This window comes from Leiobunum rupestre, chromosome 1 (genome assembly GCF_980474605.1).
Source record: "Leiobunum rupestre chromosome 1, qqLeiRupe1.1.hap1, whole genome shotgun sequence".
Classification (NCBI taxonomy): domain Eukaryota; kingdom Metazoa; phylum Arthropoda; class Arachnida; order Opiliones; family Sclerosomatidae; genus Leiobunum; species Leiobunum rupestre.
Window position 1 is genome coordinate 83,686,826 of NC_143384.1, and position 143,767 is coordinate 83,830,592.

The 143,767-nt window shown below is 37.8% G+C and overlaps 51 non-coding genes across 51 annotated transcripts; all 51 read left to right on the forward strand.

Annotated features, from left to right (window-relative positions):
• Window positions 1-17,029: 17,029 nt before the first annotated feature.
• Window positions 17,030-17,101, forward strand: TRNAG-UCC (transfer RNA glycine (anticodon UCC)). Its single transcript has one exon. It is a non-coding gene; the product is annotated as a tRNA-Gly (tRNA).
• A 214-nt stretch (window positions 17,102-17,315) lies between these two features.
• Window positions 17,316-17,387, forward strand: TRNAG-UCC (transfer RNA glycine (anticodon UCC)). The gene has a single exon. It is a non-coding gene; the product is annotated as a tRNA-Gly (tRNA).
• Window positions 17,388-19,969: 2,582 nt separating this feature from the next.
• Window positions 19,970-20,041, forward strand: TRNAG-UCC (transfer RNA glycine (anticodon UCC)). The gene has a single exon. It is a non-coding gene; the product is annotated as a tRNA-Gly (tRNA).
• A 71-nt stretch (window positions 20,042-20,112) lies between these two features.
• On the forward strand, window positions 20,113-20,184 carry TRNAG-UCC (transfer RNA glycine (anticodon UCC)). Its single transcript has one exon. It is a non-coding gene; the product is annotated as a tRNA-Gly (tRNA).
• Window positions 20,185-23,212: 3,028 nt separating this feature from the next.
• TRNAG-UCC (transfer RNA glycine (anticodon UCC)) lies at window positions 23,213-23,284 on the forward strand. Its single transcript has one exon. It is a non-coding gene; the product is annotated as a tRNA-Gly (tRNA).
• A 214-nt stretch (window positions 23,285-23,498) lies between these two features.
• TRNAG-UCC (transfer RNA glycine (anticodon UCC)) lies at window positions 23,499-23,570 on the forward strand. Its single transcript has one exon. It is a non-coding gene; the product is annotated as a tRNA-Gly (tRNA).
• Window positions 23,571-24,920: 1,350 nt separating this feature from the next.
• Window positions 24,921-24,992, forward strand: TRNAG-UCC (transfer RNA glycine (anticodon UCC)). Its single transcript has one exon. It is a non-coding gene; the product is annotated as a tRNA-Gly (tRNA).
• A 1,207-nt stretch (window positions 24,993-26,199) lies between these two features.
• Window positions 26,200-26,271, forward strand: TRNAG-UCC (transfer RNA glycine (anticodon UCC)). Its single transcript has one exon. It is a non-coding gene; the product is annotated as a tRNA-Gly (tRNA).
• Window positions 26,272-27,200: 929 nt separating this feature from the next.
• Window positions 27,201-27,272, forward strand: TRNAG-UCC (transfer RNA glycine (anticodon UCC)). The gene has a single exon. It is a non-coding gene; the product is annotated as a tRNA-Gly (tRNA).
• Window positions 27,273-27,772: 500 nt separating this feature from the next.
• TRNAG-UCC (transfer RNA glycine (anticodon UCC)) lies at window positions 27,773-27,844 on the forward strand. Its single transcript has one exon. It is a non-coding gene; the product is annotated as a tRNA-Gly (tRNA).
• Window positions 27,845-27,915: 71 nt separating this feature from the next.
• TRNAG-GCC (transfer RNA glycine (anticodon GCC)) lies at window positions 27,916-27,989 on the forward strand. Its single transcript has one exon. It is a non-coding gene; the product is annotated as a tRNA-Gly (tRNA).
• A 356-nt stretch (window positions 27,990-28,345) lies between these two features.
• Window positions 28,346-28,417, forward strand: TRNAR-UCU (transfer RNA arginine (anticodon UCU)). The gene has a single exon. It is a non-coding gene; the product is annotated as a tRNA-Arg (tRNA).
• A 214-nt stretch (window positions 28,418-28,631) lies between these two features.
• On the forward strand, window positions 28,632-28,703 carry TRNAG-UCC (transfer RNA glycine (anticodon UCC)). Its single transcript has one exon. It is a non-coding gene; the product is annotated as a tRNA-Gly (tRNA).
• Window positions 28,704-29,918: 1,215 nt separating this feature from the next.
• TRNAG-UCC (transfer RNA glycine (anticodon UCC)) lies at window positions 29,919-29,990 on the forward strand. The gene has a single exon. It is a non-coding gene; the product is annotated as a tRNA-Gly (tRNA).
• Window positions 29,991-30,633: 643 nt separating this feature from the next.
• TRNAG-UCC (transfer RNA glycine (anticodon UCC)) lies at window positions 30,634-30,705 on the forward strand. Its single transcript has one exon. It is a non-coding gene; the product is annotated as a tRNA-Gly (tRNA).
• Window positions 30,706-30,919: 214 nt separating this feature from the next.
• Window positions 30,920-30,991, forward strand: TRNAG-UCC (transfer RNA glycine (anticodon UCC)). Its single transcript has one exon. It is a non-coding gene; the product is annotated as a tRNA-Gly (tRNA).
• A 500-nt stretch (window positions 30,992-31,491) lies between these two features.
• Window positions 31,492-31,563, forward strand: TRNAG-UCC (transfer RNA glycine (anticodon UCC)). The gene has a single exon. It is a non-coding gene; the product is annotated as a tRNA-Gly (tRNA).
• A 214-nt stretch (window positions 31,564-31,777) lies between these two features.
• TRNAG-UCC (transfer RNA glycine (anticodon UCC)) lies at window positions 31,778-31,849 on the forward strand. Its single transcript has one exon. It is a non-coding gene; the product is annotated as a tRNA-Gly (tRNA).
• Window positions 31,850-31,920: 71 nt separating this feature from the next.
• On the forward strand, window positions 31,921-31,992 carry TRNAG-UCC (transfer RNA glycine (anticodon UCC)). Its single transcript has one exon. It is a non-coding gene; the product is annotated as a tRNA-Gly (tRNA).
• A 643-nt stretch (window positions 31,993-32,635) lies between these two features.
• On the forward strand, window positions 32,636-32,707 carry TRNAG-UCC (transfer RNA glycine (anticodon UCC)). The gene has a single exon. It is a non-coding gene; the product is annotated as a tRNA-Gly (tRNA).
• Window positions 32,708-33,485: 778 nt separating this feature from the next.
• Window positions 33,486-33,557, forward strand: TRNAG-UCC (transfer RNA glycine (anticodon UCC)). The gene has a single exon. It is a non-coding gene; the product is annotated as a tRNA-Gly (tRNA).
• Window positions 33,558-33,771: 214 nt separating this feature from the next.
• On the forward strand, window positions 33,772-33,843 carry TRNAG-UCC (transfer RNA glycine (anticodon UCC)). Its single transcript has one exon. It is a non-coding gene; the product is annotated as a tRNA-Gly (tRNA).
• Window positions 33,844-35,058: 1,215 nt separating this feature from the next.
• On the forward strand, window positions 35,059-35,130 carry TRNAG-GCC (transfer RNA glycine (anticodon GCC)). The gene has a single exon. It is a non-coding gene; the product is annotated as a tRNA-Gly (tRNA).
• Window positions 35,131-35,630: 500 nt separating this feature from the next.
• TRNAG-UCC (transfer RNA glycine (anticodon UCC)) lies at window positions 35,631-35,702 on the forward strand. Its single transcript has one exon. It is a non-coding gene; the product is annotated as a tRNA-Gly (tRNA).
• A 214-nt stretch (window positions 35,703-35,916) lies between these two features.
• On the forward strand, window positions 35,917-35,988 carry TRNAG-UCC (transfer RNA glycine (anticodon UCC)). The gene has a single exon. It is a non-coding gene; the product is annotated as a tRNA-Gly (tRNA).
• A 71-nt stretch (window positions 35,989-36,059) lies between these two features.
• Window positions 36,060-36,131, forward strand: TRNAG-UCC (transfer RNA glycine (anticodon UCC)). Its single transcript has one exon. It is a non-coding gene; the product is annotated as a tRNA-Gly (tRNA).
• Window positions 36,132-36,774: 643 nt separating this feature from the next.
• TRNAG-UCC (transfer RNA glycine (anticodon UCC)) lies at window positions 36,775-36,846 on the forward strand. Its single transcript has one exon. It is a non-coding gene; the product is annotated as a tRNA-Gly (tRNA).
• Window positions 36,847-54,253: 17,407 nt separating this feature from the next.
• TRNAG-UCC (transfer RNA glycine (anticodon UCC)) lies at window positions 54,254-54,325 on the forward strand. The gene has a single exon. It is a non-coding gene; the product is annotated as a tRNA-Gly (tRNA).
• A 214-nt stretch (window positions 54,326-54,539) lies between these two features.
• Window positions 54,540-54,611, forward strand: TRNAG-UCC (transfer RNA glycine (anticodon UCC)). Its single transcript has one exon. It is a non-coding gene; the product is annotated as a tRNA-Gly (tRNA).
• A 1,072-nt stretch (window positions 54,612-55,683) lies between these two features.
• Window positions 55,684-55,755, forward strand: TRNAG-UCC (transfer RNA glycine (anticodon UCC)). The gene has a single exon. It is a non-coding gene; the product is annotated as a tRNA-Gly (tRNA).
• Window positions 55,756-55,969: 214 nt separating this feature from the next.
• On the forward strand, window positions 55,970-56,041 carry TRNAG-UCC (transfer RNA glycine (anticodon UCC)). Its single transcript has one exon. It is a non-coding gene; the product is annotated as a tRNA-Gly (tRNA).
• Window positions 56,042-56,112: 71 nt separating this feature from the next.
• TRNAG-UCC (transfer RNA glycine (anticodon UCC)) lies at window positions 56,113-56,184 on the forward strand. The gene has a single exon. It is a non-coding gene; the product is annotated as a tRNA-Gly (tRNA).
• Window positions 56,185-57,962: 1,778 nt separating this feature from the next.
• On the forward strand, window positions 57,963-58,034 carry TRNAG-UCC (transfer RNA glycine (anticodon UCC)). The gene has a single exon. It is a non-coding gene; the product is annotated as a tRNA-Gly (tRNA).
• A 1,207-nt stretch (window positions 58,035-59,241) lies between these two features.
• On the forward strand, window positions 59,242-59,313 carry TRNAG-UCC (transfer RNA glycine (anticodon UCC)). Its single transcript has one exon. It is a non-coding gene; the product is annotated as a tRNA-Gly (tRNA).
• A 1,199-nt stretch (window positions 59,314-60,512) lies between these two features.
• TRNAG-UCC (transfer RNA glycine (anticodon UCC)) lies at window positions 60,513-60,584 on the forward strand. Its single transcript has one exon. It is a non-coding gene; the product is annotated as a tRNA-Gly (tRNA).
• Window positions 60,585-61,505: 921 nt separating this feature from the next.
• On the forward strand, window positions 61,506-61,577 carry TRNAG-UCC (transfer RNA glycine (anticodon UCC)). The gene has a single exon. It is a non-coding gene; the product is annotated as a tRNA-Gly (tRNA).
• Window positions 61,578-62,776: 1,199 nt separating this feature from the next.
• TRNAG-UCC (transfer RNA glycine (anticodon UCC)) lies at window positions 62,777-62,848 on the forward strand. The gene has a single exon. It is a non-coding gene; the product is annotated as a tRNA-Gly (tRNA).
• Window positions 62,849-63,777: 929 nt separating this feature from the next.
• TRNAG-UCC (transfer RNA glycine (anticodon UCC)) lies at window positions 63,778-63,849 on the forward strand. The gene has a single exon. It is a non-coding gene; the product is annotated as a tRNA-Gly (tRNA).
• A 500-nt stretch (window positions 63,850-64,349) lies between these two features.
• Window positions 64,350-64,421, forward strand: TRNAG-UCC (transfer RNA glycine (anticodon UCC)). Its single transcript has one exon. It is a non-coding gene; the product is annotated as a tRNA-Gly (tRNA).
• Window positions 64,422-64,492: 71 nt separating this feature from the next.
• TRNAG-GCC (transfer RNA glycine (anticodon GCC)) lies at window positions 64,493-64,566 on the forward strand. Its single transcript has one exon. It is a non-coding gene; the product is annotated as a tRNA-Gly (tRNA).
• A 367-nt stretch (window positions 64,567-64,933) lies between these two features.
• TRNAR-UCU (transfer RNA arginine (anticodon UCU)) lies at window positions 64,934-65,005 on the forward strand. Its single transcript has one exon. It is a non-coding gene; the product is annotated as a tRNA-Arg (tRNA).
• A 214-nt stretch (window positions 65,006-65,219) lies between these two features.
• Window positions 65,220-65,291, forward strand: TRNAG-UCC (transfer RNA glycine (anticodon UCC)). The gene has a single exon. It is a non-coding gene; the product is annotated as a tRNA-Gly (tRNA).
• Window positions 65,292-66,220: 929 nt separating this feature from the next.
• On the forward strand, window positions 66,221-66,292 carry TRNAG-UCC (transfer RNA glycine (anticodon UCC)). Its single transcript has one exon. It is a non-coding gene; the product is annotated as a tRNA-Gly (tRNA).
• Window positions 66,293-66,793: 501 nt separating this feature from the next.
• TRNAG-UCC (transfer RNA glycine (anticodon UCC)) lies at window positions 66,794-66,865 on the forward strand. Its single transcript has one exon. It is a non-coding gene; the product is annotated as a tRNA-Gly (tRNA).
• Window positions 66,866-67,365: 500 nt separating this feature from the next.
• On the forward strand, window positions 67,366-67,437 carry TRNAG-UCC (transfer RNA glycine (anticodon UCC)). Its single transcript has one exon. It is a non-coding gene; the product is annotated as a tRNA-Gly (tRNA).
• A 71-nt stretch (window positions 67,438-67,508) lies between these two features.
• On the forward strand, window positions 67,509-67,582 carry TRNAG-GCC (transfer RNA glycine (anticodon GCC)). The gene has a single exon. It is a non-coding gene; the product is annotated as a tRNA-Gly (tRNA).
• Window positions 67,583-67,949: 367 nt separating this feature from the next.
• Window positions 67,950-68,021, forward strand: TRNAR-UCU (transfer RNA arginine (anticodon UCU)). The gene has a single exon. It is a non-coding gene; the product is annotated as a tRNA-Arg (tRNA).
• Window positions 68,022-68,235: 214 nt separating this feature from the next.
• On the forward strand, window positions 68,236-68,307 carry TRNAG-UCC (transfer RNA glycine (anticodon UCC)). Its single transcript has one exon. It is a non-coding gene; the product is annotated as a tRNA-Gly (tRNA).
• A 786-nt stretch (window positions 68,308-69,093) lies between these two features.
• Window positions 69,094-69,165, forward strand: TRNAG-UCC (transfer RNA glycine (anticodon UCC)). The gene has a single exon. It is a non-coding gene; the product is annotated as a tRNA-Gly (tRNA).
• Window positions 69,166-69,522: 357 nt separating this feature from the next.
• Window positions 69,523-69,594, forward strand: TRNAG-UCC (transfer RNA glycine (anticodon UCC)). The gene has a single exon. It is a non-coding gene; the product is annotated as a tRNA-Gly (tRNA).
• Window positions 69,595-70,094: 500 nt separating this feature from the next.
• TRNAG-UCC (transfer RNA glycine (anticodon UCC)) lies at window positions 70,095-70,166 on the forward strand. Its single transcript has one exon. It is a non-coding gene; the product is annotated as a tRNA-Gly (tRNA).
• The last annotated feature ends 73,601 nt before the right edge of the window (window positions 70,167-143,767 follow it).

Sequence of the window (143,767 nt, forward strand, 5' to 3'; positions counted from 1 at the left end):
CTTTCAGGCCAATGAATCATTTTATCGCGAACGAAGGGGTTTCGTTCGATTCCATCGTTCTCAACGCAGAGGGAATACACAGAAGCTTTCAGGCCAATGAATCATTTTATCGCGAACGAAGGGGTTTCGTTCGATTCCATCGTTCTCAACGCAGAGGGAATACGCAGAAGCTTTCAGGCCAATGAATCATTTTATCGGAACTAAGGGGTTTCGTTCGATTCCATCGTTCTCAACGCAGAGGGAATACGCAGAAGCTTTCAGGCCAATGAATCATTTTATCGGAACGAAGGGGTTTAGTTTGATTCCATCGTTCTCAACGCAGAGGGAATACGCAGAAGCTTTCAGGCCAATGAATCATTTTATCGCGAACGAAGGGGTTTCGTTCGATTCCATCGTTCTCAACGCAGAGGGAATACGCAGAAGCTTTCAGGCCAATGAATCATTTTATCGGAACGAAGGGGTTTCGTTCGATTCCATCGTTCTCAACGCAGAGGGAATACGCAGAAGCTTTCAGGCCAATGAATCATTTTATCGCGAACGAAGTGGTTTCGTTCGATTCCATCGTTCTCAACGCAGAGGGAATACGCAGAAGCTTTCAGGCCAATGAATCATTTTATCGGAACGAAGGGGTTTCGTTTGATTCCATCGTTCTCAACGCAGAGGGAATACGCAGAAGCTTTCAGGCCAATGAATCATTTTATCGGAACGAAGGGGTTTCGTTCGATTCCATCGTTCTCAACGCAGAGGGAATACGCAGAAGCTTTCAGGCCAATGAATCATTTTATCGGAACGAAGGGGTTTCGTTTTATTCCATCGTTCTCAACGCAGAGGGAATACGCAGAAGCTTTCAGGCCAATGAATCATTTTATCGGAACGAAGGGGTTTCGTTTGATTCCATCGTTCTCAACGCAGAGGGAATACGCAGAAGCTTTCAGGCCAATGAATCATTTTATTGGAACGAAGGGGTTTCGTTCGATTCCATCGTTCTCAACGCAGAGGGAATACGCAGAAGCTTTCAGGCCAATGAATCATTTTATCGCGAACGAAGGGGTTTCGTTCGATTACATCGTTCTCAACGCAGAGGGAATACGCAGAAGCTTTCAGGCCAATGAATCATTTTATCGGAACGAAGGGGTTTCGTTTGATTCCATCGTTCTCAACGCCGAGGGAATACGCAGAAGCTTTCTGGTCAATGAATCATTTTATCGCGAACGAAGGGGTTTCGTTCGATTCCATCGTTCTCAACGCCGAGAGAATACGCAGAAGCTTTCAGGCCAATGAATCATTTTATCGCGAACGAAGGGGTTTCGTTCGATTCCATCGTTCTCAACGCAGAGGGAATACGCAGAAGCTTTCAGGCCAATGAATCTTTTTATCGCGAACGAAGGGGTTTCGTTCGATTCCATCGTTCTCAACGCAGAGGGAATACGCAGAAGCTTTCAGGCCAATGAATCATTTTATCGGAACGAAGGGGTTTCGTTCGATTCCATCGTTCTCAACGCAGAGGGAATACGCAGAAGCTTTCAGGCCAATGAATCATTTTATCGGAACGAAGGGGTTTAGTTTGATTCCATCGTTCTCAACGCAGGGGGAATACGCAGAAGCTTTCAGGCCAATGAATCATTTTATCGCGAACGAAGGGGTTTCGTTCGATTCCATCGTTCTCAACGCAGAGGGAATACGCAGAAGCTTTCAGGCCAATGAATCATTTTATCGCGAACGAAGGGGTTTCGTTCGATTCCATCGTTCTCAACGCTGAGGGAATACGCAGAAGCTTTCAGGCCAATGAATCATTTTATCGGAACGAAGGGGTTTCGTTTGATTCCATCGTTCTCAACGCCGAGGGAATACGCAGAAGCTTTCAGGCCAATGAATCATTTTATCGGAACGAAGGGGTTTCGTTCGATTCCATCATTCTCAACGCAGAGGGAATACGCAGAAGCTTTCAGGCCAATGAATCATTTTATCGCGAACGAAGGGGTTTCGTTCGATTCCATCGTTCTCAACGCAGAGGGAATACGCAGAAGCTTTCAGGCCAATGAATCATTTTATCGGAACGAAGGGGTTTCGTTCGATTCCATCGTTCTCAACGGAGAGGGAATACGCAGAAGCTTTCAGGCCAATGAATCATTTTATCGCGAACGAAGGGGTTTCGTTCGATTCCTTCGTTCTCAACGCCGAGGGAATACGCAGAAGCTTTCAGGCCAATGAATCATTTTATCGGAACGAAGGGGTTTCGTTCGATTCCATCGTTCTCAACGCAGAGGGAATACGCAGAAGCTTTCAGGCCAATGAATCATTTTATCGCGAACGAAGGGGTTTCGTTCGATTCCATCGTTCTCAACGCAGAGGGAATACGCAGAAGCTTTCAGGCCAATGAATCATTTTATCGCGAACGAAGGGGTTTCGTTCGATTCCATCGTTCTCAACGCAGAGGGAATACGCAGAAGCTTTCAGGCCAATGAATCATTTTATCGCGAACGAAGGGGTTTCGTTCGATTCCATCGTTCTCAACGCAGAGGGAATACACAGAAGCTTTCAGGCCAATGAATCATTTTATCGCGAACGAAGGGGTTTCGTTCGATTCCATCGTTCTCAACGCAGAGGGAATACGCAGAAGCTTTCAGGCCAATGAATCATTTTATCGGAACTAAGGGGTTTCGTTCGATTCCATCGTTCTCAACGCAGAGGGAATACGCAGAAGCTTTCAGGCCAATGAATCATTTTATCGGAACGAAGGGGTTTAGTTTGATTCCATCGTTCTCAACGCAGAGGGAATACGCAGAAGCTTTCAGGCCAATGAATCATTTTATCGCGAACGAAGGGGTTTCGTTCGATTCCATCGTTCTCAACGCAGAGGGAATACGCAGAAGCTTTCAGGCCAATGAATCATTTTATCGGAACGAAGGGGTTTCGTTCGATTCCATCGTTCTCAACGCAGAGGGAATACGCAGAAGCTTTCAGGCCAATGAATCATTTTATCGCGAACGAAGTGGTTTCGTTCGATTCCATCGTTCTCAACGCAGAGGGAATACGCAGAAGCTTTCAGGCCAATGAATCATTTTATCGGAACGAAGGGGTTTCGTTTGATTCCATCGTTCTCAACGCAGAGGGAATACGCAGAAGCTTTCAGGCCAATGAATCATTTTATCGGAACGAAGGGGTTTCGTTCGATTCCATCGTTCTCAACGCAGAGGGAATACGCAGAAGCTTTCAGGCCAATGAATCATTTTATCGGAACGAAGGGGTTTCGTTTTATTCCATCGTTCTCAACGCAGAGGGAATACGCAGAAGCTTTCAGGCCAATGAATCATTTTATCGGAACGAAGGGGTTTCGTTTGATTCCATCGTTCTCAACGCAGAGGGAATACGCAGAAGCTTTCAGGCCAATGAATCATTTTATTGGAACGAAGGGGTTTCGTTCGATTCCATCGTTCTCAACGCAGAGGGAATACGCAGAAGCTTTCAGGCCAATGAATCATTTTATCGGAACGAAGGGGTTTCGTTTGATTCCATCGTTCTCAACGCAGAGGGAATACGCAGAAGCTTTCAGGCCAATGAATCATTTTATCGGAACGAAGGGGTTTCGTTCGATTCCATCGTTCTCAACGCCGAGGGAATACGCAGAAGCTTTCAGGCCAATGAATCATTTTATCGCGAACGAAGGGGTTTCGTTCGATTCCATCGTTCTCTACGCCGAGAGAATACGCAGAAGCTTTCAGGCCAATGAATCATTTTATCGGAACGAAGGGGTTTCGTTCGATTCCATCATTCTCAACGCAGAGGGAATACGCAGAAGCTTTCAGGCCAATGAATCATTTTATCGCGAACGAAGGGGTTTCGTTCGATTCCATCGTTCTCAACGCAGAGGGAATACGCAGAAGCTTTCAGGCCAATGAATCATTTTATCGCAACGAAGGGGTTTCGTTCGATTCCATCGTTCTCAACGCAGAGGGAATACGCAGAAGCTTTCAGGCCAATGAATCATTTTATCGCGAACGAAGGGGTTTCGTTCGATTCCATCGTTCTCAACGCCGAGGGAATACGCAGAAGCTCTCAGGCCAATGAATCATTTTATCGGAACGAAGGGGTTTCGTTCGATTCCATCGTTCTCAACGCAGAGGGAATACGCAGAAGCTTTCAGGCCAATGAATCATTTTATCGCGAACGAAGGGGTTTCGTTCGATTCCATCGTTCTCAACGCAGAGGGAATACGCAGAAGCTTTCAGGCCAATGAATCATTTTATCGCGAACGAAGGGGTTTCGTTCGATTCCATCGTTCTCGACGCAGAGGGAATACGCAGAAGCTTTCAGGCCAATGAATCATTTTATCGCGAACGAAGGGGTTTCGTTCGATTCCATCGTTCTCAACGCAGAGGGAATACACAGAAGCTTTCAGGCCAATGAATCATTTTATCGCGAACGAAGGGGTTTCGTTCGATTCCATCGTTCTCAACGCAGAGGGAATACGCAGAAGCTTTCAGGCCAATGAATCATTTTATCGGAACTAAGGGGTTTCGTTCGATTCCATCGTTCTCAACGCAGAGGGAATACGCAGAAGCTTTCAGGCCAATGAATCATTTTATCGGAACGAAGGGGTTTAGTTTGATTCCATCGTTCTCAACGCAGAGGGAATACGCAGAAGCTTTCAGGCCAATGAATCATTTTATCGCGAACGAAGGGGTTTCGTTCGATTCCATCGTTCTCAACGCAGAGGGAATACGCAGAAGCTTTCAGGCCAATGAATCATTTTATCGGAACGAAGGGGTTTCGTTCGATTCCATCGTTCTCAACGCAGAGGGAATACGCAGAAGCTTTCAGGCCAATGAATCATTTTATCGCGAACGAAGGGGTTTCGGTCGATTCCATCGTTCTCAACGCAGAGGGAATACGCAGAAGCTTTCAGGCCAATGAATCATTTTATCGGAACGAAGGGGTTTCGTTTGATTCCATCGTTCTCAACGCAGAGGGAATACGCAGAAGCTTTCAGGCCAATGAATCATTTTATCGGAACGAAGGGGTTTCGTTCGATTCCATCGTTCTCAACGCAGAGGGAATACGCAGAAGCTTTCAGGCCAATGAATCATTTTATCGGAACGAAGGGGTTTCGTTTTATTCCATCGTTCTCAACGCAGAGGGAATACGCAGAAGCTTTCAGGCCAATGAATCATTTTATCGGAACGAAGGGGTTTCGTTTGATTCCATCGTTCTCAACGCAGAGGGAATACGCAGAAGCTTTCAGGCCAATGAATCATTTTATTGGAACGAAGGGGTTTCGTTCGATTCCATCGTTCTCAACGCAGAGGGAATACGCAGAAGCTTTCAGGCCAATGAATCATTTTATCGCGAACGAAGGGGTTTCGTTCGATTACATCGTTCTCAACGCAGAGGGAATACGCAGAAGCTTTCAGGCCAATGAATCATTTTATCGGAACGAAGGGGTTTCGTTTGATTCCATCGTTCTCAACGCCGAGGGAATACGCAGAAGCTTTCTGGTCAATGAATCATTTTATCGCGAACGAAGGGGTTTCGTTCGATTCCATCGTTCTCAACGCCGAGAGAATACGCAGAAGCTTTCAGGCCAATGAATCATTTTATCGCGAACGAAGGGGTTTCGTTCGATTCCATCGTTCTCAACGCCGAGGGAATACGCAGATGCTTTCAGGCCAATGAATCATTTTATCGCGAACGAAGGGGTTTCGTTCGATTCCATCGTTCTCTACGCCGAGAGAATACGCAGAAGCTTTCAGGCCAATGAATCATTTTATCGCGAACGAAGAGGTTTCGTTCGATTCTATCGTTCTCAACGCCGAGGGAATACGCAGAAGCTTTTTGGTCAATGAATCATTTTATCGCGAACGAGGGGGTTTCGTTCGATTCCATCGTTCTCAACGCCGAGGGAATACGCAGAAGCTTTCAGGCCAATGAATCATTTTATCGCGAACGAAGGGGTTTCGTTCGATTCCATCGTTCTCTACGCCGAGAGAATACGTAGAAGCTTTCAGACCAATGATTCATTTTATCGCGAACGAAGAGGTTTCGTTCGATTCTATCGTTCTCAACGCCGAGAGAATACGCAGAAGCTTTCAGGCCAATGAATCATTTTATCGCGAACGAAGAGGTTTCGTTCGATTCTATCGTTCTCAACGCCGAGAGAATACGCAGAAGCTTTCAGGCCAATGAATCATTTTATCGCGAACGAAGGGGTTTCGTTCGATTCCATTGTTCTCAACGCCGAGGGAATACGCATAAGCTTTCAGGCCAATGAATCATTTTATCGCGAACGAAGGGGTTTCGTTCGATTCCATTGTTCTCAACGCCGAGAGAATACGCAGAAGCTTTCAGGCCAATGAATCATTTTATCGCGAACGAAGGGGTTTCGTTCGATTCCATCGTTCTCAACGCAGAGGGAATACGCAGAAGCTTTCAGGCCAATGAATCATTTTATCGCGAACGAAGGGGTTTCGTTCGATTCCATCGTTCTCAACGCCGAGGGAATACGCAGAAGCTTTCAGGCCAATGAATCATTTTATCGGAACGAAGGGGTTTCGTTTGATTCCATCGTTCTCAACGCCGAGGGAATACGCAGAAGCTTTCTGGTCAATGAATCATTTTATCGTTAACGAAGGGGTTTCGTTCGATTCCATCGTTCTCAACGCCGAGGGAATACGCAGAAGCTTTCAGGCCAATGAATCATTTTATCGGAACGAAGGGGTTTCGTTCGATTCCATCGTTCTCAACGCAGAGGGAATACGCAGAAGCTTTCAGGCCAATGAATCATTTTATCGCGAACGAAGGGGTTTCGTTCGATTCCATCGTTCATAACGCAGAGGGAATACGCAGAAGCTTTCAGGCCAATGAATCATTTTATCGCGAACGAAGGGGTTTCGTTCGATTCCATCGTTCTCAACGCAGAGGGAATACGCAGAAGCTTTCAGGCCAATGAATCATTTTATCGGAACGAAGGGGTTTCGTTTGATTCCATCGTTCTCAACGCCGAGGGAATACGCAGAAGCTTTCAGGCCAATGAATCATTTTATCGCGAACGAAGGGGTTTCGTTCGATTCCATCGTTCTCAACGCAGAGGGAATACGCAGAAGCTTTCAGGCCAATGAATCATTTTATCGCGAACGAAGGGGTTTCGTTCGATTCCATCGTTCTCAACGCAGAGGGAATACGCAGAAGCTTTCAGGCCAATGAATCATTTTATCGCGAACGAAGGGGTTTCATTCGATACCATCGTTTTTAACGCAGAGGGAATACGCAGAAGCTTTCAGGCCAATGAATCATTTTATCGCGAACGAAGGGGTTTCATTCGATTCCATCGTTCTCAACGCAGAGGGAATACGCAGAAGCTTTCAGGCCAATGAATCATTTTATCGCGAACGAAGGGGTTTCGTTCGATTCCATCGTTCATAACGCAGAGGGAATACGCAGAAGCTTTCAGGCCAATGAATCATTTTATCGCGAACGAAGGGGTTTCGTTCGATTCCATCGTTCTCAACGCAGAGGGAATACGCAGAAGCTTTCAGGCCAATGAATCATTTTATCGGAACGAAGGGGTTTCGTTTGATTCCATCGTTCTCAACGCCGAGGGAATACGCAGAAGCTTTCAGGCCAATGAATCATTTTATCGCGAACGAAGGGGTTTCGTTCGATTCCATCGTTCTCAACGCAGAGGGAATACGCAGAAGCTTTCAGGCCAATGAATCATTTTATCGCGAACGAAGGGGTTTCGTTCGATTCCATCGTTCTCAACGCAGAGGGAATACGCAGAAGCTTTCAGGCCAATGAATCATTTTATCGCGAACGAAGGGGTTTCATTCGATACCATCGTTCTCAACGCAGAGGGAATACGCAGAAGCTTTCAGGCCAATGAATCATTTTATCGGAACGAAGGGGTTTCGTTCGATTCCATCGTTCTCAACGCAGAGGGAATACGCAGAAGCTTTCAGGCCAATGAATCATTTTATCGGAACGAAGGGGTTTCGTTCGATTCCATCGTTCTCAACGCCGAGGGAATACGCAGAAGCTTTCAGGCCAATGAATCATTTTATCGGAACGAAGGGGTTTCGTTCGATTCCATCGTTCTCAACGCAGAGGGAATACGCAGAAGCTTTCAGGCCAATGAATCATTTTATCGCGAACGAAGGGGTTTCGTTCGATTCCATCGTTCTCAACGCAGAGGGAATACGCAGAAGCTTTCAGGCCAATGAATCATTTTATCGCGAACGAAGGGGTTTCGTTCGATTCCATCGTTCTCAACGCAGAGGAAATACGCAGAAGCTTTCAGGCCAATGAATCATTTTATCGGAACGAAGGGGTTTCGTTCGATTCCATCGTTCTCAACGCAGAGGGAATACGCAGAAGCTTTCAGGCCAATGAATCATTTTATCGGAACGAAGGGGTTTAGTTTGATTCCATCGTTCTCAACGCAGAGGGAATACGCAGAAGCTTTCAGGCCAATGAATCATTTTATCGCGAACGAAGGGGTTTCGTTCGATTCCATCGTTCTCAACGCAGAGGGAATACGCAGAAGCTTTCAGGCCAATGAATCATTTTATCGCGAACGAAGGGGTTTCGTTCGATTCCATCGTTCTCAACGCAGAGGGAATACGCAGAAGCTTTCAGGCCAATGAATCATTTTATCGGAACGAAGGGGTTTCGTTTGATTCCATCGTTCTCAACGCAGAGGGAATACGCAGAAGCTTTCAGGCCAATGAATCATTTTATCGGAACGAAGGGGTTTCGTTCGATTCCATCGTTCTCAACGCAGAGGGAATACGCAGAAGCTTTCAGGCCAATGAATCATTTTATTGGAACGAAGGGGTTTCGTTTGATTCCATCGTTCTCAACGCAGAGGGAATACGCAGAAGCTTTCAGGCCAATGAATCATTTTATCGCGAACGAAGGGGTTTCGTTCGATTACATCGTTCTCAACGCAGAGGGAATACGCAGAAGCTTTCAGGCCAATGAATCATTTTATCGGAACGAAGGGGTTTCGTTTGATTCCATCGTTCTCAACGCCGAGGGAATACGCAGAAGCTTTCTGGTCAATGAATCATTTTATCGCGAACGAAGGGGTTTCGTTCGATTCCATCGTTCTCAACGCCGAGAGAATACGCAGAAGCTTTCAGGCCAATGAATCATTTTATCGCGAACGAAGGGGTTTCGTTTGATTCCATCGTTCTCAACGCCGAGGGAATACGCAGAAGCTTTCAGGCCAATGAATCATTTTATCGCGAACGAAGGGGTTTCGTTCGATTCCATCGTTCTCTACGCCGAGAGAATACGCAGAAGCTTTCAGGCCAATGAATCATTTTATCGCGAACGAAGAGGTTTCGTTCGATTCTATCGTTCTCAACGCCGAGGGAATACGCAGAAGCTTTTTGGTCAATGAATCATTTTATCGCGAACGAAGGGGTTTCGTTCGATTCCATCGTTCTCAACGCCGAGGGAATACGCAGAAGCTTTCAGGCCAATGAATCATTTTATCGCGAACGAAGGGGTTTCGTTCGATTCCATCGTTCTCTACGCCGAGAGAATACGCAGAAGCTTTCAGGCCAATGAATCATTTTATCGCGAACGAAGAGGTTTCGTTCGATTCTATCGTTCTCAACGCCGAGGGAATACGCAGAAGCTTTTTGGTCAATGAATCATTTTATCGCGAACGAAGGGGTTTCGTTCGATTCCATCGTTCTCAACGCCGAGAGAATACGCAGAAGCTTTCAGGCCAATGAATCATTTTATCGCGAACGAAGGGGTTTCGTTCGATTCCATCGTTCTCAACGCTGAGGGAATACGCAGAAGCTTTCAGGCCAATGAATCATTTTATCGCGAACGAAGAGGTTTCGTTCGATTCTATCGTTCTCAACGCCGAGAGAATACGCAGAAGCTTTCAGGCCAATGAATCATTTTATCGCGAACGAAGGGGTTTCGTTCGATTCCATTGTTCTCAACGCCGAGGGAATACGCAGAAGCTTTCAGGCCAATGAATCATTTTATCGCGAACGAAGGGGTTTCGTTCGATTCCATCGTTCATAACGCAGAGGGAATACGCAGAAGCTTTCAGGCCAATGAATCATTTTATCGCGAACGAAGGGGTTTCGTTCGATTCCATCGTTCTCAACGCAGAGGGAATACGCAGAAGCTTTCAGGCCAATGAATCATTTTATCGGAACGAAGGGGTTTCGTTTGATTCCATCGTTCTCAACGCCGAGGGAATACGCAGAAGCTTTCAGGCCAATGAATCATTTTATCGCGAACGAAGGGGTTTCGTTCGATTCCATCGTTCTCAACGCAGAGGGAATACGCAGAAGCTTTCAGGCCAATGAATCATTTTATCGCGAACGAAGGGGTTTCGTTCGATTCCATCGTTCTCAACGCAGAGGGAATACGCAGAAGCTTTCAGGCCAATGAATCATTTTATCGCGAACGAAGGGGTTTCGTTCGATTCCATCGTTCTCAACGCAGAGGGAATACGCAGAAGCTTTCAGGCCAATGAATCATTTTATCGGAACGAAGGGGTTTCGTTCGATTCCATCGTTCTCAACGCAGAGGGAATACGCAGAAGCTTTCAGGCCAATGAATCATTTTATCGGAACGAAGGGGTTTCGTTCGATTCCATCGTTCTCAACGCCGAGGGAATACGCAGAAGCTTTCAGGCCAATGAATCATTTTATCGGAACGAAGGGGTTTCGTTCGATTTCATCGTTCTCAACGCAGAGGGAATACGCAGAAGCTTTCAGGCCAATGAATCATTTTATCGCGAACGAAGGGGTTTCGTTCGATTCCATCGTTCTCAACGCAGAGGGAATACGCAGAAGCTTTCAGGCCAATGAATCATTTTATCGCGAACGAAGGGGTTTCGTTCGATTCCATCGTTCTCAACGCAGAGGAAATACGCAGAAGCTTTCAGGCCAATGAATCATTTTATCGGAACGAAGGGGTTTCGTTCGATTCCATCGTTCTCAACGCAGAGGGAATACGCAGAAGCTTTCAGGCCAATGAATCATTTTATCGGAACGAAGGGGTTTAGTTTGATTCCATCGTTCTCAACGCAGAGGGAATACGCAGAAGCTTTCAGGCCAATGAATCATTTTATCGCGAACGAAGGGGTTTCGTTCGATTCCATCGTTCTCAACGCAGAGGGAATACGCAGAAGCTTTCAGGCCAATGAATCATTTTATCGCGAACGAAGGGGTTTCGTTCGATTCCATCGTTCTCAACGCAGAGGGAATACGCAGAAGCTTTCAGGCCAATGACTCATTTTATCGGAACGAAGGGGTTTCGTTTGATTCCATCGTTCTCAACGCAGAGGGAATACGCAGAAGCTTTCAGGCCAATGAATCATTTTATCGGAACGAAGGGGTTTCGTTCGATTCCATCGTTCTCAACGCAGAGGGAATACGCAGAAGCTTTCAGGCCAATGAATCATTTTATTGGAACGAAGGGGTTTCGTTTGATTCCATCGTTCTCAACGCAGAGGGAATACGCAGAAGCTTTCAGGCCAATGAATCATTTTATCGCGAACGAAGGGGTTTCGTTCGATTACATCGTTCTCAACGCAGAGGGAATACGCAGAAGCTTTCAGGCCAATGAATCATTTTATCGGAACGAAGGGGTTTCGTTTGATTCCATCGGTCTCAACGCCGAGGGAATACGCAGAAGCTTTCTGGTCAATGAATCATTTTATCGCGAACGAAGGGGTTTCGTTCGATTCCATCGTTCTCAACGCCGAGAGAATACGCAGAAGCTTTCAGGCCAATGAATCATTTTATCGCGAACGAAGGGGTTTCGTTTGATTCCATCGTTCTCAACGCCGAGGGAATACGCAGAAGCTTTCAGGCCAATGAATCATTTTATCGCGAACGAAGGGGTTTCGTTCGATTCCATCGTTCTCTACGCCGAGAGAATACGCAGAAGCTTTCAGGCCAATGAATCATTTTATCGCGAACGAAGAGGTTTCGTTCGATTCTATCGTTCTCAACGCCGAGGGAATACGCAGAAGCTTTTTGGTCAATGAATCATTTTATCGCGAACGAAGGGGTTTCGTTCGATTCCATCGTTCTCAACGCCGAGGGAATACGCAGAAGCTTTCAGGCCAATGAATCATTTTATCGCGAACGAAGGGGTTTCGTTCGATTCCATCGTTCTCTACGCCGAGAGAATACGCAGAAGCTTTCAGGCCAATGAATCATTTTATCGCGAACGAAGAGGTTTCGTTCGATTCTATCGTTCTCAACGCCGAGGGAATACGCAGAAGCTTTTTGGTCAATGAATCATTTTATCGCGAACGAAGGGGTTTCGTTCGATTCCATTGTTCTCAACGCCGAGAGAATACGCAGAAGCTTTCAGGCCAATGAATCATTTTATCGCGAACGAAGGGGTTTCGTTCGATTCCATTGTTCTCAACGCCGAGGGAATACGCAGAAGCTTTCAGGCCAATGAATCATTTTATCGCGAACGAAGGGGTTTCGTTCGATTCCATTGTTCTCAACGCCGAGAGAATACGCAGAAGCTTTCAGGCCAATGAATCATTTTATCGCGAACGAAGGGGTTTCGTTCGATTCCATTGTTCTCAACGCCGAGAGAATACGCAGAAGCTTTCAGGCCAATGAATCATTTTATCGCGAACGAAGGGGTTTCGTTCGATTCCATTGTTCTCAACGCCGAGAGAATACGCAGAAGCTTTCAGGCCAATGAATCATTTTATCGCGAACGAAGGGGTTTCGTTCGATTCCATTGTTCTCAACGCCGAGAGAATACGCAGAAGCTTTCAGGCCAATGAATCATTTTATCGCGAACGAAGGGGTTTCGTTCGATTCCATTGTTCTCAACGCCGAGGGAATACGCAGAAGCTTTCAGGCCAATGAATCATTTTATCGCGAACGAAGGGGGTTTCGTTCGATTACATCGTTCTCAACGCAGAGGGAATACGCAGAAGCTTTCAGGCCAGTAGAGATGGACTAAATATGAACCATTTTTTCCAAGATGGCCGCCATCTTGGCGGCCAAAACAACCCCCCCCACCCCCCAAAATATTTTCGCAAAACAAAATTTTTGTCCTTGGAAAAATCGAAAAACATATTTTTGTTTTCAATCTCAAATTTCACCTTGAAGATGACCTCGACGCCTGACACCTGTCCACAACCACTAAGCCTCGGTCTATACTCCCAACAAGTTTGGTCACGATCGGACAAGGTCGAACCGAGATATCGGCGGTAATATGTGACCCCACCAAATACTTCCACTTATTTACTTTTGGTGTTACTTTTTTATTTTTTTCGCCGTTTAAAATGCTAATTAGTTATTTGCGAGATGGGGAAACGTATTCGCGACCTTCGCTTTATACCCTTGGCAACTTTTGGCCCCACCCAAAATACTTTAATCAACTAAACTAATATAAATGAATTTTTCATTTTTTTTCGCAAATATTTTATTATTTTAAAATCAATGCTAGTTTAAGTAATCAAAAAAACACAATTAGTTATTATAATATTTAATAACTATGATATTTCAAACAATATATTTTTTTAAACACTTAACAACATATGAATCACTACAAATAAAACTAAAATCTAACAAATTAAATTAATAAATAATAAAGAATTAAAGAAGGTTGTATAAATAATTTGAAGGCTGAAAAATATAAAAACACAATGTTAAAAATATTTTAAGTGTATAATTAAAAATAATTATAATTACATCAATTCGTAGAAGGTATTTTTCCTCTTCGGTACAAAACGACATGTCGGGTTGGAAATTCAGGCTAGAATTTATAAATATAAATAAATTAATCTATTAAAAATGAATATATCTAAAAAAATATTTACCACAAGAATTATTTTTGTTGCTCTAACATCGCACGAATAAAAACACTGGTTTTGGTCTTAATCGCTTCGGAAGTATATAGTTCGAGACTGTCTGAATTAAAACAGATCGAACGGTATGTTGTACAGTGCCAACATGTTGAATTTGATCTAACACATGAAGTTCAGACTTTAAATTCTTGTGATTCCATCGCGAAATTTGACGAGTATTACAAAAGAATAAACATTCTTACTACTCGAAAAGAGAGAATTTTTAAAGATCGCGGCAAAGAAAGTACAGGCTTTAGATGTAATTCACCAGACATCTTGATTCTAGATTTCTCCTGGTAAAATCCTTTACATTGAGATTTTATTGTTTAAGCCCGACCTTTATTTTAAAAATTTAAAAATATTGTCTTTGGGAATAATTATTAATTTTTTAATACAACTAATATCCTTCTTAAACAAGTTTTTATAAATTAATAAAAACAATTTATTCAATTTTTAAACAACCTAGTACAAAATGTACTTATACATTTTTCAGTTAATATAATTATCAATTACCAAAAAAAACATAAAACATTAAAGTTTAACCGATGTTAGTAAAGAAAAAGTATATAGAAAAAATGAAAATAACAAAAAGATTAATAAATAATCAATGGGTCGTTTGATATAGGCGATAGATTGTAGCCCAGATAAACTTTGTCTAAATCAGTTTTAAACAATAAATTTTCAAGAATTTTTTAAATAATAATAATAATAATAATAATAATAATAAAATAAAATATAAAAAAAAACTAATATTAATGAAAACAAAAAGATATTTATATAACCGAATTAATTTAACCAAAAAAATTTGATACCTAACAAAAAAGATAAGAATAAAATTTCTTGAAAATTCACTGGATAAAAAAGATGAAAACAAAGAATGTTTGCTATATAAAAGAAATGTTAATAATCTCAGGTAGACTTTTAAGGTTTCGGTTAGGCTCAAGGGTATATAGCGCAAGAGATGAAAAAGCAAAGAGATTAATAATAATAATAATAATAATAGAAAAACATCAAATCTAGTACAAAGCGTACTAATAAAATTTCAGTTAATATAATCTAATACTATAAATTAAATTAATAAAGCTAGTTAAAAAAGAAAAAATAGAGTTATGAACCATTAAAAAGAACCTCCACCTCGTAAATTAAATTAATAAAGCTAGTTATTTTTGAAAACATATTTGAAAAACATTTAAAATAAAAAATATAAAACATTTCAAAAATTATCACTTTCACCAAATAAAAACAATTAAAATAAAAAACACAAATATAGTCTTTAAATAAAATAGTAGAATATTAAAATTTTATAAGATTTGAGTCCTATTTAAAAAATAAATAGTTTTAGTTTTTAAAATAAATAAATAAAATATTGTAAATACCTTGAGTCGCAGTTGGAAAAGTTGCCGACGATCGTTTAGATTTTGATCTGTTCGAGATAATTTGCAACTAAAAATAAAAATATTTATTTTAATTATTGTAATTATTTTTTTAAAATTAGTATTCCTTACTCTAAAGTTGTAACTATTTTAACTTCTTGTCGATCCAAATCATTAATAAAAAATAAAACTCTCATTCCTATCTCCAAACGGATGTTATATCGTGATAGGCGAAAGTCATTTGTTATACTTAATTGTTTTTTTCGAAAAAAAGAAACTTGTTGTAATTGAAACAGTAACAAAAGGTCACGTTGAAGGCTCCTACGATTTTTGTGTTGATGAAACCATGGGATCTTATTTAAATTTTGATATATGCGCATATGTTTTCCAATTAAGCGTAAAATTTCGCAAGAAAACCAGCCTTCAAGAGAGGATTGAGTGTGGAACAATAAGCCGTCAAACTCAAAAGCCTCGTGGGGACAGACAAAATTAATAGAATGAACGTCAAATAGACAAGAATTGTTATTGATTCTTCTAGAAAAAACCGAAGCGAAAACAGCTGGCGATAATTTGAAAGAATTTTTTTATAAAGGGACAGGCAAAAACAATTTTTTTAAAGGGTTCTATTAATGCTTTACACTCAAGAAAGACAGTTCTCATACAGTAATTTTCAACTCTATTTGAAATATCGTTAATTTCAAAAAGGTTATAATTCCTAACTTTACGTAAAGCTAAATATTTTAGTGAAAAGGGATTAACAGCAAGAGGATGAGAAATCTTACCAGAAACAGTCAAAACTTCGCGAGAGCCCATGGTTTTATAAACAAATACGGTGAAAGACAGTCTTTTTATAAGAAAAATTTCATAATATTTAATTTTTACATCCTAATTTTAACCTGTTTTAAAATCAAGTCAAAAGACAATTTTTTATCAAATACACCCTGCAGAAATATAATTTTATACCTTCGTTTAAATTTTATACCTCGCAGAAATATATTTATTCCCATAGAATTTTAAAACATCTAACCCTGTAATTAACAAAATTCTTACATCTATAATCGATTTTTAAAGCAAAAATATTAAAACTCTTAGGGCGTTGTCTTTTTTGTCACGGAATTAAAAAAATAATTAATAATTTTATATTTTTTATACATGTCTATATTTAAATTAACATTCACAAACAATTTTAAATACCATTTACATACCGATAAATTATAACTAGGTTCTATCCTTGTATTAAGCACTTTAATATTCAAGGTTTTATATTTTTGAAAAAATTAATGAAAAAAATAAATACTTTATTGGTATAAAAGGGCAAAATTTTACTATTAAAACATAACAGGCTAAAATGGCTTCCACAAGTAATAGTCAAAGCTCCGCGAGTCAAGCAGTTTCAGTTTTTGATAGGCCTGAAGAGGAGATGTTATTAGAGTCGGACGAATCGGATGGGGACTATATTCAAGAGGTCCGTCGGATGTCAAACATCGAAGAAGTTGGAATCGAACAATCAGTGAAAGTTAAAAAAGGTGGAGTGTCTTACGAAACTAAAACTCCGAGAAAAAAAGCGAGCGACAAGGGAATATATCTTCTTCTTTATATGTTATTCCAATGTATCGCTATGAATAATAATATTTATCAAGATACTTCACATCGAGATGGTAGTATAGTGGTGAGCGTAGCTGCCTTCCAAAAATTTGACCCGGGTTCGATTCCCGGCCATAGCACGCGCTTCTTCTTTATATGTTATTCCAGTGTATCGCTATGAATAATAATATTTATCAAGAGACTTCACGTCGCGATGGTGGTATAGTGGTGAGCATAGCTGCCTTCCAAGCAGTTGACCCGGGTTCGATTCCCGGCCATCGCACGCGCATCTTCTTTATATGTTATTCCATTGTATCGCTATGAATAATAATATTTATCAAGATACTTCACATCGCGATGGTGGTATAGTGGTGAGCATAGCTGCCTTCCAAGCAGTTGACCCGGGTTCGATTAGCGGCCATCGCACGCGCTTCTTCTTTATATGTTATTCCAGTGTATCGCTATGAATAATAATATTTATTAAGATACTTCACATCGCGATGGTGGTATAGTGGAGAGCATAGCTGCCTTCCAAGCAGTTGACCCGGGTTCGATTCCCGGCCATCGCACGCGCTTCTTCTTTATATGTTATTCCAGTGTACCGCTTTGAATAATAATATTGATCAAGATACTTCACATCGTGATGGTGGTATAGTGGTGAGCATAGCTGCCTGCCAAGCAGTTGACCCGGGTTCGATGCCCGGCCATCGCACGCGCTTCTTCTTTATATGTTATTCCAGTGTATCGCTATGAATAATAATATTTATCAAGATACTTCACATCGCGATGGTAGTATAGTGGTGAGCATAACTGCCTTCCAAGCAGTTGACGCGAGGTCGATTCCCGGCCGTCGCACGCGCTTCTTCTTTATATGTTATTCCAGTGTATCGCTATGAATAATAATATTGATCAAGATACTTCACATCGCGATGGTGGTATAGTGGTGAGCATAGCTGCCTTCCGAGCAGTTGACCCAGGGTCGATTCCCGGCCATCGTAAGCGCTTTTTCTTTATATGTTATTCCAGTGTATCGCTATGAATAATAATATTTATCAAGATACTTCACATCGCGATGGTGGTATAGTGGAGAGCATAGCTGCCGGCCAAGCAGTTGACCCGGGTTCGATTCCCGGCCAGCGCACGCGCTTCTTCTTTATATGTTATTCCAGTGTATCGCTATGAATAATAATATTGATCAAGATACTTTACATCGCGATGGTGGTATAGTGGTGAGCATAGCTGCCTTCCGAGCAGTTGACCCAGGGTCGATTCCCGGCCATCGTAAGCGCTTTTTTACCTCTCCGAGGGGACAAAGTCCCCTAGGAGGGGTTATACAACGACCGTGTCTGTCTGTGGGTGGGTCTGTGGGTGTGTCTGTCTGTCAGGTGCAAAGTGTAATCACTGCGTACGCAGTTTCTCAAAGGGTTGGCAAAACCATCGTGTGACGGTGAGCGTTAACGGATGCATATGCGGTTTGGTTTGGATGGTGTTTTTTCGCTCACCGTCGTGACGGTTTGGTGTATTACGGTTTTTGTAATGTTTAGGCGTAGGTTGTGAGTGTTGAATTTGTTGTGTTTGTGTTCTGATGGATGTGCATGTTGAGTCTGTTGTGTTTATATGGGCGTTTTCTCTCCAACGTCTTCTTAATGACTTTGGGACGGACCGAGTGCTGAGTGTAATGCTACCTCTCAACGTCCAATGGCAGGGTTTCCACCAGTTGTACACGGTATTCGTCTTAGTATCAATTTGCGATCGCATCGGGCGGGATTTGAACCCGAGACCTCCTGATTGACAGGCGGACGTTCTACCACAGAACCACCGACACTTGTTACGCCTTATTGAAAATTAGACCTTCAGCTTTATCGGAAGCGTATTTAATAGAGTACGAAATTTTGGTTTAATTGAAATTGAAATTATTGCATCGAAGAAATTCTAATTTAGCGTTTCTCTATTGATTAAAAACAAATGCGCCACCCAGGTTTCGAACCCAGACCATTCGGCTTGGCAGTCGAGCGCTCTACCACAGAACCACCGATAGCTGCTTAGATTCACTGAAATTAAGACAGGCATCGTAAGCATAATAGGTAATAAAGTCTTTTTTTATTAATGAATTTATGAAGGCCTAATCTGGTATTTTTTAAAGGTTAAATCTTGTTTTAGCGCAGTCAGCCGAGATTAGAGGGTTAAAGGGTAGACCCTGTGGGTGGTCCACTTTCTTAACGACCTATATATAGTTCTGTTAATTCAAAGGAGATAATTTAACGTTAATTGCTTTAAAAGCTGGCGGTTAGTCAAGTGGCTCTCTGTGCTTTGTTGATGGTAAGGTTTTTGCTTCTTGTAAATACATTTGGTGTGGATATTTGGATATCTACGATTTCTAACGCAGTCAATGATTTCTTGGGTGTGCGAGTCATTATATGATATTGGAAATTGGACGGCATTGGTCTTTTTCATGTGGTATGCGTCACAACGTCAACAGGAAGTAAACGAGTCGTCCACTACCAGATATCTACTATATCTTCATCAAGGGCGAGTGTTGAAATAAAATGAGCGTTAAAGATGCGGCAAGTATTTCGTAAGCGAGTAATTCCAAAAAGCCTCTGTAGATATTTCATTAAAATTTGCTTCGTATTATATTTAACTGATAAACTTGTTCTGTAAAAGGGTTTAATTCAATTGTGCATTGTTATAGTACGTCTAACTTACTGTTGTAACTACTTAACTTATGATATTCTGAATAAATTAAAATTGGTCGTTTCGTCTCAATTATTTTAATTATAATTAAAATTTTATACCGGGCGGGATAGAAATGAGTTAATATTTTTAACAAATAACTCTAAATTGCGGAGATATATCTTTAAGGGTTATCTCGAGAAATTAATACCACTAGGGACAATTCTTCCGAGGAGAGGCATATTTTGGCTTGCCAACTTGTCTTTATATGTTATTCCAGTGGATCGCTATGAATAATAATATTTATCAACATACTTCACATCGTGATGGTGGTATACCACTTTATATAGTGGTGAGCGTAGCTGCCTTCCAAGCATTTGACCCGGTTTCGATTCCCGGCCATCGCACGCGCTTCTTCTTTATATGTTATTCCAGTGTATCGCTATGAATAATAATATTTATCAACACATTTCACATCGCGATGGTGGTATAGTGGTGTGCATAGCTGCCTTCCAAGCAGTTGACCCGGGTTCGATTCCCGGCCATCGCACGCGCTTCTTCTTTATATGTTATTCCAGTGTATCGCTATGAATAATAATATTTATCAACACATTTCACATCGCGATGGTGGTATAGTGGAGAGCATAGCTGCCTTCCAAGCAGTTGACCCGGGTTCGATTCCCGGCCATCGCACGCGCTTCTTCTTTATATGTTATTCCAGTGTACCGCTTTGAATAATAATATTGATCAAGATACTTCACATCGTGATGGTGGTATAGTGGTGAGCATAGCTGCCTGCCAAGCAGTTGACCCGGGTTCGATGCCCGGCCATCGCACGCGCTTCTTCTTTATATGTTATTCCAGTGTATCGCTATGAATAATAATATTTATCAAAATACTTCACATCGCGATGGTAGTATAGTGGTGAGCATAACTGCCTTCCAAGCAGTTGACGCGAGGTCGATTCCCGGCCGTCGCACGCGCTTCTTCTTTATATGTTATTCCAGTGTATCGCTATGAATAATAATATTGATCAAGATACTTCACATCGCGATGGTGGTATAGTGGTGAGCATAGCTGCCTTCCGAGCAGTTGACCCAGGGTCGATTCCCGGCCATCGTAAGCGCTTTTTCTTTATATGTTATTCCAGTGTATCGCTATGAATAATAATATTTATCAAGATGCTTCACATCGCGATGGTGGTATAGTGGAGAGCATAGCTGCCTGCCAAGCAGTTGACCCGGGTTCGATTCCCGGCCAGCGCACGCGCTTCTTCTTTATATGTTATTCCAGTGTATCGCTATGAATAATAATATTGATCAAGATACTTTACATCGCGATGGTGGTATAGTGGTGAGCATAGCTGCCTTCCGAGCAGTTGACCCAGGGTCGATTCCCGGCCATCGTAAGCGCTTTTTTACCTCTCCGAGGGGACAAAGTCCCCTAGGAGGGGTTATACAACGACCGTGTCTGTCTGTGGGTGGGTCTGTGGGTGTGTCTGTCTGTCAGGACTGCGAACGCGTTCGCATTTTCGGTGCAAAGTGTAATCACTGCGTACGCAGTTTCTCAAAGGGTTGGCAAAACCATCGTGTGACGGTGAGCGTTAACGGATGCATATGCGGTTTGGTTTGGATGGTGTTTTTTCGCTCACCGTCGTGACGGTTTGGTGTATTACGGTTTTTGTAATGTTTAGGCGTAGGTTGTGAGTGTTGAATTTGTTGTGTTTGTGTTCTGATGGATGTGCATGTTGAGTCTGTTGTGTTTATATGGGCGTTTTCTCTCCAACTTCTTCTTAATGACTTTGGGACGGACCAAGTGCTGAGTGTAATGCTACCTCTCAACGTCCAATGGCAGGGTTTCCACCAGTTGTACACGGTATTCGTCTTAGTATCAATTTGCGATCGCATCGGGCGGGATTTGAACCCGAGACCTCCTGATTGACAGGCGGACGTTCTACCACAGAACCACCGACACTTGTTACGCCTTATTGAAAATTAGACCTTCAGCTTTATCGGAAGCGTATTTAATAGAGTACGAAATTTTGGTTTAATTGAAATTGAAATTATTGCATCGAAGAAATTCTAATTTAGCGTTTCTCTATTGATTAAAAACAAATGCGCCACCCAGGTTTCGAACCCAGACCATTCGGCTTGGCAGTCGAGCGCTCTACCACAGAACCACCGATAGCTGCTTAGATTCACTGAAATTAAGACAGGCATCGTAAGCATAATAGGTAATAAAGTCTTTTTTTATTAATGAATTTATGAAGGCCTAATCTGGTATTTTTTAAAGGTTAAATCTTGTTTTAGCGCAGTCAGCCGAGATTAGAGGGTTAAAGGGTAGACCCTGTGGGTGGTCCACTTTCTTAACGACCTATATATAGTTCTGTTAATTCAAAGGAGATAATTTAACGTTAATTGCTTTAAAAGCTGGCGGTTAGTCAAGTGGCTCTCTGTGCTTTGTTGATGGTAAGGTTTTTGCTTCTTGTAAATACATTTGGTGTGGATATTTGGATATCTACGATTTCTAACGCAGTCAATGATTTCTTGGGTGTGCGAGTCATTATATGATATTGGAAATTGGACGGCATTGGTCTTTTTCATGTGGTATGCGTCACAACGTCAACAGGAAGTAAACGAGTCGTCCACTACCAGATATCTACGGTATCTTCATCAAGGGCGAGTGTTGAAATAAAATGAGCGTTAAAGATGCGGCAAGTATTTCGTAAGCGAGTAATTCCAAAAAGCCTCTGTAGATATTTCATTAAAATTTGCTTCGTATTATATTTAACTGATAAACTTGTTCTGTAAAAGGGTTTAATTCAATTGTGCATTGTTATAGTACGTCTAACTTACTGTTGTAACTACTTAACTTATGATATTCTGAATAAATTAAAATTGGTCGTTTCGTCTCAATTATTTTAATTATAATTAAAATTTTATACCGGGCGGGATAGAAATGGGTTAATATTTTTAACAAATAACTCTAAATTGCGGAGATATATCTTTAAGGGTTATCTCGAGAAATTAATACCACTAGGGACAATTCTTCCGAGGAGAGGCATATTTTGGCTTGCCAACTTGTCTTTATATGTTATTCCAGTGGATCGCTATGAATAATAATATTTATCAACATACTTCACATCGTGATGGTGGTATACCACTTTATATAGTGGTGAGCGTAGCTGCCTTCCAAGCATTTGACCCGGTTTCGATTCCCGGCCATCGCACGCGCTTCTTCTTTATATGTTATTCCAGTGTATCGCTATGAATAATAATATTGATCAAAATACTTCACATCGCGATGGTGGTATAGTGGTGAGCATAGCTGCCTTCCGAGCAGTTGACCCAGGGTCGATTCCCGGCCATCGTAAGCGCTTTTTCTTTATATGTTATTCCAGTGTATCGCTATGAATAATAATATTTGTAACGTTATTTCACCTCGTGATAGTGGTACAGTGGTGCGCATAGCTGCCTTCCAAGCAGTTGACCCGGGTTCGATTCCCGGCCATCGCACGCGCTTCTTCTTTATATGTTATTCCAGTGTATCGCTATGAATAATAATATTTGTAACGTTATATCACCTCGGTATAGTGGTGAGCGTAGCTGCCTTCCACGCAGTTGACCTGCGTTCGATTTCCTGCCATCGCACGCGCTTCTTCTTTATATGTTATTCCAGTGTATCGCTATAAATAATAATATTTATCAAGATATATCACATCGCGATGGTGGTATAGTGGTGAGCATAGCTGCCTTCCAAGCAGTTGACCCGGGTTCGATTCCCGGCCATCGCACGCGCTTCTTCTTTATATGTTATTCCAGTGTATCGCTATGAATAATAATATTTGTAACGTTATTTCACCTCGTGATAGTGGTATAGTGGTGCGCATAGCTGCCTTCCAAGCAGTTGACCCGGGTACGATTCCCGGCAATCGCACGCGCTTCTTCTTTATATGTTATTCCAATGTATCGCTATGAATAATAATATTTATCAACATAAATCACATCGCGATGGTGGTATAGTGGTGAGTATAGTTGCCTTCCAAGCAGTTGACCCGGGTTCGATTCCCGGCCATCGCACGCGCTTCTTCTTTATATGTTATTCCAGTGTATCGCTATGAATAATAATATTTATCAAGATACTTCACATCGCGATGGTAGTATAGTGGTGAGCGTAGCTGCCTTCCAAAAATTTGACCCGAGTTCGATTCCCGGCCATAGCACGCGCTTCTTCTTTATATGTTATTCCAGTGTATCGCTATAAATAATAATATTTATCAAGATATTTCACATCGCGATGGTGGTATAGTGGTGAGCATAACTGCCTTCCAAGCAGTTGACGCGAGGTCGATTCCCGGCCGTCGCACGCGCTTCTTCTTTATATGTTATTCCAGTGTATCGCTATGAATAATAATATTGATCAAAATACTTCACATCGCGATGGTGGTATAGTGGTGAGCATAGCTGCCTTCCGAGCAGTTGACCCAGGGTCGATTCCCGGCCATTGTAAGCGCTTTTTCTTTATATGTTATTCCAGTGTATCGCTATGAATAATAATATTTGTAACGTTATTTCACCTCGTGATAGTGGTATAGTGGTGCGCATAGCTGCCTTCCAAGCAGTTGACCCGGGTTCGATTCCCGGCCATCGCACGCGCTTCTTCTTTATATGTTATTCCAGTGTATCGCTATGAATAATAATATTTATCAAGATACTTCACATCGCGATGGTAGTATAGTGGTGAGCGTAGCTGCCTTCCAAAAATTTGACCCGAGTTCGATTCCCGGCCATAGCACGCGCTTCTTCTTTATATGTTATTCCAGTGTATCGCTATAAATAATAATATTTATCAAGATATTTCACATCGCGATGGTGGTATAGTGGTGAGCATAACTGCCTTCCAAGCAGTTGACGCGAGGTCGATTCCCGGCCGTCGCACGCGCTTCTTCTTTATATGTTATTCCAGTGTATCGCTATGAATAATAATATTGATCAAAATACTTCACATCGCGATGGTGGTATAGTGGTGAGCATAGCTGCCTTCCGAGCAGTTGACCCAGGGTCGATTCCCGGCCATCGTAAGCGCTTTTTCTTTATATGTTATTCCAGTGTATCGCTATGAATAATAATATTTGTAACTTTATTTCACCTCGTGATAGTGGTACAGTGGTGCGCATAGCTGCCTTCCAAGCAGTTGACCCGGGTTCGATTCCCGGCCATCGCACGCGCTTCTTCTTTATATGTTATTCCAGTGTATCGCTATGAATAATAATATTTGTAACGTTATATCACCTCGGTATAGTGGTGAGCGTAGCTGCCTTCCACGCAGTTGACCTGCGTTCGATTTCCTGAAATCGCACGCGCTTCTTCTTTATATGTTATTCCAGTGTATCGCTATAAATAATAATATTTATCAAGATATATCACATCGCGATGGTGGTATAGTGGTGAGCATAGCTGCCTTCCAAGCAGTTGACCCGGGTTCGATTCCCGGCCATCGCACGCGCTTCTTCTTTATATGTTATTCCAGTGTATCGCTATGAATAATAATATTTGTAACGTTATTTCACCTCGTGATAGTGGTATAGTGGTGCGCATAGCTGCCTTCCAAGCAGTTGACCCGGGTTCGATTCCCGGCCATCGCACGCGCTTCTTCTTTATATGTTATTCCAGTGTATCGCTATGAATAATAATATTTATCAACATAAATCACATCGCGATGGTGGTATAGTGGTGAGCAAAGTTGCCTTCCAAGCAGTTGACGCGGGTTCGATTCGCGGCCATCGCACGCGCTTCTTCTTTATATGTTATTCCAGTGTATCGCTATGAATAATAATATTTATCAAGATACTTCACATCGCGATGGTGGTATAGTGGTGAGCATATCTGCCTTCCAAGCAGTTGACGTGAGGTCGATTCCCGGCCGTCGCACGCGCTTCTTCTTAATATGTTATTCCAGTGTATCGCTATGAATAATAATATTGATCAAAATACTTCACATCGCGATGGTGGTATAGTGGTGAGCGTAGCTGCCTTCCAAAAATTTGACCCGAGTTCGATTCCCGGCCATAGCACGCGCTTCTTCTTTATATGTTATTCCAGTGTATCGCTATAAATAATAATATTTATCAAGATATTTCACATCGCGATGGTGGTATAGTGGTGAGCATATCTGCCTTCCAAGCAGTTGACGTGAGGTCGATTCCCGGCCGTCGCACGCGCTTCTTCTTAATATGTTATTCCAGTGTATCGCTATGAATAATAATATTGATCAAAATACTTCACATCGCGATGGTGGTATAGTGGTGAGCATAGCTGCCTTCCGAGCAGTTGACCCAGGGTCGATTCCCGGCCATCGTAAGCGCTTTTTCTTTATATGTTATTCCAGTGTATCGCTATGAATAATAATATTTGTAACGTTATTTCACCTCGTGATAGTGGTATAGTGGTGCGCATAGCTGCCTTCCAAGCAGTTGACCCGGGTTCGATTCCCGGCCATCGCACGCGCTTCTTCTTTATATGTTATTCCAGTGTATCGCTATGAATAATAATATTTGTAACGTTATATCACCTCGGTATAGTGGTGAGCGTAGCTGCCTTCCACGCAGTTGACCTGCGTTCGATTTCCTGCCATCGCACGCGCTTCTTCTTTATATGTTATTCCAGTGTATCGCTATAAATAATAATATTTATCAAGATATATCACATCGCGATGGTGGTATAGTGGTGAGCATAGCTGCCTTCCAAGCAGTTGACCCGGGTTCGATTCCCGGCCATCGCACGCGCTTCTTCTTTATATGTTATTCCAGTGTATCGCTATGAATAATAATATTTGTAACGTTATTTCACCTCGTGATAGTGGTATAGTGGTGCGCATAGCTGCCTTCCAAGCAGTTGACCCGGGTTCGATTCCCGGCCATCGCACGCGCTTCTTCTTTATATGTTATTCCAGTGTATCGCTATGAATAATAATATTTGTAACGTTATATCACCTCGTGATAGTGGTATAGTGGTGAGCGTAGCTGCCTTCCACGCAGTTGACCTGCGTTCGATTTCCTGCCATCGCACGCGCTTCTTCTTTATATGTTATTCCAGTGTATCGCTATAAATAATAATATTTATCAAGATATATCACATCGCGATGGTGGTATAGTGGTGAGCATAGCTGCCTTCCAAGCAGTTGACCCGGATTCGATTCCCGGCCATCGCACGCGCTTCTTCTTTATATGTTATTCCAGTGTATCGCTATGAATAATAATATTTATCAAGATACTTCACATCGCGATGGTGGTATATTGGTGAGCATAGGTGCCTTCCACGCAGTTGACCTGCGTTCGATTCCCTGCCATCGCACGCGCTTCTTCTTTATATGTTATTCCAGTGTATCGCTATAAATAATAATATTTATCAAGGTATTTCACATCGCGACGGTGGTTTAGTGGTGAACAAAGCTGCCTTCCAAGCAGTTGACCCGGGTTCGATTCCCGGCCAGCGCACGCGCTTCTTCTTTATATGTTATTCCAGTGTATCGCTATAAATAATAATATTTGTAACGTTATTTCACCTCGTGATAGTGGTATAGTGGTGAGCATAGCTGCTTTCCAAGCAGTTGACCCGGGTTCGATTCCCGGTTATCGCACGCGCTTCTTCTTTATATGTTATTCCAGTGTATCGCTATAAATAATAATATTTATCAAGATATATCACATCGCGATGGTGGTATAGTGGTGAGCATAGCTGCCTTCCAAGCAGTTGACCCGGGTTCGATTCCCGGTCATCGCACGCGCTTCTTCTTTATATTTTATTCCAGTGTATCGCTATGAATAATAATATTTATCAAGAAACTTCACATCGCGATGGTGGTATATTGGTGAGCATAGGTGCCTTCCACGCAGTTGACCTGCGTTCGATTCCCTGCCATCGCACGCGCTTCTTCTTTATATGTTATTCCAGTGTATCGCTATAAATAATAATATTTATCAAGGTATTTCACATCGCGACTGTGGTTTAGTGGTGAACAAAGCTGCCTTCCAAGCAGTTGACCCGGGTTCGATTCCCGGCCAGCGCACGCGCTTCTTCTTTATATGTTATTCCAGTGTATCGCTATAAATAATAATATTTGTAACGTTATTTCACCTCGTGATAGTGGTATAGTGGTGAGCATAGCTGCCTTCCAAGCAGTTGACCCGGGTTCGATTCCCGGTTATCGCACGCGATTCTTTGTTGTATGTTATTCCAGTGTATCGCTATGAATAATAATATTTATCAACATATTTCACATCGCGATGGTGGTATAGTGGTGAGCATAGCTGCCTTCCAAGCTGTTGACCCGGGTTCGATTCCCGGCCATCGCACGCGCTTCTTCTTTATATGTTATTCCAGTGTATCGCTATGAATAATAATATTGATCAAGCTACTTCACATCGTGATGGTGGTATAGTGGTGAGCATAGCTGCCTGCCAAGCAGTTGACCCGGGTTCGATTCCCGGCCAGCGCACGCGCTTCTTCTTTATATGTTATTCCAGTGTATCGCTATGAATAATAATATTGATCAAGATACTTCACATCGCGATGGTGAGCATAGCTGCCTTCCGAGCAGTTGACCCAGTGTCGATTCCCGGCCATCGTAAGCGCTTTTTCTTTATATGTTATTCCAGTGGATCGCTATGAATAATAATATTTATCAACATACTTCACATCGTGATGGTGGTATACCACTATATATAGTTGTGAGCGTAGCTGCCTTCCAAGCATTTGACCCGGTTTCGATTCCCGGCCATCGCACGCGCTTCTTCTTTATATGTTATTCCAGTGTATCGCTATGAATAATAATATTTATCAACACATTGCACATCGCGATGGTGGTATAGTGGTGAGCATAGCTGCCTTCTAAGCAGTTGACCCGGGTTCGATTCCCGGCCATCGCACGCGCTTCTTCTTTATGTGTTATTCCAGTGTATCGCTATGAATAATAATATTTATCAACATATATCACATCGCGATGGTGGTATAGTGGTGAGCATAGTTGCCTTCCAAGCAGTTGACCCGGTTTCGATTCCCGGCCATCGCACGCGCTTCTTCTTTATATGTTATTCCAGTGTATCGCTATGAATAATAATATTTATCAAGATACTTTACATCGCGATGGTGGTATAGTGGTGAGCGTAGCTGCCTTCCAAGCAGTTGACCCGGGTTCGATTCCCGGCCATCGCACGCGCTTCTTCTTTATATGTTATTCCAGTGTATCGCTATGAATAATAATATTTGTAACGTTATTTCACCTCGTGATAGTGGTATAGTGGTGCGCATAGCTGCCTTCCAAGCAGTTGACCCGGGTTCGATTCCAGGCCATCACACGCGCTTCTTCTTTATATGTTATTCCAGTGTATCGCTTTGAATAATAATATTTGTAACGTTATTTCACCTCGTGATAGTGGTATAGTGGTGCGCATAGCTGCCTTCCAAGCAGTTGACCCGGGTTCGATTCCCGGCCATCGCACGCGCTTCTTCTTTATATGTTATTCCAGTGTATCGCTATGAATAATAATATTTGTAACGTTATATCACCTCGTGATAGTGGTATAGTGGTGAGCGTAGCTGCCTTCCACGCAGTTGACCTGCGTTCGATTTCCTGCCATCGCACGCGCTTCTTCTTTATATGTTATTCCAGTGTATCGCTATGAATAATAATATTGATCAAGATACTTCACATCGCGATGGTGGTATAGTGGTGAGCATAGCTGCCTTCCGAGCAGTTGACCCAGGGTCGATTCCCGGCCATCGTAAGCGCTTTTTCTTTATATGTTATTCCAGTGTATCGCTATGAATAATAATATTTATCAAGATACTTCACATCGCGATGGTGGTATATTGGTGAGCATAGGTGCCTTCCACGCAGTTGACCTGCGTTCGATTCCCTGCCATCGCACGCGCTTCTTCTTTATATGTTATTCCAGTGTATCGCTATAAATAATAATATTTATCAAGGTATTTCACATCGCGACGGTGGTTTAGTGGTGAACAAAGCTGCCTTCCGAGCAGTTGACCCAGGGTCGATTCCCGGCCATCGTAAGCGCTTTTTCTTTATATGTTATTCCAGTGTATCGCTATGAATAATAATATTTATCAAGATACTTCACATCGCGATGGTGGTATAGTGGAGAGCATAGCTGCCTGCCAAGCAGTTGACCCGGGTTCGATTCCCGGCCAGCGCACGCGCTTCTTCTTTATATGTTATTTCAGTGTATCGCTATGAATAATAATATTGATCAAGATACTTTACATCGCGATGGTGGTATAGTGGTGAGCATAGCTGCCTTCCGAGCAGTTGACCCAGGGTCGATTCCCGGCCATCGTAAGCGCTTCTTCTTTATATGTTATTCCAGTGTATCGCTATAAATAATAATATTTATCAAGATATATCACATCGCGATGGTGGTATAGTGGTGAGCATAGCTGCCTTCCAAGCAGTTGACCCGGGTTCGATTCCCGGCCATCGCACGCGCTTCTTCTTTATATGTTATTCCAGTGTATCGCTATGAATAATAATATTTATCAAGATACTTCACATCGCGATGGTGGTATATTGGTGAGCATAGGTGCCTTCCACGCAGTTGACCTGCGTTCGATTCCCTGCCATCGCACGCGCTTCTTCTTTATATGTTATTCCAGTGTATCGCTATAAATAATAATATTTATCAAGGTATTTCACATCGCGACGGTGGTTTAGTGGTGAACAAAGCTGCCTTCCGAGCAGTTGACCCAGGGTCGATTCCCGGCCATCGTAAGCGCTTCTTCTTTATATGTTATTCCAGTGTATCGCTATAAATAATAATATTTATCAAGATACTTCACATCGCGATGGTGGTATAGTGGAGAGCATAGCTGCCTGCCAAGCAGTTGACCCGGGTTCGATTCCCGGCCAGCGCACGCGCTTCTTCTTTATATGTTATTCCAGTGTATCGCTATGAATAATAATATTGATCAAGGTATTTCACATCGCGACGGTGGTTTAGTGGTGAACAAAGCTGCCTTCCGAGCAGTTGACCCAGGGTCGATTCCCGGCCATCGTAAGCGCTTCTTCTTTATATGTTATTCCAGTGTATCGCTATAAATAATAATATTTATCAAGATATATCACATCGCGATGGTGGTATAGTGGTGCGCATAGCTGCCTTCCAAGCAGTAGACCCGGGTTCGATTCCCGGCCATCGCACGCGCTTCTTCTTTATATGTTATTCCAGTGTATCGCTATGAATAATAATATTGGTAACGTTACATCACCTCGTGATAGTGGTATAGTGGTGAGCGTAGCTACCTTCCACGCAGTTGACCTGCGTTCGATTTCCTGCCATCGCACGCGCTTCTTCTTTATATGTTATTCCAGTGTATCGCTATAAATAATAATATTTATCAAGATATATCACATCGCGATGGTGGTATAGTGGTGAGCATAGCTGCCTTCCAAGCAGTTGACCCGGGTTCGATTCCCGGCCATCGCACGCGCTTCTTCTTTATATGTTATTCCAGTGTATCGCTATGAATAATAATATTTATCAAGATACTTCACATCGCGATGGTAGTATAGTGGTGAGCATAACTGCCTTCCAAGCAGTTGACGCGAGGTCGATTCCCGGCCGTCGCACGCGCTTCTTCTTTATATGTTATTCCAGTGTATCGCTATGAATAATAATATTGATCAAGATACTTCACATCGCGATGGTGGTATAGTGGTGAGCATAGCTGCCTTCCGAGCAGTTGACCCAGGGTCGATTCCCGGCCATCGTAAGCGCTTTTTCTTTATATGTTATTCCAGTGTATCGCTATGAATAATAATATTTATCAAGATACTTCACATCGCGATGGTGGTATAGTGGAGAGCATAGCTGCCTGCCAAGCAGTTGACCCGGGTTCGATTCCCGGCCAGCGCACGCGCTTCTTCTTTATATGTTATTCCAGTGTATCGCTATGAATAATAATATTGATCAACACATTTCACATCGCGATGGTGGTATAGTGGTGAGCATAGTTGCCTTCCAAGCAGTTGACCCGGGTTCGATTCCCGGCCATCGCACGCGCTTCTTCTTTATGTGTTATTCCAGTGTATCGCTATGAATAATAATATTTATCAACATATATCACATCGCGATGGTGGTATAGTGGTGAGCATAGTTGCCTTCCAAGCAGTTGACCCGGTTTCGATTCCCGGCCATCGCACGCGCTTCTTCTTTATATGTTATTCCAGTGTATCGCTATGAATAATAATATTTATCAAGTTACTTCACATCGCGATGGTGGTATAGTGGTGAGCATAGCTGCCTTCCAAGCAGTTGACCCGGGTTCGATTCCCGGCCATCGCACGCGCTTCTTCTTTATATGTTATTCCAGTGTATCGCTATGAATAATAAAATTTATCAACATAAATCACATCGCGATGGTGGTATAGTGGTGAGCATAGTTGCCTTCCAAGCAGTTGACCCGGGTTCGATTCCCGGCCATCGCACGCGCTTCTTCTTTATATGTTATTCCAGTGTATCGCTATGAATAATAATATTTATCAAGATACTTCACATCGCGATGGTAGTATAGTGGTGAGCGTAGCTGCCTTCCAAAAATTTGACCCGAGTTCGATTCCCGGCCATAGCACGCGCTTCTTCTTTATATGTTATTCCAGTGTATCGCTATAAATAATAATATTTATCAAAATACTTCACATCGCGATGGTGGTATAGTGGTGAGCATAGCTGCCTTCAGAGCAGTTGACCCAGGGTCGATTCCCGGCCATCGTAAGCGCTTTTTCTTTATATGTTATTCCAGTGTATCGCTATGAATAATAATATTGATCAAGATACTTCACATCGCGATGGTGGTATAGTGGTGAGCATAGCTGCCTTCCGAGCAGTTGACCCAGGGTCGATTCCCGGCCATCGTAAGCGCCTTTTCTTTATATGTTATTCCAGTGTATCGCTATGAATAATAATATTTGTAACGTTATTTCACCTCGTGATAGTGGTATAGTGGTGCGCATAGCTGCCTTCCAAGCAGTTGACCCGGGTTCGATTCCCGGCCATCGCACGCGCTTCTTCTTTATATGTTATTCCAGTGTATCGCTATGAATAATAATATTTATCAACATAAATCACATCGCGATGGTGGTATAGTGGTGAGCATAGTTGCCTTCCAAGCAGTTGACCCGGGTTCGATTCCCGGCCATCGCACGCGCTTCTTCTTTATATGTTATTCCAGTGTATCGCTATGAATAATAATATTTATCAAGATACTTCACATCGCGATGGTAGTATAGTGGTGAGCGTAGCTGCCTTCCAAAACTTTGACCCGAGTTCGATTCCCGGCCATAGCACGCGCTTCTTCTTTATATGTTATTCCAGTGTATCGCTATAAATAATAATATTTATCAAGATATTTCACATCGCGATGGTGGTATAGTGGTGAGCATAACTGCCTTCCAAGCAGTTGACGCGAGGTCGATTCCCGGCCGTCGCACGCGCTTCTTCTTTATATGTTATTCCAGTGTATCGCTATGAATAATAATATTGATCAAAATACTTCACATCGCGATGGTGGTATAGTGGTGAGCATAGCTGCCTTCCGAGCAGTTGACCCAGGGTCGATTCCCGGCCATCGTAAGCGCTTTTTCTTTATATGTTATTCCAGTGTATCGCTATGAATAATAATATTTGTAACGTTAGTTCACCTCGTGATAGTGGTACAGTGGTGCGCATAGCTGCCTTCCAAGCAGTTGACCCGGGTTCGATTCCCGGCCATCGCACGCGCTTCTTCTTTATATGTTATTCCAGTGTATCGCTATGAATAATAATATTTGTAACGTTATATCACCTCGGTATAGTGGTGAGCGTAGCTGCCTTCCACGCAGTTGACCTGCGTTCGATTTCCTGCCATCGCACGCGCTTCTTCTTTATATGTTATTCCAGTGTATCGCTATAAATAATAATATTTATCAAGATATATCACATCGCGATGGTGGTATAGTGGTGAGCATAGCTGCCTTCCAAGCAGTTGACCCGGGTTCGATTCCCGGCCATCGCACGCGCTTCTTCTTTATATGTTATTCCAGTGTATCGCTATGAATAATAATATTTGTAACGTTATTTCACCTCGTGATAGTGCTATAGTGGTGCGCATAGCTGCCTTCCAAGCAGTTGACCCGGGTTCGATTCCCGGCAATCGCACGCGCTTCTTCTTTATATGTTATTCCAGTGTATCGCTATGAATAATAATATTTATCAACATAAATCACATCGCGATGGTGGTATAGTGGTGAGCATAGTTGCCTTCCAAGCAGTTGACCCGGGTTCGATTCCCGGCCATCGCACGCGCTTCTTCTTTATATGTTATTCCAGTGTATCGCTATGAATAATAATATTTATCAAGATACTTCACATCGCGATGGTAGTATAGTGGTGAGCGTAGCTGCCTTCCAAAAATTTGACCCGAGTTCGATTCCCGGCCATAGCACGCGCTTCTTCTTTATATGTTATTCCAGTGTATCGCTATAAATAATAATATTTATCAAGATATTTCACATCGCGATGGTGGTATAGTGGTGAGCATAACTGCCTTCCAAGCAGTTGACGCGAGGTCGATTCCCGGCCGTCGCACGCGCTTCTTCTTTATATGTTATTCCAGTGTATCGCTATGAATAATAATATTGATCAAAATACTTCACATCGCGATGGTGGTATAGTGGAGAGCATAGCTGCCTGCCAAGCAGTTGACCCGGGTTCGATTCCCGGCCAGCGCACGCGCTTCTTCTTTATATGTTATTCCAGTGTATCGCTATGAATAATAATATTGATCAACACATTTCACATCGCGATGGTGGTATAGTGGTGAGCATAGTTGCCTTCCAAAAATTTGACCCGAGTTCGATTCCCGGCCATAGCACGCGCTTCTTCTTTATATGTTATTCCAGTGTATCGCTATGAATAATAATATTGATCAAAATACTTCACATCGCGATGGTGGTATAGTGGAGAGCATAGCTGCCTGCCAAGCAGTTGACCCGGGTTCGATTCCCGGCCAGCGCACGCGCTTCTTCTTTATATGTTATTCCAGTGTATCGCTATGAATAATAATATTGATCAACACATTTCACATCGCGATGGTGGTATAGTGGTGAGCATAGTTGCCTTCCAAAAATTTGACCCGAGTTCGATTCCCGGCCATAGCACGCGCTTCTTCTTTATATGTTATTCCAGTGTATCGCTATGAATAATAATATTGATCAAGATACTTCACATCGCGATGGTGGTATAGTGGTGAGCATAGCTGCCTTCCGAGCAGTTGACCCAGGGTCGATTCCCGACCATCGTAAGCGCTTTTTCTTTATATGTTATTCCAGTGTATCGCTATGAATAATAATATTTATCAAGATACTTCACATCGCGATGGTGGTATAGTGGTGAGCGTAGCTGCCTTCCAAAAATTTGACCCGAGGTCGATTCCCGGCCGTCGCACGCGCTTCTTCTTTATATGTTATTCCAGTGTATCGCTATGAATAATAATATTGATCAAAATACTTCACATCGCGATGGTGGTATAGTGGAGAGCATAGCTGCCTGCCAAGCAGTTGACCCGGGTTCGATTCCCGGCCATCGCACGCGCTTCTTCTTTATATGTTATTCCAGTGTATCGCTATGAATAATAATATTTATCAAGATACTTCACATCGCGATGGTAGTATAGTGGTGAGCGTAGCTGCCTTCCAAAAATTTGACCCGAGTTCGATTCCCGGCCATAGCACGCGCTTCTTCTTTATATGTTATTCCAGTGTATCGCTATGAATAATAATATTGATCAAGATACTTCACATCGCGATGGTGGTATAGTGGTGAGCATAGCTGCCTTCCGAGCAGTTGACCCAGGGTCGATTCCCGACCATCGTAAGCGCTTTTTCTTTATATGTTATTCCAGTGTATCGCTATGAATAATAATATTTATCAAGATACTTCACATCGCGATGGTGGTATAGTGGAGAGCATAGCTGCCTGCCAAGCAGTTGACCCGGGTTCGATTCCCGGCCAGCGCACGCGCTTCTTCTTTATATGTTATTCCAGTGTATCGCTATGAATAATAATATTGATCAACACATTTCACATCGCGATGGTGGTATAGTGGTGAGCATAGTTGCCTTCCAAGCAGTTGACCCGGGTTCGATTCCCGGCCATCGCACGCGCTTCTTCTTTATGTGTTATTCCAGTGTATCGCTATGAATAATAATATTTATCAACATATATCACATCGCGATGGAGGTATAGTGGTGAGCATAGTTGCCTTCCAAGCAGTTGACCCGGTTTCGATTCCCGGCCATCGCACGCGCTTCTTCTTTATATGTTATTCCAGTGTATCGCTATGAATAATAATATTTATCAAGTTACTTCACATCGCGATGGTGGTATAGTGGTGAGCATAGCTGCCTTCCAAGCAGTTGACCCGGGTTCGATTCCCGGCCATCGCACGCGCTTCTTCTTTATATGTTATTCCAGTGTATCGCTATGAATAATAATATTTATCAACATAAATCACATCGCGATGGTGGTATAGTGGTGAGCATAGTTGCCTTCCAAGCAGTTGACCCGGGTTCGATTCCCGGCCATCGCACGCGCTTCTTCTTTATATGTTATTCCAGTGTATCGCTATGAATAATAATATTTATCAAGATACTTCACATCGCGATGGTAGTATAGTGGTGAGCGTAGCTGCCTTCCAAAAATTTGACCCGAGTTCGATTCCCGGCCATAGCACGCGCTTCTTCTTTATATGTTATTCCAGTGTATCGCTATAAATAATAATATTTATCAAAATACTTCACATCGCGATGGTGGTATAGTGGTGAGCATAGCTGCCTTCCGAGCAGTTGACCCAGGGTCGATTCCCGGCCATCGTAAGCGCTTTTTCTTTATATGTTATTCCAGTGTATCGCTATGAATAATAATATTGATCAAGATACTTCACATCGCGATGGTGGTATAGTGGTGAGCATAGCTGCCTTCCGAGCAGTTGACCCAGGGTCGATTCCCGGCCATCGTAAGCGCCTTTTCTTTATATGTTATTCCAGTGTATCGCTATGAATAATAATATTTGTAACGTTATTTCACATCGTGATAGTGGTATAGTGGTGCGCATAGCTGCCTTCCAAGCAGTTGACCCGGGTTCGATTCCCGGCCATCGCACGCGCTTCTTCTTTATATGTTATTCCAGTGTATCGCTATGAATAATAATATTTATCAACATAAATCACATCGCGATGGTGGTATAGTGGTGAGCATAGTTGCCTTCCAAGCAGTTGACCCGGGTTCGATTCCCGGCCATCGCACGCGCTTCTTCTTTATATGTTATTCCAGTGTATCGCTATGAATAATAATATTTATCAAGATACTTCACATCGCGATGGTAGTATAGTGGTGAGCGTAGCTGCCTTCCAAAACTTTGACCCGAGTTCGATTCCCGGCCATAGCACGCGCTTCTTCTTTATATGTTATTCCAGTGTATCGCTATAAATAATAATATTTATCAAGATATTTCACATCGCGATGGTGGTATAGTGGTGAGCATAACTGCCTTCCAAGCAGTTGACGCGAGGTCGATTCCCGGCAGAGATAAGGGAGTGCGTATGCCGATAAGGGGCACCTGCGGGCGGGTGAAACGGGCCCCTATAGGGGCCCCCCTTTTGCGGCAATATTCGGCGGGGTCAAAAGGTTAGCTGATTTACGAGGTCAATAGGTTATCTGCCCCTATGGACACGATGCAAACAGCCGTTAAAAGAGGGTGAAACAGGCCCCTATAGGGCCCCCATTTTGCGTACATTTTCGGCGGGGTCAAAAGGTTAGCTGTTTTACGAGGTTGATTTACTATGTTAGGTCAATAGGTTATCTGCCCCTATGGTGGTGACACGATGTTATGCAAACAGCCGGCCCGTCATAGTTAATAGCTGGAGGCACCCCATTTTAGGTCAAAAGGTTAGCTGATTTACGATGTTATAACCCATAAAACCCAGGTGCTAACCCATTATAGGTCAATAGGTTATCTGCCCCTATGGCGGTGACATGATGTTATGCAAACAGCCGGCCCGTCATAGTTAATAGCTGGAGGCACCCCATTTTAGGTCAAAAGGTTAGATGATTTACGATGTTATAACCCATAAAACCCAGGTGCTAACCCATTATAGGTCAACAGGTTATCTCCCCCTATGGTGGTGACACGATGTTATGCAAACAGCCGGCCCGTCATAGTTAATAGCTGGAGGCACCCCCATTTTAGGTCAAAAGGTTAGATGATTTACGATGTTATAACCCATAAAACCCAGGTGTTAACCCATTTTAGGTCAATAGGTTATCTGCCCCTATTCGGCAGGCGGTGTGGACTGACACGATGTTATGCAAACAGCCTACCCGTCATAGTGAATGTCTGGCACCTGTCTTTCGAGTTGGTAATAAATAGTTCAATGGGTTTTCGCCGACAAACACTTTCAAACACTTTCGGGCCCCTAAGGGTTGTAAAAGGGTACCGTAAAATAGCGGGTGGTCATCGGTAAAAGTGTTTTGGAAAAAAAGAGCAGAGTGTATACAAATTATAAGGTTTTATTATTGCTCCCAATCGCTAGAAATTGGCTTTTTTTTCCCATTCACTATAAATCGCAGCAGTTTGCCAGAATTAGTTTTATCTCTCCGAAATAATTAATGTACCCAAAATTGGACCGCCAGTTTATTATTCTTTTTAGGGGGATCTCTATGGGCGTTTAACATTACAATAAAGCTAAAAGGTCCAGTTTGGGGTACATTTGGTCCGAAATGGGGTACATAGGGGCGAAAATGGTGACTTTGGTCGTTTTTAGGGTACATTTGGTCCATTTGGGTCCATTTTAGGGTACATCCGAATTGCAATTGGAAAAACGAAGAGCCGTAATTTGTTCCACTCATCCCTAAACTCCTTAAATTTATTGCTATAATTTATTTATCGCTGGCGAACCCTAGAATATAATTAATAAGGAAAAGTTATTTAAATTTAATTTAGAACTTTTGTTTACATGATTACGACTAATCCGATATGATATATAATCCGTTTAAATCGTAATTTATCTATATAATTGTAATTAATTCGACATTTTAAAGGGTTGAAACGAACTACCTTCTGCAACTTGTATAAATAATTTAATTAAAAGTTCTAACTCACGTATTTGTAGTGTCTAGCCGCAGTATCGTCTGACATACGAGGGACAGCGACTTCCCACCCCACCACACCCCACAGTCGCATTCGAATCTTCTTTAACTAAGAACTCTCTGCATAATTAATTTTTATAAAGTAAAAAAATAACCTTATTAATAGTTAATTAATAAGATATATAAATAATTATGCTTTATATGCTTTACGTAATGTGTTTACTTCTATATTAAGCTATTTTAAATACCATTATTGGGCTCAAGTACATACCATAAATATAATATAGCAAATTTGAGGGTGTGTATTGACAATATAAATACCAAAACAGTAAAAAAAAATAACCTTGTTTAGCGTTTTTCGATTAGAAATTTATTATCAATGATCGTTATATAGTGATATACCATTTCTTATCTTGATAAGTTTACAGATAGAGGTAACCATTATTACGTTACAATGCGGTTTTTGTTATGGAACCAATGACAATAAGCTTTAAAATTTGCTTATCTTTGAAAAAAGTCTCTTATTTCCAAGAACTATCTTATCGTGTGTAGATGCTCTAGAATTTTTAAAGAGGAAATGGCTGTGCGATATAATATTATTTTGGCGTATTTCAATAGGTTTTTCTATAAAATGTTCAACGGCCGGTCTCCGTCACGCAACGCCAACTTCACTAATAAAAGTTGCCAGTACTTTTTTATTTCCTCTTGGCCATCGAAATCTCATATGTATCTAGAATGCTGCCGCCGACGGCCGAGCTTGTCGCCAGTTCGTTTTGAACCTTCAGCCAATGAGAGGCCGTAGAGTGGTTCCACCAAGGAGGATAATAATTCTCCTTGGTAAATATAATAAAATAGAAACTTACTTTTTTTTCTCTTTGACGGTACAAACAGAAACAATATTTCCATCAACGCGACTTCCCACCCCACCACACCCCACAGTCGCATTCGAATCTTCTTTAACTAAGAACTCTCTGCATAATTAATTTTTATAAAGTAAAAAAATAACCTTATTAATAGTTAATTAATAAGCTATATAAATAATTATGCTTTATATGCTTTACGTAATGTGTTTACTTCTATATTAAGCTATTTTAAATACCATTATTGTCTCAAGTACATACCATAAATATAATATAGCAAATTTGAGTGTGTGTGTTGACAATATAAATACCAAAACAGTAAAAAAAAAATAACCTTGTTTAGCGTTTTACGATTAGAAATTTATTATCAATGATCGTTATATAGTGATATACCATTTCTTATCTTGATAAGTTTACAGATAGATGTAACCATTATTACGTTACAATGCGGTTTTTATTATGGAACCAATGACAATAAGCTTTAAAATTTGCTTATCTTTGAAAAAAGTCTCTTATTTCCAAGAACTTGTATAATTATCTAGAATGTACTAGAGCTATTAGATATTTTGGATGAAAGGCGATCTAAAATTTATGCTTGTTTACTTAATTATTTCATTTAACCTCATTTTGGGTATGATCACTCTAGTACAAACATTGATCATAATCGATATCCTGAAACAATCATCAAATTGATAATATTATATTTTTAATGATTAATTAATCGCTTGTTTTATTTTTTATTACCTTAAGACATTTTCTCGTTATTTAATAAATTAATTGTACATTATTTATCGTTATTTAGTTTTTTGTCTATGATTATTTGATAAAAAACGTCTCTTATTCACAAGAACTTGTATATTTATCGAGAATGTACTAGCGCTATTAGATATTTTGGAGGAAAGGCGATCTAAAATTTATGTCTATTTACTTAATTATTCCATTTCACTCTAGCCTTAACCCAACCAGTGTTTATTCTTTATATTTAAATAAAGCATATGATGTTTTTTATATTGACAATATTCCGATTAAACAGAAGCGAAGATATAAGAAAAGGTTTTTATTGGAATATCCATTTCAGAAGACCAACGTCAGTGAATGAATTGGGCTAAATTTGGAATGATGTAATGAATAAGGGAATTATACATAACATAAAACTGAATTGTTGGAAGATACAGGGTTATATCAAATGAAGGTGCTGAATAAGTAAACGTTATCTGAAACACTTAACTTGGAAGAAAATCAAAATAGGGCTGATATTATTTCTACCCTCAGAACCCACATTTTATACTTTATATACGGAGATCCCTCAAAAATCGAGAACAGTTTATGAATAGACTCGGTTCGAGTAAAACGTATGTGTTTGTCTTCTTCGAATATAATCCAAATGGGTCGAAACAAATATATTCAGTGTCCAAGTTGCCAGAAACGAATACGTGGCTATAGATTAAGAACCCATAAATGTAAACGTACATCGTGTACAACATGCAATAAATCGTTTAAATCACAACTGAGTCGGCATATTAGACGGTGCAGTCTAAGCCCTCACAAAGTAAACTTGGGTAAAGTAGAAGCGGAAATTGATAAACAACGAGTCCGCGCAGAAGCCGTTGCTCGATCGGGACTACCATCGCATCTTTTTGGAAATTTGACAAGTGCTTGGGTGGAACAAATGAAAACCCCTAAACGAATAAACAAAGATATAGAACTTAGACCATGGCAGAAAAGTTTATTGGAACATTTAATTCTCTCAGACCGAAAAATAATATTTGTAATAGGAAAAGATGGAAATGAAGGAAAATCGTGGATGTTAAATTACTTGAAATCCCGTAACCCCGACTTTGTACATTGTCAGCAAGTGACAGTTTCGGGGAGTGAAATGCTTTTTCAATTGAAAAAAGTTTGCTCTGGTGTGAACCACTTTTTCTTTAACACCTTGAGAAGTATAAAAATATGCGACGAACACTTGGCAGTATTTGAAAGTTTAAAAGATGGTGAAATTGTTAGTACGAAATATAATTGTGTGAGTATAAATATTAGTACTCCAAATGTAGTTTGTGTTTTTGGAAATTATATGCCTGAATCTTACGGTTTAAGTTCTGATAGAATTGTACGATTTTATATAAAAAATAATTATTTATGTAAAAATTAATTATGAAATATGTATAGTAGAAATGTTAATATAAAATTTGCATAATTGAGGACGTGTGAATATAAAAATAGTAAACTTAAGGTTGTTTGTGTTTAATTCCCGATTTTTTTGGTATATGTTCATATTATAGCCGTCCTCAGGTTATCTATATAAAAACAAATGGTTGTACAAAAAAATGAAAAGAAAGAATAATAAAATTGTTGATTTAAACCAGAAAAGGTATGTCGGTCAAATGTTTGAGTTTTCTTAAATTTATTTCATATACATTTCTACATGTTTTAATTTCACTGTAATAAAGTCTCTAACACTTATGAATAGATAATTGTATAATTGATTTACAAGTTATTAGAGTTAGAAATTTAGTCTTAGCAATTGTTTTTTCACGCTTTATTTAAGTCAAGCAATAACATTTTTAAAAATGAAAGCTGTTAAACGAAATAAAATAAGCATTTCTGAACTTTTTATATTAATTATGTTTTATTATTTATAACGATATGGATTTCAATACATTTGAAGAAGCGAGTAAACTCAGCTTATCAGACTTGGGCAAAGTGGTTTTTAATTGATGGTGTTATATAATAAAATATACTTCAGCTTTTGAATAAGATTTTTTTCTATCCAACCGATATCCTTTATATAAAAACTGAAGTAATTTATCCATTCAATTCAACAAGCATTAAAAAACCCGGTTCAAGTCAGAATAGCTGTGCAAAGTACTAATAACGTAGAAAATGTTTTGGGGGTTCCATTGACCTGATGAAAAATTTTCATAAGATAAAGTTACTGGACTGATGGAAGCTTCAGTGTTTTCAGAGCGAAGTCTTAATTGCATATTCTAAGTTTTTTTAAAAACAAGTTTATTTCTAAAAATGAAAAGGACATGTTTTATCGGGGGCAAACTTTTTCCGTGTGAATGGAGAAATGATAATTAAAGAGTTAGCTATTTACGATACGGAAACGGAGAAGCATAACGTCTGGACCTTTAAACCACCATATCCATATTCCAGTCTTACGGAAGACGATAAATGGCATTGTAGATGGTTGTATTGGAACATTTGTGATCTCCGTTGGGACGACGGACAGGAAGACTACAACAGCCTAGGAGCCATCGCGAATTATATAAAAGAACAAGGGTTAAAGTTTTTTTTGGAAAGGTTTAGTAAAGGCCAAAGTTTTATCGGATTTCATAGGAGTTAACGTCAAGAACGTCGAGGATTTAGACTGTCCTACCATTCTTTGTATAAGTGCTCCTAAACATTGTCATTTTCACCGTGACCCTAATAATTTCGCCGTTGTGAAATCTCACAAAATCGCTGTGTGGTACCGAAAAATCGTGTGTAAGAAAATATAAGTCGTTTTAAGATTATTTTTGCTACTTTTTCATCACATTGGTTTTACGTTATGTCTGTTTTCTAAAATTACGTTTCTTAAATAGCGTAACGTATTAAAGTTGAATAAAGAGTTTTTCATTTTATTTTAATTTTAGTGTTTTTATAATATCTTTCTGACTACATGTGTATTGTTTAACTTCTTTCATTTTTAAAAATGAAATTGCTTGATTTAAATAAAGCGTGAAAATTATTAGTTTCGAAATGATATTTACAAATCTTATCCAATCTAAAGTCCATCGTTCGGGTATTAGTAAGTATTTCATACAAACTAACTTAATTAAGTATTTTTAGAAGTGAAGAGAAAACACATTGTGAAAAACCAAATGAAAAGAGACTTTAAACGGTTTTAAAAATCTTAATATATATATTTAAAAAATCCAACGTTTCGGCAGTGTAGCATATGAAAGTATTAAGTTTCAAAAAGTGCATTTAAATTGAAGTGAGGCCTATTTTGGGATTCCCCTTGTTCCTCCTTCTTTCATCTCAGCATGTTTCCCCTTTTATCATGGTTTCTCTCCAAAAAATAGCCAAAAATCTTAAATCAGTAGGTCTCGATCCTATTTATCACCCACCGCCCAAATTGTCAGCTTTATTATGTAATAACAAAGAACCAACAAGGCCATCATTTATAAAATCTCCCGTGTTTGTGGTGATTATTACATGGGGGGGGGGGGCAATGCCGTAGCCCATTTCATCAAAGGCGTAAAGAGCCCCAAAATTATAAACAACCCGTACAATAATTCTCCCCCTTAGCGAACACCTTCGTGTTTTTGGTGCCATAATGCTAGATGGGACTCAATAGACATACTAGCTCAACCCAAAATTACATAAAACTCATTTCAATGTACGCGAATCCATCGAAATTTAAAAAAATAAATCTGCGCGATGTTTAAACCGTGACGATGGTTCCCTTTAACGTAGCCACGTTTTCTCCACTTTTTAAAACGTGTTTATGGTCCTCACCCTCTCACACACACACACACACACAACAAACCAATTCATCCTCTCGCAGAATCCACCATTCCGACATAAAAGCCTCGAGCGCGAACGAAGATATCGAGCCCATATAACACTTCTACGGGGGTCGACTCGCCTTTGAGAAAAAACGCTCGCGGCTAAAGAACAGTAGCCTCCACTATATGTATGCATAAATATTTTTTCGTCCCAAAGTTTTACCATCGTACTGTCAGACTTGTAAAAATCCCATGAAGAAGGAGGAACAGTTCCTCCGAAACGTTCGATTTTTTAAATAAATATATTGTGAATTTTAAAAACGGTTAAAGTCTCTTTTCACTAAGTATTTTTAAATATTTGAATATCGGAATTGTATTTCGTTGCGTTAAAAGTAGAGTTTAGATGTATAGTCGTTTTAAGAAATACTCGTGATATAGGTTCAAGTGCCAAGCATATTTAAGTACTACAATGATATTAAAATAAAGTTTAAAAATATTTCCATTCTACGTTACTTTAACAAAGAATATTCTATGACGTCAAAACACACAAATCCATGTTTCAAAGTCAAATTAACCGCGCAAAACACTTAAATCTATGTTTTCATTTGATTTTTAAATTAACCGCGACGCGCCCCCAGACCGCGCCCCCCCGAGAAATCCGCGCCCCAGACCGCGTCTCCCCAGGGGAAATCAGGGCACGCGCGCAAGACGGCGAGGTGGGGAGGGCTTCGTATATCAACATATTGTGTTCAGGCCAACTTGTTCACTATGCTATATTGTTTTACTAGTCACTATATAATGTCTGAGTTTTACGCGCACTGTGATTTTCGCAACTTACCATTAATATATTAGCATCTCTGTATATTGTATATAAACAAGGTATTTCACAAGGCGTCGGTTAACGCCTTGCAGTTACATTAACATCGCTGCAAAATATCGCGCTAATCATTCAATCAATCAGCTAAACCACATATCGTGATGACTACATGTAAGTCGTTCCGGCTTCGTAGGTATGTCTCTTAAATAAATAACTAAATAAATAAATAAATCTAACCGTCATAAAAACATTTGTAACTACACATAGGGCACTTTCATTACTTGAAACTTCAGATTAGTTAGATTGTCTCGCTAATTAATCCACTGAATATTTTAGTATCCCGTTTTTGTGAATAATTCCAAGCCGAGTTAGTTTTTGTTTGAAGTTACGAGCAGACCTGTTTCAATAAAGTATTAAAACGGAATTTATTTTTCCTGTGTGACAGAGAAAAGATTCGTTCATACCAAAAAAGGTAACGTCGTCCATCGTAAGTTAATACGAACTTGCCTTATTGTCGAAAACGTATACCGTTAAATTGTTAAAGCTTTTAAAAGTTGGTTTCCGCTAGGGCAAAAAGGACATACCGGCGACGTCGACGCAAATACTTCCCGGAGCTCATCGGTTTTCCCCTTTCGATAATAACTCGTGGAGGTTTAAGATAATAATATGTAATGACTAAAGTAGCTAAACGCTAATAGTAAGTTTTGACTAACGTAGTTTAATGATAATAGTAAGTAATGACTAAACGCAATATTTAACCATGGTTAATTTAAACTAGTAAATAGTAATTAATATACTATAGAGACAGATACTTCATGGTTTAAAATAAACTTTTATTAAAAAGAATATTGGGGAAGCTTTTTCGAGCCCACTCGTTCCTTTTCAACCCAGATAGAAATGGCTAAAAAATCCAAATACAAACAGATAGAACGCGTAAAAAGTCATAACCTGGGCGGTGCGCGTAATCGGATAATACAGAAATATAAATTACTTGATCAAAACGTTTTACGAATAATTTTGAGAGCTTTATCTAGTGCATAAAAGTTAACCATCCCCGACCTCAAAGGTGGAATCGCGCTTAGCTAGAGGACCCGATATGTTCGCGAATTCCGACAACGACCATATTTTCAAACTATGTTTTTTACATTTTTTATTTCTTTCTTTTATTTTGTTTAATTATATATATATTTAAAATTGAAGCTGAAACAAATTTTAAAATGACTTTGGTTTCCCATAAGACATGCTACCCTCCCCACCTCGCCGTCTTGCGCGCGTGCCCTGATTTCCCCTGGGGAGACGCGGTCTGGGGCGCGGATTTCTCGGGGGGGCGCGGTCTGGGGGCGCGTCGCGGTTAATTTAAAAATCAAATGAAAACATAGATTTAAGTGTTTTGCGCGGTTAATTTGACTTTGAAACATGGATTTGTGTGTTTTGACGTCATAGAATATTCTTTGTTAAAGTAACGTAGAATGGAAATATTTTTAAACTTTATTTTAATATCATTGTAGTACTTAAATATGCTTGGCACTTGAACCTATATCACGAGTATTTCTTAAAACGACTATACATCTAAACTCTACTTTTAACGCAACGAAATACAATTCCGATATTCAAATATTTAAAAATACTTAGTGAAAAGAGACTTTAACCGTTTTTAAAATTCACAATATATTTATTTAAAAAATCGAACGTTTCGGAGGAACTGTTCCTCCTTCTTCATGGGATTTTTACAAGTCTGACAGTACGATGGTAAAACTTTGGGACGAAAAAATATTTATGCATACATATAGTGGAGGCTACTGTTCTTTAGCCGCGAGCGTTTTTTCTCAAAGGCGAGTCGACCCCCGTAGAAGTGTTATATGGGCTCGATATCTTCGTTCGCGCTCGAGGCTTTTATGTCGGAATGGTGGATTCTGCGAGAGGATGAATTGGTTTGTTGTGTGTGTGTGTGTGTGTGAGAGGGTGAGGACCATAAACACGTTTTAAAAAGTGGAGAAAACGTGGCTACGTTAAAGGGAACCATCGTCACGGTTTAAACATCGCGCAGATTTATTTTTTTAAATTTCGATGGATTCGCGTACATTGAAATGAGTTTTATGTAATTTTGGGTTGAGCTAGTATGTCTATTGAGTCCCATCTAGCATTATGGCACCAAAAACACGAAGGTGTTCGCTAAGGGGGAGAATTATTGTACGGGTTGTTTATAATTTTGGGGCTCTTTACGCCTTTGATGAAATGGGCTACGGCATTGCCCCCCCCCCCCATGTAATAATCACCACAAACACGGGAGATTTTATAAATGATGGCCTTGTTGGTTCTTTGTTATTACATAATAAAGCTGACAATTTGGGCGGTGGGTGATAAATAGGATCGAGACCTACTGATTTAAGATTTTTGGCTATTTTTTGGAGAGAAACCATGATAAAAGGGGAAACATGCTGAGATGAAAGAAGGAGGAACAAGGGGAATCCCAAAATAGGCCTCACTTCAATTTAAATGCACTTTTTGAAACTTAATACTTTCATATGCTACACTGCCGAAACGTTGGATTTTTTAAATATATATATTAAGATTTTTAAAACCGTTTAAAGTCTCTTTTCATTTGGTTTTTCACAATGTGTTTTCTCTTCACTTCTAAAAATACTTAATTAAGTTAGTTTGTATGAAATACTTACTAATACCCGAACGATGGACTTTAGATTGGATAAGATTTGTAAATATCATTTCGAAACTAATAATTTTCACGCTTTATTTAAATCAAGCAATTTCATTTTTAAAAATGAAAGAAGTTAAACAATACACATGTAGTCAGAAAGATATTATAAAAACACTAAAATTAAAATAAAATGAAAAACTCTTTATTCAACTTTAATACGTTACGCTATTTAAGAAACGTAATTTTAGAAAACAGACATAACGTAAAACCAATGTGATGAAAAAGTAGCAAAAATAATCTTAAAACGACTTATATTTTCTTACACACGATTTTTCGGTACCACACAGCGATTTTGTGAGATTTCACAACGGCGAAATTATTAGGGTCACGGTGAAAATGACAATGTTTAGGAGCACTTATACAAAGAATGGTAGGACAGTCTAAATCCTCGACGTTCTTGACGTTAACTCCTATGAAATCCGATAAAACTTTGGCCTTTACTAAACCTTTCCAAAAAAAACTTTAACCCTTGTTCTTTTATATAATTCGCGATGGCTCCTAGGCTGTTGTAGTCTTCCTGTCCGTCGTCCCAACGGAGATCACAAATGTTCCAATACAACCATCTACAATGCCATTTATCGTCTTCCGTAAGACTGGAATATGGATATGGTGGTTTAAAGGTCCAGACGTTATGCTTCTCCGTTTCCGTATCGTAAATAGCTAACTCTTTAATTATCATTTCTCCATTCACACGGAAAAAGTTTGCCCCCGATAAAACATGTCCTTTTCATTTTTAGAAATAAACTTGTTTTTAAAAAAACTTAGAATATGCAATTAAGACTTCGCTCTGAAAACACTGAAGCTTCCATCAGTCCAGTAACTTTATCTTATGAAAATTTTTCATCAGGTCAATGGAACCCCCAAAACATTTTCTACGTTATTAGTACTTTGCACAGCTATTCTGACTTGAACCGGGTTTTTTAATGCTTGTTGAATTGAATGGATAAATTACTTCAGTTTTTATATAAAGGATATCGGTTGGATAGAAAAAAATCTTATTCAAAAGCTGAAGTATATTTTATTATATAACACCATCAATTAAAAACCACTTTGCCCAAGTCTGATAAGCTGAGTTTACTCGCTTCTTCAAATGTATTGAAATCCATATCGTTATAAATAATAAAACATAATTAATATAAAAAGTTCAGAAATGCTTATTTTATTTCGTTTAACAGCTTTCATTTTTAAAAATGTTATTGCTTGACTTAAATAAAGCGTGAAAAAACAATTGCTAAGACTAAATTTCTAACTCTAATAACTTGTAAATCAATTATACAATTATCTATTCATAAGTGTTAGAGACTTTATTACAGTGAAATTAAAACATGTAGAAATGTATATGAAATAAATTTAAGAAAACTCAAACATTTGACCGACATACCTTTTCTGGTTTAAATCAACAATTTTATTATTCTTTCTTTTCATTTTTTTGTACAACCATTTGTTTTTATATAGATAACCTGAGGACGGCTATAATATGAACATATACCAAAAAAATCGGGAATTAAACACAAACAACCTTAAGTTTACTATTTTTATATTCACACGTCCTCAATTATGCAAATTTTATATTAACATTTCTACTATACATATTTCATAATTAATTTTTACATAAATAATTATTTTTTATATAAAATCGTACAATTCTATCAGAACTTAAACCGTAAGATTCAGGCATATAATTTCCAAAAACACAAACTACATTTGGAGTACTAATATTTATACTCACACAATTATATTTCGTACTAACAATTTCACCATCTTTTAAACTTTCAAATACTGCCAAGTGTTCGTCGCATATTTTTATACTTCTCAAGGTGTTAAAGAAAAAGTGGTTCACACCAGAGCAAACTTTTTTCAATTGAAAAAGCATTTCACTCCCCGAAACTGTCACTTGCTGACAATGTACAAAGTCGGGGTTACGGGATTTCAAGTAATTTAACATCCACGATTTTCCTTCATTTCCATCTTTTCCTATTACAAATATTATTTTTCGGTCTGAGAGAATTAAATGTTCCAATAAACTTTTCTGCCATGGTCTAAGTTCTATATCTTTGTTTATTCGTTTAGGGGTTTTCATTTGTTCCACCCAAGCACTTGTCAAATTTCCAAAAAGATGCGATGGTAGTCCCGATCGAGCAACGGCTTCTGCGCGGACTCGTTGTTTATCAATTTCCGCTTCTACTTTACCCAAGTTTACTTTGTGAGGGCTTAGACTGCACCGTCTAATATGCCGACTCAGTTGTGATTTAAACGATTTATTGCATGTTGTACACGATGTACGTTTACATTTATGGGTTCTTAATCTATAGCCACGTATTCGTTTCTCGCAACTTGGACACTGAATATATTTGTTTCGACCCATTTGGATTATATTCGAAGAAGACAAACACATACGTTTTACTCGAACCGAGTCTATTCATAAACTGTTCTCGATTTTTGAGGGATCTCCGTATATAAAGTATAAAATGTGGGTTCTGAGGGTAGAAATAATATCAGCCCTATTTTGATTTTCTTCCAAGTTAAGTGTTTCAGATAACGTTTACTTATTCAGCACCTTCATTTGATATAACCCTGTATCTTCCAACAATTCAGTTTTATGTTATGTATAATTCCCTTATTCATTACATCATTCCAAATTTAGCCCAATTCATTCACTGACGTTGGTCTTCTGAAATGGATATTCCAATAAAAACCTTTTCTTATATCTTCGCTTCTGTTTAATCGGAATATTGTCAATATAAAAAACATCATATGCTTTATTTAAATATAAAGAATAAACACTGGTTGGGTTAAGGCTAGAGTGAAATGGAATAATTAAGTAAATAGACATAAATTTTAGATCGCCTTTCCTCCAAAATATCTAATAGCGCTAGTACATTCTCGATAAATATACAAGTTCTTGTGAATAAGAGACGTTTTTTATCAAATAATCATAGACAAAAAACTAAATAACGATAAATAATGTACAATTAATTTATTAAATAACGAGAAAATGTCTTAAGGTAATAAAAAATAAAACAAGCGATTAATTAATCATTAAAAATATAATATTATCAATTTGATGATTGTTTCAGGATATCGATTATGATCAATGTTTGTACTAGAGTGATCATACCCAAAATGAGGTTAAATGAAATAATTAAGTAAACAAGCATAAATTTTAGATCGCCTTTCATCCAAAATATCTAATAGCTCTAGTACATTCTAGATAATTATACAAGTTCTTGGAAATAAGAGACTTTTTTCAAAGATAAGCAAATTTTAAAGCTTATTGTCATTGGTTCCATAATAAAAACCGCATTGTAACGTAATAATGGTTACATCTATCTGTAAACTTATCAAGATAAGAAATGGTATATCACTATATAACGATCATTGATAATAAATTTCTAATCGTAAAACGCTAAACAAGGTTATTTTTTTTTTACTGTTTTGGTATTTATATTGTCAACACACACACTCAAATTTGCTATATTATATTTATGGTATGTACTTGAGACAATAATGGTATTTAAAATAGCTTAATATAGAAGTAAACACATTACGTAAAGCATATAAAGCATAATTATTTATATAGCTTATTAATTAACTATTAATAAGGTTATTTTTTTACTTTATAAAAATTAATTATGCAGAGAGTTCTTAGTTAAAGAAGATTCGAATGCGACTGTGGGGTGTGGTGGGGTGGGAAGTCGCGTTGATGGAAATATTGTTTCTGTTTGTACCGTCAAAGAGAAAAAAAAGTAAGTTTCTATTTTATTATATTTACCAAGGAGAATTATTATCCTCCTTGGTGGAACCACTCTACGGCCTCTCATTGGCTGAAGGTTCAAAACGAACTGGCGACAAGCTCGGCCGTCGGCGGCAGCATTCTAGATACATATGAGATTTCGATGGCCAAGAGGAAATAAAAAAGTACTGGCAACTTTTATTAGTGAAGTTGGCGTTGCGTGACGGAGACCGGCCGTTGAACATTTTATAGAAAAACCTATTGAAATACGCCAAAATAATATTATATCGCACAGCCATTTCCTCTTTAAAAATTCTAGAGCATCTACACACGATAAGATAGTTCTTGGAAATAAGAGACTTTTTTCAAAGATAAGCAAATTTTAAAGCTTATTGTCATTGGTTCCATAACAAAAACCGCATTGTAACGTAATAATGGTTACCTCTATCTGTAAACTTATCAAGATAAGAAATGGTATATCACTATATAACGATCATTGATAATAAATTTCTAATCGAAAAACGCTAAACAAGGTTATTTTTTTTTACTGTTTTGGTATTTATATTGTCAATACACACCCTCAAATTTGCTATATTATATTTATGGTATGTACTTGAGCCCAATAATGGTATTTAAAATAGCTTAATATAGAAGTAAACACATTACGTAAAGCATATAAAGCATAATTATTTATATATCTTATTAATTAACTATTAATAAGGTTATTTTTTTACTTTATAAAAATTAATTATGCAGAGAGTTCTTAGTTAAAGAAGATTCGAATGCGACTGTGGGGTGTGGTGGGGTGGGAAGTCGCTGTCCCTCGTATGTCAGACGATACTGCGGCTAGACACTACAAATACGTGAGTTAGAACTTTTAATTAAATTATTTATACAAGTTGCAGAAGGTAGTTCGTTTCAACCCTTTAAAATGTCGAATTAATTACAATTATATAGATAAATTACGATTTAAACGGATTATATATCATATCGGATTAGTCGTAATCATGTAAACAAAAGTTCTAAATTAAATTTAAATAACTTTTCCTTATTAATTATATTCTAGGGTTCGCCAGCGATAAATAAATTATAGCAATAAATTTAAGGAGTTTAGGGATGAGTGGAACAAATTACGGCTCTTCGTTTTTCCAATTGCAATTCGGATGTACCCTAAAATGGACCCAAATGGACCAAATGTACCCTAAAAACGACCAAAGTCACCATTTTCGCCCCTATGTACCCCATTTCGGACCAAATGTACCCCAAACTGGACCTTTTAGCTTTATTGTAATGTTAAACGCCCATAGAGATCCCCCTAAAAAGAATAATAAACTGGCGGTCCAATTTTGGGTACATTAATTATTTCGGAGAGATAAAACTAATTCTGGCAAACTGCTGCGATTTATAGTGAATGGGAAAAAAAAGCCAATTTCTAGCGATTGGGAGCAATAATAAAACCTTATAATTTGTATACACTCTGCTCTTTTTTTCCAAAACACTTTTACCGATGACCACCCGCTATTTTACGGTACCCTTTTACAACCCTTAGGGGCCCGAAAGTGTTTGAAAGTGTTTGTCGGCGAAAACCCATTGAACTATTTATTACCAACTCGAAAGACAGGTGCCAGACATTCACTATGACGGGTAGGCTGTTTGCATAACATCGTGTCAGTCCACACCGCCTGCCGAATAGGGGCAGATAACCTATTGACCTAAAATGGGTTAACACCTGGGTTTTATGGGTTATAACATCGTAAATCATCTAACCTTTTGACCTAAAATGGGGGTGCCTCCAGCTATTAACTATGACGGGCCGGCTGTTTGCATAACATCGTGTCACCACCATAGGGGGAGATAACCTGTTGACCTATAATGGGTTAGCACCTGGGTTTTATGGGTTATAACATCGTAAATCATCTAACCTTTTGACCTAAAATGGGGTGCCTCCAGCTATTAACTATGACGGGCCGGCTGTTTGCATAACATCATGTCACCGCCATAGGGGCAGATAACCTATTGACCTATAATGGGTTAGCACCTGGGTTTTATGGGTTATAACATCGTAAATCAGCTAACCTTTTGACCTAAAATGGGGTGCCTCCAGCTATTAACTATGACGGGCCGGCTGTTTGCATAACATCGTGTCACCACCATAGGGGCAGATAACCTATTGACCTAACATAGTAAATCAACCTCGTAAAACAGCTAACCTTTTGACCCCGCCGAAAATGTACGCAAAATGGGGGCCCTATAGGGGCCTGTTTCACCCTCTTTTAACGGCTGTTTGCATCGTGTCCATAGGGGCAGATAACCTATTGACCTCGTAAATCAGCTAACCTTTTGACCCCGCCGAATATTGCCGCAAAAGGGGGGCCCCTATAGGGGCCCGTTTCACCCGCCCGCAGGTGCCCCTTATCGGCATACGCACTCCCTTATCTCTCCCGGCCGTCGCACGCGCTTCTTCTTTATATGTTATTCCAGTGTATCGCTATGAATAATAATATTGATCAAAATACTTCACATCGCGATGGTGGTATAGTGGTGAGCATAGCTGCCTTCCGAGCAGTTGACCCAGGGTCGATTCCCGGCCATCGTAAGCGCTTTTTCTTTATATGTTATTCCAGTGTATCGCTATGAATAATAATATTTGTAACGTTAGTTCACATCGTGATAGTGGTACAGTGGTGCGCATAGCTGCCTTCCAAGCAGTTGACCCGGGTTCGATTCCCGGCCATCGCACGCGCTTCTTCTTTATATGTTATTCCAGTGTATCGCTATGAATAATAATATTTGTAACGTGATATCACCTCGGTATAGTGGTGAGCGTAGCTGCCTTCCACGCAGTTGACCTGCGTTCGATTTCCTGCCATCGCACGCGCTTCTTCTTTATATGTTATTCCAGTGTATCGCTATAAATAATAATATTTATCAAGATATATCACATCGCGATGGTGGTATAGTGGTGAGCATAGCTGCCTTCCAAGCAGTTGACCCGGGTTCGATTCCCGGCCATCGCACGCGCTTCTTCTTTATATGTTATTCCAGTGTATCGCTATGAATAATAATATTTGTAACGTTATTTCACCTCGTGATAGTGCTATAGTGGTGCGCATAGCTGCCTTCCAAGCAGTTGACCCGGGTTCGATTCCCGGCAATCGCACGCGCTTCTTCTTTATATGTTATTCCAGTGTATCGCTATGAATAATAATATTTATCAACATAAATCACATCGCGATGGTGGTATAGTGGTGAGCATAGTTGCCTTCCAAGCAGTTGACCCGGGTTCGATTCCCGGCCATCGCACGCGCTTCTTCTTTATATGTTATTCCAGTGTATCGCTATGAATAATAATATTTATCAAGATACTTCACATCGCGATGGTAGTATAGTGGTGAGCGTAGCTGCCTTCCAAAAATTTGACCCGAGTTCGATTCCCGGCCATAGCACGCGCTTCTTCTTTATATGTTATTCCAGTGTATCGCTATAAATAATAATATTTATCAAGATATTTCACATCGCGATGGTGGTATAGTGGTGAGCATAACTGCCTTCCAAGCAGTTGACGCGAGGTCGATTCCCGGCCGTCGCACGCGCTTCTTCTTTATATGTTATTCCAGTGTATCGCTATGAATAATAATATTGATCAAAATACTTCACATCGCGATGGTGGTATAGTGGTGAGCATAGCTGCCTTCCGAGCAGTTGACCCAGGGTCGATTCCCGGCCATTGTAAGCGCTTTTTCTTTATATGTTATTCCAGTGTATCGCTATGAATAATAATATTTGTAACGTTATTTCACCTCGTGATAGTGGTATAGTGGTGCGCATAGCTGCCTTCCAAGCAGTTGACCCGGGTTCGATTCCCGGCCATCGCACGCGCTTCTTCTTTATATGTTATTCCAGTGTATCGCTATGAATAATAATATTTATCAAGATACTTCACATCGCGATGGTAGTATAGTGGTGAGCATAACTGCCTTCCAAGCAGTTGATGCGAGGTCGATTCCCGGCCGTCGCACGCGCTTCTTCTTTATATGTTATTCCAGTGTATCGCTATGAATAATAATATTGATCAAGATACTTCACATCGCGATGGTGGTATAGTGGTGAGCATAGGTGCCTTCCGAGCAGTTGACCCAGGGTCGATTCCCGGCCATCGTAAGCGCTTTTTCTTTATATTTTATTCCAGTGTATCGCTATGAATAATAATATTTATCAAGATACTTCACATCGCGATGGTGGTATAGTGGAGAGCATAGCTGCCTGCCAAGCAGTTGACCCGGGTTCGATTCCCGGCCAGCGCACGCGCTTCTTCTTTATATGTTATTCCAGTGTATCGCTATGAATAATAATATTGATCAACACATTTCACATCGCGATGGTGGTATAGTGGTGAGCATAGTTGCCTTCCAAGCAGTTGACCCGGGTTCGATTCCCGGCCATCGCACGCGCTTCTTCTTTATGTGTTATTCCAGTGTATCGCTATGAATAATAATATTTATCAACATATATCACATCGCGATGGTGGTATAGTGGTGAGCATAGTTGCCTTCCAAGCAGTTGACCCGGTTTCGATTCCCGGCCATCGCACGCGCTTCTTCTTTATATGTTATTCCAGTGTATCGCTATGAATAATAATATTTATCAAGTTACTTCACATCGCGATGGTGGTATAGTGGTGAGCATAGCTGCCTTCCAAGCAGTTGACCCGGGTTCGATTCCCGGCCATCGCACGCGCTTCTTCTTTATATGTTATTCCAGTGTATCGCTATGAATAATAATATTTATCAACATAAATCACATCGCGATGGTGGTATAGTGGTGAGCATAGTTGCCTTCCAAGCAGTTGACCCGGGTTCGATTCCCGGCCATCGCACGCGCTTCTTCTTTATATGTTATTCCAGTGTATCGCTATGAATAATAATATTTATCAAGATACTTCACATCGCGATGGTAGTATAGTGGTGAGCGTAGCTGCCTTCCAAAAATTTGACCCGAGTTCGATTCCCGGCCATAGCACGCGCTTCTTCTTTATATGTTATTCCAGTGTATCGCTATAAATAATAATATTTATCAAAATACTTCACATCGCGATGGTGGTATAGTGGTGAGCATAGCTGCCTTCCGAGCAGTTGACCCAGGGTCGATTCCCGGCCATCGTAAGCGCTTTTTCTTTATATGTTATTCCAGTGTATCGCTATGAATAATAATATTGATCAAGATACTTCACATCGCGATGGTGGTATAGTGGTGAGCATAGCTGCCTTCCGAGCAGTTGACCCAGGGTCGATTCCCGGCCATCGTAAGCGCCTTTTCTTTATATGTTATTCCAGTGTATCGCTATGAATAATAATATTTGTAACGTTATTTCACCTCGTGATAGTGGTATAGTGGTGCGCATAGCTGCCTTCCAAGCAGTTGACCCGGGTTCGATTCCCGGCCATCGCACGCGCTTCTTCTTTATATGTTATTCCAGTGTATCGCTATGAATAATAATATTTATCAACATAAATCACATCGCGATGGTGGTATAGTGGTGAGCATAGTTGCCTTCCAAGCAGTTGACCGGGTTCGATTCCCGGCCATCGCACGCGCTTCTTCTTTATATGTTATTCCAGTGTATCGCTATGAATAATAATATTTATCAAGATACTTCACATCGCGATGGTAGTATAGTGGTGAGCGTAGCTGCCTTCCAAAACTTTGACCCGAGTTCGATTCCCGGCCATAGCACGCGCTTCTTCTTTATATGTTATTCCAGTGTATCGCTATAAATAATAATATTTATCAAGATATTTCACATCGCGATGGTGGTATAGTGGTGAGCATAACTGCCTTCCAAGCAGTTGACGCGAGGTCGATTCCCGGCCGTCGCACGCGCTTCTTCTTTATATGTTATTCCAGTGTATCGCTATGAATAATAATATTGATCAAAATACTTCACATCGCGATGGTGGTATAGTGGTGAGCATAGCTGCCTTCCGAGCAGTTGACCCAGGGTCGATTCCCGGCCATCGTAAGCGCTTTTTCTTTATATGTTATTCCAGTGTATCGCTATGAATAATAATATTTGTAACGTTAGTTCACCTCGTGATAGTGGTACAGTGGTGCGCATAGCTGCCTTCCAAGCAGTTGACCCGGGTTCGATTCCCGGCCATCGCACGCGCTTCTTCTTTATATGTTATTCCAGTGTATCGCTATGAATAATAATATTTGTAACGTTATATCACCTCGGTATAGTGGTGAGCGTAGCTGCCTTCCACGCAGTTGACCTGCGTTCGATTTCCTGCCATCGCACGCGCTTCTTCTTTATATGTTATTCCAGTGTATCGCTATAAATAATAATATTTATCAAGATATATCACATCGCGATGGTGGTATAGTTGTGAGCATAGCTGCCTTCCAAGCAGTTGACCCGGGTTCGATTCCCGGCCATCGCACGCGCTTCTTCTTTATATGTTATTCCAGTGTATCGCTATGAATAATAATATTTGTAACGTTATTTCACCTCGTGATAGTGCTATAGTGGTGCGCATAGCTGCCTTCCAAGCAGTTGACCCGGGTTCGATTCCCGGCAATCGCACGCGCTTCTTCTTTATATGTTATTCCAGTGTATCGCTATGAATAATAATATTTATCAACATAAATCACATCGCGATGGTGGTATAGTGGTGAGCATAGTTGCCTTCCAAGCAGTTGACCCGGGTTCGATTCCCGGCCATCGCACGCGCTTCTTCTTTATATGTTATTCCAGTGTATCGCTATGAATAATAATATTTATCAAGATACTTCACATCGCGATGGTAGTATAGTGGTGAGCGTAGCTGCCTTCCAAAAATTTGACCCGAGTTCGATTCCCGGCCATAGCACGCGCTTCTTCTTTATATGTTATTCCAGTGTATCGCTATAAATAATAATATTTATCAAGATATTTCACATCGCGATGGTGGTATAGTGGTGAGCATAACTGCCTTCCAAGCAGTTGACGCGAGGTCGATTCCCGGCCGTCGCACGCGCTTCTTCTTTATATGTTATTCCAGTGTATCGCTATGAATAATAATATTGATCAAAATACTTCACATCGCGATGGTGGTATAGTGGTGAGCATAGCTGCCTTCCGAGCAGTTGACCCAGGGTCGATTCCCGGCCATTGTAAGCGCTTTTTCTTTATATGTTATTCCAGTGTATCGCTATGAATAATAATATTTGTAACGTTATTTCACCTCGTGATAGTGGTATAGTGGTGCGCATAGCTGCCTTCCAAGCAGTTGACCCGGGTTCGATTCCCGGCCATCGCACGCGCTTCTTCTTTATATGTTATTCCAGTGTATCGCTATGAATAATAATATTTATCAAGATACTTCACATCGCGATGGTAGTATAGTGGTGAGCGTAGCTGCCTTCCAAAAATTTGACCCGAGTTCGATTCCCGGCCATAGCACGCGCTTCTTCTTTATATGTTATTCCAGTGTATCGCTATAAATAATAATATTTATCAAGATATTTCACATCGCGATGGTGGTATAGTGGTGAGCATAACTGCCTTCCAAGCAGTTGACCCAGGGTCGATTCCCGGCCATCGTAAGCGCTTTTTCTTTATATGTTATTCCAGTGTATCGCTATGAATAATAATATTTGTAACTTTATTTCACCTCGTGATAGTGGTACAGTGGTGCGCATAGCTGCCTTCCAAGCAGTTGACCCGGGTTCGATTCCCGGCCATCGCACGCGCTTCTTCTTTATATGTTATTCCAGTGTATCGCTATGAATAATAATATTTGTAACGTTATATCACCTCGGTATAGTGGTGAGCGTAGCTGCCTTCCACGCAGTTGACCTGCGTTCGATTTCCTGCCATCGCACGCGCTTCTTCTTTATATGTTATTCCAGTGTATCGCTATAAATAATAATATTTATCAAGATATATCACATCGCGATGGTGGTATAGTGGTGAGCATAGCTGCCTTCCAAGCAGTTGACCCGGGTTCGATTCCCGGCCATCGCACGCGCTTCTTCTTTATATGTTATTCCAGTGTATCGCTATGAATAATAATATTTGTAACGTTATTTCACCTCGTGATAGTGGTATAGTGGTGCGCATAGCTGCCTTCCAAGCAGTTGACCCGGGTTCGATTCCCGGCCATCGCACGCGCTTCTTCTTTATATGTTATTCCAGTGTATCGCTATGAATAATAATATTTATCAACATAAATCACATCGCGATGGTGGTATAGTGGTGAGCAAAGTTGCCTTCCAAGCAGTTGACGCGGGTTCGATTCCCGGCCATCGCACGCGCTTCTTCTTTATATGTTATTCCAGTGTATCGCTATGAATAATAATATTTATCAAGATACTTCACATCGCGATGGTAGTATAGTGGTGAGCGTAGCTGCCTTCCAAAAATTTGACCCGAGTTCGATTCCCGGCCATAGCACGCGCTTCTTCTTTATATGTTATTCCAGTGTATCGCTATAAATAATAATATTTATCAAGATATTTCACATCGCGATGGTGGTATAGTGGTGAGCATAACTGCCTTCCAAGCAGTTGACGCGAGGTCGATTCCCGGCCGTCGCACGCGTTTCTTCTTTATATGTTATTCCAGTGTATCGCTATGAATAATAATATTTGTAACGTTATATCACCTCGGTATAGTGGTGAGCGTAGCTGCCTTCCACGCAGTTGACCTGCGTTCGATTTCCTGCCATCGCACGCGCTTCTTCTTTATATGTTATTCCAGTGTATCGCTATGAATAATAATATTGATCAAAATACTTCACATCGCGATGGTGGTATAGTGGTGAGCATAGCTGCCTTCCGAGCAGTTGACCCAGGGTCGATTCCCGGCCATCGTAAGCGCTTTTTCTTTATATGTTATTCCAGTGTATCGCTATGAATAATAATATTTGTAACGTTATTTCACCTCGTGATAGTGGTATAGTGGTGCGCATAGCTGCCTTCCAAGCAGTTGACCCGGGTTCGATTCCCGGCCATCGCACGCGCTTCTTCTTTATATGTTATTCCAGTGTATCGCTATGAATAATAATATTTGTAACGTTATATCACCTCGGTATAGTGGTGAGCGTAGCTGCCTTCCACGCAGTTGACCTGCGTTCGATTTCCTGCCATCGCACGCGCTTCTTCTTTATATGTTATTCCAGTGTATCGCTATAAATAATAATATTTATCAAGATATATCACATCGCGATGGTGGTATAGTGGTGAGCATAGCTGCCTTCCAAGCAGTTGACCCGGGTTCGATTCCCGGCCATCGCACGCGCTTCTTCTTTATATGTTATTCCAGTGTATCGCTATGAATAATAATATTTGTAACGTTATTTCACCTCGTGATAGTGGTATAGTGGTGCGCATAGCTGCTTTCCAAGCAGTTGACCCGGGTTCGATTCCCGGCCATCGCACGCGCTTCTTCTTTATATGTTATTCCAGTGTATCGCTATGAATAATAATATTTATCAAGATACTTCACATCGCGATGGTAGTATAGTGGTGAGCGTAGCTGCCTTCCAAAAATTTGACCCGATCTCGATTCCCGGCCATAGCACGCGCTTCTTCTTTATATGTTATTCCAGTGTATCGCTATAAATAATAATATTTATCAAGATATTTCACATCGCGATGGTGGTATAGTGGTGAGCATAACTGCCTTCCAAGCAGTTGACGCGAGGTCGATTCCCGGCCGTCGCACGCGCTTCTTCTTTATATGTTATTCCAGTGTATCGCTATGAATAATAATATTGATCAAAATACTTCACATCGCGATGGTGGTATAGTGGTGAGCATAGCTGCCTTCCGAGCAGTTGACCCAGGGTCGATTCCCGGCCATCGTAAGCGCTTTTTCTTTATATGTTATTCCAGTGTATCGCTATGAATAATAATATTTGTAACTTTATTTCACCTCGTGATAGTGGTACAGTGGTGCGCATAGCTGCCTTCCAAGCAGTTGACCCGGGTTCGATTCCCGGCCATCGCACGCGCTTCTTCTTTATATGTTATTCCAGTGTATCGCTATGAATAATAATATTTGTAACGTTATATCACCTCGGTATAGTGGTGAGCGTAGCTGCCTTCCACGCAGTTGACCTGCGTTCGATTTCCTGAAATCGCACGCGCTTCTTCTTTATATGTTATTCCAGTGTATCGCTATAAATAATAATATTTATCAAGATATATCACATCGCGATGGTGGTATAGTGGTGAGCATAGCTGCCTTCCAAGCAGTTGACCCGGGTTCGATTCCCGGCCATCGCACGCGCTTCTTCTTTATATGTTATTCCAGTGTATCGCTATGAATAATAATATTTGTAACGTTATTTCACCTCGTGATAGTGGTATAGTGGTGCGCATAGCTGCCTTCCAAGCAGTTGACCCGGGTTCGATTCCCGGCCATCGCACGCGCTTCTTCTTTATATGTTATTCCAGTGTATCGCTATGAATAATAATATTTATCAACATAAATCACATCGCGATGGTGGTATAGTGGTGAGCAAAGTTGCCTTCCAAGCAGTTGACGCGGGTTCGATTCCCGGCCATCGCACGCGCTTCTTCTTTATATGTTATTCCAGTGTATCGCTATGAATAATAATATTTATCAAGATACTTCACATCGCGATCTTAGTATAGTGGTGAGCGTAGCTGCCTTCCAAAAATTTGACCCGAGTTCGATTCCCGGCCATAGCACGCGCTTCTTCTTTATATGTTATTCCAGTGTATCGCTATAAATAATAATATTTATCAAGATATTTCACATCGCGATGGTGGTATAGTGGTGAGCATAACTGCCTTCCAAGCAGTTGACGCGAGGTCGATTCCCGGCCGTCGCACGCGTTTCTTCTTTATATGTTATTCCAGTGTATCGCTATGAATAATAATATTTGTAACGTTATATCACCTCGGTATAGTGGTGAGCGTAGCTGCCTTCCACGCAGTTGACCTGCGTTCGATTTCCTGCCATCGCACGCGCTTCTTCTTTATATGTTATTCCAGTGTATCGCTATGAATAATAATATTGATCAAAATACTTCACATCGCGATGGTGGTATAGTGGTGAGCATAGCTGCCTTCCGAGCAGTTGACCCAGGGTCGATTCCCGGCCATCGTAAGCGCTTTTTCTTTATATGTTATTCCAGTGTATCGCTATGAATAATAATATTTGTAACGTTATTTCACCTCGTGATAGTGGTATAGTGGTGCGCATAGCTGCCTTCCAAGCAGTTGACCCGGGTTCGATTCCCGGCCATCGCACGCGCTTCTTCTTTATATGTTATTCCAGTGTATCGCTATGAATAATAATATTTGTAACGTTATATCACCTCGGTATAGTGGTGAGCGTAGCTGCCTTCCACGCAGTTGACCTGCGTTCGATTTCCTGCCATCGCACGCGCTTCTTCTTTATATGTTATTCCAGTGTATCGCTATAAATAATAATATTTATCAAGATATATCACATCGCGATGGTGGTATAGTGGTGAGCATAGCTGCCTTCCAAGCAGTTGACCCGGGTTCGATTCCCGGCCATCGCACGCGCTTCTTCTTTATATGTTATTCCAGTGTATCGCTATGAATAATAATATTTGTAACGTTATTTCACCTCGTGATAGTGGTATAGTGGTGCGCATAGCTGCTTTCCAAGCAGTTGACCCGGGTTCGATTCCCGGCCATCGCACGCGCTTCTTCTTTATATGTTATTCCAGTGTATCGCTATGAATAATAATATTTGTAACGTTATATCACCTCGTGATAGTGGTATAGTGGTGAGCGTAGCTGCCTTCCACGCAGTTGACCTGCGTTCGATTTCCTGCCATCGCACGCGCTTCTTCTTTATATGTTATTCCAGTGTATCGCTATAAATAATAATATTTATCAAGATATATCACATCGCGATGGTGGTATGGTGGTGAGCATAGCTGCCTTCCAAGCAGTTGACCCGGGTTCGATTCCCGGCCATCGCACGCGCTTCTTCTTTATATGTTATTCCAGTGTATCGCTATGAATAATAATATTTATCAAGATACTTCACATCGCGATGGTGGTATATTGGTGAGCATAGGTGCCTTCCACGCAGTTGACCTGCGTTCGATTCCCTGCCATCGCACGCGCTTCTTCTTTATATGTTATTCCAGTGTATCGCTATAAATAATAATATTTATCAAGGTATTTCACATCGCGACGGTGGTTTAGTGGTGAACAAAGCTGCCTTCCAAGCAGTTGACCCGGGTTCGATTCCCGGCCAGCGCACGCGCTTCTTCTTTATATGTTATTCCAGTGTATCGCTATAAATAATAATATTTGTAACGTTATTTCACCTCGTGATAGTGGTATAGTGGTGAGCATAGCTGCCTTCCAAGCAGTTGACCCGGGTTCGATTCCCGGTTATCGCACGCGCTTCTTCTTTATATGTTATTCCAGTGTATCGCTATAAATAATAATATTTATCAAGATATATCACATCGCGATGGTGGTATAGTGGTGAGCATAGCTGCCTTCCAAGCAGTTGACCCGGGTTCGATTCCCGGTCATCGCACGCGCTTCTTCTTTATATTTTATTCCAGTGTATCGCTATGAATAATAATATTTATCAAGATACTTCACATCGCGATGGTGGTATATTGGTGAGCATAGGTGCCTTCCACGCAGTTGACCTGCGTTCGATTCCCTGCCATCGCACGCGCTTCTTCTTTATATGTTATTCCAGTGTATCGCTATAAATAATAATATTTATCAAGGTATTTCACATCGCGACTGTGGTTTAGTGGTGAACAAAGCTGCCCTCCAAGCAGTTGACCCGGGTTCGATTCCCGGCCAGCGCACGCGCTTCTTCTTTATATGTTATTCCAGTGTATCGCTATAAATAATAATATTTGTAACGTTATTTCACCTCGTGATAGTGGTATAGTGGTGAGCATAGCTGCCTTCCAAGCAGTTGACCCGGGTTCGATTCCCGGTTATCGCACGCGATTCTTTGTTGTATGTTATTCCAGTGTATCGCTATGAATAATAATATTTATCAACATATTTCACATCGCGATGGTGGTATAGTGGTGAGCATAGCTGCCTTCCAAGCTGTTGACCCGGGTTCGATTCCCGGCCATCGCACGCGCTTCTTCTTTATATGTTATTCCAGTGTATCGCTATGAATAATAATATTGATCAAGCTACTTCACATCGTGATGGTGGTATAGTGGTGAGCATAGCTGCCTGCCAAGCAGTTGACCCGGGTTCGATTCCCGGCCAGCGCACGCGCTTCTTCTTTATATGTTATTCCAGTGTATCGCTATGAATAATAATATTGATCAAGATACTTCACATCGCGATGGTGGTATAGTGGTGAGCATAGCTGCCTTCCGAGCAGTTGACCCAGTGTCGATTCCCGGCCATCGTAAGCGCTTTTTCTTTATATGTTATTCCAGTGGATCGCTATGAATAATAATATTTATCAACATACTTCACATCGTGATGGTGGTATACCACTATATATAGTTGTGAGCGTAGCTGCCTTCCAAGCATTTGACCCGGTTTCGATTCCCGGCCATCGCACGCGCTTCTTCTTTATATGTTATTCCAGTGTATCGCTATGAATAATAATATTTATCAACACATTTCACATCGCGATGGTGGTATAGTGGTGAGCATAGCTGCCTTCTAAGCAGTTGACCCGGGTTCGATTCCCGGCCATCGCACGCGTTTCTTCTTTATGTGTTATTCCAGTGTATCGCTATGAATAATAATATTTATCAACATATATCACATCGCGATGGTGGTATAGTGGTGAGCATAGTTGCCTTCCAAGCAGTTGACCCGGTTTCGATTCCCGGCCATCGCACGCGCTTCTTCTTTATATGTTATTCCAGTGTATCGCTATGAATAATAATATTTATCAAGATACTTCACATCGCGATGGTGGTATAGTGGTGAGCGTAGCTGCCTTCCAAGCAGTTGACCCGGGTTCGATTCCCGGCCATCGCACGCGCTTCTTCTTTATATGTTATTCCAGTGTATCGCTATGAATAATAATATTTGTAACGTTATTTCACCTCGTGATAGTGGTATAGTGGTGCGCATAGCTGCCTTCCAAGCAGTTGACCCGGGTTCGATTCCAGGCCATCACACGCGCTTCTTCTTTATATGTTATTCCAGTGTATCGCTATGAATAATAATATTTGTAACGTTATTTCACCTCGTGATAGTGGTATAGTGGTGCGCATAGCTGCCTTCCAAGCAGTTGACCCGGGTTCGATTCCCGGCCATCGCACGCGCTTCTTCTTTATATGTTATTCCAGTGTATCGCTATGAATAATAATATTTGTAACGTTATATCACCTCGTGATAGTGGTATAGTGGTGAGCGTAGCTGCCTTCCACGCAGTTGACCTGCGTTCGATTTCCTGCCATCGCACGCGCTTCTTCTTTATATGTTATTCCAGTGTATCGCTATGAATAATAATATTGATCAAGATACTTCACATCGCGATGGTGGTATAGTGGTGAGCATAGCTGCCTTCCGAGCAGTTGACCCAGGGTCGATTCCCGGCCATCGTAAGCGGTTTTTCTTTATATTTTATTCCAGTGTATCGCTATGAATAATAATATTTGTAACGTTATTTCACCTCGTGATAGTGGTATAGTGGTGCGCATAGCTGCCTTCCAAGCAGTTGACCCGGGTTCGATTCCCGGCCATCGCACGCGCTTCTTCTTTATATGTTATTCCAGTGTATCGCTATGAATAATAATATTTGTAACGTTATATCACCTCGTGATAGTGGTATAGTGGTGAGCGTAGCTGCCTTCCACGCAGTTGACCTGCGTTCGATTTCCTGCCATCGCACGCGCTTCTTCTTTATATGTTATTCCAGTGTATCGCTATAAATAATAATATTTATCAAGATATATCACATCGCGATGGTGGTATAGTGGTGAGCATAGCTGCCTTCCAAGCAGTTGACCCGGGTTCGATTCCCGGCCATCGCACGCGCTTCTTCTTTATATGTTATTCCAGTGTATCGCTATGAATAATAATATTTATCAAGGTTTCTTCACATCGCGATGGTGGTATATTGGTGAGCATAGGTGCCTTCCACGCAGTTGACCTGCGTTCGATTCCCTGCCATCGCACGCGCTTCTTCTTTATATGTTATTCCAGTGTATCGCTATAAATAATAATATTTATCAAGGTATTTCACATCGCGACGGTGGTTTAGTGGTGAACAAAGCTGCCTTCCAAGCAGTTGACCCGGGTTCGATTCCCGGCCAGCGCACGCGCTTCTTCATTATATGTTATTCCAGTGTATCGCTATAAATAATAATATTTGTAACGTTATTTCACCTCGTGATAGTGGTATAGTGGTGAGCATAGCTGCCTTCCAAGCAGTTGACCCGGGTTCGATTCCCGGTTATCGCACGCGCTTCTTCTCTATATGTTATTCCAGTGTATCGCTATAAATAATAATATTTATCAAGATATATCACATCGCGATGGTGGTATAGTGGTGAGCATAGCTGCCTTCCAAGCAGTTGACCCGGGTTCGATTCCCGGTCATCGCACGCGCTTCTTCTTTATATTTTATTCCAGTGTATCGCTATGAATAATAATATTTATCAAGATACTTCACATCGCGATGGTGGTATATTGGTGAGCATAGGTGCCTTCCACGCAGTTGACCTGCGTTCGATTCCCTGCCATCGCACGCGCTTCTTCTTTATATGTTATTCCAGTGTATCGCTATAAATAATAATATTTATCAAGGTATTTCACATCGCGACTGTGGTTTAGTGGTGAACAAAGCTGCCTTCCAAGCAGTTGACCCGGGTTCGATTCCCGGCCAGCGCACGCGCTTCTTCTTTATATGTTATTCCAGTGTATCGCTATAAATAATAATATTTGTAACGTTATTTCACCTCGTGATAGTGGTATAGTGGTGAGCATAGCTGCCTTCCAAGCAGTTGACCCGGGTTCGATTCCCGGTTATCGCACGCGATTCTTTGTTGTATGTTATTCCAGTGTATCGCTATGAATAATAATATTTATCAACATATTTTACATCGCGATGGTGGTATAGTGGTGAGCATAGCTGCCTTCCAAGCTGTTGACCCGGGTTCGATTCCCGGCCATCGCACGCGCTTCTTCTTTATATGTTATTCCAGTGTATCGCTATGAATAATAATATTGATCAGGCTACTTCACATCGTGATGGTGGTATAGTGGTGAGCATAGCTGCCTGCCAAGCAGTTGACCCGGGTTCGATTCCCGGCCAGCGCACGCGCTTCTTCTTTATATGTTATTCCAGTGTATCGCTATGAATAATAATATTGATCAAGATACTTCACATCGCGATGGTGGTATAGTGGTGAGCATAGCTGCCTTCCGAGCAGTTGACCCAGTGTCGATTCCCGGCCATCGTAAGCGCTTTTTCTTTATATGTTATTCCAGTGGATCGCTATGAATAATAATATTTATCAACATACTTCACATCGTGATGGTGGTATACCACTATATATAGTTGTGAGCGTAGCTGCCTTCCAAGCATTTGACCCGGTTTCGATTCCCGGCCATCGCACGCGCTTCTTCTTTATATGTTATTCCAGTGTATCGCTATGAATAATAATATTTATCAACACATTTCACATCGCGATGGTGGTATAGTGGTGAGCATAGCTGCCTTCTAAGCAGTTGACCCGGGTTCGATTCCCGGCCATCGCACGCGCTTCTTCTTTATGTGTTATTCCAGTGTATCGCTATGAATAATAATATTTATCAACATATATCACATCGCGATGGTGGTATAGTGGTGAGCATAGTTGCCTTCCAAGCAGTTGACCCGGTTTCGATTCCCGGCCATCGCACGCGCTTCTTCTTTATATGTTATTCCAGTGTATCGCTATGAATAATAATATTTATCAAAATACTTCACATCGCGATGGTGGTATAGTGGTGAGCGTAGCTGCCTTCCAAGCAGTTGACCCGGGTTCGATTCCCGGCCATCGCACGCGCTTCTTCTTTATATGTTATTCCAGTGTATCGCTATGAATAATAATATTTGTAACGTTATTTCACCTCGTGATAGTGGTATAGTGGTGCGCATAGCTGCCTTCCAAGCAGTTGACCCGGGTTCGATTCCAGGCCATCACACGCGCTTCTTCTTTATATGTTATTCCAGTGTATCGCTATGAATAATAATATTTGTAACGTTATATCACCTCGTGATAGTGGTATAGTGGTGAGCGTAGCTGCCTTCCACGCAGTTGACCTGCGTTCGATTTCCTGCCATCGCACGCGCTTCTTCTTTATATGTTATTCCAGTGTATCGCTATGAATAATAATATTGATCAAGATACTTCACATCGCGATGGTGGTATAGTGGTGAGCATAGCTGCCTTCCGAGCAGTTGACCCAGGGTCGATTCCCGGCCATCGTAAGCGCTTTTTCTTTATATGTTATTCCAGTGTATCGCTATGAATAATAATATTTGTAACGTTATTTCACCTCGTGATAGTGGTATAGTGGTGCGCATAGCTGCCTTCCAAGCAGTTGACCCGGGTTCGATTCCCGGCCATCGCACGCGCTTCTTCTTTATATGTTATTCCAGTGTATCGCTATGAATAATAATATTTGTAACGTTATATCACCTCGTGATAGTGGTATAGTGGTGAGCGTAGCTGCCTTCCACGCAGTTGACCTGCGTTCGATTTCCTGTCATCGCACGCGCTTCTTCTTTATATGTTATTCCAGTGTATCGCTATAAATAATAATATTTATCAAGATATATCACATCGCGATGGTGGTATAGTGGTGAGCATAGCTGCCTTCCAAGCAGTTGACCCGGGTTCGATTCCCGGCCATCGCACGCGCTTCTTCTTTATATGTTATTCCAGTGTATCGCTATGAATAATAATATTTATCAAGATACTTCACATCGCGATGGTGGTATAGTGGTGCGCATAGCTGCCTTCCAAGCAGTTGACCCGGGTTCGATTCCCGGCCATCGCACGCGCTTCTTCTTTATATGTTATTCCAGTGTATCGCTATGAATAATAATATTTGTAACGTTACATCACCTCGTGATAGTGGTATAGTGGTGAGCGTAGCTACCTTCCACGCAGTTGACCTGCGTTCGATTTCCTGCCATCGCACGCGCTTCTTCTTTATATGTTATTCCAGTGTATCGCTATAAATAATAATATTTATCAAGATATATCACATCGCGATGGTGGTATAGTGGTGAGCATAGCTGCCTTCCAAGCAGTTGACCCGGGTTCGATTCCCGGCCATCGCACGCGCTTCTTCTTTATATGTTATTCCAGTGTATCGCTATGAATAATAATATTTATCAAAATACTTCACATCGCGATGGTGGTATATTGGTGAGCATAGGTGCCTTCCACGCAGTTGACCTGCGTTCGATTCCCTGCCATCGCACGCGCTTCTTCTTTATATGTTATTCCAGTGTATCGCTATAAATAATAATATTTATCAAGGTATTTCACATCGCGACTGTGGTTTAGTGGTGAACAAAGCTGCCTTCCAAGCAGTTGACCCGGGTTCGATTCCCGGCCAGCGCACGCGCTTCTTCTTTATATGTTATTCCAGTGTATCGCTATAAATAATAATATTTGTAACGTTATTTCACCTCGTGATAGTGGTATAGTGGTGAGCATAGCTGCCTTCCAAGCAGTTGACCCGGGTTCGATTCCCGGTTATCGCACGCGATTCTTTGTTGTATGTTATTCCAGTGTATCGCTATGAATAATAATATTTATCAACATATTTCACATCGCGATGGTGGTATAGTGGTGAGCATAGCTGCCTTCCAAGCTGTTGACCCGGGTTCGATTCCCGGCCATCGCACGCGCTTCTTCTTTATATGTTATTCCAGTGTATCGCTATGAATAATAATATTGATCAAGCTACTTCACATCGTGATGGTGGTATAGTGGTGAGCATAGCTGCCTGCCAAGCAGTTGACGCGAGGTCGATTCCCGGCCGTCGCACGCGCTTCTTCTTTATATGTTATTCTAGTGTATCGCTATGAATAATAATATTTGTTACGTTATTTCACTATCACGATTCCCTGGAATAAAAGATTGCGCGTGCCATGGCCGGGAAACGGACCCGGGTCAACTGCTTGGAAGGCAGCTATGCTCACCACTATACCACCATCAAGATGTGGAGTTTTGTGAGTGATATTTCCCTTTATAACGATTCCCTGGAATACAATTTAAGGAAAAAAAGGTGGTTCTTGCTTGCCAGAATCTTGTGTAACTAATATTTGGGCCACGGCGTGACCCACTTGTTTTTTCGGAAATTTCAAGGTAAATAGAGTTTTGCCTACATATTCTCCGCTCGCCAAAAGGCATTCTTGTTATCAAGTATCAATTGGAAACCCCTTTCACGATGATATTATTTCGGTTGTTGCGCGTAGCGTCGCGTGGTTCGGATAGGTCGTAGCAAAACCACACCTTGAAACGACCGCCATGATATTACTTCAGGGTCGAAGGGACGTATTAGAAGTTGTACGGCGCATAGTCCCTGAAACCCTGGGGTTCGGGTTAAAGCTAAAGTAATATGTTTGTGTTCAGTTTCAAGTCTATTTTTATACCAAAGCTATATTGGCGTAGATGGTCAAATAACTGAAAGTTTTAACTTTTCAAGTATAGGGTGAATGTCTTTTTCACATTTATCTCGTCATTAACATTAATTTATTTTAATTTTATTTTTCCCTGACTTTTTGGATTCGCTTTCAAATTCCATGAGTTTTCAAGGTCGTGTACGACCGCTAAAATTTTTAGTCGATATATATGGTTTTATTGGATAGTTATGTTTTGAAAATAAGAAAGCATATAGGGTGAATTCCATCAAATTAAAGGAAAATAAAGGTTTGAAATACTTATCAAGTGAAAATCCATGGTTTCAATTGGTATTTGGTTTAATATTTGGCTGAGTGAGCGAAGATTTTTATTACGGTGGAAAATTCTTTGACTTTTGTGAAAAATACATTATGATGAAATTGACCCAGAGATATAGTTTGAATAAGAATGAATTTATGTTTAGAGGGTATAAGTGGAAACCAATCAATTACTAGTAAAAACAAAACAAATATAAGAAATAATGGTTAAAAATAATTTATTAGTGGCCTCAATATTTAGGAATCTGTTAACTTTTACAAGTTTTTCAGCCTTTTCGTAGCCTAGACGGTTTCTTCCAAATAACACCATGTGTATTCAAACGGCTAACAATTTGGCTGTTAAGAAAATCCGAATAAGTCCAGTAAAATCTCGTTTGATCAAAAACAAAACCCACCGAACTGGATTTAATTCAATTTATCCGGTTTTTTGGCCTACCCTGGCGCTTTACTTAAAGCCAAATAGAATTATGATACACTAAAATTAAGGCCTAAAAGGAATTTTATTACGTCGACACTTGGCGTCGCGGTGTTTTTGGTTAACGGAAAAGCCAACCATAACTCGGCTTATAAAGGCACTTGATAATAATAAAGCGAGTCTTTAAGAGCAACGAAAGTATCCGTCTCCCAACACTGCTAATGTTTTCCACTTGAAATTTGTACCTTCACAGACGACGGTGAAATAACTTGAGTAATCTGGTGTACACTCGTTAGGTAATCCCTCGGGTAATCAAAGGAGAAAATAGTTATCACAGGTAATTTGTGTAATCTTAAGTAATATCCGTAATTCCAAAACAATCTCGAGTAATATCCGTAATTCCAAAATCATCTCAAGTAATATCTGCAACTCCATAATTATATCCCGTAATTTCGTAGCTGGACCCCGACTCCCCGGTAAAGCCACCAGTTATTGCACACTCTAACCCATTGAGGGCCAAACTAACTATGGTAACTAATTAAAATTAATTACTTATTATTAATAAATAATTAGTAATTAATTATTAATAATAACAAACTAACTGTGCCAAGTAATTAAAATTAATTGCTAAATAATGATAATTAATTAGTTATTAATAATAACAAACTAACTGTGGTAACGTGAGTTACTGAGTATCGCCATCTATGATTACTTGGGAGTAAATAGCAGACGAACTTTCTCTACAAGAGCTGCGTGATGGTACCAGACTAAAAACATTTTGAAAATGTTTTTCCACATATCAAACTCACCAAATGCAAAATGTAAAATAGTTTCCTAGAAATACAAAATGCAAAATACTTTTTCTGACTGAAAATGCATTTTGAACAACCCTGATAGTAAGATGAATACTTATTTCGTTAAATATTATATAATGTAAATCGGATTGTTTGTATTCTTCTGGTGCCCGCAAAAACGTTAGTTTAAAGTATGAGCTTGCCTGTTTCTTCAAGTGTCCTAGTTCACTTCATATTATGTAAAATGTTTTAGCACTATTGAAATCAAGCGATTGAATTTCAACAGGCCAACACCGTCTAATATAAAATAAAGTAAAGACGGACCCCTGAATGACGTGGAATGAAGCCAAATTTCCGCTTCTTTTTGGGCGAATTCAAGAAATTATCAAATTTACGGATTACTCGTAGTAGTGTCTTCGAGAATGAAATAAAAACTCGGACCAAATAGATCTTGGAGTAAAAACGAATTAAAAAGTAATTAAAATAGCCATAATTTGCAACGGAAGACCGGTTTCGCCCTATTTGGAGCTCATTAGTACCGCGCCAGGAATCTGGCATGCGACTAACTAAACCGAAAAGATAAGTTAAGCCTAATCATTAAAAATTCCAACCTCGCTGCGTAGCAACCATAGAGATAGAAAATAAGTAGAGGCCCAATTAAATCTGATGGCTTGTTCCCCGTTGCTATCCCCCTTCGCGAGCTATGTGTTATAGGGAAGAAAATACGTGGCGCCACAAACGGCCATCTAAGAAACTAAAATCCCTTTATAGCAATTAGCTGGGCTCTACGACGTCATTGCAGAATGTAAACAAAGGAAGGAAGAACGTCGATATTCCAAGATAAAAAAAGGTAAGTTTACCTCTAATTTTTAAGATTAAATACAACTATCAATCGTAATAATATATTTGAGATATTTCTCTTTAATAAATTAGTTTATATTTTGATATATTAAGTTCTAAATAGTGTGAAAGACTGCCATTTCATCCAAAATGTTCCTTGGAAAAGGTTTATTGTGGTAAGTTTTCTTCGAACTGCTTCTTTCTTTTGACTATCGTTGATATTTACAAGAATCCTGGGGACTTTCCAATGGCCGTTGATAACCCGGCCACCTGAATTAATGGCTTAAAAAGTCGCTAGATGACTTAGGCCTAAGGTGGTGCCGTGGATATTAGCCTAGCTGATTATTATTATTATTATAATAGAAGGGCTGATGTTGCAATTTCGTCAGTGTCTTGAGTTTGCAAATCCGTAAAATTCATTTCCTGTCCATTCAGTATGATTCTTGATTGACATTTCATCAATAGATAATGTTATGAAAAGTTTATGATCTGATTTGTCACTCTCATTTTTAATGTAGTTAAAACTTTCATCTGTAAAGCAAAGTTGGACCAATTTTGTGTATCCATTCTCGTAGAGGGTTGGGATGTAGTCAACAAAGTAGTTTTCTCAAGAAAACGTATGCTTTCGGAGAATAAAAATGAACTGTCATGGCAAAGCTTCGTAGTAACTGAAGGTATTGCTGTTTTTTTAATTTTAAATCCCGTTTGATGTACAAATTTAAACAGTTCAATGGAAGTTGGACCAAATCTTTCTTCTGTATCCAATAAAATCTTTCGTTTTCTCATTTCGTGAAGAGTTTTTTAGGGATGAAAGCTTTAAATTATTGCTTTTCGGCGCTTGCTTAGTTACATGAAGTGGTTTTCACAGCAATCTAAATTTGTTTATCTCAGTTTCCCGACCCTTTTGGAGTGCAAAACAGTGCATTGATGTTTGAGGCGATTAATAATGAATAAATTTGAAATTAATATCATCAACTTAGACATATCCAAACTTGTACAAAATTTGGGCTTCCTTTTAAACCAGTTAATGAAACATGGTTGAAATTTATAAAAGTGACATTACTAAATGAACCTCACTAGTTACTTCAAATAGAACTACGTACATGATTCTGATTGGTTTTGGTTTTTCCAGTGAATTTTCACTGACAACGCTAACCTCTTCATTCATTTTATCTTCAAGTCCTTCTGTAGTATCATCTTCAATCTCGTCCATTTCAGTAGCTTCAAAATCCATCCATACTGACTACAAATTTAAAAGACCATTAATCACGGAATATTAATTATTAGGGCAACTATTTTCTTCGGTATATTCTTTATCTGAGAGTGTCCAGACCGTAGAACGTTTCATCTTGTACATCCGAAGACGTTTTTGGGAGATTTAATGTTTCAGTGCAACAGTAGGTGCTAGATGTATATTATTAATCTCGAACGTCTCCGAACTGACCAAATCATAATGTTAGCTGTAAGTCCGCTATAAACTTGTTTTTATTTATACCGATGTCACTTGAAATTGTATACATTTCTCATGGTTTTGTTGAATCTCAATTTGGAACTTCACAAGATTCAACCATTTTCATATTTATTTAAATTTTCATAATTACTAAAATTAAATTATTATAATTCATTCAAAATTATATGTAAAGAAAGTAATATTTGAAACTTTAAAAAAGTTTACTTTATTTATGACAAGTTAGAGAAACTTCCTTAAAACCTTGTAAGTTTGGTCTTCAAAAGTTGTAGTTTGTTTCTTACGCCTATTTCTAGTTCCTCCAGAACGGTGTGGTGGTGCTACGTACTTCTTCCCTTTAACACATGAAATTTCCTTAACAGAAACAAGCTCTTTTCCCCCCTAGTTGGACCTTTACTTGTTTTATATCTCTATGGTAGCAACGGAAAGTAATGATTGAAAGAGTTGAATTTGAATAAGTTAACTGCCGAATCTGTAGTAACCACTTTACTAGCTTTATATTATTCATTCCCAATCCAATACCCGAAAGAACTGCAAAAAAACCTTGGAATTCTTACAAAAAATTGTATAAAAAATTTCACCTGAAAAAATATCAGGCACAGTTATGAAAGCTGTAAATTTACTATTGGTTTAATTTAGAAGTTTGAATTTCGTTAACATATTTCTAAACTTATTATTTATTATATCTTAACTTTATGTTTTCAGAGGTTTATTCAAAACGATTAAATATTTGAAAATTTGTACTTTTGCGTTTCTTATTTGAACTAAATATCACAGTTAGGTGATAGGGGAACCTGCTAAACTGAATGAAAAGGTAAGTATAATTGAAAGAAAAAGCGAACAAAATAGAATGGAAAACTAAGCGAAATGGAATGGAAAACTACACTCTAAAAAATAATGGTGTTCAAAGGGTGTACAATTAGTGTATACACCATTGTCCGCGTGGAAGGGGTGTTAAAACAGTGTTGAATATAAAAAACGGTAGTTGATCAGACAAACGTGTTTACCAATGGCGTTAGAAGAGTGTTTTAACAGTGTTGAATAAAAAGCAGGTGTTGATCTCAAAAACGAGTTATTATACTCCATAAAGATAAGTGTACATTTAGTGTATATACCATTTGTACACCATCTTCCGCGTAAAAAGGGTGTTAATACGATGTTGAACTATCCAATAGGTTCTTGTCAGTAAACGTGTATATTACACTAAAAACAATGGCGTAGAAGAGGTGTACAATTAGTGTATACGCCATTTATACACCATCTATCGCGTTAAAAGTGTTTCAGCGATGCTTAACAAAAATAAAGGTGTTTATCAGAAAAAAACGTTTACTATTGGCGTTAGAAGCGCTTTAAAACAGTGTTGAGTAAAACACAGGAGTTTATCAGATAAAGGTGTTTATTAATGGCTTGGGAAGAGTGTTATTTTACACCAACCTCACGTTTCGATTTCGTGTTCAAAATCTGTTTTAAATAACAAAAACCACAACTTCGGCGTGTATATTTATTTACCATGCAGTATTTCTCAGCGTTATATACATTTTTGGATTAATTGGATATGTATTAAGTAAATGGTAATGATTTTCTTTACCGGCTTTAAATAAAGCCCATTGCTTGGTTCGAAGTCAACTTCATAAGAATGGTAATCTGAATTAAATGGAATTACTTTTAGTTTTTTACCACTCAGATACAGCGTATTGTTTACGACAAAAATATAACTGATTTCAGTAAAATATGAAATGTGGTCGTTTTCCAAGTCTGTAATTAAAATGGTGCCTTTTCGGTAAGTTACGCGATAACAAATATGGTTGGGGAAAATAGTTTTATTTAAATATTTGCCACCACTTGTTTCTTCGATACCCTTGGTTAAATGTTTCATCGAATTAAAACACTGAAGCATTTGATGGCGTTCAGACAATGTTTTTGTTATGTTTTTTGAAATTCTTAGATTTTGTAGCAACATTTTCTAAATATAAATGTTTGGCTTCCATTCTCATGCATGAGATTGATTGTAAGGGTCCAAACATTGGGATATAGCTTGTGTAATGTATTAGATAGTGGAGCTTTGGAAAAAAGCGGTTTGGCCAAAATTTTCAAAAATATATCTTAAAAAACGTTCAATTAAATTTTCTAATTGACCAATAGTTTCGTGGCGAATTTTATCTGATAAAATTATATAACATATATCTCGAAGCTGAAGGTACATAGACCACTGAATAGCCGTTGTGTCGATTATTTAAAAAAAATAAGAGGTAAAAGTCTAAATAAGCAAAACATTTCACTTGCGGTTCCTTTCTAGTTACCTTTTCCCAATATCGCATTTCTGATTTGTTTTTGGGGGTTATTTATTTCGCAATTGCCATATGAAAACTCCGTTATACATTTATTTCTTGGGGAGAAACATTTCGGTTCTGTAATAAATACTTTAAATTTTTCTTCAGTACAAATGGAATAATTCCTTCAAGCACGTCGTGCATGACGTCAGGAGGCAACTGTTTTGTTAGGTCAAAATTGTTCAACTTCATGAGTGGACTATAATTTTCACTCCATAGAGTTGTCCGTCCTTTTCGTCGTTTTGTACGTATTTCAAATGATATTTTTGACGTTCTATTGTTCTAATGACGACATCTCTCGTACTAAACTTTTCTGAAATTTCGGACTTATCAATCATACAAAATCTACAGATTCAGCTGGAAGTAAATACTGGACAAAAGCCACCGATTTTATGTTGGCCGAGGTTATCGCTAGTAATAATGGAAGCGTATCCTATTATACTTCGATCTAAAGCTTTAACGTAAATTCCATTTCTAGCCAATACGTCTAAATCGAACAAAAGCGGCTGCAAGCTAAAAGAACGAGGTGAATATCTTCAAGCTGAGTGTGGTACTTATTTTGACGGTTAAGAAAAGCAAAGTAACAGCCAAGAGTTTACCCCTCTTTGAAGCCAATGGGTTTGCAACTTCGAACTCGTCAAAATAAAAGTACAAACGGGGTCACAGGGGAATTTATTCTCTGAATATATAAATTACCTTGATTGGTCTCATTAAGTTCTTTAAAAAAGCTACCGTTCATACTTTTCATTGTTTTTTATATTTTCGTGCAACTTAAACTCTGAAATATCGTCGTATAAGTTTTAAAGGACTCGTAAAATAGGTACATAGTGAAATCAATGTTTTCCAGAATTATTATCTTCGCAAAACCGAATTTCAATGGGTTCAACCAGTTTTATTACCGACCTACAAATAGTTTTAATTTTATAGATAGAATTAAAACTATCGAAAATAGAGCCTATGTTTTTTATATCGGAAAAAACTTTCTCTTTTAGTTCTATGTCGTGTTCTTTATCCGTGTTTCGAAAAATTTCTTTAGCTTGGTTCTCTAATAGTCCTTTGCATAAATATAGTATATCATTGGTTATACTTTCAATAACAGAATGCGCTAATTTGTGATACTCGCAATATTTCATTAAGATCAATAATATAGCCCTCCTCAAACAAAATTGACTTTTTTCAGTTTCATCCTTCGCAGTTTCATCGTTTTCCGAATCTTCCATAAATACCGTATCCTCATTGCTATAAAAATGTGTTCTCCAAACTTCACCCGCTTCATTTATGTCCAATTGGTGATCCTTAGCCACATGTCGTCGATAACATCTGATTTTTTTTTATATATCCTATCGCATTCGTCTATCGTGCATTTAATACGAAAATTTTGTGTATTTTCATGAGTATGTTGAACGTGGGTTAATAGCAACGAACATGTAAGTTTTTGACGTTTTTAGGGCTTTCGCGATGATGAATACTTCAAAGAGAATTAGAAATACAACAAGTATTCCCTTTAACTCTAACTGTTGTAGTAATACGATGACGTCCAACGTAACTTTCCATCCTTTTCCCAAGAATGAAGTTATTAGGGCCGAATGGATAAGAAAAATAAGACTGGTATCTACGAAGACTTTACATAAATGTCAAAGGCCTAACAGAGCTTTAACACCTGTTAAGGACTCTTTTAACTGGTTACCTGCTAAATCCCATGTAATACGTGGATTACATTTCCAAAAGGATGGAATAAAGAAATACGACGATATTTATCCAACATATTTAGGCAACTATGAGTTTATCAATGAAACAGATAAACATTTTCATACTGAATATCAAGATGTTGCTGCTTACGTTACCATTGAAGGGAATACTGAAGGCTATACTAGCCCTAAAAGGATCAAATTAGATAACTAATTTAATGGCCTACTCTCATCTTTAATTATTTTTTATTAATGAACCTTATTTACCTTTCTAGATTTATCTTCGGATCATACATATTGTTCCACTTATAATGAGCATTCCTACCAGTTTTCGCAAAATCTGATGTCCTTGCAAAAAGAAAAATGTCTTTTGGAAGATAAACTATCAAAATCTCAGTTAGAGATTGTTTCTCTTAATAATGAAATACAAGCATTAAAAGAAAAGCTGCAAGAAACTAGTGCGCTTTTAACGAAGTCTGAAGATCAGCTTCAAGCAGGAAAATTTTTATACGAAAATATTAGTACTTGTGATGATAGGTTGAAATTTTATACCGGGTTTCAAACCACTGACCATTTTAATCAGCTCTATGAATATCTCGACGACGACCTGCCGAACTTACAAGTATATAACTGTGCCAAAAACTATAATCGTAAAACACCAAGGTGCGAATCGCAAAAGGGTAGGCCATTTCGTCTCACCTTCAAAAAATCAGTGTAGGATTAGAGCAGGTTTGCTGGAAGAAGACTTGGCCTACCGTTTCAACATAGGTGTTTCCACAGTTAGTAATATTTGGATTACTTTGGTAGATTTCTTGTATAGAATTTTTACAAGAATACCAATTTGGCCTTCTCGGAAAGTAGTTGATCAATTTATGCCGGAATCATTTAAAAAGTTATATCCATCTACTAGAATTTTGATTGATTGCACAGACCTTTTTATTTAGAAACCGAATCATTACATCACACAGAGTGATACCTACTCAAATTATAAGAAACATAATACCGCCAAGGGACTAATTGGTATTTCTCCTAAAGGCTTCTTTTCTTTTGTCTCTAAATTAGCGCCAGGCAGAATCACCGATAAAGATATCACAATTGATAGTGGCCTAATTAAAGGATTGGAAAAGGGAGATTCTATAAAATGAGACAGGGGATTTACTATCGCAGATGAATTGGAAAAGGAAGTTATCAAGCTTAATATACCTCCATTTTAAGGAAATAAAACCCAGCTTTCCAAACAGGTTAAAAAAATTCGAGAAATAGCAAATTTGCGTATTCATGTTGAACGAGTCATTAAGGAATTTAAAAAAAACAGAAGCCTGAAATTTATTTTCCCAAACTCTATGCACAGTCAATTAAATAAACTGTGGCATATTTGTGCTTATTTGACAAATTTCACCAATAAACAAAAATGTGTACTTGAGTTTATTAATAAAATTTTAGACAATATATTTTGAAACGAATATCAAATTCATGACGTTTGAACTAGTTCTGTTTAACTTGAGAGATTTTCAATGAAAATATTTGATCTTGAAAATTTCTGAAGTTTACAATCCAAATACATTCGTTGCCAAAGTTTCAGTTACAAAGTAACCTAACATATTTTTTAAAAGTTGAAAATATTTTAAATCAAAATCACAAAGTTAAGGAACCATTGTTTTGTGGAAAAGTTCAGAATCAAAATAAATTATTTGGCAAAAAGAGTCATTTCCAGTTACAATAAAAAAATCGCACCATTGAAAACCTGTAACTCCAAGTTGGTATTGTACTTGATAATGGTAGTTGTGATTTATTTTTAATTTCATCTCCCCATCAACCTGAAGTTTCAAATATGGTGCTCGCTTATTTTCTGTTGCTTCTCGTATCGTTTCTCCAAGTTCTTTGGCTTTCGCCAATGGTTTGATTTCGAGCAGACCCCATTGCTCCAGGCTTTCATCGTAAATCAAACGATCTGGGGAAGCCCCAAAAATGGGTAAAGATGGATTAACGCAGAACCCTATCTTTAATACCTTTACTTTTCCTTTCTTAATTTTTTTATACATGACAGCTGCATTATCTTCATTTGTTATACCTTCTTGGGCGTACATATTGCACTTTAAGTTTGTCCCTTTGCAGCTTGAAGCCGTCATCCTACATTCACGTTCAGTCACCCCGAGTTGACAGTGTTTTGATTTTTTATCAGACTGATCTCTAGTTAGTTTCTCTAATTCTAAAGCATCTATGAGTGATATGTTACATTTATTTAAATATGAAATGCTCTTCGGAGGATGTAAATTTGGGAATGGTATTTGTGGTACTTCTACGAATAGTTGATTAATTTATCTACTGCTACCATTGTTTTTTTTTGATAAGGGATGGCTTAATTTGGTTCAAGTCAATAAAAATCTTCACTCTTTCCCACTCTCACTCGTCGTCACTCGCCGAGTGCACTCTTCCCCAAAGAGTGACATATCTCAAGGTCAACAATTGAACTCTTATTCTTGGCGGGAAACTGGAAATTTAAGGCGGGAAATTATAATTCGGTCCCAAAAGCAAATTTAAGCCTTCTTTGCCGCTTATAGATGGCACCACGCTCTCCAGTAAGGTCATTAAATGAATTATAAATTCAAATTTCCCGCCTTCTTTTCAATGTCTTGAAAATCGATAAGAGTGAAAAAGCTGACCTTGACTAGCTTCACCTTTTTTCGCGCGAGTTCACTCGGCGAGTGACGAATAAGTGAAAACTCCACTCGTAAGAGTGCAGTTTTTTATTAGGGAGCAGAGTGAGAAAAGTGAGGGGGGGAAACCACTCGCACAAATTCACTCACAGTTTTGCCCATGTCTGATGGATATACGCACGGGTACGCGGATGGTAATACCTTAGATACGTCCCTTATATTCAGTAGCGGCGCCAGGATTTTTGGGGAGGTAGTCCAACCATTTGGAGGTCCCACCAAAATTATGGAGGCCTCCCCACCACAATTTCTTCAAATCCTTCCACGTGGATTATTTTTTTTGAAGCAAGTGGTCAAATTTTTGGGTAGAATGGGCTCGTGACGAAAAAAGTAGAGTTAATTATGAATTTAAACATTACTAAAAACTGAGTGTGTATCTTTTTTGTGTGTACCGATAACACTTAACAACTGAGTGGATATTTACTTATTTCTACCACTGAATTCCAGTCTATCAATTTACATTCATTCCTTCGGTACTTTTCAAATTCAAAATTTTTCAAATTCAAAAACAAAATTTATTTGAACAAGTATTTGGTTAGCTGCAGTTCAATATGGCCAAGTCTTGAAAGACTTTTAGGCCTGGACACTGGCAGTGCCCATTTAATTAAAGTATTTATTTACAATGTTCTTGGTTCATTTAATTTTAGTATTTTAATTCATTCGGTTAGTGTTTTTAGTTCATTTAATTATTTTTACAGGATTCAAATTTATCTTATTATTTTTTTATATTTTTTTTGAATGTCATTAAATTATACATTTCTTGAACGGATACCGGTAGTGAGATAGCTGTACTCCAGTATAGATTAATAAATGGACTTTACTTTTTTTGTTGATTTCGCCGAAGTTACAGTTAAGAGGTTTTTTGATCGAGAGTCATATATTTTTTTGAGCAAAAGTAAACAAACAATTAACGGGTTGTTGTAAGGATTTGTGAATAAATAACAGTGAGTGAAATTTACCGAGTTGCATAACATTTAAAAAGTCCAATGTGATAAAAAAAGTTATGGGTCGGTTCATAGTAGGAAGAAAACCGGCAAATGGGGGAGAAAACAGTCAAACAGGGGTTAGAAATCAGTCAAACGGGGGAAGAAAACAGTCAAACGGGGGAAGAAAACAGTCAAATGGGGGGAGAAAACAGTCAAAAAGGGGTTAGAAAACAGTCAAATGGGGGGAGAAAACAGTCAAACAGGGGTAAGAAATCAGCAAAAACACAAACAATAAAACAGGAAACAGCACACACAACACAAGTCTGGAGAAATGAACCGGAAAAAACGTAAAGGATACTCCAGAGATAAAAATGGTGAACACAGCCAAGTTAAAGTGAAAAAACGTTTGCGATTCCAGGTAAATTTTGAAATTCTAATGGTATTTTAATAAATATTTAAATTTTGTTATTGTAGATTGACGAATGCTATGAGGATGATATAACCATTGAAGCTCATAAAAAATTTATGAAAGATGAACTGTTAAAACGAGTCGTGGACTCTAAAGCCATCGAAACAAGGATGGCCAGAATTTTCATCACGAGAGCAAACGCAATAAGAAATGGATATTCAATTGATAAAATGCTGGATGAATATCCAGCTTTGAAAATTCCACGACCAGTATGTAGTTTGTCAAAGCTATAAGGCTAGGGTTCAGGAGTTAACCGTATTCAGTGGCGTAGCAACGCACAAGCCGGTGGCTGCTTGAAATTTAGGGGTCCTTTTCATTTCAATTTACCGGGAGGCGGGGAGTTATTTTACAGGAGATAACGCTTAGTGGGAGCCCTTACCTGCATGCCAGAGGCGTGGGCCAACAGCTGACTTACTGTATTAAAGTGTACGTACTTCATATTTTAGATCGGTTTAGAATTTATGAGAATTACCAAAAAAGGCGCTGATTCCCAAATGATGTTATCTTTGACAAAACACGCAGCCAGAATTTGGGATAAACCAAGTGATGCGGCTTTGTAAGATGGAAGAAGAAAAGCACATGAAAAATCGTAAATATATTTTTAATTTATGTATATTATTTAAATTCATACTAATTAATTTTTAATATTGTAGGCATTAAAACATCGTCATGCCTGCTTATTATTCCCACGCTCCTTGGATAAAATTATAATCGAATGTTTTGGCTGGAAAAGGTAAATGTATAACGGAATTATGAGTTCTAAAAATAAATGTTATTTAATATTAAATAAACTTATATTTTAGGAGTTAATTTCAATTCCTGTAGGGCAAATAATAGTTTTTGAGGGAAGTGAAATTTTTTCAAGTAATGCTTTTTACCTTCACGTAAACGGAGTAGAGATAACCGAATGTACAGAGATAACTTATGCAATTGTGTGCTATTTTTCATCATTTTGGATTTTCCACATTGATTACACTATTATTGTTTCTAAAACATTAACTTTCTTTGAACATTTTTTTTTGAACTATCTTATTCTAGAATTCCCAAATTGGTCAAAAATTTATAAAAACAAATTAAAGATTGAAATATTTTTCTATGATTTTGTTACTTGAGAACCCAAAGCATTCAGTTAGGGTACATCAACACACTTTTAGTTCAAATACGTGGTTTGACACCAAATTGTAGGTGTATTTTAACTACCTTATTGCGCTCTGGTGGTGTTATTTTACACTATTGTAGATAATTTTAGACTTTAGATTAGTGTACATCAACACCTCTAACTTACAATAGTGGTGTTAGTTTACACCGTGGCCTATAGTTTAAGTGTGACATTGGTGTACGTCAACACCCTTAAGCTAATGGTTTTAATTTTCATTAAAGAAATTTTGAATTGAAAATCGCTTGTTCGTGTGAATCAACACCAATGTAGACCGTGTTGTTTGTTTAATTGGCGTATTTCAACACTTTTCCTTTTTTTAAAAGCTCATTTTATAGTGTATTTACACACCTTTAAGTGAACATTTTGGAGTCATTTTACACAAACAACAATAATATTAGTCATTTTTAGGGTGTTATAATGATGTTACAATGCACTTTGTTCCAATAATATTCACAATGACATTGCAAAAAGTAATAAATTTCACTGAAGTAGGTGTTAAAAGCCACGTTTTAGGGTGTGAAAATGGAACCGACCACAAAGTGAAAAAAAAACAAGTAGATTGACGCCATTCCTTTTTAGAGTGTAGGCAAAATAGAATGGAAAAATAAGCGAAATAGAATGGAAAACTAAGCGAAATAGAATGGAAAACTAAGCGAAATTGAAAGCAAAAATACGCTAATCTCAAAGCCAAAGTATGCGAAAATAAATGCAAAACTACGCGAAATTGGAAGATAAATTACACGAAATTGATAGCCAAACTACGCGAGATTGAAAGCCAGACTATGCTATCTTACGCAACTTAATACTCAAAATTGAATTGATTTCCGTGCAATTTGGAATCCCTTTTACAGCACGCAATATTGCACGACGGAATTAGCATTCAAAACTGAATGAGTATACATGCTACCACAGTAGCAGATCATTGCCTGCTATTTTATTCAAATTTGAGAGATTTTTTATTAGTGTAGCTAGCGGATTAATTCTAGAAATGTTGAATTTTCTCTCTCAAACATCCGTAGATTTCTTTAAAAAAATCAAGGATTTTGTTTTTGAATTCACGGAGAGTACGTGGCTAGACCATTCTGCACTCTACTCAGAAAATGTTTTTCAATAATGTCTAGCTTTCTCTGTAGCACCGTCTTACGCCGCTACCCGTGTCGGAGGTCTCCTGTTAGCTGTCCTCTTCCAGTTAAGGTGCGTGAGAAATTACTCGATGCTCATAATGATGGGGTCATAGATGCTTTTTTAAACATTTGCTTTACACTGCTTTGATTCGTTGCGTCTAATGCCCTGTGACTTATCCAGATCGTGGGAATGATTTTAAAGACTACCTGAAAATCACACTAGAGACAACCTACCTAATGTTGATCATTTTGAGATTGCTGGAATTCTTAACTTACCAGTGGACTTATCTCAATTTCCAATGCATAAAAGTAGATCATACTGAATCTGTTTAGTAGGCTCCCTGTGACCGTATTCATTCTTGGAATGATATTGATGTGAGTTTGGAACTATGGCTGAATTTTTTTTAGGCATGCCTTATGGATAATATTCAATTAAAAGCCATTTCAGGTAATATTGTCTATGGTGGCCATGTTAAAAATTTGCTTTTTAAATAAGCCAGGAAATCGCTGAAAGTTAATGACTGTAAAACGTACCGATATTTTAACGATTGTTTCATTACGAATTCGAAACAAGTGTCTCAATCCCGATCCTGTACGCAACTACGCATCTCTGATTCGTTGTTTTTCTCGTCTGCTTTCGTGGCGTCGTCTGCTTTTTGTGGTTATATAAACGATTTTTTAAAAACACGTTTTTATCTTGAATGTATAAGAACTTGACGTGTTAATATCTTAAACACCATTAAATTAAAATTTTCTCATACATATTCAACTTTATTTTCTGTTTATTATAGTATCAAATGTGATAATGTTTGACTTTACTAAGTTCGTGTCAATAAAATTTACAACTCTAAAAATATTTTCTAAATTTAGGTTTGAAATTGATGAAGACACTAATAAACTAGTGTAGATGTAATATTTAAAACTATGATAATGATGTTAAAATATCTGTAAATTTTAATTTATTAGTCTTTAACTGTCACAGTTTACTAATCTATTTTACAAAATGTACAACCCTGAATTTTGAACTTTCCTAAATTTGTTTGAAATTGACTAAGTCGCTAATAGTGGAAAATGCAATATATTAAAAATTATATTATATTTTCATAATATCTGTAAATATTATATGAATTTAGTCTCTCCTACCCTGTCACAGTTTACTGACTTTATTTTCTAGAAATTTTCACCCCTGAAATTTAGCTACAATATATATTTGAAATTGAAGAAGTCCGCTGATAGCGGAAAATGCTATATTTTTAAGACATGATTCTGTACATATAATTTTTATTAGTCCTTAAAAAGAGTTCATGCCTCAATAATTTCTAACCGTTTACGGTTAGAAATTATTGAGGCATGAACTCTTTTCAAATGACTGGTTAAAATAAATAAAAAATAAACAATCAGCTAGGCCTAAGTCATCAAGCGACTTTAAAAGCCATTAATTAAGGTGGCCGGGTTACAATGCGTAGGAGGGTGGTGGCAAGCCCTTCACGCCACGCGAGCTAACAGCTCCCTACACTAACTATTACCGTTAACCTCAACAAGTTTATATGGAAGGGGAAACCGAAAACAATTAATAAACGCTAATAACGCTAAAGATATATGGAAAACCATTAATAAGTTACTAGGAAAAGAGAAAAACAAAGAAATCGGTTCCTATCTCTCCGGATGTATTAAATGATCTTTTTAGCGCAACTAGACACTCAGCTTTAGGCAATCTGGCGAACTCTTGTAAATATAACAAAAGATGCTCAAAGCCTATATTATTATTAAAATGTAATAAAACCGAGCTGATTTCAATTATTAAACGTTTTAACGCCGATTCGGCGCCGGGCTTTGACAATGTATCGCCTAGAGTTATTATTCAAGTGATAGATAATATGGTTAATCCCTTGATATATTTAATTAACCTATCAAAGGGACAGTATCCTAGTATGCTAAAAAAACTCGGTTATTATACCTATACATAAAAAAGGAGATCTACAGAAGCCTTAAAATTATAGGCCAATCTCCCTTTTCTCTATTTTTGTGTTTTTATCTCCGTCTTTTGGACTTTGTTAAAAAATATAAATTATTGTCGGTTAAACCATTTGGATTTCGTGACAAATGCGGTGTGGACTTTGCGCTAGAATCAGTGTATAAAAACATTATTGAAGCTCAAGACTCCGGCAAACTGGTATTATCTATTTTTATTGACCTAAAAAAACCTTTGACTTCATTAATCATGATTTGCTATTGTATAAATTATGTCTAATGGGTATACGCGGTACTTTTCTTGATTGGATTAGAAGTTATTTAACTAACAGGACTTCTCAAAATAGAGTTAAACAAAATATCTCTATAAAAAAAGAATTTGCCATGTGGGGTTCCACAAGGGTCGATCTTATCGCCCTTATTGTTTAATTTAAATGATATTACGTTTTTAGATAAAGATAATACTCTAACTTTGTACGCTGATGACACTCTACATTTAGTTCAAATTTTGACTTAAATACACTTTATGTTAATACTAATGAAAAAAGGTCCCTTAAAAATAATTGGTTTAAAATTTACTTACTTGAAATTAACAAAGAAAAAACCAATTATATGATTATTAACTCACGTAATAAGCCGATTGGCATTGACACTTATAGTATAAATATTGATGACCTTGACTAAACATATTGATAACGTTGCCAACAAAATGTCTTTTGGTATTTACTTATTGAGGAAAAATAGTGAGGTGTTTAATCGCAATATAATGCGTATATTGTATTTCCATATTATTTATACGTATTTATCGTACTGTATTTTTATTTGGGGAAATACGGCCGCATACAATTTGAATAGATTGGTGGTTTTACAAAACAAAGCTATACGATTAGTGAATAACTCCTCATACTTGGCCCATACAGCGCCTATCTTAGCTAGTCTTAATTTATTGAGAATTGAAGAGATCTATGTGTGATCCATGTTAAAATTTATAAACAGATCTCTAGCTAATCCTATTTTTAATGTTTTTTAAATAGAAAGTCCTCTTACCATATGGCTTAAGAACTAAAAGGTCTCTAAAAATTAACCCATCTCGGAGAAATCCCAAATTAAACTCAATTTTCATCGAGGTATTAATCTATTTAACTCTCTTAATCTATCGGATTTACCAAATAGTCTGCTTAGAATGACGCTGGTTAGCGAAGCTCACCGCGATACCGATTCACGTTATCGTTAACGAAACTTTTTTCAATTCGATCAAATGTGCACTACGTTAAAATAGCTTGCATTTATTAAAGAACGTCCAGGTCAACCTAAATCGTTCGCTTTGGATATCGGATTCAAAACGGAACGTTATCCTACAGTTGGAGATAAAAAGATACACAGAAAGTGGCAATCAATTCATGTTATTGATACTAAAGTTCAAGCGTTTTATTGCAGTATATGTGTGGCATTTTCAAACAAAGACAGCAGCTTTAAAAATAGTTGCACTAATTTCCGTCACATCTACGTTACTATTGAAAAACACGAAAACCGCGAAAACCACAATTCAGCTGTTGGAAGCTACATTGCCGCGGCTAATGACAATTCAATAGCGTCAGCCATTGTTCCAAACCTAGTTTCAGCCAAAATATTCCAAGTTGAGAAAAACGTACACGTCTTGAAAAAGGTTTTTTATGATGTTAAACTAATTTGTCGTCAAAATTTTGCGTTTCGAGGAAGTTCGTCTAGACGACGAAAGCTTGAACCACGGAAATTTTTGCAATAATGCGTCTTCTTGCTGGTAGCGATCCCATTCTAAAGCAGCATTTAGAAAAATCAATCACCAAAAGAAAAACAAGGCAAGAGCAACTAAATGATCAAGGAAAGATAGGTTTATCGGCTCGTGGGAGAGGTGGTATAGTTACAATGAATTCTAAAACTACCGTCAACAAGGTTATTAGAGCTTGTTTGTGTTCAACTAGAAAACAAATCATTAAAGAGATAGGAAATTAAAAGTTTAGTCTCCAATTAGGCAGTATACAAAACGTCAGTGTATTCGATCAAGCCGATGTTTGCTTACGATACATTTGTAAAAACTCTGACCAGTTTTCAATTAAATCTGATGTTTAATAATTAATGTTAAATTTAGTGTAAAATGATTTGTTTTAATTTAGTCCTTTAAAATTATGTTTGAATAATTTATGTATGTGTGTATTTTAAAATGTGTCCTTTTCAAGAGTTGAAAGACGGAAAATCCGATTTCTAAATAGCTATTGTAAATAATTTGGGTTATATTTTAGTGCAGGTGGTGGAAAAATTCCTCGAATGTATAGCCTGCGAGAGCCGGGTGGAGGAATGCGTGACGTAGGTGGAAAATCCCTCGCTAGCTCTCGCGCGCGGTTCCCGACAGCCCGGCTCCGGCAGGCGCGGCCAGGGGCAAGACCCCCCCTGGACCGAGGTTTCCTATCAAGAAAGGTAGAATTTGTAAGCGCCCAAATGGCGACAGTTCTTTAGTGGTTAGTACGCTGCCAAATGCAGCATTTCAAGTCCAATAAATGAAAATTGTTATTGTTTGTTTTATCTTCGTCGTATTTTCTCTTAAAGTAAGACAAATCCCAAACGAGCTAGCATGTTTCAGTCCGTGTCAGTTAATAAACACAGCTCTCACAATTAAAACCAGAGAAAAGGCCAAGTCCCCTATCCGCCATTTTCTTCAACATTTACGACGGACAAATAAAAGAAGTACTGTTTGCAGTCTTACGAGATAACGAATCTTCAGGAGTTGCGTTACATTAACTGCTTAAAGAATTTTTAAATGAACATGGATTAAAATTTCAAAATTGCATCGGACAATCCTTCGATGGTGCTGCAAATATGAGAAGTGAAAATAAAGGGTTGAGAGGGCAAATAGCTAAAGAAAACGTGTTCTTGTCAATTTTCGATGAAGCTGGACCTGTCGCAAAATACTTGCAAACCAAGAATTTGAATTTTCTTACAACGTGGAATTTGGTTGAGCACCTAAAAAACCAAATAACTAAGCTGGATTTTCCAAAAATTGTTGAAAAGGCTACTAAATTTGCGAATATTAATAACCTTAACCTTAACTACTGCGAGTTGCCAGATGACATTTTAGTGGCAAATGAACTTAAGGTTCGACGCATTTTACGGAAAAAACCACATGATGAAATATGCGATGATGAGAAGCTTGACAACTCAATTAATCTCCAGGGCCGTCTTAAGACCTTTTGGGGCCATGGGCTAAATTATTTCTTAAGACCTTTGCGATCTCCAACGGTCAGCATTTGTATGTCCGTTGTCTAAATTCAACTACACAATAATCAAACCAAAGCTTTTAATTTCAAAAGTATAACATAGTCCTACTGAAAATAAGATTTTTACTGACAGTGACTCGCTGTTAGGTTTTAGAAATTGTTGGTGCCGTATGATGCGCGATGTGGCGATGAGTCAAATTACTTTAAACGTAACTAAAAGATTCATAATATGAAATAAGCATAAATAATATTTAATTAACTAATCCCTAGAGTAGAGGCGGTATGGATGGCCTTTCCGGGGCCCCCAAACTGCCTGGAGGCCCTGGGCTGTAGCCCACTTAGCCCATGCCTTAAGACGGCCCCGTTAATCTCTACAGAGTAGAAGTATTTCACGAAATACAAAATCAGCTTCAAAAGAGCTTAACAGAGCGTTTCTCAAATGAAACACTTTCGGAAATTGCGAGACTAGCGAAAATTGATTAAGTTCTTTTAGAAAAGGGGCTTCTTTTCTTTATAGTTATATATCAAGATTGAAAAGGCACCATTAATTCTAGAGTTTAAGTCGTCTACGGAAAACACGGTGAAGGTGACTGGGATGGTGATAACAGTTCCGTGGTTGACCTTGACCTTGAAGATGAACAGTTATCTAAAACCGAAATAATCTAAAAAAGATGAATAAATAGGACTTTTTTATGGAAATATAATGAATGTATAGGACATTTTAGTGAAGTATAATGAATGTATAGGACAATTTATGGAAATATAATAAATATATAGGACACTTTATGGGAATATAATGAATAAATAGGACATTTTATGGAAATATAATGAATAAGAAGCACATTTTATGGAAATATAATGAATATATAGGACATTTTATGGAAATATAATGAATAAATAGGACATTTTATAGAAATATAATGAATATATAGGACATTTTATGGAAATATAATGAAATATAGGATAGGTTCTAATACATAGACTGTTATAGGGATTATAGGACCACAGGGCTCCCTGCACGTTTCACAGCTGAATAGAGCACTTCCACGGGTAGAAGTCATTTCGAACGCTGAATTTAAATGGCAAAGATCACTTTATTCCTAATATTTTATCATTGTGGATTTTACGACTTATGAAACTCAGAAATGGTATTTCATTTCAGTCTCATATACAAAGAAAGTGGAATTAAGAGGTTCATGGTACATCCAAGTAAAGTCATCGACGGCGTAAGTATATTGGTTCATTAAATCACTGAATATTTTGGATATTAAATGATGAATATCTCGGCATTGCAGCTTTTAGACGTGCAGGTGGCGTGGCCGTCGAGCCAAAGATTGGAGGAGATTTTCACAAAAAGTGGGATTACGGTCACTCCATCGTTCTTTTCGGAAGCCGACCACATCTTCAGTTGTTTGGACGGACAAGGCATGAGCGACACCGTTCATCTGCCGCATGAAGCCCTGGATCGATCCAATCGCATTACTCTACTGCTTTGCTTATTCTTAATATCCACCATCACGGCTTTTTTCTTCGGAGGAATCTCCAAAGCGACCCCCAAAAGCATCTGGATCAATTCCACTTCCAAGAACCTCTTCTTATTGCTCTCGCATCTACTCTCAAATCAATCTAAGGGTACCGTTCCAAACAAAATCACTTCTCACTTAACAAAACAATGATAGTTTTCACTTAAAGAATGGTTTTTATGTTGACACTTGGACGTGATGAAAACGTGTAAATTTCTGTAGTGCAGCCACGAGGGCGAAATAAGAACTTTATCAAACCGGCTTCTAACAGCTGTCTGTTGGTCAACTGAATTGAACAAAAACATAATAATTGTAGGTCAAATTTCATGTGAACAAAACATGTATCCAGTGTCAAAGTAATTCCGTTATAAAATTTTCAATAGAAAACATATCGGTTTCACGTTCTACTCGGTTTGTATTTGAAATAGTTGTCGTCGGGGCACAGCAGTGTCTTAGCACCTCCTGGAGACTTCTCCTGTCTGGTTGGCTTTTGGGGGCGGCTTTGCTATTGCCAAAATTTTACCTTTGCAACATGAAAGGAGTACTGAGCACAGGAAATACAATAAAATACACCGACACTTTGGACGATCTCTTCATTAGAGGCGATATTCAAGAGTACTTCGCGATGGATTATTTGTTCGATGCCGAGTTTAAGGTACGCCATAATGTTAATCTGAAATGTTTGAACACTGAAATAATTGTAGTTATTATCAACCACATGCTTTGCCGGTGTTATAGGATAAATAAGTTGATGCTGGGGTTATTTGCTAGGCCTCTTTTAAATGTTAAAAGGTAATATAATACGCAGACAATTTAAAAATGAACTAATTCTTTATTAACACTAATACAATCTTAGTTGTACAAAAACAAGGTGAAAAAAATAGACGTTGTGATTGGGTGGATGACACAATTTTGTTTGAACGCCGATGATTTTCCGAATTTTATCTTAAATTTTTTCTCCAGATCACAAATTATTTTGAAATTCTATTGGTATTAGCTGAATACACGATACAAGATACTTCATTGTGATGTGGTGAATCGATTCAAAGTACGGCATTCGTACGCCACTAATTATTAGTGTCAAAACAAAATTTAAATGAAGATATAATAAATTTGTTTTAAACATAATAAAGAATTGAGTGTTAAAATATTTTATTTTATTTTCTAACCGTATAATAAATATGGTTTGATGTTTGGTAGAGAACATTTAGCTTTGTTTTATTAACTCATCAGCAGTTAAGTACTGAGGCTTAACTTTTAGAACGCCACAATGGGAAACCACGATAAAGATGGACACCACTTTTCATGAAAAAGTACTTTTTGCTCCAGAGCGGTCTGCAAGAAGAAGAAATAAGATGATGAATGCTTTTTTCTATTTTGTCAATTTTTGATTTCTTCCCGTTATTCGCATAACGGTCCCTTAATGATAGTTTTAATAAATGTCTGTCGTGTGCGTGTGACCTTTCCAATGGTGTTGCGCTACTCTGAGTGGTTGAGGAGTTACAATGGGGTGCAATTGGTCTTTAGTTGCATCCGGATAATGTAGCTCTGTCTCGGATAGCTAGGCACTTTCCCGGAACTTGCTACGGACACTATCATCTCCTTTGATAACCCATCCTATACTACAATTTTCAATGACTTATAATTTTAAGTAAATTCCCGTGATAACCTATGATTTGTACACCTGATTACTAAAGTGGTTACCCCCTCGCCTATTTTATCCGCATCGTGCGATATTGAAAACTACATTGAAATAGTAGTTTGGCGAAGTGGCTAGCTTTTTCGCCTCGTAATAAGAAAAGCCGGGCTTGATCCCAGCTTGTGGCACTGGGTGAAAACTCGTAACAGCTTCTTCGGCGTTGAGTTTGCAAGTTCTTTCCCCACAGGTAATAGGAGTTTTTCCCCGAGTTATTCAGTTTCCCCTTCCCTAAAAACTTGTTAGCGTTATAAGTAAGTGTAGGGAGCTGTTGGCTCGCTTGGCACGAAGAGCCACATCTTTCTACGCATTGTAACTCGGCCCCTGAGTAATGGCAAAATTTCGTTGATAAACCGTTGAAAACCGGGTTTAAACGGTTGATGAATAGTTGATAATTAAACGTTATTGACTCGTTGATGATGTCCGGCTAAGGAACGTGTTAAAAAACGGTTGATAAAACGTTTCTAAAAACTAACTTCTAACCTATTTGGGGTAACGTAAAATATACGTAAGTTTCGGAACGTTTTTTAAACGTTTATTTTACTTTTTTAAAACCGTTATACTTTTTTAAAACCATTATACTAACGCTTAAATTGTTTTAATATCAGGTACATTTTTTAAATAATTTATATCATTATTAGATGTTATAATACCAAGAACGTATTTATGTTATTATCTTCATAATACTAACGAATAGAAGACACGAACTATAGAAATTATCAAATTGTTTATGAAGCTTAATATTTTATTTAAAATCAATTGAAGTTTAATTTCATAGAAGTTACTTAAAATTGAAATACTTGAGAAAATATGATAAATATTTTGAAAAATAAGCGTATACTTCTACATACAACTAATATAATATTTGTAAATTGAAACGATATTTTAACATCTATAACTCTTATGAAATATAACGTTGAAAAGAGCTGAAAGTATTCACCTAATATCAACGTTGATATTAAGTTAATAAATAACCTTAAAACGTTATATAAACCAAAAAAACAAAGATCAACGAAACTGAAACGTTGTCATTGCTATCTGGGTGGTGTCTTCGGTATTTGCAAAGCTAGTAATTAGCGGAAAATTACACCAAAGACGTTCATCATCAACAAAGTGTTTGAATGATATTTTGTTCAATATATCCTGAAATATTCAAGTGTCAATTTTGGTTTATGTTTTACAGCGTTTCGAGATATGTAGACACAAGACAGAGGCGACCGTTCGACCGATTCCGCGACTTCAGAGATGGCCGGTTCAATAATTCTGCTTCACTTTCTAGTCCAGAAGATATCCCACTGTCATTCTTGAACCCGATTTTCCGCGTCTGGTTCGGCGGAACAGCGCTCTCATTAATCGCGTTATGCCTCGAAATCGCCCATCGACATTAAATCAGGAAGAAGAGTTCAATTGCACCAGAGAAGCAACACTACCTCCAATTGAGCGTCATTTAAACCAGGGTTGAGAAAACCATTGTTAATGAGCGACATTGACGTTTCAATTTCAATAGTTTTATGGATGACTTTCCCGAAATAGTGATGTACAATTATGGATACTAAAATTGCTTCAACTTTCTCATGACCAAAACCCTGGAGAGTGCTTATTCCGGACAAATATAATGAATCAGAGCTGTATCGATAAAAGTGTATCTTTCTTTAAGAAAATTTTCCGAATTTAAAACTATATTCCATACTCTTGTATAACAACCACGTCTTTGCCGTGAATCTGAAGCGCAAAATGACACTGACACATTTACGAGGTTTGGGAAACAAAGGCAGGCAATTAATTCGATACTATTGAAAATGTACCTTTGTTTTTATGGAAGCCATCGCGTACAATCCACCATGTTTAAAATCTTTTTAAATTTCTAAGCGATAATTTTTGGCTTGATCGATGTTATATATAAGGTAAGTTGATCGGGCGATGGATACTTTAATCTATAAATTAATCGAACCAGAAATTTAGAAATTGTTTATTTGTAACATTCGTGGACAAACACGAGATATTAATTTATATGCATAATTTTTCCTTAAATCATAAAAATTATTTATAGAATTTACGATATCTATGTGAATAACTCTCCACTAAAGTCAATATTAGCATTCGTGTTCATGAATTTAACTAATGTTAAGTAAGATCGTTAATATAAAATTAATGAATTCTTCGAGATAATTATTGTGCTACTCTCAATTTAATACTAAGGATAAGCCTCGTTAATGTTTATTATTTTTTTCTGCCATCAGATTTGTACGAACTCCAATAGCATCAAATGAAGTGTTTTACTCGATGTTTAGAAGTGTGGTTATGTTTCTCGTTTTCATTTTGATGATAGAATATAGTGTCTGGTATAATTGTCTTAAGAAAATTGAGCCAAATTCGAATTTTGATGGTACTAGTTCGTGCGAGGTGACAGGTGGTCGCTAGCCCAAATCAATAACTTTTTAACTTTCAATTTTTTTATTTCTACGATTATTATCTAATAAGATGTTAATGCCGGTCTGACCTATCTTAGAAAAAAAAACGAACTTTATATGTAACATATATCGCCACCAGGGGGCAACATAGCTCACCCCGCCCGCCCTCATTTAACTTCGTTAATATTTCCAAACAATTTGTCGTGTGAGTTATCAAACGAAAGATAATTTTACAGATGTGACTCCATACTATCAAAAACTCAATATTTTATATATTAAGGGGACAATTATTTATAAAATTATTAATTTATTCCAAACGGAAGTGTCTCTACCATCATATAATAATAAAATCCATACTTTTAAACGGGTATAGGCATTATGAAACCATTGAAAATTAACAATAAAGGAATAGATTGTAGGTGGCCGGCTCATTTCCGGACTATAGACTTACGTTGTAACCGGAACCGAATGTGTTCCCTCCCTCCTAGCTATTCCATGTACAAATTAGGTCGCCGCAAAACGTTTTGTACAGTACAAGGCAGGTCTTTCCATTCCTTTATTGCTTATTTTCTGTGATGAAACAGGAGACTAAAAATATAAATCTAAAAAGAATAATACTGGTCAGTTCAAGGTTCAAATTTTACCACTCTTATCTTTATGATTTTGTGAAGAAAAATTCGCAGGACAAGGCGAAACTTAAACTGAACTTGTTGGGAATCTCGACGTCTTGTTAAATTCTTTGTTTAAAATAGAGGTTTAAAATTTAACGACCCTTCTCCCATTTATTCGATCTGTTCGCGACGCTGATTGGAATCTGCAACTAGCATCATTGAATGACTCTGATTAGCATCATTGGATGACTTCACCAAGTCTTTTTTGTATTGGATTTAAAAAATTACGCTGCTATGTCAGCTTGGCATTTAGCAGAAATAAAGAAACTGCATGATGAGGATCTTGACACTTTGGATGTTTTGAAAAAGGGGCTTTGTCACCAAACAAAAGCAATGTTCCTTTCTGTAGCCTTGGTGGAGATAAAGGCCAAGAGCACGATAAGTTCTTGGTGGACTCGTTGGAATAACACTTCGTCCAGATTTTTTCTCACTTCACCACAGCTAGTTAAATTGTCAGAAGAAACCAAATTTAGTCTGAGACAGACAATGAAATAAATTCAGCTCCAAAAACGTCAAAACATCATGAGGATGCGCCGTTAGTGTCATCTCGAACACTCAAGAACGTGCTCAAGCTCATTTCCACGATTAAAAATTTCACAAATCCAATCACGTACGAACGAGATGATCTAGATTATCTTGTTTCCAAGTCTGTCGCAGTACCACAAGTACCAAAAGTCGTTCGCGATATGACAATTGTTGGTTCTGAACAATACGAAAAATTTGTTAAGGCAATGATTGTTGAGTGTATAGTTTATTTGTAGAATCAGTTAAAGACGTTTATCTTAGCTTTTCAGCACAATGGCAAAGAACGTAGAAGTAAAAACCAAAGTTAATATTGTGGAGTTGAAAGAGGATCGTAACCTTTTTACGCGTTTGGTTCTCTTATGCCGTTAGAGACCAGATATAAATTTCCAAGACATCATTAGCAAATTCAAATAAACAGTTGTTCCTAGAACCCTATGAAGTGCAGATGGATCTCTAAATCACGGCGACGACAAAGCAAAACTACTCCTTCCTCTTGTTGCACTAACGAAGCCCCTTGAAAATAGAGTTGAGACTAGTAATAGTTCTAGACAAGAGGCAGAAGATTGTTTCGACGTGGCTATAGTCGATGGTATGGAGGAGGTCCAATCTATGAACATCAAATCCTTGAAGACATGCTCTGATCTGTCTGATATTTTCAAATATGGACCTTCTGACGAAATGCAGGTGTTTTTGATACGTATATCGAAAATGACCTTAAAATCGCAACTCGTCAAAACCGACAAAAACAATCTATGGTTGTTAGATGCAAGACCGAGAGCACCCAACAGTTACGTAATAAACCTTTAAAAAAAATTGCTTTCCCATATCAAACCGAAAGATGAGTTGATCGTTTAACTAGGGCCCATGTTAATGATGGTAAACGAAAAGGAAAAAAACATAGTGGTGGCATTCCGAAATGAAGCTATGGCTACTCATGTGGAAACTATCGACTTTATCAGTTCAAATGAACAGGCTGATAATTCTCCACCCTGTGAATTCTGATTTAAGAGGAGCCAGTAATTTATTCACCGGACACTGATGTTCTTGTATTATCTGTTAGACGATACTCGCAGCTTCCCATATCTTCAACAATTGTCAGAACTGGAACAAAAATGCTCCGCATTGAAATAAAAACCGTTTATGATGCTCTTGGACCGTTGAAAGTATCCACATTGCCTGGTGTACATGCAATTATCTGGCTTATATGTTACTGGTTGGTTTGCGGGTAATGGAAAAATCACCTTTTAGAATAAGTTTCTGATGCCGGAAAACAATATCCTGGAAGCATTGGCACTTCTTGGACATGAACCTTATAGCTCGGAACAAAATGTTTGTGGAGTAGAAAAACGAAGCCTATGAGCCAGTGCTGGGCTTTTCCCGAAGAAGTCGTGGATTTCGTCAAAAGCAATTGCCAGCGTGGACATTTTATTCCTCTTTGCAAATTTGCGTCACAAGTACCACGTATGTGTTGAAATGAAATGTGTTTGTATGGAGTGGATGAAGAAAAACGTGAAAATGAAAATGTAGAATGAGATTCAATTGGCACCGAAGACAGTGATTTGGATAAGTAAAACAATTCATTCAATAAATATCCATATATTACAAGAACTATCGAAATGTATCATTAAACCTCTATTTTAAAATTAAAATGATTTTCGTATTCTCTTCTATACGTAACAGTTTTATTTAAGCCCCTGGCATTATACTTTTAATAAGTAAACACCATTATATTAGTGGTAAATTCCTCACGCGACATATTTTTTGTAAATATTAAAGAAGTTCAATGAGGGCTGGCGGGTTAGCTATTTTGCCCCCCCCCCCCCGTGGCGAAATATGTGACATATCAAGTCCATTTTTTTATGATAGATAGATAGATTTCGGATTTGGTTCATTTTTCTGAAGAAAATGATATCAGACACAGTATTCTATCATCAGAATGCAAACGTTAATATTTTTCAAACAAAACCACACTAACTCTAAATAATATATAAAAAAAATTTAGGCTGAAGCGTTACTGCTGAATTTAGATAAATTTAAAAAAGAAATTATGGGTCTAAGTTGGAAAAGCTTTTATGTATTAATAATTTTAAAAAAATACAAGAACCCATAAAAAATTGATATGAACATTTTCAAACTGTGTGCTCTGGAGTAAGTAAGTTAAGCTTATTTATTTAAATCAAACAAGAGGATGAATCAAAAATTTTCTGTGATAAATTCGAGCATATGTATCATATCTCCAAAAAAGAACCATTTTCCCAAAATCCAAATGGTAGTAACGATGATATAAAACTGACATAAATCGTCATATTCGCCGGGTTTTTCCTTGAACGGTTAGGTTTTACTGCAACTGAAAGAAGATTAAAATGAATTTCAGAGTAGTTTACGTTTCAAACCAAATTGGGTCATCCTTTCTTCATCCAAGCGAGGTCATCAACGGTGAAAGTACTGGTTCATTAAAAGGTTATCCTTGTCATAAAACTAAATTAGTAAGTGTAGGATACTTATGTCAGAAATGGTTGAAATGGTTAAATTTTTTTCATCCAAATGCACAAAATTTACAAGTGAGGTTTAACGATTCCTCCGAGATACAGGGATAGAGGTTTCGCCCCGATGAGCCATCTCTCGAAGCGAGAGTGCAATATCAGGAGTGAGAAATCCGAAGGCTGCAATGACTCGTTGTCGTAAATCATCGAAAACTCTTTTATTGATGAAACCTCGCAAGAAAATGTCTATCAGTGTTAAGTCTTGTGCCCTCGGAGAGCAATAAACGGGACCATTTTGACCAAATCTACGGTGAGGGAACTCGTTGCACAGATGCTTTACATCTCATCGCGGTTAATGGCGGGCGCACAGTTATCTGTAAAGGCCCAAACACACATACGGTTCACAAGCTATTTCGCCGGCGAATTTTCGTACACGCGCCATGACTTCCATTCTATTAAAGTCACGCGACGCCACGTGATTTGCCAGCAAAACTTCACGCGCGAAGGCTATGTGTGCATCCACCTTTAGAGGCCAGCGCCTGCTACCTCGTTCTGAAATTTCTAAGTAATATTGACAATTAAAGACCGAGAACAAAGCGAATTTCCACCCCTCTTATCCAGTACTTTAAACAAGTTGATTAGGCACATTACCCAACAAAATTTACCTATATGGCGTGGCCCAAAAGCATGCTTTTAGGTCATTGGGCATTTGTAATCACATATCAGAAACGACTATTTGTAATCACGTGCTCAGTCGACCTCGTTTGGATTGGCTTTTCGGCAAACACGTAATTGTCGACTTGAGAATAAACGATAAAACGTTTTTGAAAGTCGATACTAGGTGGAAGCACCTTCCCAGGGATCTGAGCAACCAAAGCCATCTTCGATACATAGACCCAATCAAAAATAACGTAGGCAATGATAGAACCGACACTTGCTTTAAGACGACTTGGAAGTAACAATGGGCCGATAACTCGATCCCCGAGCAAAGATTCTCGAACATTTAGTCTAAATGGTTTTTGGTGATGGTGAGGGCAACCCCAGTGAAGATTTCCAACACTCCAGATGTGGTTATTTTGTCTGTTCGAAGGCCACTCTCTCGAAAAAGAACGCTAGTCGCATATACAATTTATTAATTATTATAATTTAATTTTTCAAATCGTGAAGTTCTCTACTATTTTTATTTTAAAAATGAATACCAATATTCTGATGAATATACAGGGTGTTACGGTTAAGTATGTCATTAATTTTAAGGCGTGTTCTTTGGGTTCTAATAAGACAAAATGTTCCATGAACATGGGTTCTATATGGCTGTTATTCAAAGTTTTAGGCCCACAAAAACCGGGAACAACCAAAAGAAATAGTAATGTGAAGTTCGGTATTTTGAATTAAACCCAATGGTTTCCCAATAATATTCATTGATTTTTTAACGGTGGTGCGCTAAACACAATAGCAAAGGTAAAAAGTGTTTTATTGAACTAGCAAAATTGTGCTAAATCCTACAATGATATTTCAACACTGTTAACATGTTCAGAAATTTTGGAAATAAGCAACTCTCCTCAGGCGGATACCAAATCAAAGTACCCAGGTAGCAAAATTTGGTTAAAAAACCGTTTTAAAACCGTTGATAAATAGTATAAATCAAACGTTATAATAACGTAGATCATGTCCGGTGATTTATACTATAAAAAACCCGTTAGAAATACGTTTAGTTAACGTTAGTATTTTTCTAATAGTATCGTTACTTGTGCAACGTAAATAAAACGTTATACAAAAAACCGTTTATTAAGCATTCAATAAACTACCATAAAACGTTCTTCTAAAGTTAGTGCTCTAATTGAAACCAACTATAAATCAACGTATTTTAGGAGTTAAAATAACGACGTTCTTATACTAGAATGTATGCCTTTTACATATTAATTAAAGCAGGCGTGATCTCCGAAATAGCTCAATTTTTATTTAATGTATCTCTCAAATAAAAATTTATTGATAGTCATAAAAATATAAACAGACACTGGAAAAAATTTAAGTTAAGCAAAGAAAGAACAGTACTTTTTATAAAACTTTTGGGTTACAATGCAATATGAACTACTAAAACATATCAGTTAATTAAATCAACACAAATAACTTTTTTGGAAAATAAACAAGTTGGCAAGCCAAAATATACCTTTCCTCGGAAGAATTGTCCCTAGTGGTATTAATTTCTCGAGATAACCCTTAAAGATATATCTCCGCAATTTAGAGTTATTTGTTAAAAATGTTATCCCAGTTCTATCCAGCCCGGTATAGAATTTTAATTATAATAATTGAGACGAAACGACCAATTTTAATTTATTCAGAATATCATAAGTTAAGTAGTTACAGCAGTGAGTTAGACGTACTATAACAATGCACAATTGAATTAAACCCTTTTTACAGTACAGGTTTATCAGTTGAATATAATACAAAGCAAATTTTAATGAAAAAATATCTACAGAGGGTATTATAACGACCGTTCGCTTTTTAGTTTATAATTTTAACGGAATCGGGCCGATTTTAATTAAACGATAGTTTATCGAAATTTTGTTAAAAGAATATTCCCTAAGGCCGCGCGATAAATTTACGAGAATATTTCCCGTCGCCGTTAAATTGAAAACTTATTTGATTCGGGATTGCCAGAACTCTAATGTTGTGGGCGAGTGATTAGAAAATAAAATGGCAACCAGAATTATGCAAAATTATAAATGTTTATTTTTATTCAGAACAGTCTATGGAACGTTCTAGATTTAACTTTCATCAATAACCCAACAATATATATCCCTCCTACGTAATTGTACAGAACTGGTACTCAAGTGTCTTAGACTAGATTTGTCTTAGTTCATCGTGATTGAAAAATAAACCAAAACACACACTTAAGTAAATATCATAAATTATACTGAGGTACTTTGAATTTAGTTAAAATTACTAACTATAAACTCTGTCTTAATTAACAGCTGAGAGCTGTTCGCTACTAATTACTTCCAATTGATAATTTCTAGGGTATAATTAGGTTATTCCAATACAAAAAATAATAACAATCAATTTTATCTTACAGCTGACTTAAGTTAGTTCACAATTACTTTAACACTTTCAGTCTTAAACACGCACTGTTCATACACTTAAGTCCATTCACTCACGTTCCAAACGCGAAACACAATTTAACTCTTTTCTTGACCGAAGACCGAACATACTAATTAAAACCGCAAAGTTACCTCATAACTTTTGACCGACACCAGGACCCTGTCCTGTAGTAGTTCGTCTGACAGCCAAGAACTAAGAAAGACTAAATCGTGTAAATTGACCGCAACGGCCTTATTTACGTTTATTTTGTATTTTTTAACCCGCCGAGATTTGACTTAAGTTCGAAAAATTGAAGATGTTATATTTTTTACCCGGTTTGATTGATAATTCTCCACACGGTGGCGCTATATTATTAATTTGATATAGTTATAGTTTTGAATAATTATCCTTTTAACAAGCGTTGGTGGCTGAGTGGTTAGAGTAAATATCTTGCACGAGGCAGACCCGGGTTCGATTCCCGGCTGGCGCTAATTATTCGTAAATTGATACTAAGACGAATACCGTGAACAATTGGTGGAAACCCTGCCATAGGACGTTGAGAGATCCCAAAGTCAGTTAGAAGAAGTTAGAGAGAAAACGCCCATACAAACACAACCGACTCAACATCCACAACCATCATAACACGAACTCAACATGCACAACCATCAAAACACAAACTCAACACTCACAACCGTCATAACACGAACTCAACATTCGCAACCTACGCATAAACATTACAAAAACGTAATACACCAAACCGTCACGACGGTGAGCGAAATACACCATCCAAACCAAACCGCAAATGTATCCGTTAACGCTCACCGTCACACGGTGGTTTTGCCAACCCTTCGAGAAACTGCGAACGCAGAAATTTTGATTAACCTTTGCACGAATAATGCGAACGCGTTCGCAGGACAGACGGACAGACACACAGACGGACAGACACACAGACGGACAGACACACAGACGGACAGACACGGTGATTGTATAACCCCTCCTAGGGGACTTTGTCCCCTCTGAGAGGTAAAAATTGGATTTACTTAAAACTTGAATATACGTTATTTCGAAATACTTAAATCGTATTTCCAATAATCGAGAATATTGGAAATTAAACGACATTTAATTGACGAATTTTAAATATTAATTTCGATGTATACAGCGAATATTAATATCTCACTTGTTTCTAAAATATCACAAATCGCTTTTTGCGGAAAATATACACGCTATTTATTGCAATAATTAATCTAAAATCTCCATCAATTTGGTCAAACATCTTAAATTTTTAAATCTTTTTCAAATTAATAAAAAACTTGGAAATTAATTTCCATCAAATGAGATAATCTTAAATCCCAATTTGTGAAAAACATAAACATGGTATTACAAAATCTATTTTATTATTGAAGGTACACAAATCACCTAAACTCAATGACAACAGAAAAAAAAAACTTCAAAATATAACAATAATGACATTTATAAATTCCTCAAACTTATTTAGTACTAACTAAGCAATATAAACAGAAACTGCGGATGAAGATTGATTTTTATTTTTATTTATCACAACTGACTATTACAAAACTTTTTTATTATGAATTTGTGATGGCCTATAGTATTTACGATTAGCAGTAAATATACCCCTAATGAAAATAATCCCATATTTTAGGATTAAGAAAAATGTAGAATGTTTCCAAATTTCAACTCTCAACATTGAATTCAAAAGCATTATTTCAATTTTTTTTTCCTAAAATCACTTAATGCAAACATTGTGAACTAATGTAGCGTTATCAATTTGGGAATGGAATTATATTTTCTCCCAGAATTTAAAATGTTCACATTAAATACAATGGTATTTTGCTCACCCGCTGAATCGCATACCAAGAATCATGAAATTAGAGCTAAATATTTGAATTTTTTGTCACAACTGTCTATTGCTAAACTTTTTAATTAATAATATGAATTTGTGATGGCCTATATTTTTCAAGGTTAGCAGTAAATATAGCCCTGGTAATAATAATTCCTTTTTAAAATTTAGAAAAATGTAGTTTTCTCAATTTCAATACTCAACGTTCAAATAAAAAGCATCATTTCTAAATTTTAAACTTATTGGAAACAAATTGAACCTAAGTTAATTTATTGCACACAATGTGAACCAATTTATAGCTTGAATAAATTCATAAATTCATAGTTTTTAAAAAAAGTTTGTTAATGCACGGCCAACTTTGATCACGTGCTGTTCGCGCTACTACGGCCAACACATTCGTCGAAATTCCGCGAGCAAGGATTTTCCCCCTATAAACTGTACTATAATGTTTAGGAGGTCAGCGCCACGCTCGGTGGTTATATTGTCTTCAATGTAAAAACTATACTAAAAATAATAATCCGCTAGGGGCGCTGACGTCATACACATCTTTTGCTCATAGGTTAACACATAAACCTCAACGAATGAGATGGCCGCTGTAGCGCGAGAGATGCGCGAGAAATCAAAGTTGGCCGTGGTTAATGCAAATGACTCTGGAAAGTGATACAAAGGCTTAACTGCTTGGTCACGATAATCCATTATTAAATACCAAGCGATCATGTCAAATGACATTTAGTAAATATCTATTAATGTTTTATAAGCTTATCATTAACTTGATAATATATTTAATACTTACCAAAAGTTACCATATTCATTCAAATTACAGGCACTATCTATTGTTTAAAACTGACCGTGCTAATGCCTAATGGCGAGATACTTTTACCACGGCCTATAGTACAAATGCGTAGGTACTGCTTTTACTTTCACTTTAGATAATCTCTACCTGGGCAGAGCCACAGCCAACTTCAATTGGTCGCATGTATAGGGAGTTGTTGGTCCGCGTGCGCGTGGCATGACGGGCTTGCCACCACACTCCTACGCGCATTACAATTGTAACATCTAGAATCCCGTTTCGGGGTACAAAAAGTGTTCAATCACTTTCTATACCCGACAATAAAATAAATTATTATAACACATCACTTGAGCTATGCTTGAGATAGGGGATGAAATGAATTTTTTTTCTATAGATGGATAAATTACGAATAGGCAACTTAATTCGGGTGAAAATATGGTAAATGAAAAATTGTAACACCAAAAATAATCAATTTTGGGGATTAGAAGGCTTCAGGACGTCCGCAAATGTCTGAAGAAACGGAATACTTATTACGCATACATGCGACTGTGTTAGGGCTCATCTAAACGTCTGATATGGCATTGTCGGCGATCATTTAGTTTAACCTTATTTTTTAGCGCCTAGGCTAACTGGTCAAGCTTACTTACGTTTTCTTCGGGAAAATTTGCCTGAAATGCAATAAGGTACCAAATGACGAATGTGGTTTTTACATGACGGAGCACCAGCCCATTTCTGTCGAGATGTAAGAACTTATCTGGAGGAGACGTTCCCCTTGATGTGGATAGGATGAGGTGTACTAGTTGCGTGGCCAGCCCGACCTCCCAATTTAAAACCATGCGATTTTATTCTCAGGGGTAATTTGAAAGACCAAGTGTAGAAGACGTGAGTACGAGACACTGAGGACCTACGACAACGCGTAATTGAAAGGTGTGAGACAATTCGAAACACGCCGGGAATTTTGGTGTAGCATTCATTCCATCGTCCCATGATTGTATTCGAGCCGGCAGTGGTAATTTTGAACACTTAATGTAGTTGTTATTAATTGTATATTTAATAAGTACCCTAAGATCGAGCAATTATTTTAGAAAGGACATCGCAATTCTTCTAGTGTCAAGTAGTCACGCGTATAAACATGCATTCTCATATGGTATATATTTATATAACCAATTACCAAGTTTAGCTAGAAATCAGACTTCATTTGCATTGTATAAAAAATTAGTTAGAAAATGGAACGTCTAGATTCTGGGTGATCAACAGGTGATTTGAGGGTGTTGAGGGCATTTCTTTTCGCGGAGTCATAGCAGTCTGGACCGTGCTCTTCTGTTTGAAATGCTCGGGAAGGATTTCATCTGGGTGGTGGGCTATGAGAGTCTCGTCCACGACTTTGCATAAGGGTTTCAGCGAGGGTTCTTTAATTTTAAGTTATTTTAATGGGATATCCGAGAGCGACTTCAACGCGCATTCTTTTATAGATCTTCCGACATAATCTCACTCTTGCCCGAGATTCCGAATTCTTCCGACCCTTGAGGATCAGAAGTCTTATCCGAAGTCTCTACATCACCAGCAAAATCAGAATTCTGCCTTTTTGGCGCTCTGTCTTCTGGTTTTGTTCCGGGGATTGTGGGGCGGAGTTGAAACAATAAGCAATTGGTGACCTCTCCTTTAACGTGGGTCATTGCTGCACCCAAATCTCGCGTCCTATCATGGTACAGATGACGTCGTTGGGCCTAGGAAAGTTCACTCGTGGTTTGGGGGGGGTGCCAGAGAGTCTCGAGGTTACCAAGCGGAAACGTCCGGGCGCCCTTTCGCTCCTGTGGCCTGGCCTCGGAAAAAGCGCGCTTTTGTTGGGATATTGCTACCTGGTGGTGGGCTAAGGGCCTGCGAACATGATAATGGTTCCATGGGATCGCTGTGAACTGAGGGGATATTACTGGTCTAGTCCGGAGAGTTTTGGGAAAAAACCTGGTTTGGGACGGCTCACAATGTATTGCACCATAGTCTTGTGATAGAGAGAAAACACTTTCATTAGCGAGGGATTTAAGTTAGCCTTGCTGAAGGCAGGGAATTAGTTTATAATTTATTGTAAGAGAATGGTTTAATTAATTAGCTTAATTTTATATTTTATAGCGGGGTTGATCGAGTTATATCAGATGTATAAACTATATTTAATTCCTATGGGATATTTAAAAGTTTTTAAGTTTTTAGTTACAGGTAATTTTAATTACTATTAAACACGTGGGATTTAATTTTATTAATTTGAGCTTTGAATTCTAAGACATTTAGTATATAGGACTTTAAGAACACTTAATTTTAACTATCAATAAAAATGGTCAAGAGTGCGGGGGAAAATGTAATGGCAAAAGTAAATAACACACTAAATTAAAAAGTATGCGGGCTTGCCTATACTAGGCTCGTGTAAGACTAAAAATCTTGGCAAGAAAACTCTAGTGATAGTGAGCACGGACTAGCGACGGGCGAGCGTAGAGCGCTAACCGATGGGCCGTGACTTTTTTAACAAATAGACTATACTAAGTTTCGTCCACTTTTGACCACTGATACGGGAAAAACTTATTAACACTGCTACCAGTTGGTAGTTTTAAGAATATTTTAACGTTTACCTTCTGGTTTTTGCCTTTTGAATACTTGGTTCAAGGTAGTGATGTGCAAATTTCTTATAACACCAAATGTCTCAATCTAACATCAAATTGAATATTCGATTCGTCGAATCGAATGGAGCCTGAAAATATCTAGAATATACGATTTTCCTGATCAAATATTCGAAAGGGGGGGGGGGTTGAAATATTTGATTATTTCGAATAGTTTGAAAACTAATAGTTATGGTTACGGTTCCAGACCATCAAAGGAGAACCTGATGTGATTTTTTTCAAAAAATGACGCGTGGTGTGGATCTGAAATTGATAAAATAGAGTACCTGTATTCAGTTTCCTTTTGAAGCCGATCGCTGCACCTGTTCACAATCAGCTGTTAGATCTCTAATTGGCTCTATAAACATCTATAGAAATGTTAATTAATTTTTTCGATAGACATAAGTTAAAAAATTCGTTTGATATTCCAAATAGTTTTAATACGTAACATTTCTTCGAGTTGCCTAAAAGTGAAATGTCCGTTCTTCGTTCTAATTTGATTGCGGATGTCCTCCCAACAATTTTTAATCAACTTCCCTTAACACGCCTACTGAAATTATAATAATCTTCAACCTAAAATGTATGTAAGTTAGTGTTCAAAACAAGCTGGGATGGAAAATTGATTTCACACACTCCCTTCGATTTGTTTATAATTTCGGTTTGAACATTGGCGTGTTAGTTTCAATTTAAATCGCTTTTATTTGAACTTGAAACCACTTATGTAAATTTCAAATCATAAACAAGCAAATTGACTGAAACACCAAAGTGATCCACTTCAAGGCCCCTGGTTACAACGGATGCAACCCGAGGTGTTTCAAACCCATTTGGCTAAAAGTTTTGGATTTAATAGATCGTAACCTAACTTGAAATTTTGGTAAGAGAAACCTTTCAGAGGTTTTTAGTTTGCTAAGGCAAATGTTTTTGAGAACACAAAATATAATATTCTTTACGCTATTTAACACGTTAAAATCACAGATCTCAAAAGTTGGCTAAACCTATCCCCTTTGATAAAACGTAGATAATTGAATTTACAAAAATTTAAAAATAAGTTTATTTTTATTAGTAACACAGTTTTTATGTTAATTTGCCAAATTTTGAGTCATTGCGAGCAAAATAATGTAAATATTTAAGTATGTGCTTTTTTATTTTAGGTGATACTTTTTATCACGTTGTTGGTCATAATTATAATATCCGTTGTTGCGTACTACGAACATCTCTCGCTAGCCACAAGCTCTAACAGAGTACAGTCGCCAACGGATAAACTGATTTCGTTGAATCTGACCATTACCAAAATTGACACTACGAAGCTCAACAATTTGGGCGAGAGGGATATTTGGACATGAGGTAAAATTTTGGCCGGAGGTAAAATTTGGGCAAGAGAAGCAAAGATGTTTCTTCGTCCCGATTTATTTTGAGGGAGGGAATTACCTCTTATTGTCAATGGTGGCGTTGGTGTAGTAGCCACCTATCTACCGCTGGGTTCAAGGGTTAGTTCGCTCAACGTACCATAGAAAATTATTGTTTAGAATTAAATTTAATAATAATATAATTTGATTTCCACGTGAATAGATTAATTACCATTTAATTAGAAATGTGTTAAATTCAGAAAATGTGATTGTATTACATTTAAAAGACGCCAAAAGAAATTCTTCGCGTGAAAAAAACCGTTAATGGGATGGATTTTTAAATTCAGATACGTGAATCTCGATAAATAAATGCTGATTATAAAAACTAATTACGAAACTTTAATTATTGGCTTTTTTTGAAAATTGCAAAATCGAAGCCGTCTTTGGTGGCGATTTCGGATTGATGAGAAAGTAAAATTGCAAAAAACTGTAATACCACTGGAAAGATAAGGGTTTCATATAAAACCTATCAAAAATTCATTTTGTGTTTACAATTCCTTGATACTTTAAATAACTTCTCAAATAGCGGTAGAAATCTCTATATTTATGTTATAAGTGTCAGCCCTAGAACCGCTTTGGAAACAAGCTACTCAATTCGCAACTAAAATCAGGCACCCTCGTTACTGATTTGCTTTTAATTATTGTGGCGTTAACGTTATTACAGTTACTTTTAATCAGTATGTTCATAAGTTACATAATAACCATAAGTATGACACTGAATGATATCGGTTAATGACAGTCTCTCACAAAGTGGTTGCGTATATAAGCAGCGTAACCTGAGGATTTGTAAAACAAAATTTGACACCGCCTAATAAAAAATAATAATATCAGCTAGGCTAATACCCAAGGCACCACCTTAGGCCTAAGTCATCAAGCGACCTTTGAAGCCATTAATTCAGGTGGCCGGGTTACAACGCGTAGGAGGCTGGCGGCGAGCCCTGCAAGCCACGCGATCGAGTCAACAGCTCCCTACACTAACTATTACCTATCCTTTGGTGGCATTATATATCAGCCAAAACATATTTCAATCTCAAATTCGAATGTAAGTTCCGTCATAAACAAAATTAATGCATATAATGCTATTGAAAAGTTCAGTCCTTACCCTGTAATGATATATATGGTCATAGACAAATCAGATTTATCAATAAATAATTAATAGTTAGGAGACCAGTTTGTTTCGTACTTGTGTATATGATGTTACTTATGGTATTTTTATATATTAAGTATAATTTAGGTTAAAGTTGATTTAGAATAGTGCCATTCTATTCTACAACACATTCAGTTCCTTAAGTACACATTGCCAGCATTAATAGATGGTTGTTAATTCTCCTTTCGTTTCAAGTCGCTGGAAGGTGTTTCAACTATAGCGCGAAGCCCATTTTTATTTTGTGTATTCTGTTCCTTTAATTTAATTTCTTGTACATTTTTGTCATTTATTTATACCCTTGAAAGTAATATTATTTTGTCATCTTCTGTCAATGAATAATAATATTGAATAAATCTTGTCGTTTTACTTAGTAGTATCAGATGGCAGTCTTCTTCTAAGTTAGTTCAGGGTCTTTAACAACGCCGGCGGTTATATCATTGCCACCTGTATTATGAAAAGGCCCCTGTTATTAGAGATGGACAGGAATCTTAGCCAATTCTTTAAAAAACGTGACTTAACTGGAGAGCGTGGTGCCATCTATTTATGGCAAAGGAAGCTAAAATTCGAAATAGCCAAATGATACCGTCGTCAGAAAGTCATTGTAGAGTATTATAGTTATACAACTTTTCTCTATTTTGTGAACTTTAATCTAAATTATATATCCCATCTAACAACTTGGTTTATAATTGCTATAATTTATGTTATTAACCAATTTACAAGCAATCCAATCATCGAGAGGGGTACTTATCAGTACCGCCTTTTAAATTTCGACGCTAGCGACATCTATTGAAAAAAGAGCTACTTAACGTCAAGCCGCCACTTGCTTTAAATAGAATGTACTTGTGCTAATCGCAGAACCGTTTGCATATGCTAGTAGGGTAGTTCAGATTGAATAAGAGTGCATAACATAAACTTAAGCAATGTTAGTAGGATAGTGAAGATTGAATAAGAGTCCGTAACATAAACGTAAGCCATGCTAATTAAGCGAGTTTGGACTCTATCAAATTAAAAAAAAACTATCAGAAGGCTCTTTGGGGTGGAAACACCTTCCAGCGACTTGAAACGAAAGGCGAATTAACAACCATCTATTAATGCTGGCAATGTGTACTTAAGGAACTGAATGTGTTGTAGAATAGAATGGCACTATTCTAAATCAACTTTAACCTAAATTATACTTTATATAAAAATACCATAAGTAACATCATATACACAGGTACGAAACAACCTGTTCTCCTAACTATTAATTATTTATGGATAAATCTGATTTGTCTATGACCATATATATCATTACAGGTTAGGTTAAGGAGTGAACTTTTCAATATCATTATATGCATTATTTTTGTTTATGACGGAACTTACATTCGAATTTGAGATTGAAATATGTTTTGGCTGATATATAATGCCACCAAAGGATAGGTAATAGTTAGTGTAGGGAGCTGTTGACTCGATCGCGTGGCTTGCAGGGCTCGCCGCCAACATCCTACGCGTTGTAACCCGGCCACCTGAATTAATGGTCGCTTGATGACTTAGGCCTAAGGTGGTGCCTTGGGTATTAGCCTAGCTGATATTATTATTTTTTACTAGGCAGTGTCGAATTTTGTTTTAGAAATCCTCAGGTTACGCTGCTTATATACGCAACCACTTTGTGAGAGACTGTCATTAACCGATATCATTCAGTGTCATACTTATGCTTATTATGTAACTTATGAACATACTGATTAAAAGTAACTGTAATAACGTTAACGCCACAATAATTAAAAGCAAATCAGTAACGAGGGTGCCTGATTTTAGTTGCGAATTGAGTAGCTTGTTTCCAAAGCGGTTCTAGGGCTGACACTTATAACATAAATATAGAGATTTCTACCGCTATTTGAGAAGTTATTTAAAGTATCAAGGAATTGTAAACACAAAATGAATTTTTGATAGGTTTTATATGAAACCCTTATCTTTCCAGTGGTATTACAGTTTTTTGCAATTTTAGTTTCTCATCAACCCGAAATCGCCACCAAAGACGGCTTCGATTTTGCAATTTTCAAAAAAAGCCAATAATTAAAGTTTCGTATCTTCACACCGTGACGTCATTTTTAAATTTTAGTTCTATTTTCGTGTTCCCGACCCCTTTTTACCTACTACAAGTCATAATTAACAATATAATATCTACTGTTAGGAATTGGGAAATTGTTTAAATAAATCTGTCGAACAAAAACCGTGATTTATCAAGCATCTTTGAAAATTTTTATAAAATAAATTACTCATTTATTTTACTTTGTGACACCTTATTTGTGGACTCTAGCAACTGTTTTATCAAAATAAAAAAAATCATTCTGGAAAGCGAAGCCGTTCCTGAAATATAATTCGTCAAAAATGGGATTTTTGAAAGGTTTGAAATTTCGAGCGCGTCCAGGGGTAAATTTCAAAACCAGTATCTCAAGAGCTATATTAAATACAGAGCTGAAATTTTGGATTTCGTTATAAACAGGCGGGAATTAAATTTGGTGAGAGTTTCACTAAAATTGGAGGGGGTAGCGTGGGGACCTCGGGTGATTTGACATGGATTGACCCTAAAGTTAAGTGCTTTTATAAAACTACCTTACCGATTCCAATAAAAATTGAAAAATGATGATAGGTAGAGCAAAAAAAAAATACTATTGCAATAATGATTCACCTACAACTGAAAAATCAAATAAAATACATAAATTTAGAACGATAATTTCACAAATTTTCTCATTTATTTCTTAGTCAAATACTTTAGTTAGAAGATTTAAATGCGCGTTGTTAAGATATGAGTAACCTTGGTTTAAAATAATGTAACACATTTGTGAGCATAAATAAAATACTAAACCTATAGACACAAAAAATTTTGCTTGGTTTCCTAATGGATAATTGTTTATGTTCGTCATCTGCAATGATTTTTATCCTAAATTGGACGGCATTCGGTTTAAAAATCTAAAACCTGAAAGTATTGAAGGTTCTCTTAATACATCATAATGGGGAAAATACACATAGTTATAAAATTGTATACATATAGGTTCAGTGGGTTAGCCCGGTCCCCCTAATCAGCTGCCACTGATACCCTCAGAGATGTTGCCAAATCAAATAGGACGTCTTTCTTTGCTTAGTGAATTCTCTTTGATATCGCATGTTGGTAGTTATGTCGTTTTGGCTGTAGGCTAGGGTCCATTTATTGAGTTACAATAGCTAGCCAGACCACTGTGAACCAGCTGGTTTTAACCTATTAAAACCACGAAGTTAAATTCACAGTTTAAACATATTTATTAATATTTTTTTTTTCTTTTTCATAAAAAATTATAATCAAACTAAAATTGTAAACAAAAACTAAATTTTTGTAACATTGCATCGTCTGCTAATAAACCAGGGCCATTTGTGTTTTCGTGCCCGCGAGGGGTCAAAAGTGAATATTCCACGGATATTGGTAGTAAATAGGTGCGTTAACCATATTTGAGATGTTTCCTTTTTTTAATTGTCAGGGGCCTAATGAGAGGGCCTAATGGGAGAGGCCAAAATCGTGTCCCCCAATTGATAAAACGTCGTTGTATTTTTAAACTGGTTTATGATAAATTCAATTTATAGGCGTTAATTTAAAGATAAATTCCCAAGGAGAAAAGGTTGAAATTGGGGGTTGTAAAGTTCAATTTTACTCCCTTTCCCCCAAAATTCTAAATATCTTTAGTTCAAATTAATACAGAGGGATTTCAAATGTATCATTTTAAAGTAAAGTTCTTAAGGATCTATTTTGGCACGTGAGTGCATTGCACTGCATAACTTTCGTTGGAAAACGTTCAAACTTATGTACATGGGATGATGGGAAGCCGTTCTTTTGCAAGTGTGGCCTGGCGAACGTTTTTGCAAGCACAAATTGTTCTTAGAAAAGGGAATTAATCCAGCTCAGGTTGAACGATTATTCTCCCAAAGGTGACCTTAGATTCGGGAAAGATTCGTATGACTTTTCATAACATAGAGTGCCCGTAAAAAGAAGTTGCGAGTAGCCCTGGTCGGAACAAGGTTTTCACTTTTTGTTGTCAGAAATTTATTGCAGCCAAAGTAAAGGCCGTTGCTCCATATAGCCTACAGACAAACCCGCGAAAAAATTCCTAAATTTCTTTAATAAATTGGAAATTGGTTTTACTTAAGGATTGAAAGTCGTTAAAACACGAGAGCCACTTTTCAAGAAACACTTGAAACATTTGTCCTTTGTTCTTCCTGCCAATAACATCATTTCAATTTATTCGTAAAATATATTAAAATACGATAAATTAATTAGAACTGCACGAAACTTAATCAAACTGAAAACGCAATTTCGTTCAGAATTTTATCATTTTTTTTCTATTTAAACCCAGATCAATTATTAAAGTTTAGGTTGAGTATTTTTACATTCCTTATTAATTAAATGACTTAATTTTACTCATTAATTTGGTATTGTCTTAATGGTTAGTCATTTCGTCGATTGTTTGAGAAAAGCTAAGTTAGCATACGTTATGAAAGTTTGTTTTCAAATATAGCCAAATCACAATCAAAAAGATTGTAAAATATTGTAAATATTTTATATATAACGTTCAATTAATAAAATGTCGAGAGCACGATCATCGTTTGTTTTTTCCAAATTTCTGGGATTTTTATTTAGTTTTTTTGACGGGTTTGTAGCTCATATTTTGTAGTAGTTCATACAGCTTTTTAACATATGTCCCAGAAATATTATTTGACTGCTCCTCTCTCGCTTTAGCCTCCAAAAATTGTGTTATAACATTTTCAAAACTGAGGAACAATTTTCTATTTATCTTTTAAGGTTGAGGAATCTCTACTTTAAAGCAAGTGTCGGCTCAAGTGTAGTTGTGTTCTCGCTCGACAGTTGTCACCACCGTGCAAATTTAAACAAGTTGATTAGGCACATTCCTCAGCACAATTTACCTATATGGCGTGGCTTAAAAGCATGCTTCTAGGTCATTGGGTAATCGTAATCACGGAACAGAAAAGACTATTTGTAATCACGTGCTCAGTCGACCTCGTTTGGATTGGCTTTTCGGCAAACACGTAATTGTAGACTTGGAAATAAACGATAAAATGTTTTTGAAAGTCGATACTAGGTGGAAGCACCTTCCCAGCGATCTGAGCAACCATAGCCATCTTCGATACATAGACCCAATTAAAAATAACGTAGGCAATGATAGAGCCGACACTTGTTTTGAAGACGGAAAACTCAAGGCAGACAGACCCACAGACCCACAGACAGACCGACAGACACGGAGATTTAATACCCCTCCTAGGGACTTGTCCACTCAGAGAGGTAAAAATTTATAAAATTATTAAACAATGTCCAATGAACGTTTAATCAACTTACTTCTTACATTGTTAGTTGCAAATTTAGGCCCTGGTATAAGTGTATATCCCAGGCCCCTTAACAATTGAAAATTTCAACAATACTTCTAAATTTAAAAAATACACTTTTTGAATTAACTCGAGCTCGGGCACCCTTCGAGTCCAGAGTCCTCGTCAAGCGTACTCTTGTATACCACTATTGCTAAATTAAGTCCTAAAGTCACACAGTCCATTTTAATTCAGGTCAAATGCGTTTAAAGCAAAGTGTTGCGTTTTAATTTTTTTTATAAACTTTTATATATTACAAATGATTTTACAATGAAAGTCTGAGATATTTATACCAAAACAACATAAACATTAAAATATAACGTACGCATCTCAATAAAGCTTCCACAGAATCTAATATTAAATTATTTATCAATAAAATTAGGAGTTTTTAAATTTTTACTGTAAACTTATAATTTAAATATGACTCTACATCATGACTGATTATATTCATTAGCTCATTTAAGAAATTAAATTGAGTTCAAATTGGGGACCATTTCATTCCATGTCTTTCATAAGGGATAACCTTATCGGCTAATAAAAATGCAAATGAATATTGCTAAGCCAGCGTGATTCGATTTTATTATCAGAATGAATAATTAAAAGTTCGACCAAAAATGCCCAATATTATCGAGACTCACACGTAAGAATTTTGGCGCCTTTTATAGGTAAGACAATTTAATTTTCTGAATTTAACATTTTTCTGATCGAATAGTACTAGATCTATTAACGTGAAAGTATAATTATTGTATCAGTTAATTTAATTTTAGACAATAAATTTCTATTGCACTTTTAGCAAACTAACCTTTGAACCCAGCGGTAGATAGGCGGCTACTACACCAACGCCACCACTGGCCATAAGAGGCCACTTCTGCCCTCGTCTTTATTTCTCTCTTGCCCGAATTTTCCCTACCGCCCAATAATTTTATCCATCTCGCTCAAATTTTCCCTCCCGCCCAATTAATTTTTCCCTTTTGCTAAAATTTTCCCTTCCAGCCCAAAATTTTCGTTCCCACCCAATAATTTTTTCCATCTCGCTCAAATTTTCCCTCCCGACCAATTAATTTTTCTCTCTCGCTCAAATTTTCCCTCTCGTACAAATTTTCCCTTCTCCAAAATTTACCATTATTTTCAAAATTTACCGTTATGTTCAAAATTTACCATTTGTTCAAAATTTACCATTATGTTCAAAATTTACCATTATGTTGTTCAAAATTTACCATTATGTTCAAAATTTACCATAATGTTCAAAATTTACCGTTATGTTCAAAATTAACCATTATGTTCAAAATTTACCATTTGTTCAAAATTTACCATTATGTTCAAAATTTAGCATTATGTTCAAAATTTACCATTATGTTCAAAATTTAGCATTAAGTTCAAAATTTACCATTATGTTCAAATTTTACCATTTGTTCAAAATTTACCATTTGTTCAAAATTTACCATTATGTTCAAAATTTCCCTAATGATAAAATGCAATAATTGGAAACTTAAAATACTTGTTTTGTTATGCCGCTTATTATATTAACATGATCCATAAGAACACGGTGAACACCGAATAGAGGAGATTGTTCCTAACTTAGGTCCGCGCTCTGGCTTGTAGCCTCAGCTACCAAATCCCTCGCCCGACATTTTGTAGAGACAGAACCGAGGCTTGCAGTGTATTGATTTTCTTGAGAGATCCCAAATGGCGTCAGCCAAAAGATCGCTTCCTCGGAAATGGTCTTTGCACGAAAAGGGGGGATGAAGCCCGATTTCCCTAATTTTCTCCACTTGGTGGTGTTTATTCGTGGCCACTCTGAAACCGAGGCTTAAGCCTTAAGTGCTAGGTCCAGGGGTTAGTTCGTCCAAGATTCAACTATCTTAAGAATAGATTTAAAAAATCCATTATTAATTAGGGCTGTGCGAGAAGGGGTTTCAGGCAATCGAGTCGGGTATCGAGTACCAAATTCTTTTTCATCGAGTATTCGAGTCGAGTAATATTTTTGACAAGTTGGTTATCGAGTACTTGATTAGGAGCTGGTTTTATTCAAGTAATTATGAAATTAAATTTAAAAGGAGTACAAATTAACTTTCAATGCTGAAAAAAATTCCTTTAATTTAAATGGACCATAGTTTCTACAACTTTGTAGGTACCGTTTATTGCCCCCAAAAAGTAGTAAAAACCCCTCTTTGAACTTTGAAGCAACGAGGATAGAAAAAACTAATACTCGACGAGTTTAGAGAGCAGCTTATTCGAGTAATCGGATATCCAATTTTTTTGTACTCGGTAATCGACGAGTATTCTCAAATTACTTATTCGAGATCGAATACTCGACCTCAAAAAAGGCCGAGAACTCGATGATGTTCGAGTACTCGCACAGCCCTATTATTAATATCAAAAATAAGATATAGATTAAGAATAGGAAATATAATCGCAAATCAGAATGTCACCCGCGCAGATATTAGTAATAAAAACTAAGCGTATTATACAGACAATTAACCCGAAGAAAACAAAGTAGCTACATAATGCTTTGGACCTAACAAATTGGAATTATAACCCAAAGTTTTTCATCGTGATTAAGGGAGCAATTCCTCAAATCATTGAGAATGCTAAAACCATGGCGGCCTTTCGCGTCAGACACAAAAACATCAACTAGGCAACTGTCTGGAAAAATCGCGGACCTTATCGTCCATAATCTATTCTCGTTCTGTTCAATTATCCAGGTTTGAGCATTTGTGTCTTTGATAGGAGCAAAACGAGCGGATTTGTGATCAATTAAATAAGTGGCTGAAAGTGAAAGACCTTCGATGTTTACAATTGAGTAGGTGTTAGCTTGACCTTCGATCTTGGTAAATTTAACACTTGGCTGTTTGATCCCGTGAGGTAAAAGCAAAATGTATTGGCCTCCCTCTACCATTACTTTTCCGCTTTCGGCGTTCATCAGAATGTGGAGCTTCAACGTGTCAATTTCGGTCATGGCCAGGTTCACTGGAGTCTTTTTCTCCGTTGACGATTGCACTCTGAAAGAGCTGGTGGTTGGCGAGAGATGTTCGTAGTACGCAAAAACGGATATTATAATTATGACCAACAACGCGATAAAAAGGATCACCTGAAATTCAAAAACACTTACTTAAATATTTAACCTCATTTGCTCGCGATGAGTCCAAAGTAGGTAAATTAAACTAAACATATTGTAACTAACATAAAAATAACAATTATATATTTATTTAACTTTTGTCAATAAATTTTCTTCGGTTTTACAAAGGGAGTGTGCTTAGCCATCTTTTGATCTCTGTGATTTTCCTGAGTTAAATCGCGTAAGGAATATTATATTTTGTGTTCTCAAAAACCTTTTCATTTGCTACAGCAAACCTCTGAAACTTTTCACTCATCAAAATTTCAAGTAAGGTTTATGTCTCTTAAATTCCAGAATTGAAGCCAAAAGGGTGAGAACCACCTCAGCTCGTATCCTTGTTAGTCATCGTAGCAAAAAGACCATTCAAAAACATTTTTAAGGTCATTGCAGCTAGGGGCAGCAAACACCCCATTCAAGGAGAACGCGATACGTTTTCAGACGTGCGTTTTCGTGTGTACATTTCTCATAGGCTAGACGCTTAAGCACCTGCTGCCGTCGGAAGGGGAAAGGGCTATATTATCCTTCTGAGTTTTTGCTTCTTAAGTCCAGCTGCTCTAGGCAACACCATTATTGCATGCGATCCGGAGAACGGATTTAATGAAACGTGAACCATAGAGGCATCGCTTTCGACGTTTTTGGTGAAAATAATCCTTTATTCGAGGACTTTAAAATTCGAGACAATTCCTTATTGTAATTGTTTTTCAATTTTGATCTAATTCGTTTTTAAGGCCAATCATTTGCCAAAATCGAAGATAATTAGATATAAAAGTATTAATTTTCGAGATTTTTAGGAAACCCAAGCTCCCTACAGTAACGTAAACAATAAACCTCTATAAGTGTCTATGGAATAGTGAAAATATAAATTTTCAGCGCAATACCCGTTTAATTTGATAAATTGGAAACTCCACGCAAAATGATTTTTTCCAAGTTTTCATTTAAAACGTTATTAATAGTAATAATAAATTTTCAATTAAATTTCCTAATTTGAATAAGCACACATAAATAATTTCAAAATCAAAAAGGTGGCACAAATGTTTAATTTAAATGTGATAACAAAACTATTAATTTCGAAACACGCTTTTTATTGTGAATCAAACTTAAAATTTCCGCAAAATTGTTAAGCAGCTTTTAATGATATTGGATATTATAATAATTTCATTAAAATGAGTGATTCTCAGTAGCCTATACAGAAATATTTTTCATACAAATCTACAATATTTTGAACTTACGCAAATGTTTTGTCTCTTTCGAAGAATGGCCACATTTTCAGTATCCTGCAAAATAAAAAAATTGGCGCCCATTTTATCGATGGTAACTTGGACAGCAATAAAGAAACAATTAATTTTTAATTATTGAAACTCAAAAGCCATAGTCGTTTTACAGGAAGTTGATTACGATTCAAAATAAAAATTTCCGTTTGTTTGATTTATTTCCCAAGAAACTATTAAGATCATGTATGGTGTGGTCGAAGCTAGAAGCCTGCGCCGATCTGATATGGGTCGGTGGCGGCGTTTGACCCAAAATATACCGGCGGCGGCGGTTTACGCCGGCGTTTAGGCGTACGGCGGCGGCGTCTTTGGCGTGGCCAAAATGACCGGCGGCGGCGGCGGCGGCGTACGCCGGAGTTTGTATAAATTTGAGAGCTATTTCTTGTAGCGACAGTTTAAAAAACACGTGACCAGAAGAGCAAGGGAAAATACCAACTCGTACTAGTCCTTCCATGGACTAATTAATGTACTTCGCACAGGGACGCCCCGTTCCCGAATATTTGCTTCGAGCGATTGTTAAATGTGCGCTCTGGCGGCGGAGTTAGGAACTAACTAACTAATGATAACCGGGGAAGAAGGAAAAGGGGTGAGGGGAGGGAAAATACAAATATAGCTCAGCAGCTGGAAAACACGTGCGACTGTAAAACGTTTGTTAATAATAATAATAATCAGCTAGGCTAATACCCAAGGCACCACCTTAGGCCTAAGTCATCATGCGACTTTTGAAGCCCTTAATTCAGCTGTTTTAATGTTTTAATGTGCGAAGTACAATAATTAGTCCATTGTCTTTCCGAAGTAGGCCACTGGCCTGACGTCAAACGACAACCAAAATTATTCGCAGTTATGCCGGCTCGAAATTCGGTTGAAGGCTCGATATTGGCTTTTTATTTTTTTTGGTCGTGCTCCACGATAACGCTCTGCAGTGGCGTAGACAAGGAGAGTTCGATGTCAACCGCCTGGACCTACATTGACTATACTAAATTGACACCCTCTTCTCGACACCCCTCTTAATATTAACATTCTTGGACCCCCTTGGACGAATTTCTGGCTACGCCACTGACGCTCTGAGCCTTCCAATTAGAAATAAATCCAAGTTACGAATAATATCATTTTTGCTGCCGAAGGTTATCATCGCACGGTGAACATACATATTGCTATTTTGAAATGTTATTTTCCATTTAAATATAATTTAAGGTATTATGATGTGATTTTATAAACGTTTTGGACGTCTAGAATGCAGTATATCAAATGCTTCATTTATTGAATATAAAGTAAAAAGTTATTATCAGTCTCGGATTGGCCATAGAGGTAACCTGCCGATGGCGTGGATCCCATGGACATGGGCCTCCGTAAACATGGTACATGTAGCGTTATAGTTGTTAAAGCTGGGAGCCTTAGTCTCCTAGCAACCAAAAATTATGAGACCAGTCCGCCACAGTTTATCATAATGCAATTTTAGAAAACATATCGATAAACCAAGCAACATTTAAATTTAAAGATAATTAAAATGTGGATAAGCCTTGGTTATATTAGTGACTCTCTGTATAGCCAAGATAGCAATGCTGGAATCTATTGACGCTAAGTGAAAATGCTATTACTCTGCGTCGACCGAAATCCGAAATCAAAAATTTGACGTTCGACGTCGTGCTCAAATGTAGTTATTTTCGCGTAAATGAAAACCAAGCTTAATATACAAAAAAGATGTATAAAGAAAAAAATAAACGGCGGCGCGCCGTTCTTCGTATCGGCGGCGGCGCGATCGGCGCGTTTAAAATTACCGGCGGCGGCGGCGTTTAGCGGCGGCCCAAGCCTCTAGTCGAAGCCGTATAGTACCTAAACGGTACTGGGGGGAAGTGTGCTGTGAGGCTTCGAAAATTGGTCTTTCTAATTCTAACGGAACTTCTGTATACATTTATTTACGCTGACAAAATAAATTTTCTAATATAGATGAAATACTCCTCTAGTGTTTAAAATAAGATTGGCGATTTGTCATTTATTAGGTAATTAGCTATAATCAAAGCAAGTGTCGGCTCTATCATTGCCTAAGTTATTTTTGATTGGCTCTATGTATCGAAGATGGCTGTGGTTGCTCAGACCGCTGGGAATGTGCTTCCACCTAGTATCGACTTTCAATAACGTTTTATCGTTTATTTTCAAGTCGACAATTACGTGTTTGCCGAGAAGCCAATCCAAACGAGGTCGACTGAGCACGTGAATAAACAAATATTCTTTTCTGATACGTGAGTAAGAATACCCAAAAAGTCCTAAATTGCTATATCAAATAATTTTAATTAAAAAATGTAGTATTTTTATGATTTAAAAAAATATAACTTTAAACGGCCAATATTTTAATTTTTATTAATTATAAATTAAATAATATTTTTATTTTGATCATTTTTAAAAATTAAGTCTGGTTTAGGTAGATAGAGCCACATGTATGTGCGTATTTTTTCCGAGGGTATACAAAACGTTGTCCTGGAAAAGTTATTTCTTCTTTCTAGTTTCTACCCTCCTGTAAGCGGCAGTGCCTTAAATTCTTTATACTTTTCTGTAGACTAACTTTTGGTCTTTTGCTAAATTTTATTTGTCGAACTACAATACTTTTCTCTATCCTATGCAAAGGTAAATATAAGATAATATGTATTCATAATTATAATTATTTAAGTAAACTAATTTTACCTATATGAGTTATATGTAGAAGTAAGAAATTAGACTAACACATTCCCAAATTGATAAAATAACTAATTTACTAAACATTATACTACTTCGATTTTTGCTTAAATGAAAAAAACTTGTTGGAGCCTAATACCGAACTAATTGATATGAGTTCAAACAATGAAGCTACTCATGATAGGCCTAGAGTTAGTAGTGAGCGCCAAATGCGTAGAAATAGATCGAAGTTACACCCAAGGAATTTTACAGCGCGTATGTGTTAGACCATCACTTATTGAGCCTGATCAACCTAATGTAGTCGAGTTAAGAAATACGGAGCTTACCTTAAAGGAGGATAATGCAATGCCTAATTTTGATTCGCATTATTATATTGACATTTAAACTATACATATTAGTCAACAATATTGTAGATTTATGTTTACACTAAATACCAATATGAAGGTGAAAGGGGAGAACTCGTTCGAAAGAATAGCTGAAAAAACATCCTCTGCCGAAAATCAGAGGCTAACTTTTCAAATTCAACAATACCGTTTACTACTTAATGTCTTCGAAATAATGACCAGTTTCCATCGTCCTTATCCCTAACTGGCGCTAAGACTTAGGCTCTGCTATGGTATTGACAACTTGAGAATATTAATGAAGCGCAAAATGTTTTATCGCTTGAAGGGCTCGCCACCATCCTCCTACGCATTGTAACCCTGCCACCTGTTTAAAGGCATTAAACATTGCAAGGGTGGTGCCTTGTTTCTAAGCCAAGCTGATTATAGTATTCAAGGCTGAAGAAAGCTGCGCTTACCTGAAAACGTCGAGAGCCTATTCAGTTTGCTAATTGCAGTTGAGCAACCAAAAAATTCAGCTCATCTTGAGAATGATCTCGAAAACAAGAAGGGAGCGGATCTTCAAGTCTGGAATGAACAGCTGCGACTTAAAGTTAACTGCCACTTAGCGGCAACGTTAAAAAATTTTGGTTCTGAAGTCATCGACACAAGACTGACAAGCTCTGTGAGGGTTGCATGTATGGCAAAATGACGAGACACAGCTTTGGGACCCGATTGAAGAAAGCAACGAATCCATGAGAACGAACTCATACCGACCTCTGGAGACCGTCACCGACGCTATTTATGAAACGAAAGCGCTACGACCTTATCTTCAATGTAGAATTTTCAGGCATATGGGTCGCATATTTTCTAACGAAGAAATCAGAAGTCGTCGATTTTTTTTAAATTTCCTGGCTTTGTGCCAAAAGCACGACACACAGTTCGAGAACTGGTTACTGATAACGGCACAGAGAACGTCATCGAATAACAGCACATGAGGGTCTTAATTATCGTTCTTAATGCCAAATACGCCCGAGCAGAACGGAGTTCCTGAAAGAAAGAATCTTAGAAACATTGAGTCGGCTCGAGCGATGCTACATTCAAAGCCAGAGCAACCACCGAAGCTCTGGGCTGAAGCGGTCTACACGATAACCTATATTTGGACTCGATCAGTATCAACATGAATTCCTTGGAAGACGCCATACAAGCTGTGGACGGGAAAGCCAAATCCGTCAATGAAGCATCTCCGAGATTTTTTCGAACAGAATGCTTCGTGCATATTCCAAAAGAGAAAAGCTGTCAAAGAAGGCTAACAAGGGACCATAACGAAGGCTAACAAGGGACCATAATGGAGGCTAACAAGGGACCCTAACGAAAGCTAACAAGGGACCCTAACGAAGGCTAAGAAGGGACCATAACCCAGGCTAACAAGGGACCCTAACCAAGGCTAACAAGGGACCATAACCAAGGCTAACAAGGGACCACAACGAAGTCAAACGCATCTTTAATGATATTAAAGGAACCGTACTAAACGAAACTTTTTATTACGTTAATAAGCAGTGCAGAGGTTGTAAAATTCATCTCCCTTCACAAGATCACCGTGACTTTAATGATGGATTGGAATTCCCGTTTAGATGTGTACTTGTTTGACACCATGAAACGAAACAGAGAAAAGCTACCATCAAACTAGCGAACCATGATGCTATTTTTGCTTTCTTTGAATGTGGTATTAATGTACTACATGACGAAAACATTGAACCAACAGGTGTGCAGAAGAGTCGGCTGAAGAAACATCGTAAACCGTTAAACCATATTTGTAGAAAAATTCCTCGATTCTCGTGCAGAAGGGAGGGTTTCTGCCACTTTTGCTAGCTCCGAAACTTTCTATCGTGAGCTCAGTCGCTAGTGTACCCATATACCGCGCAAAAAAATAAGTAAAAACCACCCGCAAAATAATTTTTACGTGTCATTACTTCCCTAGTTACATTTTCTAGTTGTTTCACCACGAGTATAGCTCAATTATTAGATCGAGGACTGGACTTATTATGGTTTTTGATCGCGTGCTTCATTAATAGGATTTGATTATCGCTAGCTACTGAAAAAATTAATAATTATTAAAGACTGATGCAAAATTCTTGGTTGCTCCGTGTTAAATCTCCATACCTCGCCTGAAAGTCAATAAATGTTTCTGCATAGCGGTTGAAATCTTTCCCGGGCAGCAACACCTCGTTGATAAACCGTTTGCGAATTGTTGACACTTGGTTGATAGACAAACGTTATGAAATGGTTGACGATGTCACCGAAATAGACGGTATATAAATCGGTTGATATAAAGTCTTTTCATACTAACGGAAGTTCAAGTATAAAAGTAGTGTTATTAATGTTTGCTTAACGTCAATATCAAACGATAATCAAACTTTTAAAAGATTCCAAATGAACCGAGTATAAAGGTTATAGGATTAGCGTCTATTAAACGTACATATTAAAAATTTATATAATTATTAAACAATACTACAATACTACACCCAGTGACAAAAATAGGGCTCTTATTGAAAAACCATTTCCCTAATTCCAAGAATTTGTGAATGCGTTGATTTCAAGAAACTGCGTACCAGGGATTACACTTTGCCCCGAAAATGCGTACACGTTCGCAGCACAGACAGACAGACCCACAGACCGACAAACACGGTGATTGTAATACCCCTCCTAGGGACTAGTCCACTCGGAGAGGTAAAAATTTATAAAATTATTAAACAATGTCCAAAGAACGTTTAATCGACTTACTTCTTACATTGTTAGTTGGAAATTTGGGCCCTGGTATAAGTGTATAGCCCAGACCCCTTAACAATTGAAAATTTCAACAGTACTTCTAAATTTAAAAAAATAAACATTTTGAATTGACTCGAGTCGGGCACCCTTCGAGTCAAGCGTACCCTTGATTACCACTATTGCTAAATTAAGTCCTAAAGTCACACAGTCCATTTTAATTCCGGGCAAATGCGGTTAAAGCAATGTGGTGAGCAAAGTGTTGCGGTTTAAAAAATTCTTATAAACTACTATATATTACAAATGATTTTACAATGAAAGTCTGAGATATTTATACCAAAGCAACATAAACATTAAAATATAATGTACGCATCTCAATAAAGCTTCCACAGAATCTAATATTAAATTATTTATCAATAAAATTGGGAGTTTTTAGATTTTTAGGCTATACTTATAATAAAAATATGACTCTACATCATGACAGATCATATTCATGGGCTCAATTAAGAAATCATATTGAGTTCAAATTGGGGACCATTTAATTCCATGTCTTTCGTAAGGGATAATCTTATCGGCTAATAAAAATGCAAATGAATATTGCTAAGCCAGCGTGATTCGATTTTATTATCAGAATGAATAATTAAAAGTGCCTAAAAATGCCCAATATTATAGAGACTCACACGTTAGAATTTTGGCGCCTTTTAAAGGTATGACAATCGCAATTTTCTGAATTTAACAATTTTCTGATTGAATAGTACTAAATCTATTTACGATAAAATCAAATTATTTTATCATATAATTTAATTTTAGACAATTAATTTTTATTGCACTTTGAGTAAACTAACCTTTGAACCCAGCGGTAGATAGGTGGATATTACACCATATTTTCCATCACGTTCAAAAAAATTGTTCCAAACTTAAGTGCGCGCTTCGGCTTGTAACCTCAGCTACCGAACACCTCACCCGACATTGTGTAGAGACAGAACCGAGGTACGGCGATCGACACTGCTCGCAGTGCATTTGTTCTTGAGAGATCCGAAATGGTAACGGCTAAAAGATCGCGACCGGCGAAATGGCATGTAGCCTGATTTCACCATTTTAATCCGCTTGGTGGAGTTTATTCGCGGACACTCTAAAACCGAGGATAAAGCTTTTAGTGCTGGGTCCAGAGGTTAATTCGACCGAGATTCAACAATCTTAAGAGTAAATTTGAAAAAAACCATTATTTATGTCAAAAATAAGATATAGATTTAGAATAGGAAATATAATCGCAAATCAGAATGTCACCCGCGCATATATCGGTAATAAAAACTAAGCGTATTATACAGACAATTAAACCGAAGAAAACAAAGTGGCTACATGATGCTTTGGACTTAACAAATTGGAATTATAACCCAAAGTTTTTCATCGTGACTAACGAAGCAATTCCTTAAATTATTGAATATGCTAAAACCAAGGCCATCAGCCGCAGAAACATCAACGAGGCAGCTGTCTGGAGACCTCGCCGACCTGATCGTCATCAATCTATTCTCGATCTGTTCAATTATCCAGGTTTGAGCCATTGCGTCTTTGATATGAGTTAAGAGAGCGGTTTCGCGGTAACGTACAAAAGCTGCTGAAAGTGATTGACCTTCGTTGTTTACAATTGAGTAGGTGTTAGCTTGACCTTCGATCTTGGTAAAGTTGAGATTCGTCGGTCTGATCCCGTGATGCAAAAGAAAAATTAATTCACCTCCCTCTAAGATTGCTTGTCCGCTTTTGGCGTTCATCAGAATGTTGAGCTTCGTCGTGTCAATTTCGGCCATGGTCAGGTTCAACGGAATCGGATTCTCCGTTGACGATTGCTTTCTGTTAGAGCTTGTGGCTGGCGAGAGATGTCCGTAGTACGCAACAACGGATATTATAATTATGACCAACAACGCGATCAAAAGTATCACCTAAAATTAAAAAGCACTCACTTAAATATTTTCATTATTTTGCTCGCAATGACTCAAAAATTGGCAAATTTACAAAAAAAAATAGTGTTACTAATACTCCTTTTATCGGAAAGAAAAATTGGAAACTCAAGGTAAAAGGATTATTTTCATTTAAAACGTTATTAATAGTATTAATAAGTTTCAAGTAGATTTCCTGATTTGAATAAGCACACATAATTAAACTCAAAATGAAAAAGGTGGTCGCATATGTTTAATTGAAATGTGGATATCAAAAGTATTAATTCAGAAACACGCTTATATTTTGAGAATCAAACTAAAAATATCCGTAAAACGTTTAAACTGCTTTAAATCATATAAAATATTATAGTTATTTCATTAAAATGAGTGATTTTCAGTAGCCTATACACAAATATTTTTCTTACAACTCTACAACATTTTTAACTTACACAAATTATTTTTTTTTCGAAGAATGGCCACATCTTGAGTATCCTCGGAAATGAAAAAATTCGGGCCCATTTTAACGATGGTAGCTTGGACACCAAAAAAGAAACAATTCATTATAAATTAAAGAAACTCGAAGGCTATAGTCATTTTGCAGGAAGTTGATTTCGATTCAAAAGAAATGTTTCCGTTAGTTTGATTAATTTCGCAAGAAACGTAAAAAGATCACATATGATGTAGCCGAAGTTGAATCGTACATAAACGGTACTTAAGGCATTTTCCCCCGAGCTGTTCGGTTTCCTCTTTCCATCAATACTTGTTGAGATCATCGGTAATAGTAAGTGTAGGGAGCTGTTGGCTCGCGTGACAAAAAGGGCTTTCCACCACCCTCCTACGAATTGTAAACCGGCCACCTGAACTAAAGGCTTTAAAACAAACTCGATGATTTAGGTCTAAGGTAGTGCCTTGGGTATTAGCCTAGCTGATTAATATTATATTATTTCAACCGTTATTTTTCACATGGAACAATCAACTCTATTTCTATACTAATTTAAGTAACCGAGGGCCTTGAATTGGATCATTTTGGTCAATATGCTGATTTATGACTTGAAATTTACATAAGTGGCTTCAAGTTCAAATAAGAGCGATTTAATTTTAAATTATCACGCCAATGTTTAAACCGATATTCTAAACACATCGAATGGAGTGTATGAAATAAAATTTCCGTCCCATCTTGTTTCGAAAACTTACAAACATTTTAGGTTGAAGATTCTTATAATTTCAGTAGGTGTGTTAAGGGAAGTTGATTAAAAAAGTTGAGAGGACATCCGCAATTAAGTTAGAACGAAAAACGGATATTTTAACTTTTAGGCGACTCGTAGGAACGTTAAGTACTAAAACTATTTAAAATATCAACAGAATTTGTTTAACTTCGGTCGATAGAAAAAACTAATTTTGATATCTACAACTTTCTGAAAATTTTGATTAATAATGATTCTTACTAAAAGTTGCCCAAAATATTGACAATATACAGGATGTAAACATGAAAAACCACCCAGTGCACATTAAAACCCCTATCTTGTTCGAACCTATTTGAAGCCAGGCATGAAAAAATCCTACTAAATATATATATATATATATATCAAGGGTGTCTTAATTTGATCGGCCCAGGCGTTTTTCTCAAAAACTATAGTTGCTAGAAATGTGAAATTATCAGGATATACTCTCTTGGAGATAACCCTTTTCTTTTGAAATTTTCAGAAAAATCGTGAAATTTTTCACCGTTTTGACATTTTATTTTTTAAATTTTCAATCAACAAGTTGTAGACCGTACTCGAAAACCTTCAATGAAATTAATTTGGTCAAAGACGAAACGGACAATTTGTCATTGAAATAATACGTCATGAAAAAACACAACATTGCTTTAAACGCATTTGCCCGGAATTAAAATGGACTGTATGACTTTAGGCCTTAATGTAGCAATAGTGGTATACAATGGTACGCTTGACCAGGGTGCTGGATTCGAAGGGTGCCCGAGCTCGAGTTAATTCAAAATGTTTATTTTTTAAATTTAGAAGTATTGTTGAAAATTTCAATTGTTAAGGGGCCTGGGATATACACTTATACCAGGGCCTAAATTTGCAATTAACAATGTAAGAAGTAAGTTGATTAAACGTTCATTGGACATTGTTTAATAATTTTATAAATTTTTACCTCTTCGAGTGGACTAGTCCCTAGGAGGGGTATTACAATCTTGGTGTCTGTCGGTCTGTCTGTGGGTCTGTGGGTCTGTCTGCCTTGAGTTTTCTGTCTTTAAAGCAAGTGTCGGCTATATCATTGCCTACGTTATTTTTAATTGGGTCTATGTATCGAAGATGGCTATGGTTGCTCATAACGCTGGGAAGGTGCTTCCACCTAGTATCGACTTTCAAAAACATTTTATCGTTTATTTTCAAGTCGACAATTACGTGTTTGCCGAAAATTCAATCCAAACGAGGTCGACTGAGCACGTGATTACAAATAGTCTTTTCTAATACGTGATTACAAATACCCAATGACCTAAAAGCATGCTTTTGGGCCACGGCATATAGGTAAATTGTGCTGGGTAATGTGCCTAATCAACTTGTTTAAATTTGCACGGTGGTGACAACTGTCGAGTGAGAACGCAACTACACTTGAGCCGACACTTGCTTTAGAGTAGAGGTTCCTCAATCTTAAAAGAGGAATAGAAAATTGTTCCTCAGTTTTGACCCAAGTCATGCTATTAAAAATATGAGAACACAATTTTTCGAAGCTAAAGCGAGAGAGAAGCAGTCAAATGATATTTCTGGGACATATGTTAAAGAGCTGTATGAACTTCTACAAAATATGAGCTTCAAACCCGTCAAAAAAATAAATAAAAAATGTCCATCCCAGAAATTTGGAAAAATCAAACGATGATCGTGCTCTTGACATTTTATTAATTGAACACTACATATAAAATATTTACAATATTTTACAATCTTTTTGATTGTTATTTGGCTATATTTGAAAAAAACTTTCGTAACGTATGCTAACAAATTAAAGAGTAAAATTAAGTCATTTAATTAATTAGGTATGTTAAAATACTCAACCTAAACTTTAATAATCGATCTCGGTTTAAATAGAAAAAAATTATAAAATTCTTAACGAAATTGCGTTTTCAGTTTGATTAAGTTTCGTGCAGCTCTAATTAATTTATCGTATTTTAATATATTTTATGAATAAATTGAATCGATGTTATTGGCAGCTAGGAGCAACAAACACAACTCCCCACACAAGGAGAACGCAACCCGTCAAAAGTCGTGGATTTTCTTGTGTATGTTTTTCATTGGCTAGACGCTTTAGCGCCTGCTGCCGTCGGAAGGGGAAAATTCGGATTTTGTCTCCCCCCCCCGCCCGTAAAACGTTCATCGTAAAGGCTCGTGACCCTTCGCCAATGAAATTCGTACACAACCCTCCGTGAGCGTGTTTAAAGTCTAGCTGCGTTCTCCTTGTGTTTGTTGTTCCTAGTTGGCAGGAAGAACGAAGGACAAATGTTTCAAGTGTTTCTTGAAAAGTGGCTCTCGTGTTTTAACGACTTTCAATCCTTAAGTGAAACCAATTTCCAATTTATTAAAGAAATTGAGGAATTTTTTCGCGGGTTTGTCTGTAGGCCTTATGGAGCAACGGTCTTTACTTTGGCTGCAATAATTTTCTGACAAAAAAATTCGAAAACCTTGCTCCGAACAGGGCTACTCGCAACTTCTTTTTACGGGCACTCTATGTTATGAAAAGTCATACGAATCTTTCCCGAATCTAAGGTCACCTTTGGGAGAATAATCGTTCAACCTGAGCTGGATTAATTCCCTTTTCTAAGAACAATTTGTGCTTGCAAAAACGTTCGCCAGGCCACACTTGCAAAAGAACGGCTTCCCATCATCCCATGTACATAAGTTTGAACGTTTTCCAACGAAAGTTATGCAGTGCAATGCACTCACGTGCCAAAATATATCCTTAAGAACTTTACTTTAAAATGATGCATTTGAAATCCCTCTGTATTAATATGAACTAAAGATATTTCGAATTTTGGGGGAAAGGGAGTAAAATTGAACTTTACAACCCCCAATTTCAACCTTTTCTCCTTGGGCATTTATCTTTAAATTAACGCCTATAAATTGAATTTATAATAAACCAGTTTAAAAATACAACGACGTTTTATCAATTGGGGGACACGATTTTGGCCTCTCCCATTAGGCCCTCTCATTAGGCCCCTGGCAATTAAAAATGGAAACATCTCAAATATGGTTAACGCACCTATTTACTACCGATATCCGTGGGTTATTCACTTTTGACCCCTCGCGGGCACGAAAACACAAATGGCCCTGGTTTATTAGCAGACGATGCAATGTTACAAAAATTTAGTTTTTGTTTACAATTTTAGTTTGATTATAATTTTTTATGAAAAAGAAAAAAAATTAATTATTAATAAATATGTTTAAACTGTGAATTTAACTTCGTGGATTTAATAGGTTAAAACCAGCTGGTTCACAGTGGTCTGGCTAGCTCTTGTAACTCAATAAATGGACCCTAGCCTACAGCCAAAACGACATAACTACCAACATTCGATATCAAAGAGAATTCACTAAGCAAAGAAAGACATCCTATTTGATTTTGCAACATCTCTGAGGGTATTAGTGGCAGCTGATTAGGGGTATGTTATAACTAGGTGTATTTTTTCCCATTATAACGCATTAAGAGAACCTTCAATTCTTTCTGTGTATAGATTTTTTCAACCGAATGAGATTCAATCTAGGATAAAAATCATTGCAGAAGACAAACATTAACAATTCACGATTATGAAATTAATTTAATTTATAGGTTTAGTATTTTATATTACAAATCTGTTACAAGGTTACTCATATCTTAACAACGCGCATTTAATCTTCAATCTAAAGTCTTTCACTAAGAAATAAATAAAAAAATTGGTGAAGTTATCGTTTAAAATTTACATGTATTTTATTTAATTTTTCAGTTTTATTTCATTCATTATTGCAATATTATTTTGTTTTGCTCTACTTCGTCATTTTGAATTTTGTTGGAATCGGTAAAGTTGTTTTATAACAGCACTTAACTTAATCATAATGTATTTAAATAATCTCATTTGACGAAATCAAAATTATTCGCTTCAAACTAGATTTAGAGTTAAGGGTTACATCACTTCAAATAAGTTATTAATCCTAAAGAGAGATAGTATGTTGTCAATAAGACTTTAGCAAATCCTCAAGGACACTACAAGCCACCTGCTCTGTGCATTTGGCCATCCAAACCTTGTAATTAACTGTTGGAAGCAATCAATTAAAAATTAAAATATAATTACGTCAGTAGTGTTATGGCAACCAGAAAAAAAGGACAACGAATAACATAAAAATTCCAGTTTCAACTGTTTTTTTCTGTGATTCAAATTTTAGAGCGTTGAAACTTCACTCTTAATAGATCTTAAAACACGCGTTTGATGTATCGATAGGGATATCGGCCAAGAAAAATGCAAAAAAATATAGCTAAGCCAACGTAATTAGATTTTATTATAAGAATTTATAATCACATGTGCGACAAAAAATGCGCGAGATTATCGAGATTCACGTATCTGAATGTAAAAATCCTTCCTATTAACAGTTGTTTTTCACGACAATAATTTCTTCTGACGTATTTTAAGGTAACACAATCGCATTTCTAACTGACTAGTTCTTGACCTATTCACGTGGAAATCGATTTCTATTATTATTAAATTTAATTTTAGACAATAATTTTCTATGGTACGTTGTGCGAACTAACCCTTGAACCCAGCGGTAGATAGGCAGCTACTACACCAACGCCCCAACTGACAATAAGAGGCAACTCTTTCCTTCAAAATAATTTGGGACAAAGAAACGTTTTGCTTCTGTGGTCCAAATTTTACCTCTTGCCAAATTTCTCCTCTCTCCCAAAATTTCCTTCTCGCCCAAATTTCCCCTCTCTCCCAAATTTTTCCTCATTCCCAAAATTTCCGATTCGCCCAAATTTCCCCTCTCGCCCAAATTTTTCCTCTCTCCCAAAATTTCCATCTTGCCCAAATTTTTACTCACTCCCAAATTTCCCCTCTCGCCCAAATTTTCCCTCTCTCCCAAATTATCCCTCTCTCTCTAAAATTATCCCTCTCTCTCTCTTAAATTATCCCTATCTCTCTTAAATTATCCCTCTCTCTCTAAATTTATCGCTCTCTCTCTCTTAAATTATCCCTCTCTCTCTAAAATTATCGCTCTCTCTCTCTTAAATTATCCCTCTCTCTCTCTTATATTATCCCTCTCTCTCTAAAATTATCCCTCTCTCTCTTAAATTATCGCTCTCTCTCTTAAATTATCCCTCTCTCTCTTAAATTATCCCTCTCTCTCTCTCTTAAATTATCCCTCTCTCTCTCTTAAATTATCCCTCTCTCTCTCTCTCTTAAATTTCCCTCTCTCTCTTAAATTATCCCTCTCTCTCTCTCTTAAATTTTCCCTCTCTCTCTTAAATTTTCCCTCTAGCCCAAAATATCCCTCACGCTCAAATTTTCCTTCAAAAAGAACAACGCTGCAGTCCCATATTCTTCGTGCATGTAATTTTCAACTCGGGAACTTAAAATTCTTGTTATTATCATATTAACACTATCCATAATAACGTCGAATAGCGTGCATTGTTCCTAACTTAAGTCCAGGTTTTGGCTTATCGGCTAAGCAACCGAAACCCTCGCCCGACATTGTGTAGAGACAGAACCGAGGCACGACGATTGACACTGCTTGCAGTGAATGGTTTTTCTTGAGAGATCCTAAATGGTGTTGACTGAAAGATCGCTACCTAGGGAAGGGAATTTGCACGAAAAGGGAGAATGAAGCCATTTTTCCTCATTTTTCTCCGCTTGGTGGTGTTTATTCGCGCCAAGTGCTGGGTCCAGGAGTTAATTTGTTCAGGATTCTACTATCTTAAAAATAAATTAAAACAAAATACACTATTAATATCCCTAGTAAAAAATTGTAAAAAAAGCACATTATACAGACAAATAAACCGAAGATAACATAATTGCGACATCATGCTTAAGAGTTAACAAACCGGAATAATAACCCAAAGTTTTTCATCGTGATTAAGGAAACAATTTCTCAAATTATTGTAAAAGCTAAAACCATGGCGCACTTTAGTAAGTGCCACATAAGCATCAACGAGGCAGCTGTCTGGAAACCTCGCGGACCTTATCGTCGCTAATCTCTTCTCATTCTGTTCAATTATCCATGTTTGATCCTTTGCGGTTTTGATATGAGAAAAGTGAGCGGCTTTGTGGTCACTTACAAAAGTGGCTGAAAGTGAAAGACCTTCGTTGTTTATAATTGAGTAGGTGTTAGCTTGACCTTCGATCTTGGTAAAGTTGAGATTCGTCGGTCTGTTCCCGTGCGGCAAAAGAAAAAGGTATTCACCTCCCTCTAAGATTACATGTCCGCTTTCGGCGTTCATCAGAATGTTGAGCTTCGTCGTGTCAATTTCGGTCATGGTCAGGTTCAACGGAATCGGATTCTCCGTTGACGATTGCTTTCTGTAAGAGCTTGTGGCTGGCGAGAGATGTAGGTAATACGCAACAACGGATATTATAATTATGACCAACAACGTGATGAAAAGTATCACCTAAAATTAAAAAGAACTTACTTAAATATTTACATTATTTTGCTCGGAAATTTTCTGTTTTTACAAAGGGGGTGGGATTACCCAATTTTTGATATCTGTGATTATCCAGTGTTAAATCGCGTACAGAATATTGTATTTTGTGTACTCAAAAACATTTGCCATTGCACCCCACTCAAGGAGAACGCAAAAAGTTTGAAATCGCGCATTTTCGCATGTACATTAAAGGCGCGTTTAATGAAGCTTGTGTGTTTGATGCTCCTAAATTCCAGCTGCAAAAGGTGTCACCATTACTGCTTGTGATCCGGAGAACGGCTTTTATACCACCCGAGCCATCGAGGCATCGCTTTCGACGTGTTTGGTTAGTTTCTTTTACAACCATAATCCCTTATTGGAGGACTTTTAAATTCGAGACAATTCCATTTCGTATTTGTTTTTCAATTTTGAACGGATTCGGTTTCAAGACCAATCATTAACCGAAATTCGAGGATAATTAAACATGTAAGTAAAAATTTTCGAGATTTTTTAAGAAACCCGAGCTCCCTACAAGTTTTTACGGAATGGGGAAATAGAAAATTTACGGATTGGAAAGACAAATTGGAAATTTTCCAAGTTTTCATTTAAAACGTTACTAATAGTATTAAGTTTTCAATTAGATTTCCTAATTTGAATAAGCACACATACAAAATTTCAAAATCAAAAGGGTAGCGGAAATGTTTAATTAAAACGTGGATATCAAAAGTATTAATTTCGAAACACGCTTATATTTTGTGAATCAAACTAAAAATGTTCGCCGAATTGTTAAGCTGCTTTATATCATATTGAATATTATAATATTTTATTAAAATGCACGATTTTCAGTAGCCTGTACCAAAATATTTTTCTTACAAATCGAGAATTTATTTAACTTACGGCTATTTTTTGTCTTTTTCGAAGAATGGCCACATCTTGAGTATCCTGCAAAATAAAAAAATCGGCGCCCATTTTAACGATGGTAGCTTGGACACCAATAAAGAAACAATTAATTTTTAATTATAGAAACTCAAAATCTATAGTTGTTTTACAGGAAGTTGATTGCGATGCAAAAGAAATGTTTCCGTTAGTTTGATTCATTTCGCAAGAAACGTATTAAAATCACGTGTGGTGTAGGCGTAGCCGTATTGTACATCAACGGTACTGGCTAAAGGCGTTTTCCCCCGAGCTGTTAGAGTTTCCCTTTCCATAAATACTTGTTGAAGTCATCGGTAATAGTTAGTGTAGGAAGCTGTTGGCTCGCGTTGCATAAAGGGCTGGCCACCACCATCCTACGCGTTTTAATCCGGCCACCTGTTTAAAGGCTTTAAATGTAGTTCGAAGATTTTGGTCTGCCTCGGGTATTAGCCTAGCCATAAGTGGTATGTTAGTAGTTATACCACTTATGGCCTAGCTGATTATTATTATATTATTTCAACCGTTATTTTTGAAATGGAACAACCGAAGGAAATCATCGCTATTTCTATACTACTTTATATATCCGGGGGCCTTGAATTGGATCATTTGTGTGTTTTAGTCAATTTGCTTGTTTATGATTTGAAATTTACATAAGTGGTTTCAAGTTCAAATAAGCGCGATTTAATTTGAAATTATCACCCAAATAGTCAAACCGATATTCTGAACTCGTCGAAAGGAGTGGGTGAAATAAAATTTTCGTCTCATCATGTTTTGAAACTTACAAAAATTTTAGGTTGAAGATTCTTATAATTTCAGTAGGCGTGTTAAGGGAAGTTGATTACAAATTGTTGGAGGATATCCCCAATCAAGTTAGAACGAAAATCGGATAAAAGAAAATATTAATTTAGATTTCTATAGCTCTTTTAAAATGTTTGATTAATTATGATTCTAACTTAAGGTTGCTTAAAATTATGATCTATACAGGGTGTATTAAAATATAAATAATCGATCCAATCAGTGTTGAATATTTTATAGTATCCCAAGGGTCGTGTACCCAATCGTTTTATTATCATAATAATTATATATGACTTAAATATTACTTGTAATTTATAATATTGTTTATTTAATAAAAACCTATTTCTAACCTAAGATTTCTGTAAACCGTAAATGTTGTAAAATAAAATCTGTAAATTTGTTCCGACCCAAGAAAACCAATTGTAAAGAAATTCCGCTGGCGCCGAGCGTTCCTGGGTTTTTCCCTGTAATCCCTTCGGACGGTCCAAAAATGACCGTGGCAACCCGACTCGGTGACGCTTGGAGCTTGTGGAGTTTTGCCCCTCAAAACAAAAACCCTAAAACTTTCCATAGCTTTGTAAAGGTGAAATACGCCTGAAAGAGAGCCCCGAGAAAATATTATCTAGGCTTCTCACTTGCAATTTTAGCGCGGGACCCAAAAGGTCCAAACTTCCTCACCTCTCCAGAAAAAGAGAGAAATCCCAAATTCAAGTCGCGGTCGCTCCATAAGAGCAAGTTGTTAATTTTATAACTGTAAGTTAAAAATATTAAATTCCGTTTAAATGTTAATTACCTCGTCCTCTCCACTTAATACCTACAACTAATACTTGGAAATTTTTCAGTTGGTTTTTAAGTAAATTTAGGCTCTCCCAACCAAAAGTATTCTACAATCACAGACCTAACTGTTGATTGTGTACAGGTGCAGCCATCGGTTTCAAAAACGGGACTGAATACGGGTACCGAATTTTTGCGTTTGCAGAGACACACAACTCGTTATTTTTTGAAAAATCACATCGGGTTCCCCTTTGATGGCCTGGAACTTTAACCGTAACGAGAAACCCGGTAGTTATTCGGTTAGTTTTCAAATTAGTCGAAATACCAAATATTTCAAACCCTGCTTTTCGAGTATTCCACTATTTTATCAGGAATATTTACAAGCTTTATTCGATTCGTCGAATCGAATTTTCAATTTGATATTCGATTGAGTTATTTGCTATAATAACAAATTTACACATAGCTACTTTGAAAAGGCAAAGGCAAGAAGGTCACGGTGAAAATATTGTTAAAAATACCAACGTGTAGCGGTGTTAATACGTAAGGAACAACTCGCATTTTGCAAACGAAACTAAGGTGATAAAATAATCATGATAGGGGACGTTTGACAGTTCGATTTCGAACGACCTTGAACCATGTCTTCAAGGTCTTTAAAAATGATCTCGAGAAAAGTTGTTTAGAAACTTGGTTCCAATTGGAAACGTGTGCGCCATAAAATTTTAAGGTCAAATGGATCCGACCCAATGCTAAGGAAATAATATGAAGTTCCCTATTATGCAAACTTGTTTTCGGACGGATGTCGTTCCTAAAGCTACATAAGTGGTTTAACCGAAAAATCTAAAAGACAATTAAAAAAATTCAATTTAAACGTATTTTTAAAAATCTCGGATACGTTAAAATCAGAATTGATAAAAAAAAACACGCCTAAAATTGAAGAATTATGTGAAACGGGTGTTATTTATGAGATGAAATGTTCATGCGAAAAAACTTATGTTGGACAAACAAAAAGACAAGCGGAAAATAAACAAGTTGGCAAGCCAAAATATACCTCTCCTCGGAAGAGTTTCTAATTTTCAGTGAGGTGTACAATGTATCCGTGGTTCTGTGGTAGAATGCTCACCTGACGTGCAGGAGGGCTCGGGTTCGAATCACGCCCGGTACTAACGCAACTTGAAAAATATTTATAATACACCCAATGACAACAAAAAAAGGGCGCTTTTGGAAAAACCTTTTCCCTAATTCTAAGAAACTGCGTACGCAGCGATTACCCTGTGCCCCGAAAATGCGTTCGCAGGCCTGACAGACAGACCCACAGACAGACACGGTGGTTGTATAACCCCTTCTAGGGTACAAAGTCCCCTCGGAGAGGTATAAATTGTGTAAATAATTGTTATAAAAACAATGGATGCATATTAATTTAAAAAATACCATAAAATAAATTGAGAGTCGACTAAAGTGCTTTGTCAAGAAGCTACATGGTTTAAAAGAAGCTATCTTGATAAAAGATAGAGGTATGTTAAATTTAGATGAAGTTTCGGTTAATATTATAGGTTTGGGGGGGGGTTAAATTAAAAAAATTATTGTAAATGGAAAAAAAGGAGAAAAAAGATAATATTGTGTAAACGATGTTGAAAAAACATGTATTTTAGTATGCTTGTAATATAGGCTGAGGAAGGACCACGGTCCGAAAGCTCCCGACGATAAATAAATATTATTTTACCAAGCAACACCATGTAGTAGCAGATCTTTTATAATTTTTACTAAGTTACAATTTTTAACCATGGAACCAAATTTTATTATTTATGATAGTTATGGTAAGTTTTTATGTCAAGGATAACCTTTTAGTGAACCAGTACTTTCACCGTTGACGACTTCACTTGGATGAAGCAAGGATGACCCGATTTGGTTTTGATTGTTAACTACTCTGAAATTCATTTTAATCTTCTTTCAGTTGCAGTTAAACCTTACCGTTCTAGGGAAAACCAGGAAAATATGACGATTTATGTCAGTTTTATATCGTTATTCCTACCATTTGGATTTTTATAAAATGGTTCTTTTTTGGAGTTATGATACATACGCTCGAATTTTTTTCAGAAAAACTTTTTGATTCATCCTCTTGTTTGATTTTAATAAATAAGTTTAACGACCTAACTCCAAACCACACAGTTTCGGGCCGTTTAGTTTTTGTTGCCATTTTTGTGTAGTTCGAGCTAGAAATTGCTTTTTGGAAAGAACAACATCGTGGCATACAAATCTTTAAATATATTTGCGGTAACGAATATTGCGCCAAAATGAAACCGGAAGTGGTCACACCCCTCGAAGTCAACTTCTCATAACTCCCCAGGAACGTTTCTACAAGGGTTGCATTATACGCGTCTTGTTGCACTGAATCTAAATATCTTTACAGATGTAAAATCGCTGAAGTATTTCAAAAGATATTAAACAAACAATTGAGCTTTTAAACTAAAATTTTAACCCTAATGTTATTTATGGAGTGAACATTGTAGCAAAAGTTAATACGGGTAAAACAATACTGTTCACTACCACAACATGTTTAACCTAACCTTTGTTTTTTTATGTCGTAAGTTATGAAATTTCGTTTTTTTTTATTAACAAATCACCGAACTGTTCGGTTTTAGTAAATTCGAATTTAGATCATTGGTGAATGGTGATCGAGACTACAATAATTTTTCAAATCAAAGCCATAGCCCGTGGACAACACCTTGAGAATAATTTCCTATTTGGTTCTAAATTTGCAGAATGTTTCACTTGAAAATTCGGTAATGTTGAAGGTATGGGAAGTTGCGGGTATCGTCTTACAGCTAATACATGAACATCAGTGTGGAGAATTATCTTCGTATCAGCCTCTTCATGTGAACTGTTCAAGTTGATAGTTTCAATATGAGCAGCCATAGCTTCATTTCTGAATGATACCACTACGTTTTTTCCTTTTCGTTTACCTTCATTAACAAGTGCCCTAAGTAAACGGTCAATTCGTGTTTCGTTTTGATATTGAAAAGAAATTTTTTAGGGTTTAGTACGTATCTGTGTGGTGCTCTCGATCGTGTATCTAACAACCATAGATTGTTTTTGTGTGTTTTGACGAGTTGCGATTTTAAGGGAATTTTCGATGTACGTGCCAAAAACACCTGCATTTCGTCAGAAGGTCCATATTTGAAAAATCTCCGACTTCAAAAATGTTTAGACAGATCAGAGCATGTCTTCAAGGATTTGATGTTCATAGATTGGACCTCCTCCATACCATCGATTTTAGCCACGTCGAAAAAGACCTCTGTCTCTTGTTTCGAACTATTATTAGTCTCAACTGTATTTTCGAGGGGCTTCGCTAGTGGAACAAGATGATGGAGTAGTTTTGCTTTGTCATTTAAAGATCCATATTAACGACTGTTAATTCGAATTTGCTAATGACGTCCAGCAAATTCATATCTGGTCTCAATCGGCAAAAGAGAAACAAACGCGTAAAATGGTTACGATCCTTTTTCAACTCCACAATACCAACTTTGGTTTTTACTTTGACTTTCTTGGCCTTTGTGCTGCAAAGCTGAAGATTAACGTTCTTTAACGGATTCCACATATTAACTTTACCCTTTTCAATCATTGCATTAACAAATTTTTCCTATTGGTCAGATCCAACAACTTTCATATCGCAAACGTCTTTTTCTACTTGTGATACTGCGACCGACTTGGAAACAAGATTAACTTGATCGTCTCCTTCGTACGTCATTGGATTTGTGAAATTTTTAATCGTGAAAATGAGCTTGAGCACGTTATTAAGTTACGTTTTTGGAGCTGAAATTATTCCAATGTATGTCTCAGACTAAATTTGGTGTCTTCTGACAGTGTAACTAGCTGTGGTTGAGAAATAATAAGTGTTATTCCAACAAGTCCACCAAGAACTATCATTTTTCTGTTCTCTTTCTCTAGCCCTTCATCTCTACCAAGGCTACCGAAAGGAATATTGCTTTTGTTCGGTGACAAACTCCCTTTTTTCAAATTATCCCAAGTGTCAGGATCATCTGCTAAATGCCAAGCTGACATAGAAGTGTAATTTCTTAAATCCAAGGCAAAAAATATTTGTCAGAGATGACAATCAGCTTTGCAAACAGATCGAATAAAAGCGAGAAGGGAGAAAACCACATTCATGTATGGTTTAACCATCGAGAATGTGGAGCTTTTTGCGGTTAGTTCGTAGGAAAAATGTGCAAACTTTTCCGATAATCCAAAGATTGCTAATCAATAAGTGAATTGGCAGTTCAAATTGGCTATGTTTTGCGGGTTCCATTGAATCCTCGCTTTGAAAAGACCTTTCCTGAGGTCACCACATTCAGATTTTTCTTCTGAATATTTTTCAAAGAATATACTTCGCAAAACAATGCGAATAATGCTTGAACCGTTGTTAAATGCACTTCATTAGATCATTGCAAATGTTTTCCTTCCCAAATTCGTCGAAATGTTTGAGAGGTATATAAACCATTTTCTACACACATCTCTGGTTTAACAGTAAGTTCTGCAAATTTACCAATGGCTCGTTGTTCTGCAAATTTACCAATGGTTCGTAGTTCTGCCATTTCTGTGTGTAATTCCCCTGGTACTTAAATCGACTTATTCTCGCTAGAGTCTTAAATCCGTGGTAAAATATGTCTTGGAATTAATAACTGCTGATATTATTCGATTTATTTTTCCCAAAAACCTCCAAAACCGATTATTGTGAGAACTGCTATGCAAGTTTTATCTTTAGAATTGTAAATTAAAGAGTTATAAGCTGACCAGATTAAGCCACCCTTTGCCAGTTCTTCAAAATTATTAATAACTGTAAGACTTTCAATTCGGGCCATGATCCATGTTAATTCGTTGTAGAAAGCAAGTTTCATTTCATGAGAAACATCCCATTCACGGATATTCCCAGGGAAAATTGGATTTTTCGGTCGAGCAGATTTTGACACTGCCTCCGGTCTCCTAAATAGAACTCGGGATCTGTATATTGTTAACCTCTTCCATAAATGAAAAAGTTTCTTCAACGTCCTTCTCCTCTATATTCTGCTCTACTACACTCTTAAAACAGTTGGGTTAAATATTTTGGGTTGTTTTAGTTTTAACCCAAAAATGGCTAAAATTGACTAGTTTTGGGTTATGGTTTTTCTTACATTTTGTTCTGGGTCAAAAAACTGATTCGAAATATCTAACCCAAAATCTTGGTTATTTTTTAAACCCATTCAGGGTGGTTATTAACCAATTTTGGGTCACATGTTCTTACAACCCAAAATTGAGTTACAAAATTCGCGGGAAAGTTAATTATGACGTCACTATCGTAACAATGCGTCAGTAAGTCGCGCGACGCCATATTTTTCGCGCGAAAGCAAAGTTTTTTCGAGTGAGTGAATGTTGATTTCATTCTTTTTTCCTTTTCAATTAGCCTTTTCGGCTTAAATAGAGCCACCAAGTGGCTAACTAGAGAAGCTACCCAAATTGCTGGATTTTCGTCTGCTACGGTCGTCTACTTAACGTTACGCAAAGGCTAAACGTTTTAAAACATTCTTGACGTATAATTATCGCCGTCG